The 144,179-nt window shown below is 40.4% G+C and overlaps 2 protein-coding genes across 3 annotated transcripts in view; both read right to left on the reverse strand.

The window, feature by feature from the left end:
- Positions 1-18,479: 18,479 nt before the first annotated feature.
- gnao1a (guanine nucleotide binding protein (G protein), alpha activating activity polypeptide O, a) lies at positions 18,480-108,302 on the reverse strand. Of its 2 annotated transcripts, none has more exons than XM_041039362.1 (8): positions 107,526-108,302; positions 106,639-106,681; positions 88,755-88,896; positions 46,110-46,270; positions 39,129-39,257; positions 37,064-37,193; positions 22,547-22,700; positions 18,480-20,162 (listed from the first exon to the last, which is right to left on the reverse strand). In XM_041039362.1, the coding sequence occupies exons 1-8, from the start codon at positions 107,641-107,643 to the stop codon at positions 19,975-19,977; spliced, it is 1,065 nt and encodes a 354-aa protein (XP_040895296.1). In that variant the 5' UTR covers positions 107,644-108,302; the 3' UTR covers positions 18,480-19,974. The 2 variants fall into 2 exon arrangements, with proteins under 2 accessions (XP_040895296.1, XP_040895295.1); XM_041039361.1 differs by lacking the exons at positions 18,480-20,162; positions 22,547-22,700 and adding exons at positions 28,555-31,050; positions 32,266-32,419.
- Positions 108,303-128,392: 20,090 nt separating this feature from the next.
- hsf4 (heat shock transcription factor 4) overlaps positions 128,393-144,179 on the reverse strand; it is a 16,733-nt gene continuing 946 nt past the window's right edge. The window contains exons 2-12 of the mRNA XM_041038846.1: positions 141,768-141,876; positions 141,542-141,669; positions 140,936-141,060; positions 137,521-137,596; positions 136,510-136,577; positions 135,330-135,429; positions 133,925-134,043; positions 133,411-133,641; positions 133,141-133,258; positions 132,907-132,972; positions 128,393-128,452 (exon numbers count right to left, since the gene is read on the reverse strand). Of these exons, the coding sequence (XP_040894780.1) occupies positions 128,393-128,452; positions 132,907-132,972; positions 133,141-133,258; positions 133,411-133,641; positions 133,925-134,043; positions 135,330-135,429; positions 136,510-136,577; positions 137,521-137,596; positions 140,936-141,060; positions 141,542-141,669; positions 141,768-141,876 (1,200 nt within the window). The remainder of the gene's footprint in view (positions 128,453-132,906; positions 132,973-133,140; positions 133,259-133,410; positions 133,642-133,924; positions 134,044-135,329; positions 135,430-136,509; positions 136,578-137,520; positions 137,597-140,935; positions 141,061-141,541; positions 141,670-141,767; positions 141,877-144,179) is intronic.

The raw sequence follows: 144,179 nt of genomic DNA on the forward strand, positions 1-144,179 counted from the left end.
CATATGGCAAAGAGTTTTATGTTTTATGCTTTTATTAAAACAGACAAGTAAAAAAAATACTCCCAGGCTAAAAATGCATTAAGCCATAGATATAAATAAATTACACATGCAAAAAAGTACAAACAATAACTAAAAACATGCATCAACATACAGGATAACAGAACAAATAGCTATTAGTCTATTACGTACAATCCTTCTCCATCAGTTGCTGATGAGCTGTAACTACAAAAGATCTTAAATCAGTTTTCTTGCTCTTTGTTAAATGAGAAGTCTGAATTACGGCCGTTTGGAAAGTACTTGAAGGCATCAACAGTCTACTTCCTGGCTCCGTCGAGTCGCTCTTGTGACTGTACACCCAAAATACCGCCTCCCCCACCCCACCCTCTCACCCCCCATTCACAATAATAATACTACTACACACGTTACTCGGGGCTGCCACTGCGCATGCGTCTGCTTTTGGCCCGCAAGAACTTTATAGGATCCTTATGTGAGCGGTGACAGAGAGAGGGAGGGAGGGGGAGCACGTAGATGGGGGCGGGCACACAGTGTTTGTGTTTGTCTGATAAAATAAAACCCGCAGTAAATCCTAAAATCCTCCAGAAACATCCCGGAATGATTGAGAGAGATGAGCTGCAGCACAGCTTTACTCTAGAAATGACAGAGGTGACTTCAAACTGATGGACAACTTTCTCCAGTCACACTTTTACACTATTTATAAAGTCAGATTATAAGAGGGACACACCGTTCTGACATGATCTGCCTGAGGACACTGAAGTCTGCATCTGTCAAAAACGCAGCAACGCTTCAGGATCTTCCTGTTTTATTGCTGAAATCTTTTTATAGGTCCACTGGCATTTTAAAGAATGTGCCAGGCTTCATAAATAAAGTTCGCTGCCTTTCACATTTCATTATTTTCCAGTGGTGAGGAAGTAAATTTACTCAAATACTGTCCTTAAGAACAATTTTAAGATATTTACTTGAGTATTTCCACAACAGTTGTGGAATTGGGATCAGTTTATAGGATATGATGCATTTTTTTTAGATTAAACAACCCAGAAATAGTCAAAATTACCCTGCTTATGTTAATGCGCCAATGATAATGTAGCCACAGGAATACTAAAACACTGACAGGGGCCTTTCTGCATAATGAGAGGGTACTTTAACTTTTTAACTTTTGATACTTTAAACCTGCATAATTTTTTTTTTTAATATCCTCACCTTTTAACCTGATATAGCTAACTTGTTAGCAAAAACTGGCATATTTCTATGCCCAGCTGTTGCAGAGCAACATTATCACTGATTTGGAGTTGTGTTTCTGACCACCAGGTGAATGTATTATGCTAAATGCTCCACAAGTTTCAGCAGCTCATCTCTAACTGTGTCTGTCTGCCGTTTGGGGCTGAGCAGGTAGTGTAGAGTGGCTTTTTACAGTGTTTTCACTGAAAGCGTCTGCCTGCTGCTGCTAAAAACGGCGTTAAGAGAGCGGAAAGAACAAACCAAAAACATTATAGATGCTGCCTGGACAACCCAGCAATGAGCAGAAGGGAGCTGCAGGTTCAGGTGAGATTTCTCTGTAGGTTCTTACAATCGATGCTTCTCACATCACACTCTGTCCTTTGACACTTTGGTCGTACACAAATATGGATTACAGCCACCTTGTGTACATTTAGCTGACAACACGACTGTACTTTAACTGTACTACATTACTTTCACTACGAACAGAGTATTCTTACAGTACCTCATTAGTGCTTTTACTGGCAGTAAAGAATCTGACACGCTGCAGCAGGAAAAGCACAGGTGCTGCTAATGACATTAACAACGGCTCTGCTCTATTCAAGTGTCCCAGTGACCCGTGACAGTTTGGCATTGAGCCATGATGCGCAATTGACCTTTTTCCACAGCATTTGGCATTTGGAAAAGCACAGGTGTAATTAATAAAGTTAATTACAACTGCATGCCATTTAGGTGAACTAGTTCCAGCATCCTGGAATTGTGCACGCTGACTCACTGCCATGGTTCACTGGGACACTTCCAGGGAACTGAACCATTGTTGATGAGGTGTTTAAGAGTAGCTACAAATACCTACAGTGTAGTACAGAGGTGTTGTTATATAAAATATATCTGAATGTTTCAGGGCAAATAAAGCAGAGAGTTGGATTTGATAGAGTGTTTTTTCCACACACACACAGACAGACAGTTTATATTTACAGCTCTACAGCTGAGACATATTGACACTTGCAACACTATAAGGAATGAATGTTTGATTATGCAATGAACAGGCGGATGAAAACACGCCCCTGAAATGTAGCACAGCTCCTTTTTTTTGTCATCACACCTACACACACACACACACACACACAGACCTATGCACACACAGAGTAAATATGACTATTAGACTCCCAGGGGAGTTTCATAATCACACACACAGATCTTAATTAAACTATGAACAAGAACCTGCAGGTTGAAAGTGTGTGTGTGTGTATGCGTGTGCTTGTGAGTGCACACGTTCGCTGTCATGACATGTTGTGTTGTTTGTTTTGCTGGTGTTTGTGTGTGTGGAGAGAAATGTACGTTTGGATCAAAAATCCCCTGAGACAGGGGGAGAGAAAATAAAATACATATAATTAATCTGTAAAAACACACAAAAACCAACAGAGGAGAACTGAGAAGAACTTTGATTACAGTGTTTCTAATATCTAGTATTTCTATGTAATATTGCAAATTATTATTTAAAGTGTTCAAAACTAAAAAAAAAAAAAAAGAAGTCTTTGGCCGACTTGTGGTGCATCTGTTCAGGATGACAGGGAAAATGTTTTAATCATTACTTTTCAACCTAACAAGGGTTCCAGGGTTGGAAACGAGGCCTCGGGCTACAGCATATGCTCTGAATCCTTTTGATGAAAAGAAACGCTCCTTTTATGACACACACGTCATTGATTTCCAACCGTCTCCCAGTCAGATGCTTTCCTGCCTGACACTGGTCATTTGTGTGTGTATGTGTGTGTGTTTGCTGCAGGCTAAACAGTGCGTGAGTGATTAACAACAGTAGCTGGTGACACAGTAAAAGGTTCATTAATTAATCAGATAATCTGTGGTTGCCACGGCGAACAGTTCTGACATGCAGTCTGGTCTCATCTTCGCACAGCACTCTGGACACGGCTCACTTTAGTTCAGGTTAAATTTGTTTTATGAGTTTTACTTCAGCTTATTTTAGTCATTTGGTTTAAATTTAGGTTAGTTTTATTTATAGTCTTATTTAAGTGATGTGTAGTTATTTCATTAAATTCATTTTAGATTCATTTGACATTTACTTTAGTTGGGTTTAATTTAGATTCAGAGTTATTTTAATTTAGAGGTGATTTTATTTAAATGAGCCCAGTCTGGTCTGCAGCAGTCTAATTTGGTCTTGTGAGAGAAAACTTACATTTTTGTACCATATTGTATCAATATGATAATGTACCTTTATTTGAGAGCTATTTAATTTGCTGGACTAACCCAAGAACTGATATTTATATTTCTGATATTTACTGTATATCTGTATATCAATATCACACCATAAAACTATATACCATGATAGAGGATTTTATCCATATGCTCACTGTCACTTAGTTAGTTATTGACTTTTTTCTGTGCAAAAGAAACAGGAAGGGGAGGAAAAAAGGAGCAGCAGCAGCAGCCTCCACAGTCATCTACATGATCTACATGTAGGCCGTTTTCAGTGTTTATTTGTTTAGAGTCAAGCTAGAGGTCTGCAACCTTTACCTGAAACACTGCTTTCTGATTCTGGCTCAGAGACTTTTAAAAGTTTAATAGCCTGCTGTGAAAGTATAATTTAATATGTATATTCTGTAAATGACTTATAAAAACGCAGAAGATGCAGCTGCTCTTCGCTCTGTGCAATACAGATGAGCTCTGTCTCTCTTTCTCTTCTAAACAGCTGATCTCATGTCTTAAAATAATTTGGCTGAAACGTTTTAGCTTTGCGTGCTCGGACTCATGTTCTCCTGACTTTCTGGGCCTGATAACTTTTCTATCTCTCTAAATTTACCATAAGTAAAGTGTAAAGAGAAAACGCCCTGCAGCGTCTTACAGGCTGTAAAGATGTGCAGCGTCCATGTCAGTGAGATGACATTAATGATGGATTACCTCGCAGGAAGCTTGTTCGATTTCTTTGCCGATGTTTTTCAGGCCGAGTGGCTTTGGACCAGATGGGAAGCTGAGTGTCCCCTTGTCTACAGTCCATTAGCTATAAAATCCACTTTATCAAAGAAACTCAAATGGCCTGTGACATTTTATGAAACTAGGAAAACTTGTGTTCTCAAGTTAACAGTCCCTGACATGTTGTTTTGGTTAATGACCAAATGTTTTTGTGTTTAGAGCTAATTAGCAAACATTAGAAAGCTAATATGCTAACCTTTCCTTTTTTATATAGTTAGAAATGAAAGTTAAAGACATTACTCTTAGAAATGTTCATGGGTGTTTTTTCACCGTGCCTATACACTAAATGATCAACTGATTAATCAGTGATGAAGATAATAGCACATAATTAATCCTGCAACTGAAGTTCAAATATTAAATCACCATATTTGCATCACAATGGCAGCTGATATCAACAGTGGTATTTAAGGCCACACCAAGGACTGAAGAGTAAGTGGCTGCCTGGTTTTGTTTAAAATTTCCAAAGCACACCTGAGACATGAAGTCAAACCTTTTTCAGACTAAGAAGAAAGACAAAATCTGTCCTATATCACACAGATTTGTCCCGGTTGTTCCTCCTTATTGTTATTCAAGGACACACGTACACAGAAATATCTTGGCTTTGTTTGCTGGCTGCTGTGGAAGTGGCCTAATAAATATTTAAAATGCATCAATAACACAGGAACACAGAAAAGCTAATGATGCTACACTGACACAGCTGACTCGAGACAATCTGTGTGTGCGTGCGTGTGTGTGTGTGTGTTTCTGTGTGTGTGTCTGTGTGTAGAGGAGGAGAGGCTCAAGATGTTGTTCTCAACTCATCTCCTTGATGTGTGTATGAAAAGGAGAGTGAGCAAGAATATGAACAAAGCGACTCCTCATCTGTCTTTCTTTCTGTGTTCAGCTACCTGAGTGTTATCTCCTCTTCAATAATGTTCAAACACGGCGTAGCACAGAAATGAGCTGTTTGCAAGTTTCTCAACTGTCTGTAACTCTGACTGAGAAACTAAGACTGGAAACCGCCGCCTGACTTTCTACACACAATGGTTTCTGCTCTCGCTGCAAAACTAAAACGCTAAAGGAGGAAATACATCATGCATGAGGGGAGGATATTTCAAAGACATTTTCAATACATCTTGACTATGTCTCATTCTCGCAGTCATACAATCTTTTTTTTTCTCAGCCCCTTTCTCTACACACAAATTATTTATTTTATTTATTAATTAATTTTTTGGGCAGCACTTGAGGATACATTTTCTGCCTGTCCATGCTGTGGATGAAGCAGCAAAGAGAATTAGTTGCACTGTCTGTGATGAAGGTCGCTGAGGGTCAGTCAAAGTTCAGCAGGGTCTGTGGCTTTCAGTGAACCCACAGGCAGCCGCCACAGTCAACAGCTCTCCTTTGAGTGAAATGACCATTAGCAACAGACAGGATCACCCTGCGGCTCCATAAAGCGAGCTGCACGTGTGCTCATTGTGACCCAGCTCTGCCCGTCCGGTTACATCAGCGACTGAGAATCGGCCTCCTTCCTCACCCAGACATCCCTGCATTTCTAACTGTGGTATCAACACACACACACACACACACACACACACAGGCGTACAGTATAGAGCAGGGGAGACGCCTGGATGTGTGTGTGTGTGTGTTTATTCCTGGTCAGACGGCGGGATCCCGTGGCTGAAAGACAAATTTGGAATGGCGCATGGTCCAGTATTTTAGTATATCACTTACAATGTTACGGTCAGCCAGTCTGTCTGTCTGCCTGTCTGTTTGTCTGTCTGCCTGCTGAAGTGCCCGGGGGGGTGGGTATGTGTGTGTGTGTGTGTGTATGTGTGTGGGGGTGGGGGGGGGGGGGGGGGGGTCTCCTACTCCTCATGACAGCAAAAAATAAGCACACACACATCACAAAAATAGTGCCAAAAGTAGCTATGATGGGAAAAGTGACGGCAGCTATGTAATATTTTCATGTTGGTTTTTTTTTTCAGGCACATTGTGTCATGTAGGACTAGTGTGATTGGACATTTGAAATTATTAACAAACTTACTTGAGTAGAAGAAAACTTTACAAATGCTCAGTGTTACATACACAGAACCTACAGGTGCAGAGTGTTATGGGTTACGATGGTATTTAGAAATGCTTGAAATGATTTTCAGTCATCAAAAACATAGACTTCTTTTCTTATAAACTGTCACAGAGATGCTCCAATAACAGGATGTATTGCAGTGCAGCACACACACCACCAGAGGTCAGTCGTGATATTGGCAACTGGTGGAAACGGCGGGGCTGCAGAACTGAGAAAGATGGCGAGCTTGGTTTAGGGGGTACAGGACTCCCTGTTGGGGAATATTTTGGGTTTAGATCAGATGAATTTGCCTGAAGAAAACTGTGGCAAAAGCGGGTAACAAATCAAACTGTTGTTGTCCAGGGTGGCAGCATCAGTACAAATATTCAGCATAGCGGGGGAACAGCCTGTAACGCTCCCATCTAAAGCTGGACAAAAGAAATATGCTTGTCGCCTTGGGAAAAAGCCTGGATGATGAGCTAAACCACATAATGACAATGATCCAGAGTGAATTCAGACACAGTTTATATTTTAGAAGCTTAAAAGCTTTTTATATGAAATTTGAAATGATCAAAATTTGTTATTTGGCCACGGTCTGTTTTACAGCAAGTTAAGTTTTCTGTGACTGAAACCTCCATTGTTTTCAATCGTGGCTTATAACAGCAGATGTGATAGCTCTGCCATCAACAAACATGAAGCAACATCCTCTCTAACATGACACAGCAGAACCTTAAAGTCTGACCTTAAGTTTAGTTTATGCTTCTTTACTGGCACTACTGTAGATGTGAAAACACACACAAAGTGCATCGAGTCCAGAAGCTGTGATCTTAAAGTGTGTTTGGCCATGACTGTGTCTTCACCAACCACACACACTGTGTTGTTCTCATAAATTTAGAGATGTAGTAGAGAAACAGGGGTTTGGCTCTGGGTTCAAGCAGCTGCCTGGTGGTCAGGAGTCAGGTTAGTGGCCGCTTCCGCTCACATCCACACAACAGGAACAAAGCAGCAAACAGTATTTAGCTCCTCAGTTGGGGAGTTTTCCACACTGCTGACATTTTTAATATGTAGTGTGAAGGGCCTCAAGGGCCCGTGTACACACACACACACACACACACACACACTTGTCTCAGCCCTAGATGGTCTGACAGATTTAGTATTTTTAGTATTTAGTATTTTTAGTAGGATCAATTCATTGGTCATGCAGTGGGATTTTCTGACACTGGACAGATCGCTCTTAGTGAAAATGCCTTAGAGGTAATTCTTTATTTTACATATTTTCCATTAACAGAAATAACATTGGTCATACAACCTGTTCCTGAAGGATGTTCCATCTGAATCAGCCTGTACTTTTACAGCATGTTACTTGTTGACATGTAATTGTGCTGTATTCACAACACAGGGACAGAATAACTCCTCCTGTCTGCAGGGGCAGACAGTCCAGCTGTTTTATAACAGATTAATGAGGATTTGGATTAAAGTAAATTGGATTAAATTAAGATTATTAAACACGGCTCTCCATAGGGATTTTGCAAAAGCAATGGTGTAAACACTACAAACTAAGAAGCACTTTCCATCAGTATTGATTCTTGAGGTAAAATGAGTCCTGAAGTCTAGTGCTTGTTATGATTTATACAAACACTGAAATGCTGGAATAGGTTTTCCTTGCTGAGCTCCCTCTGGACCAGTAGAGGGAGACATGGCAGCTTTGTTCCCCATGAGGAGCCTCTGGTTTACAAACTGCCACCCTTCCTCTGTTACCGAGGGGATGCTGCTGAGAAGCCAGGACAGTTGCCGTAGCAACCAGGGACTGTCAGACCGTGAAATAAATATCGTCAGCATTTTCTCTCCTGTTCCACAATTCTTTTAGACGCTCTTGCCATGGTTACTGTCAGCTCAAGGGACACTCAAGGGTGTGTGTATGTGTGTGTGTGTGTGTGTCTATACATATCTTTCTATGGTTATGTGGACAAATTTTGGTTCAAAATCATCATTGTGACGACATTTTGGGCGGTCCTCGTGTTCTGACACACCTTCAAAGGGCTGTTTGAGGGTTAAGACCTGGTTTTAGGGTTCAGGTTACAGGTAGGTTTAGGTTAGGGTAAGGGCTGGGGAATGCATTATGTCAGTGAGTGTTCTCACAATTATAGAAAGACCAACATGTGTGTGCTTGCGTGTGTGTGTGTGTGTCTGTGTCTGTGTGCACGTGTCAGACAAACCATACTGAACATGCTCATTTTTGTAAACAAAGCTAAACTGCAAGTCTGAGAATGGTGAGCTGGTTGGTATCCTAGCAACAGACAGGCTCGGGCTAGAGCGCTATAAATATCCTTTTTGGGTGTGTGTATGTGTGTGTGTGTGTGTGTGTGTGTGTGTGTGTGTGTGTGTGTGTGTGTGTGTGTGTGTGTGTGTAGCATTTAGTGGCATGGACACTATCTATCTGATTAAATACAAGGAACTGAGAAAATGAGAGACAGAAGAAGGGATGGATGGAGCAAGAGATGCACAGCAGCTCAGTATCAGGAGGCACTGAGCAGTAACAGTGAGTCGACCCTCTACGGTTTGTGTCACTGCATCATCATGACACATGTGGTCTGCTGTTTGGCTGCTTGTCCTGCATTCAGAGGCCTGATCACTGGGTGTGGTGGTGCAGTGCCCTCGTCCAAACACAAGGTGGATCACGTGTTCCACTTCAGAGAGCGAGAGCCGAGTCAAGTCAATTTTATTTCTATTGCGCCAAAATCAAAACAGGAGCACTTTTCTTATAGAGCAGCTCTAGACTGTACTCTTTACAATATTACCTACAGTTAGAAGTAGCTTTTATTCAGCCTGTTCAAAGTAGGACTGTTGCACCTTTATTCTGCCTCACTGTTCTATATAAAAGGTATAAACCAGCATTGTTGTTCTGGCAATGAGCCGGCAGCAGAGGCATTCACAGAGCCAGAACAACATCTATGTAAAAAGAAGAGTTGGTGTTGTGCCATAGAGTCATCATCTCCGAAAAATTATTGCCGTCCACGGGAAAGTGTACATCCTGTTCAAACTGCATTGCCCAGTTTATGTAGGGCCTACGTCTACAACTGCTTTAATCTGGATCAAACAATAACAATAACATGTAAACACACATAACTTGATGTCTGTGGTACTTTAACATATCTTTAATATTTCTTGTTACAGAATAACCATGATTGTGGACAACCCTGTGGTATTGTTTCTGATGTTTATATGTGTTTGGTAGTATGTTTACTATCTTTTATATTTGGAAACTAGACTCTGAAGAATATGATTTATTGATGGATATCTTTATTATAACCAATCCAGTCCTTCTGTTGCTAAGAAGTGATTGCGGTATCTGCCTGGTGACTTTCATTCATGAAGGTTATATCTGAAAGATTAAAGCTCGCCCAGTCCTTTGCACGAGTTGAGATATGATGCAGCTTTAAAGGGCTGCTCGCGCTCACATGGACGGCAATCAGTTTTTGGCAGATGATCCCTTTCTAGTTTGTCACCGGCATCACGGGACTGACACCGCTGTGTTACACGTCACGCCTCTGACTCACCGGCATGCTATTTAAAATCACACACCGGGGCAGCATTATGCCGGCTATGTTTGGTTACAAACAATCATAATTGCCGTAATGAGGGTTCTTCTTAACAGCATGGGATCTCTGTTTTAAAAGAGGCGACAGAGAGAGAAAGGGAGGAGGGGGGGAGAAAAGAAGGGCAAACAGCAGAGAGCAAAAAAGTTGGCTTGATTTAAAGCCAGGGGCAGTCCTTTTTATGTTCTACTGCTTGGGATGGGGACGTATAAATGAGAAAGGGAGACGAGAAAAGAGGAGGATCTTTTCTTCTCATCGCATCACAGCCTCACTGCACCTCCTTCATCTGCATGTATCTCTATAGACTTATGTCGTGGCTGGTTTTGCAGTTCAGTTTAGTATTTGGGAGAAAAAGGTTTACAAGAAAATAAACTGTCAGAGCTCAGTGATACACAGAATGTGTTTATGAGTATGAATTGAAGAAAAGGCAGGATACCTTTATATTTCACACTTAAACTCAGACACCAAACATCAGAGAAAAGGGAGCATGGATCATGGCCCGTCACACTACATATTAAAAATGCCAGCTGTGTGGAAAACTCCCCAGCTGAGGAGCTAAATACTGTTTTCTGCTTTGTTCCTGTTGTCTGGACATGAGCGGAAGCGGCCACTAACCTGACTCCTAACCACCAGGCAGCTGCTTGAACCCAGAGCCAAACCCCTGTTTCTCTACTACATCTCTAAATTTATGAGAACAACACAGTGTGTGTGGTTGGTGAAGACACACTCATGGCCAAACACACTTTCTGCACTTTGTGTGTGTTTTCACATCTACAGCATAAACTAAACTTGAGGTCAAACTTTCAGGTTCTGCTATGTCATGTTAGAGAGGATGTTGCTTCGTGTTTGTTGATGGCAGAGCTATCACATCTGCTGTTAGAACCCATGACAGAAAGAAAACTTAACTTGACAGTGGCCAAATAACTAATTTTAAAAGTCTGTTTAACGGATAAAACTTTTTCATTCCATGGGCCTTTTTCACAACTTGTCACCGTAGGAAGGACACAGGTGTTACTGATAACATTAAGGATCGCTCTGAAAGTTGCCAGAGACAAATTTGTAATATACTTTTACAGTACTGTTCCATATAAATATTGAAAAAAAAACTATTAGCTATCAGATATGTTTTAATGATGAAATGCAAAGACACTGTTGAAGGGATGTGTAGACAGTGGATCAGGTGACACAGGTAAATCAGGCAGGTGGTTAAGGTAAAGAATGGTTCAAATGCTAGACAAACTTCCAATCCACAAATGCTCCGGGGTAAAAAAAAAAAAAAACATCTCTAAATTAAATTGTTGGTGAGCTGATGGGGAACATATATGCAGACAGATAACAAATCATATAGGCACTCAGGTGATGTGCAGACGCTTGGAGCTTGCTCATCTAGGACATCTAGAGGACAGGTGTGGATTCAGTGGGATTGGGACACAAACAGAGCACCCACACAGAGAGACAGAGGCTAGAGAGGAGGGTGATGGATAGGGTGCAGGAGGACTTAATTTGTGCAACCTGAAGGCAGCCAGATGGTGGAGGATAGCTGATGACACCCACACAGATGTGCTGTGATAAATCCGTTTCACTCTCAGATTTGCATAGTATGGTGACAGGAGGAGGACACACACTTTTCAAACTTGTGTCATGAACATCATGGCACATGTGCTGACATTGTCGGACCTGCACAAAAAAAAAAATCACTTTGCACACTCAGTCAATACCAAGATAATGTACGTTCTGTTAGCAGCCTGATATCTTTCAGAGGAGCAATAGAGGGAGGTTCAGCACACAAACATGAAGAAAATGTGAACAGTGTAGCATCCACGTTAAAGAAGAAAAAACAAATTGCAAAGAAACTTTGTCATTATTTTATATATATATTGTTTTGCTTTATGACTAAATACAGTATCTTTGTTCTTAGTGCTAGTAAATGTTAGCATGCCATGCTAAACTAAGATGGTGAACATGGTAAACATTATACCTGCTGAACATTAGCATGTTCTGCTGTGCATAAGCAGCCTCACAGAGCAGATAGCTAATTGCAGGCTTTTTTCAAGCCTTGCTAAAACACCATCTTAAGATTGGATCACAAACAAAATTTCACCTCCAATTTACAGCTGTGGAGACAGAAATCTGCCATCTGACATATATCTGGAGAGATAAAACCAATAACATCTGCATGGTCAGCTATAGATGGAAGCATTAGAGGGAAACTGCTTTTGTAAACCAACACTTTAAATGGCCTGGTAACACTTTATGTCTCAGACATGAAACTCTCTAAGCATGTGAAAAGAAACATACTTTTGTAACAACAATTTAAAATTCTGTGTTTTTGCTGTGCGAGTTCACTCACTACTTTAATGATGAAGTGTAATACAGGTGCTTAGTGGCTTAGCATTGAAAGTGGGCCAGGTTCATTAAATTGGCAGGATCCTGGCTAAACATCTCAAGGTGAATGATGATTGCTAATTCTGCTTGATCTCACTGCAGGCCTCTTAAAAATTATAGCAGCGCTCTGACGAGGGCGATAAGCTTCACTCCCCCTTCTTTTCCTCATCTCCCTCCACCTCTCTCCTCACTCGCTTCAACTTCTCCTCTCTGCTTCTTCTCTCCCTCACAAATCTCTTTAAAATTTCAGTCTATCCTACGCAGCTTTTTTTTCTGTGCTAAAAAGCAATGCTAGCAAAAAAAAAAGTTTAAAACTATGAAGCAGCAAAGTGTCAGCTTCTGATGTAATTTACTGTGATGTATTGCTTATGCAGAATAACATTTTGCACAAAAACAAGACAATATGCAGGGCATGCTTTAAAGATGATTGCAATATATCTTGTCACTGATATTTGAGAAGCTAACCTGATGACAAGGGGCTAGCTACCAACAGCTTCCAACATGGCAGATAAATGATCCAGTACTAATCTCAACCTGATCTATCATGCTCTTTAATGAATCAGCTCCCATTAATCATGACCACAAACACCTGCTCTAGTGTATCTGATGCTGCTCTTTCCGTGATAGGGAACCAGCTTTGAAACACTGGACTGATAATAACTGACATATAAAAGTAGATAGGCTACAGAAACAGTGAAGTCATTGAAGTTTCTCTAATAAAAAGAAAAACAACTCATCTCAGTTGCTGAGATGAGATTTTTCTTCCAGCGCCATTAATACTTGATTGTTTCACCTGTCCTTTGCATTTAAGATCATTCATTACTTATACAAAGCTTACATTCAGTACAGTAACAGAGTAACAGGATAGAAACACGTTTTTATTGGGTTGTTTCTGCAGCGTACTGGATTTGAAATGAAGCCATGACTATAAGGTTAAAGTGCTGTCAATTTCACAAATGGTCACACGTATGAAATAGAAGAATGACACCTCTCACGTGTCTGTCCTTTAGCACTGCCTTCCTCAACATTAACTTGTCAAACTCATGGTGGGATATCAAATATCAAATTTGGTGTGGTCATCGTCTTTATTCCACTCATTTAAATTGTCAAACCCTGGCAGCTACATTACAAGCTTCCTTCTGCTCATCCAGTTATTGCCTGCAGTTTGTTCAGGGATTTGTGAATGTGTTTTGCTCATAGGAGTTAATGAAACCTTGAGCTGATAGTCTAAAGCAGAGGTGAGGAGCAAACTACAGAGGACTGGTAAGCTCAGGTCTTTCTAACTCCACACCCACAGATTTTTTTTTTTTTTTTGGTCATTTTCCAACGTGTCACCTTCAGATCCAGACTTCACACAGCTCCCTCTGGAGCCACAAAAGGCTTTATACAACTTTTGTTCACGTATGCAGTCATACTCAGTGCCTGGAGACTTTGATGTGTAACATCAATGGAATTAAAGTTCTAAAAACAAAGCTACCGCTAGCAGTGGGTTAGCTTAGCTTAGCACAAAGAATGGAAACGGGGGGAAACAGCTAACCTGGCTCTGTTCAGAAAATATGCCTACCAGCCCGACTAAAGCTCACTCATTTACACGAGCTATATCTCGTTTGTTTACAATTGTCTCGTTTGTGCTCTGGGTGTAGATCCATATTCAGCAAACAATCAAGTAAATGGTGTTAATCTTCTCATCATAACTTTCTATTGCCTATGTCCCAAAATATCAAACTACACTTTTAAACATTACATTATTTGCTGTTTGACAATATGAATATTAAACCATCACAAATTACACTGAATCAAATCAGACAGGGATTCCGTTTCCATATAAACCCATCTTCCTTTGTTGATTATAATGGCTTGCAGGGTGACAATAAGCATCATATTTCAGGTATTACTTCGTACTCTTGGCTATTAAAATGACTGCTCCAGTAAAGATCTTGCACTGAATCATATTATTGTACTTGCCAGTGGGGACTGTGTCATGAACACAATTATGGCGTAGAGCTGGATATTCATTTCCCTCCATCCAGAGAAAATTTGAAAAATATTTTGCATTGGAGCTCATCATTCTCAGTGTAGGCTGACTTTTCCCGTGTGCCTCCAGCAAAATTACTGTTTTTATAACTCTGAGTTGTGAAAAAGCACATGTGAGCCGGCATGACTCCAGATAATAAAATACAAAGTGCTGTGTGGTAGAATGTCATTTGCTTGTTATTTTCTAAAGCAGAAACACCTTTTGAGGAAGAGCCTGTTCAGTGAGCAATTTCCACTGAACACAAAGTCCCACACTGGCTTTTTACTGAGACAAAAAGCAAACAAATACACAAAAACAAACAAACCAAAAAAAAACATGATGAAAGTCTTTGCCACTCACAGTCCTCCTCAATATGACTTCCATGTGCGACTCAGGCGCCGTGTCTGTTTCAGTTCTGCAGAAAGCTGATGTGACTGCTGTTATCTTCTGTTTCACTTGATAATGATTCATCGATATTTTACCCAGGATTTAAAAATATCTCAGAGGCAGCGAGGAGGTGAGGTCACTCAGAGTAGGATGTGAGATTCTTGACTCTCGACAGTCTAATGCAGCTCTCAGTCACTCTACTAATCAGTCAATCTTTCCCTGTCAGTCTTCACCCTGCTAAATTAAAAATCAATCTCTGCTCTTCTCATCTGCTGTGGCCTCTATTCTGCTTTTTGACGATTTTTAGATTTTTATTTTTTGTCAAACATGGAACTAGAGCAAAGACTCCATTAACTCATCTTAGCAGAAAGACTGAACACAGCTCACTTATTCCTTAAAGGATTACAAATGATTATTAAAAGTTTGGCTCATTTCACATTCATTTGGTTCGAGTGGCTGAGTAGAGTGGACTAACAATGTCACAATGATGCTTTTCAGAATTTACAAATAAGGGGACGCTCATGAAGGCAACAGCCTGTGCATAAGAACAACTTAAGGGTAGCATTGGTGAGTGTGTGTTGTCTCAAGTGCCAGTGAGACAATGACACACAATTCAGAAAGGCCAGACTGAGTAACAGAGCCATAAATGTGAGAGCTTATCAGACACCAAAAACACTGCATATAATACAAGCTGTTTATAAAACTACTATTTGAGATGATTTTACATCTCTGGGAAAATATCACAGTGACAATCTATGTTTTGTTGCGACTATGATAAGGTAAGCAGGAGAAATATTGTCACTCGCCTTGCAAAGTAATCCACCAGGAACATGCACTGTATGTTACTGGTCAGTGCAGCACCTTGCTGGATGACGTTCCGTTTGCAATGTGGCTAAATCTGAACCAGGTTCAACTTTTGCTCCTGGTAATGGCGATTATAATAATACAATAACAGTGGAAACAATCATAATAATGTTAACTGTGATAATAACAATAAGTAGTTGTAATTTACTGATTAGGGCTCGTCTGTTTCATAAACTTTCTCTGAGCTTGTCTTTGCTGTGCGTGTCCTTTAGTGCTGTATCTAATCTAATTTGTGAAACTGATTTAATAGTTGTCGAGTGAATATCTTCATGCGTGGAGATGTTGTGTGCTGTGCTCTGGTTGTGTATGAAATTCAAATTCCGACCTATGAAAGAACAGCTAATTTAAAACAACAGCTGATGTGGATCTAAATGATCAAACAAACCAGATAAACATGAACTTTTTGGTCAGAGTGACCCTTACATGGAGAGGAAGATGGAAATAAGAGGTAAGAAGGGAGAGTGAATTGTTTTTTAAAGCAATCAGTGTGAGGGGAGTAGATAAGATTTCGGAGCTTTCCTTCGTTACACCCCCTCCATCCCTCCTCTCTGTGCTCAGCTTCCCTCCTTGTCTGTTGTGTGATGGCTCTCTCCATCTGCCTGGCCTCTCTTCTCCTCTCTCTGTATTATGGTTGAACCCAGTGAACCAGCCTTTTCCTTGCAGCTACTGCAACAGCAGCGAGGATGAAAGACTCTCCCTCTCCCTCTTCTCTCTCTCTCTCCTCATGTGTGAATGAATAATGTCTGACACAACCTCTCTCTGCCTCCTATCACTCCAGCTCACATTTGCTATTCTATCTGCCACGACAGGGGATCTTTCCGCTCTGTGTGTGTCTGCGTGTGTGATGTTTCACAGGAGCTGCAGTACAGTTGAAATTCACCTTTATAAGAGGCCACCAGTGACTGTTATACAGTGAAGTGTGAGTGTGTGTGCGTGTGTGTTTGCACCATAGACACAGATTCATGCATCATCAACAGATAAAATCAGGTTATCATGAAGATATGAGTAGAGAACTCATATCTCTTGTATTTCTATTGTGTTGTTTGGAGAACATTCTTGTAATAGCAAATAAGAACAGAAGCGAATCCCGTTTCCTGGTGACAGTATGTGTGTGAAGAAGAAGAAGCGGTTTGGGAATCTATACAGCATCAAACAAGCATACAGCAATCAAACCGGTGAGTAAAATGTTATGCAGTCACCAAGATTGTCAATTGGTTCAGTCAAACCTCCTGGTCTCATATGGCCTCTCTTTATTCCACATGGCATTAAAAACTAAGAGTAATCACTCTGGTCACTGCATTTGGGGTCAGCCTGGTACATTTTAAAAACTCAATTGAAAGTTTTCTGTCCTGAGATAATCAGCTCTCTCCCTCAGTGACTGCTGCAGAATCAGGCTGCCTGTTGCTGCCTATAGGACACCCCGCTGTAAACAGCGAGAGATTATTAAAATGCAATTACAAGAGATTCTCAGGCCCATTTTAATAAGGTGTCATGGTGTGCACCAACGATGATCGTGAGACCTGATTTGTTTCAGACATGTAGTCAATCTGACTGAATGTGTGTCGCTAGTTGGGAGCCGTTTCCTGCCGAAAGCTGAAAGGTGAAGACACAGACACAGTGACGGCGAAAGACTCGGAGACAAGAGAGGAGGTTGGCTTTTTTTTGTAGTCATGAAAACAGTGGCTTTTTAATGTAAACACTACATTCGATTGGTTTTTCCAGCACGGACATCCCACATGAAATAACAACCATTCACTAAAGAGGAGTAGAGGGAGAGAGAGAGAGAGAAAAAAAGCTGCACAGAAAAAAGCATTCACTGGGTAAAGAACAGAACATAGAGGAGGGAAAATAAAAAAAAAATGAAGGTAACAGGAACAGAATGCCAAAAAACAGGTATATCATGTCATTATACACAGTTGTTTTCTCTTTTAAAAACTAGAAATCAAGAAGGCAAGAAAGAGTGGTCTATATAGATAGATCGATAGATAGATTGATGAGGGGTAACATAGATTAGGTATGAATAGATAACAAATTTCCAAATCTACTTATTGTGTGTGTATGTGTGTGAGTGCCAGCAAGTGTGTGTGTGTGTGAGAGAGACGTGAGAACTGTGCTTTTCATTGTAGACCTGGAAGGTGTGTGTCGAACTGAAAAGAGACAGAGTAGAAGAAGTAGAAGAAGAAGAAAGGAGCATGACTTTATACAGCATTGATGTGTGAACATGCGGCGTCCCTAACTAGCGAACGCAGCGAGAAACGTGCTCTCCCCAAAAAAAGTGGTTTGTTTTTTTTTCTTCCTGAAATAATAAAAAATAGATATTGTTATAATATTATATTTAATCGTTCTGAGTCAGGCTAAAGTGAGGACACGGTTCTAATGCAAGGAAACAGGCAAAACGGTAAAAGGAGAGGGGGTTTGGGGCACAGTTCAGAGCATTGCAACAACACGGGGTCGGTCTGAGATCGCCGCAGTTCCAAATCAGCTCGCCGTCAAACTGGAACCTTTTGCAAAACATCTTTTTATTTAAAAAAAGGGAGAAATAGAGAAAAAAAAAGTTCTTTAGCTACAAAGCACGAGAAAGATTATCTTTTGAGAATATTACAGGATCATTGTGATCGTTGTTATTGTCGATATTGTGGTAATACCCATGTTCATTGGTTTTATTCGTTATTGTTGTAACAACTGTTGATTTTTTGACTGAATTCTATGTGTCGCTGCAAGAATCCCAAAATCTACACTTCTCCTTTCAAGCCCCCCACGTGACTTTTCCATCCCTCGAAACTATGACTCTCACTTCTTTTTTTGACCCCGCCCCATCCAATCCAGGAACCAATCACCTCTCTCCTTCAGTTGCTGTTATCCATATTCTTAGCTCTTTTTTTAAAATTTTTTCCCGTCTTTTTTATTCATCTTTTGCAATTTTTATTAAAAGGATTTTTTTATTATCTGAACAGTATCGATGAGAAGCTTTTTTTTTTTTTTTTTTTTTTTTTAACTGGATTCTTTATACAAAGGCTTGAGTATCTCATGCTATCTGTGTCAGGGCTTTAGGAGGAACAGGAGAAGAGGAGAGAGGGAGGGAAGGGTTGGCAAAAAAAACAGGGGGCCTCTGACCCCGAAATCATCTGGGCACCATGGCACCATGCGAAAAGAAGGCAAAATGAAAGAGAGATGGATTCATGTGAGAGAGGTATAGGCATGGTGGTGGTGTGTAGATGAAGAAAGAGAGAGAGAGAGACAGACAGAGAGGTGTGTGTAGAACAGGCAATCAATAAATAAATTAATAAATTAATCAACCAAATTAATCAAACCAAGAGTGAGTTTCCTTACATGGAGAATGTTAGTAGGTCTAGAGGTTATAACAGTGAGGAAGGTAGAGTTATAACGTTGTGTACTTGCTTCTAAAAGCGTAGCTATCTACAGTACAGTACCTCTGTTACATGGCACTGATAGGACATATAGCACATTTCCTATTGGCTCTCAGGCTCGGCCACGACCGACGGTTGGCTAATGGCTAAGGCCAGGTTTGGGAAACAGGAAGCCTCACTTCCTGTCGATGAAAACCGGGTCTCAAATGCAGGGAGTAAAATCACACGAGTTACTCAAAAAAGAAAAAAAGATAAGAAATTGACAACAAACATCTTAAAATATCTTGGCTAAATGTAAACAAAAGAGTAATGTTAAAATCAGTGTTGTCAGTTTCTGCAGGTCTCAGGAGTTGTTTCGAAGGTTTTGGCTGACCTGTCTGGTGTTTTTTAGTGCTATTTTCACAGATTGCCGCAATACTTGTTATTACATAATCACTACTCAAAAAACTACGCAAAAAAAAGAACAAAACAACACAAAAATAAAGGTGTCAGGTGAGGCAAAATGTGAATAAAAATCAGTGTACAGACTGATACTCATGTAATAAATATGCACACGATCAACAAAAATAAAACAGAAGTCATATTCATAGTAATAATAAAAAAAAAATCAGCAAAAAAAGTACAGGTTTTGTTTATGTTACCAACAAAAGACACGACTGCAAAAGAAAATGAGAGGAGAAGGGGAACGGAGGCTTTCATCGACTTTGTTCAAGAAGTTTTCAAGGCTGCAGGGTCTCATGTTTTCTACTAAAACAAATTTGTTTGCTTGGCAGCAGGCCAAAGAGCGTCAGGAGGAGAAGTCGGAGCAGGAAGAGAAGAGACAAGAACTAAAAACATTATATATATATATTTATATATACGTATGCCTATTTTTTTAAATTATCCTCATTATTAATATGTACCTAGTTGCATTTTTCTTTCTTTTTTCTTTAAATAATCAGCAGAATCATCATCGTCATCATCACCATCATCATTTCCACAGCAGTGTCAAAGGAACAGGGAGGAGGGAGGAGGAGGAGGAGGAGGAGTAGGAGGAGGGCAGGAAGGGCGGGAGAGAGGAGGGGACAAAGAGAGAGGATATTACGGGGTGTGCGAGCGTGCTCAGTACAAGCCACACCCTCGGAGGTTGTTGGCGATGATGATGTCGGTGACGGCGTCAAACACCACCTGGATGTTTCCTGTATCCGTGGCACAGGTCATGTGACAGTAGATTTCCTTATTTGGAGAGCGATTCTTGCTCTCAAACTGTGCTTGGATGTAAGCTGCTGCGTCTTCATAGGTGTTGGGTCCTGGAGAGAGAAAAGAGGGACGCAGAGACACAGAGGTGACACAGGTCTCATACAACAGAATTATTACAGATACACTCCTCTGATTTTACAGACTGCTGGGAATTAAGATGGTGTCGGTAAGGGCTGCACAAATTATATAAAACAAACGCACCTCCCTGCCATCCACGGAGGAAAAAGCCACAGTGTGTCCTCACTGTGGTGGCAGTGGTGCTGATGAACCCTGCAGCATCAAGTTGTAACAGTTTCACGAAGCTGGTGTTTTAGCTAGCTAGCGCGCTCTCATGCTAATGCCAAAAAAAATAAAATAAAGTTTGTCTTTACCTATGAAGTTCACGTGACAGTATTTTTTTTGTCCCATTATTGGGACATCTGTCCCAGCTAAGCAGATGTTTCCAGCAGCTGAACTAACGTTAGCTACAGTGTCTGTCAGCGGCACAGTTAAGTCAAGGTACTTTCTTGATAACTGTGTTTTTCACCCACATGATTCTTTCACTTCCCATAAATTCTCGTTTATTTAATGCAATCAAAAGCTAGTTTCAACCCCTCCCAGACAACTCTGACTTGAACCAAGGGGGTGGGGTGGTGGTGTCGGTGCTATCTGTATCTCACGATTCTCCTGACTTTATGGAAATTCAGTACCACTGTGAATTGCTGGATGTTGAGGATATTTCTCCATGATCTTCAGCTCTGACACTCCTTTGGTCTCATGATCCATGACACCTTTTTTCCCCTCTGGTTGGTTTGCTTCTGTTGCACAGATGTGACGGTTTAAAAAGAGACTTCTCAGGGGAAGGTAAAGGAGGGTGTGATGACGGAGGGAGATGGAGACAGAGTATGTCATAGACTAACTGTGATTATCTAGGCAGATACTGAAAACCATGTAAAGCGTGAGGCAGAAACGAACAGGACTGGCTCAGAGATCTGTGTGTGTGTTTGGAGACGACAGGAGACAGCTCTCACTTGCCATCTCCTTTCGTCTGTCCTCATGGCTGACCAAGTGTGACTGTCTCCTGCTCTTTCACTCCCAGTCTCTTCTTTTCTCTGCCACGGCTACATCTGCATCTCAGCTCCACATGAAATCCGCTTTTCTGTCTGCTACTTCCATCTCCTCCCTTTTCGTTCCTCCCTGTATTTATCAGTGTCTCCTGCTGTCCTTTTACACAGACAAGTAAATCTTCATGTGCTGTATATTGTTCTTTTGACTGAACTGTGGAACCTCAGTTGCACAGTTTTTCAAACGGGCGACATCAAACATTTGGTTATTTTGTTTCAGCTATCTCTCCTGATAATTCAAACTGACTCGAAGCTGTAAACAACTCTGATTTAATGCACCACATTTCTCAGAGCGGTTTATAACCCAGCGAGTGTAAATGTTGGGCTCGGTCAAACTAACTAATCTGCTTTATCAAGCAGAGGCTAAATCAGAGTCCACAAACATGGGATGGGTTATAGGAAGCTATTTCACTTCTGGGAATCACATTTATATAAGACAGATAGTGGTTTATTTTATTTAAACAAGCGTTCCTCTCTTTACCCCTGCCTAGCCTTAGCTCAGCATCTTTACTTTGGCTTTCAGGCAGTTTTAAAACTTATCTTTTCAAGTTATAGGTTGTTCGACAAAATGAAGGTCTTTTAAAGGAACAGAATTTTTGAACTAAAAAAATCTGCTTGCAAAAGTAAAATTTTTCTGTTTAACATGGGGTTATGTGCTGGACTATTTTTTTAAAAATGTTTTTTGTACGAATTATAGAAACAAGATATAACATTTTAATTAGTGAGCTTCAGATGTGCTGGTCGGCAGATTTTATCACCTTTGGGTACAATAAAGTTGTTTCACCTTCTTTCAAGTCTACTAAACAAAACGAATCAGCTCCTGGCTGTGGCTTGGCTTCATATTTACAGCACAGACATGATTGATACCCCTATCAATCTTCTCATCTAACACTTGGCAAGAAATGCAAATCTCGTAGAATATTTCTCAAAATGTCTAATTATTCCTTTAAAGCAGCATCAATGATGCATTTTTCATGTAAAGTCAATCCTGTTGTGTGGTCCTGTTGTGGTCGCTGGCCTTAAGATGAACACTCCTGTAAACCTGTTTCCACAGTAATGTTGACAAAGCGAAATAAAAGATATAGCTGGTTTTTTTTGCCATGTTTTTCCTCATTTCTGTACCCTAGCAAACGTCTGTCTGCTTGATCAGTCAGTTTACAGTCTATCGGGTGCTTTTTCTGTCCTGTGTAATTGGATTCAGTTTCACTGTTTCACAGCTTCCTGTGCTCTCTAAGAAATCAATTTTGTACACCTGTCAAGTTTTGTTGCTGCTTTTTTTTCCTACCACTGCACACACACAAAAAAATTAAGTTAAATTTTTTTTTTCTTACCTGTGTATTCGGGGAAGCAGATGCTGAGCGGAGACTTCTTGATCTTCTCTGCAAACAGATCCTTCTTGTTGAGGAAGAGGATGATGGAGGTGTCAATGAAGAACTTGTTGTTGCAGATGGAGTCGAACAGCATCAGAGACTCGTGCATGCGATTCTGTGGTGGGAGACGGAAGGAAAAAGAAAGGGATGGAAAAGACAGAGGAAGAATGAGACAAAAGAAAAAAAAAGGAAGGGATTAGGTGAGATTAAGGGAACAGGTTAAAGGAAGAGAGGAGGATTTAACAGAGAAGGAGAAGAGAAGAAGGGAAGAGATGATAGGGAGGGCACAAGGAGAAAAGAGCAAGAACAGACAGAAAGAAAAATGAATGGATGATGATAAAGAGAGAAGGGGAAAGAAACGAGAAGTTAAATTTACCACCAATCTTTAACCTTTACAGTGTGACACAGACGAGCAGGTAGAATGAGGAAAGAATATCAATGTTATAGCCTGTGTTGAGTTCAGACTACATCAATGAGCTGACTACTTTTACACAGAGACGGCAGAGAGAGAGAGAATAGCACACCTCTCTCTCTCTCTTTCCAATTTAAACTTTAATAAAACAGTGATAAGAGAAGAAAGGGGAGATAAAGACATTTGGGGGGGACACAAGTTTTTCTGCACATTTATTGCTTGTGCATCTTTAATTCTGCGAGCACATCGCGCAGTAACAAAGACGCTGACTGGGGAGCGATTTCTCTGTCTCCAACAAGAAACCGTGGCAGTGTTACAAAGTGGTTCTGTTCAGGAAATACTTTCCAGCATTTTCAATAAATAACTGTGGCTGAAGAAAACACTGAGAGGAAGCATGAGGGAAACAGAAGGGACGAGAAAGAAAAATATCAACAAACTTATTCTTCACAATTAAACATCGCAGTTTAAACATTTCCATTCAAATTCTCTGCAGATGCAAACACGCACGCACACACACACAGAAATACACAAATGAATTTGGTCACGGGAAAATAATCACACATATCGAGTTACTCATGTGGTGCTTTATTATCATTTCTCTTATGTATAAATACAACGTTCAATAAATTATCACAGCAGTGAGGGAGTTACAGCAGATACAATTTACTCACAGTGCTCAGTAAAATACAGCACTCGCACACACGCATACATACACACACATACACACAAATAACACACATTTGCTGTAGGTGATCTGTACAGTATAGACAGGTGTTGGTTGGTATTGACGCAGAGTGAACAGATGGGTTAAATGGACATTAAAAGCTAAAACAGCTGCAGCAGTGAGAGCACGAGTGTTAGGACGTTTACTAGTTTATACTCTGCCTCCTTAATTCTACCCAAGTTCATTACGGTGATGTGCCCCGCAGCTTTCTCACTTCTCTCCCAGTCCAGCAGCAGAGCAGGGATCTCTCTGACTCTGCAGAGTGCTCATTTCATCCGTTGGCAAAGTTGGTGGGAACTGAACATATTATAAGACGACCCAAAAGCATGTACATGCAAAACTCTATTTTCTAAATTTGAAGCATAAATAAGTCAGCGAAAAGACACCACACGAGCTCATTTAAAGCTAACACAGGAAACGTTTGGCACTAAAGTTTGGTACTGAAATTCAGTCTGAACAGTTCTCCATTTTGCTGCCACTATGACATTTCAGCAGCTTTTTTATGTTGCTAAGGTACTGACTTGGCACAAGGTGCTAACATTTCCTTTGTAACACCACCTGCTGCTCAGAAAAGCAGCAACACAGGACCTTTGTGACCTGAATGGACCACTGATTGTGTTATGCACAACAGAGCCAGCCACCTAAAAAAAAACCAGCGTCACCCATAAACCCTCTCTAGCATGACCTCAGACTACATTACCCACAAATCTCTCCTTCCCTGCAGCGTATGGGAATCCATTATTTATTGTAGGGACTGAAGCAGGACATAAACTACATTACCCACTATCCTCTTGGCCTCGCCTGTTGATGTGATTTCCCACCGGTTGTTTGAGGTTTATTGGTAATTCATCAGGAGCAGGGACAGGCTGTGAAACGCACAAACACACACACACATGCCCAAGCATACACACACAAAGCGATCTGCTCGTAGTTCTTCTCCATGGAAGCATCAATCCTGTCTTCACCTTATAAACCACTAATAGCTTTAGAGTTTCAGTGTTGCAGAGAGAGGAGGGCGGAGTGGATCAGAGAGAGGAAGTGAAGAGGTTTTTAAGTGTAAGAAACAAACACACAGAGGAAATCAAATGATCCAATGTGAGATGGGACACAATGTTCGCTTGTGGAGGACTACACCTTTCTCTTTTTACGTGCCTGAGTTCAGCACGATGAAGCACAAGTGGAGCGTTTAATCAAACTGCTCCCCTCTATCCTCCTCCAATAAAAAAGTTAGTTTTATTTAGTTTTTAAAAGTTACTTTCAAACACGAGGGGGATGTTTTGTGTCCATTTTCCACAACACTTTCAATTCCAGTTTCTATGATCATGCTGGTGTGTTGCAGGTTTGTAAAGGCCTTCTCACACTCGTCACACCAACATTTAAAATGCCAAAAGTTAGCAGAAAAATCAACCCATTCAAACCACGACTTACTCACATAACGTCAGATTTGCACGACTGACCAACAGCAAACTGTCCTGTCCTTTGAGGGGATGGAGAGCCAAAATGGAGGAAGCTAATGCAGCTTATTAATTCGAGTTTTATTTAACTTCCTCCGTTGGGGTATAAACTCCTTTACAAAGCTGACAAAAGACAAGAGCTGATGTTTCATATATGTCTCTTGAAAAATACTGTATTTTAGTAGACTATATAGGATTTGTAGCAGTTGGTTTAGATATGCAAAAACACAGCTACTGTCTTTTAAACCCAGTTGCTTGCTTTAGTAGTAAAATATTCAAATTGTTATATATTGTGCACAAAATGAGGACACGCAATGCATAAATTATATGCATCTGATATCACTCTGACTGATTCAGTGTGCCACAGAAGAAACAGTCCAGCAGATTCAAGGATACATCTCGCTCTGTTGACTGCCTGAGGTTAACACAGGCATGAAAGAAGTTGGAAGACAAGGCTCGAACAGCGCGCTGCCATTGCCACCCCGAGGGCAAATAAATCATCTGAATGTGAATTGGAGCTCGCTAACTTAGCGAGGATTGAAATTTTAGCCCGTTGTTCCATAGCTTGTGTCTTTTGCTTCTACTTCAGTTCTGTGTCTACTGCTGGCTGCTCTTCAGGCTTAAAGTCAAAGTCACATCAAAAAACTATTTAGCCCAGTGGCGTCGAAGTTTAATTATAACAGATGTGTCCATGAATGTCATGTCCTGCGTTACGTTAGGATGATGCTAAACGAAATTTACTTCATACAACATACGCTGAATCAGGAAAAGCCTATAATTTAATTGTGTAAAGGCCTGATTCAACTATAATACAACAGTTAAAATGATCAGAGAATAGTTTGATTTGTCTTTTCTGTGTTCTGCATTTAAAATAACCATTTAATTTAAACATTACTACATACTGTAGTCACTCATTATTTTCAGCCTGTCAGTGTGAAGTATTTGTTTAATGACAACAAAACTGGACACATGCACACTTATGCACGTCTATGTATTTAAAAATGGCCATGTAAAGCTTTTATGTACAATCCAATCACTGACAGGAGTGAGAAGAGATGTAAAAAGTGAATTAAAAGAAACTCAATAAAACTTTTCATTTTTTTGTTGCATTAATTTCAGACCAAACACTTTTGATGTTTTATCTATATCTAAAGTTGTATCTTCTTGAAACCAACAATCAAAGCATTAATGCAGGAAGATCAATTTACTTTCACATCAGGTAATAGATGTAGCAAGTCAGAGGAGACGATAATAAGCTAAAGGCCTTAACCACAAGTGGCAACAGGCTTCCTGTTTGGCAAAAGAACCAAAAAACATCTGAGGCTCTTTGGTTGGGTACAGTGGTATTATTTGGCACTGGCAAGTAAGGTGTTGTGACATTTCCAAGTCCCATGGGCATGTTTGTGTCTTCGGTGCGTGTGTGTGCAAGTGTGTGCGTGTGTCTAGGGCCTGTCTGTGTGGAAAGGGTAGACAGGTGCCTTCTGGGTAATTAATCCACAGATACTGACTCCACCACAACACCCATGGGCTGATGTTGTCTCTTACAACCTACACATACACACGTTCATAAGAACGAGCGCACACAAGCATGCACGCACGCACGCACATAAACACACACGTACGTTTCCTGTACTATCAACAGACACACGTTGGTTACTATATACAATTTGTAAACACGCACACAAGTGAATACACACAAAACAGACAGGAACACGCACGCACACACACAAAGCAGGCTGATCAACAGCCTTAGGCAGCTTTCTGTCTCTAATTAGGAAATGTTGGCACAGATGTGCTAGGAAGAGCTGATGACGTCATCTACCTGTCTAAAAAAAAAAAAAAAAAAAAAAAAAATTGCAGCTTTGAGCAGAAGGGGGAGACACGCCCTTGCTGTTTGAGTGTGGAGGGAAGAGTGGAATAAAGCAAATGCCTTGCTCATAAATAAATAAAGAAGCTCTCTACCTCTGTTTGCCAGGGAGCACTCACACCAGTGCAGATATAAACACACTCAGCTCGGTCAATTCGGCAAAGACCAACAGACAAACGCAGCTCAGTTTCTATATAACGCTGTAAGCTTTTGTTTATAAAGAGAGGAGGGAGGAGCTGATAATATTTTGCTGGTATTACATGCATCTCTCTGGCTTTAATATCAACGCTCCATGTCGAACTGTTCCTACAAATAGCACACACCAATTTTCATTTCAAGTAAGCCTGTGCACTGCATCAAGTCTCAATCCTACAGCAGCTCTGGGACGTTTACCCACCTCCAGAAATTGAACTCATTTAGCAAAAAGTGAAACATCAGGGCTAAAACAATAGTCACAAGCCTGACATTCTTGCCCCAGAGGACTGTATGTACTCACCAACCTCCTTTGAAAAGCACAATCTTTCAAAACTCACCTCTGACTTATTAAGGCGAAGTGGTGGACAATAGGGATATTCCACGGTGCAGTCCAACACAATGGATGCGGCCCTAGAGGCCTTATAAAATCAATGCTTCCATTGAAGTATTATCTGGGAATTGTCTGGTTGAGTCAGCATGCTAGCTCTTGTAGCTGTTCATTTAAAGTGATTTTATAGTGGACCAATGCATGCTACAACATGAAAGCTTGGAAAATCAATCCTGACCTGAGGTGATGAAGGATGACGGCAGCCTCATATAAATAGCAACTTTGCTAACTATAAATGTAAGTTAAAGGGGAAAAACAAGTAAATTCTACATTTTCTCTTCTAAATTGGAGCAAAAGCAGAATTTTAACTGAGGCTTTTATTCCCGGAGTCAGACGTCCAACACATCCAAGTAAAAACACATGGGCACTAAGACTCTGGAATAAAAGCACTGACTGAAAATATTAATTTCTGCTGTAAGAGCTCTTGCAGGGTAGTTTCAAGGGAAATGGTAAACAACCACTGCTATATAACTATAACTAACAATGCTTGGTTGTTGACAGCACTTGAGCAAATAAGCCCACCGATGCCAACAACAAAAAACACCACAGAATATTATTTTGTTTTCTCCTTAAAGCCCAAATGTTTGTGATTATAGCATATTTCAAATTATGATTCACTCATTCATTTTCTATACCGCTTGATCCGTCAGGGTTGCAGGGAGCTGGAGCCTATCCCAGCTGACTACGGCCGAGAGGCCGGGTACACCCTGGACTGGTCGCCAGTCAATCGCAGGGCCGACAAACAAGGACAGACAACCACACACACTCACACCTAGAATAGCCAATTAACCTAATGTGCATGTTTTTGGAATTGTGGGAGGAAACCGGAGTATCCGGAGAAAACCCACAGGGAGAACATGCAAACTCCACACAGAAGAGCCCAGACCAGGGTCCGTACCTGGAGCCCTCTTGCTGTGAGGTGACAGTGCTAACCACTGCACCACCATGCTGCCCCTTTTTTTTTTCATACTACAGGTGGTATACTACAGGTGAGGTGGTCTACCCAAGTGCCATCAATTCAAAATGCAAAAATGTGATTGCAGAAAAATTAAACATAACTGGGATTTTTTTGGTCTCGCTACATTCAATATTCTGGGCAGTTCACTCTGCCTGACTCTCCCTCTGCTCCCTCAGGTTTTCAGTGAGCCAAGCTTTGCTATATTGAAGCTGATGAGAGGCTGTTTTGATTCTCCATGTTTCTTTGAGGCCATGGACAGGGTGTTATTAATTAGTCCCATTTCCTGATTCCAGTGTTCACAAAGGCAGCACACCGTTTTACTATGGAACTCCACACAGACCAATATTAAATAAATAAATATAGCATATATGATACAAAGGTATTATGAACTTAATAATCATATTAACAAATTTTGACAAAAATAAAGTGTAAAAATACTTTGTTATGGTTCATTCTTATTTTACTATAGCAATTTCAAAATGTACTTTTCAAAAGTTTCTTTTTATTTCCGGGAAATATTAAGGGGATTTTATCTAAGTTAAACTTTATAATGTTACATATCATAATAGTGCTACACTTATTCTTCCCCCAACCTCACTCATCAGGTAATAATAATTTATTTAATAACTTCACAATGATTAGTTCATCAGTTTTTTTTTATGTATTTATCTATTATGATTCAGTTCATAATGTCTTTTTGTGTTAATGTATGCATTTACTTACAATACCAGTCAAAAGTTTTAAATCACCTCCATTTTTCCACCTCCAGTTATTGCTGAAAATTACACAGTGTGTAGTTTGATATTAAAGTACAAAACAAATAAATAATTAAGGTGTGTTCTTTTTTTGAAAAAGGGGAATCATGGAATCTTGAATTCTAAATTTCATCTCTTGACTTCCTTTCCTTTTCCTTCCTCTTACTTTCCTTTTTCTCACTGTTCTGATAGTAACAGACAGAACTACTTCCTACAGTACAGTATTGTCCTAATAAATTATCAGAGGGTGTAACACAGTTTGTTCCAACGTTGCCAAGTGTACTGCTGACCTTTGTATCCTTCAAGATTGTACACTGGACTTAAACTTCTGAAATTTCAATAAAAACTGGAGAAACTGAGCTCTTCTAAAACTTTTACCAGCAGTATATCTATTTAAGATCAGCCATTTGAAGCTCCATAGTTTAAAAAGCATGACTAAGTGCAACAGTCTGACACTATGGTGCCATACAGCGTACCACATACATCAGAGCAGGATCTTCATTAGTGAACAAAACAAATGCCCCAACATGGCGTGAGCAAAAACAGAGAGAGAGAGAGAGAGAGAGAGAGAGAGAGAGAGAGAGAGAGAGAGAGAGAGAGAGAGAGAGAGAGAGAGAGAGAGAGAGAGAGAGAGAGCTTGAATCAAAATGGGGACGTTGTGGTTCTATAGTATGCTCTTCACCCACTGGGGCGTCAGGGCTGACCAAGACATGCAGTTTTTGAATCTGTTCCTGGTAGGCTTGATGCGGACTTGTCACGGTTTAATGTCTCACACACATAATGAAGTGTGTAGAACATCTTTCTGAACTGAACTGAACAATGATTAGGACCGAATGTCATAATGTAAAGCTGTTTCACATCAGCCCTTAATGTGACTATGGCAAACATCTATGGCATTTAAGAGTGAGAGAACTCAAATTGAAATTCAAATAATTAGAAATATTTCTGTTAGAAGAGCGATTCCCACTATATCATATTTGAGGACTGCTCCTGGATCTCTAAGAGTGGTGCACTTGAACTGCATTCAGTCTAGTTCTATTAAGGCACTGCTATATGTTCAAATAAGTCTCAGGAACCTTGTGTCCCTGAGGAGTTAACTGCTGTTACTGTGCAAGATTTCTGAAGCACACAGATACAGATTTGGAATTTAGGTAAAATTAAACACATAAATTACAGTGTTACTGTAAAGTGCCGCTGCTTCTCCTTTAGGAACAGACAGAAGGAATTAAAAAAGACAAATAGATTAAAAGAAGTCTCAACCAACCATTCAATCCATTAATTAAGAGTCAAGTTGGACCAGTGGTCAGTGTTATGGTGCGTTATGGTAAGCGGTATGATGGCATCATGGACACAACCCATACCCCAAATTTGACTGGCTGTCACGTGATGACATCACTGTCATGGGCCACACAACCTCTGCGGTATAAACCACACATGTACCACATGTATTTACCCATGTGTTAGCTACATGGGTAAATACAAGTCAAACACCCCTCGTCCACTGGCTAACATTTAACGGCATCATCAGTAAAGGCCACAGCCTCGCAGGTTATTTGATATGATGACATCAGTGACGGCATCAAACACAAACTGAATGTTGTTGGTGTCTGTGGCGCAGGTCACGTGGGAGTAGACCTCTTTGTTGGACGACTTGTTCTTGCTCTCGTACTGAGACTTAATGTAGGCTATTCCCTCCAGGTAAGTGTCTGGACCTAAGGAGAGAGATGACATATAGTGGCAGTCAGGTGAAGGATTAAAAGCTGCTGTCATCTGAACCTTTGCAACAGCGGGCTGTACCTCATCTTCTGTCTCAGCAGTATTTCCTGATAATTTCTGAAAACATGACCTTTGACTTCCTAGCTCAGCAAACATTCTGCTGAGGTGTACTCTGTGGTGCGCGCAGGGCCGTGCTCACTGCTAGCCAAGCTTTAAAAAAAATATAATACATGGACAACTTTCTCAGACTAAATGGAAAAGGTGGTTTTGAGCAGACACAGGAAAAATGATTATGAAAATATTATGTCTTGTTATTGCTGGCAAAAGCTGCCACTTTCTGAACATTACCAATATATTTGAGTCTGTATAGAGCAACAGAACAATACTATGACAGATCTGAGGTCCTACAGCCATTATTCATTCTGTCTATTGATTAATTTTACAGCAGTGCCAAATCTACTTTGTGCCCTTTTAGTTCATGTCCATTATGAACTGTTAAGAGTTAGTTCTTCTTGTAATGCAAGCATTTGGCGTGCAGTGGTTTTAATCAAGAGCTTTAATTCGTTATAATGCTTTTGGAATGAGTAAGATCTCAGTGACTGGAGTAATTTGTGTTGGAAGTGTCACTAACATCTATCTGGCTCTCAGCTATTAGCAGCACTGTGGTTTGTCTGTCTGCTCCAGTGGCAGCTTCATCAGAATAGGCACGGGGTCTGGCTATGTAAAAGGATGAAGAGAGTAGAAGAAGAGGAGAGGAAACAGGTTCAGAATTCTAATTTTCTCTTTCTCACAGTCATGCTGTTTTGGTCTCTCTCCATCTTGCTTTCCCACAGTCTCGAGCTGTCTATTTTTTTTTTCTTTCCAATTTTCTCACACTCTTGCTTTCTCTGTCTCTCTGGTGTTCTCACGTTCTGTTGTTTCTCTCAGTTCTTCTTGTCTAACTCACACTTGAGCTCCTCTTGTTTGGCCTCCTGGTAACACTCCTGATTTCATTCACTGTTTCACTCTTTTTACTTGACTCTCACCTTCGTGTTGTTCCAAAGCCTGAGCCTATTTGCTCTGCCTTTTAATCTTTGAGTTCCTATTATGTCTACATGCACATGAAGGTTAGTTTTATTGAAAAAGCAACATGGATGAGAGCAGGCTACGCTAACTGTGTAAAGTCACCACAGTTATGTAAGCAGTGACTTGAGTAGTTATACAGTATATACCAGTGTATTCAGGGAAGCAGATGGACAGTGGTGACTTGATGATCTTGCTTTCAAAGAGGTCCTTCTTGTTCAGGAAGAGGATGATGGAGGTGTCCTTAAACCACTTGTTGTTACAGATGGAATCAAAGAGCTTCAGAGACTCATGCATGCGGTTCTGTAGGAGAAACATTAGCACAAGTTAAAATATACTCTCAGACACACACTGTAGATTATGGCACGTACATAACGTGTATTTAAATGAAACTGAAATGTGTTCAGAAACACGTACACAGTTGTACGCACGCACACAAGTTGTAAAGAACACACATTCCTCATACACACCATCAATACACGAAGAGGAACTGTGAAAATAACATCAAAAAAGCAGAACAGAGGAGTTCCTCTCGTCTATGGACACAGCACTTTGATGCTGCGTGATGAGTGTGTATTTGTGTGTTTGTGTGTGTCTCTCACCATAAAAGTAATGGGGATTATTAGAAAGCTGCTTGCTGCCAACAAGTTAAACAAAGCCATGCACTTTTAGCTTGTTAGCCCTGAGCTACTGTCTGGTTTAACTGCAGTGCACTCAATAAGTTAGCACACTTAAAGGTACCCTGTGGAGTTTTTGACCACTAGGGGCACTGCAGAGCACTGTTTTGAAGAGAAGGTCCCTGTATTCATGCATGAGGACAAATATATTTGTCATGAGCAGGACTTGATGTAATGTACATTCTTTGCCAACTGCAGAAGGCAGGAACTGTTTGTTGAAGCAATTAACTACAAAGACAGCAGTGTGCTAATAAAGGAGGAAAGGAAGCAGAAGGAGGCTGATGCCAACAATGCACTTTCAAATTAAAAGCTTTGCAAGAGTTTTCTGAGGTGGGAAATTTAACTAACTTGGATATTTTTAGTTGATTTTACACAATGAAACAGATAAAAAAAACACAGGGTTATTAAATGATAAATACTATAGTAAACACAAGATATAAGGCATAGATGTAAATACTCTTAAATTCTAAAATGTAGGTAAAAGGGTTACAAAGCATGAAAACATCAGTTCCCTGAAAACTATCCTTAATACAGTAAATAAATTAATTTTAGCATTTGATGCATTAGGCACTTTTCCACAAAAGATCATATTTTTCCCACTAAACCCCTGGTTCCCTAGATTCAGTTGTTAGCACTGCTAGGATGTTTTGTTAACAAAAGCGCTTTAAAAATCAGTTTACCTTGACTATTTCTCACCAGAATCCACTGTTGTGTTTGTTAATAAAATCTGTAGTAAGTGAAAAGCAAACGAGCTGTAGGCGTTACGTTTTAGTGCTCATGCAAAAAAAAAATCAAGAAACCTAGTCAAACTGGATGAAAGTGCCTAATGAAGAAAACAGATAAGACTCGGATTCATTTAAAGACGGAGCTGAAAGCAGTGTCTCTCTCAGTGTCACAACTGTTTACTGCCAGTTACAAACGGGTGACTGGCGGGCCCATCGGCCAATCGGATAAGTGGAAAAATAGAACTGTAGTAATTTACTGATGATTTAAGTAATGCAGTCTCAAATACAAAGGAATGAGATAAAACAGGAGGTTTTAATAGTTAACAGTAATTTAGAAGAATTATGTAGTGTTCAGACCGAAAGAACACACATGCCGACAGATAAGACTGACAAGGAAGCTCTTCAAGCACACGCACACATGCGTGCACACACAGTGATACAGTTCCTTGGTTCAAAAACACAAAGAGGCACTGCTTTCAGCTCTTGGTGAGTGTATCAACCTATCAGGGGGTTAGGAGGTTTCATACCTGTCTGTGCGTGGAGCATCTGTAGAGGATCTTACTGCTGATTGGTTAGAGAGGACAGTCGATGGCGAGAGTGACAGGAGGAGTGGAAGGAGCCAGAGATGCTGCAGGGCGGAGCTTAGAGCAGGAACAGAAAATGCAAGGGGCCCGGCCCACCCACCCTTATCCCACTTCCCTTATATGTGCCGCCCCCTCCCAACACACATACACACCTCTAGTGCTGAAAAGAAAGTGTTTAGAGGCAGGAAGACAGTGGTCACCCTGAGCAGTTATCATTTCAGAGAACAGTCTGTGTGTGTGTGTGTGTGTGTGGTTTGTCTGAATACGAGTGTATTTTCAGAGAAACAAGGACAGCCAGAGAAAAATACAATGCAAGCAGTTCTTGAATAGAAAGAAGAGCATTATAGGAGCAAGTATGTGTGGTACTGGATGTGTTCATACAACACACAGATGCTTATACAGATATACTGCATACAGTCAAAACCTTTAGCATGCGACCAGTGAAGTGGTCTTTTACTTCTTTACTGTCCCATCAAAATGAGGACAATGGAATCCCACAACCTTTAAAAGTCTTGGCAAATCCATCCATTTTATTTTGTTAATTTTATTGGTGAACTCTGCTGAAACCCCGAAATGAGTGAACAACAAAAGACAATGTTTTTCTTTACGTTTTCTTCTTTGTTTAACGTGATGCTAGTATATAAATGTAAATGTCATCATCTATAACCCTTATAGAATTAGGATCTAAAACACTGTTACATGTAAAAAGAGGCTCTGGCTTTATGCAGCATGAAAAAGCCTCAGACCTTATCCATTAACAATACAGTGTGAATTGTATATTCTTTATCTTGCTTTGGAAGTGAAGTTATAAAAGAAAAAAATCCACCTTTAGATTTCAGTAACTCCTGTCTAGACTGGATTAGTATTATGGGAAAATATTGTCATTCTAATTAAACCCGTGTCATATCAGTGACTTTAATGAACTGCCCAAAAGGGATATATGCATTACTTTATTACTCCCATGACTGAGGGAGTGTTATCTGTCCTATCTGACTGTGGAATATTTTTGCTGTGCAAAGTGCTTGTAATTTCTGAATCACATGCCGTGGATGTGACCGGTAGTAGAACTGACAGAGGACGTGGGAGCCCACTGAAAAACATTTGGTTATTTGCCTGGTAATTATTACTCCCACGCTGGTGTTTGGTTTTTAATAATAACAATAACACATAATGTTGATCAGAACACTGACTCTCAGATAAAAAAAAAAAACCAAAAAAAAAAAACCCAGACCTGCTACTAATGTCTGATCTAATCTGTGATGTTTACTGGAATTGTTTTATCTATTGTTTGTCATCGTGACTGGTAATTTTTGGTGCACAGATTTTGACACATCTTGCTTTATGTACTTGTACTTCAGTTTTTTAGCTGCGTTGCTGTAGAGGCAACAGAAATCACATTATCACAGTAAAGGCCCTTAATCATGACATGTTTTATCATGTTGCACTGCACGCTGATGTGTTGAGGTATCTGGACTCAAATATGCAACACACACATCCTAGAAGCTGTTTGTGAGCGTGTTTTATGATGGATATTTCCATTCCTAATCTGACGTTCTTCTGGTGCTCCCAGGTCAGAGGGAGGCTTGACAACATCTGCATAAATAGAGCAGCTACTGAACACGATTTCCCAGCCTGGAATTCTCCTAGGAGACACTTCAGGCTTATAAATAGCAGTGAGCACCATGCATTCAAATTAGCTTCTTTGTTTTATACTACATGGCATCATCTTTATAGCCACACGGCGGATTGTGGCCTTTTGTTGAGCTACTCTATTGTTTTATCATTCACAGACATTTATTTTAACCAAATATCAAATAGATCCACATTTTCAGTTTGACCCTTAAAATTTTCACACACTGTTTTTTAATGTGCAAAAATTATAGTCAACCAAAAATTAATGAATTGTTATTCAGTGATGATCATTTTTAATGGTATTTAACCCTTTTAACAGTTTTCCTGAAAGTTACATAAATAAGCTACTCAAATACTTCATGAATGACTTCACCTACTGTGTATCTCAGAATATACAGTCAGCATAATCTGCATTTAGCACAACCTAATATCCATAAGTTACTGTACCCGTCCTTCCCATTATTTAAAGCAGGTCATTTGCTTTGCCCAGAATGCAACTTATTGCGCAGGCTTTGCATAGAGGAAAATAAACCACAGATACAATGATCCATTGTGTTTTTGCAGTGAGGACTGTCTAACAAAGTGCTCTGTTGAACAAACAAGTCCAAAAAGTATTTCTGAATGGCACCTTTAGTGGAGTTCTGTTCATTTATTTGCATGTTTTGCTGTGTTGTGATTAATCTGTGTGTTAAGCAAGAGAAGGAGGACGACGAACCAAAAGGAGAACCAGAGGAAACACTGTTGAATTCCACAGAATTCATGTTATGTTATCATACCAGGAAAAATATGACGGTGGTAAACCACTGCTGATGAATGCTGATGATGAGACAGATGTACAGTAAAATGAGAGAAGCAGAAAGCAGATATGTCTGCTCTCAGGTGCCGTCATTCCTAAGCTTTTCTATAAATTGAATGCATAAAATGTAAATATTACACTTTTAGACTTTCATGCTTTAATTTATTTAGCAGCTCATCAAAGAACAGCAGAGACATTTATCCCTTCCTGTCTCAAGGTTTTACACAGACCATGTGTTTCATGTCAGCTTATATGTTCTTTCTACATATAGAACAAGCGCACCCTCTGTCTAGCTATTATACAGCTAGCTTGTGTCAAAATGTATTAAGGGACAAGTATGCCATGTTGTCCCACATCCTGGATGCAAAAAAGAGCCCTGGATACACTGCAACACAACTCTGATGCTTTTTAAAGTCGTATTCCAATATTTACAGTATAAATGGGTCATTAGGCCACACAGTGACAGAGAAGAAGCTTCAGTGAGAGGGACAGAGACAGAGTGAGAGAGAACATAAATGCAAACGTGTTCTTACCGTGGTCTCGTCCTCATGCAGCACCTGGTCGTATCCGCTGAGCGCCACGCAGAAAATGATGGCTGTGACATCCTCAAAACAGTGGATCCACTTCTTCCTCTCCGACCTCTGACCTCCCACATCAAACAGCCTGACGGCCACAGAGAGACCGGGTGTGAATAAATACGCATTTATACAGATATGTGCACATACACATAAAGATATTTTTATATACAGTATATACATCACTGAGCGATGTGGTCTCATAAATTCTGTCAGTTTTTGTCTCGTTGTAAATTTTATTCTTGAGATGCACAAGCAGCTGACTCATTTTGATGTGCAGTGTTTGTCACATTCCCTCTTCCCTGTATATGTGATCAGTCATGTACTGAACATGAGAGGACCATTACTATGTTCTGACTCTTTCCCCTCCCCCTGTTCTTTATTGATCTTATACCAAATTTCAGATATTGATGATGATGTATACATGATTTAGACTTCATGTTATCTTGGGCAGGCTGAACAGCGATCAAATACAAAAAAAGCGTCAAAGTAACAAAGAAGCATTCACGATTAACTGAAATTGCTCAAATGATTTTAACACAGAGTCAAACATAAGGTACACCGAGCCGCTGTAGCAGTCATCTGATCTCTGATCAGTTCAATCTCTCAGTGATTTGTGTGGGTGACAGAGAATTGATAGGTATCAATAAGGAGGGCGCTTAACGGAGAATTGTTAGCTACAGATAAGCTGTAATTATTGTAACCAAACTGTGTATAAGTCATTCTTCTGGCGCATCATGTGTTTTGGATGCACTGCCACCACCCACTGGGCTGGTGGAGGGCCAACCCTGATTTGCATGTAGCCCAGAAAAAACCAAGATGGACTGCTGTCAGATTTGTGATCCAGCCAACAGAGAGATGCAGATATGTGACTATAAATTATAAATGAGAGTCTTAATTCTCATTTGGATTTTATCTGGATAAGAGACACTTGAAAAGACAAGTGTAAATTAGGCCTTAGAACATTTCTGATGTGTTTCTGTCTGTCCTCTGCATCCATATTTGTGCTAGCTTAATCAAACAGTGTTCTGATGACCACAGGAGGAAGTAGTCTCTGAACACTGTCTTCCTGCATATCTTTAGCACAATGATCCACAGAGAGAGAGAAAACAGTGGAAACGCCTGGTAGTAAAAAGCACAACCTGTGACCTTCTGAGGAAAACAGTCAAGCTAACTCAACAAGGAAAAAAATAGTTCATAAACTGTTTTCTGAATCTGAGGCTAGATTAACCTTCTCCAGTAATTCACCTCATGTCTGCATAAGTTGGGAGTTACAGTTTTGTCATGTATAAGTTGTATTTCTGTGGTGGTTGGAACAGTCCTTGATGTGATGGGTATAATGCTAGGTAGGTTGATGGGTTGCACTCAGTAGAGGAATACTGGAGTCTCCCACACACTGCCCGACTGCCAGTAATAGCAACTGAGCAGAGAATATTTAGGCCTCTACACAAAACACACCCTGCACACTGCCTGCTCACCTGTAAGCGTAACAGTACAAAGCACCATTTAGCAGAACTAACATTTCTCTGCATGTAAAAGTAAAAGTGAAGCAAATGTCACTTGCCAAGTGTAATGTACACCTATCCAGAAAAATAGTTGGTGTCTACAGTTTATTAACCTCTGTGTGCGATATGTTAACATATGTGTATCTGTGCGCACACAGGAGGGGAAGATATACAGTAATTAATTTAGAGGTCAGAACATGACTCCTCCCTTCTCTTCTCTCTCTCTCTTTTCTCTTTCCTTTCCTCCTACCATCCTATAACGCCTCTCCTCCTCTCTGTCATCATTCCCATAGCTCCTTGCTCTAATTGAATCAGATCTCATTAAAAAGGCAGAGAATCATAAATACAGACACGTGGTTAAAGCATTAAATCTTATTAATTACAGACTGGAGTTCCTACTGTATGCTTGGATAGAGGAGCAGACAGATAGATGGGTAAGAGGCAGTACTCGTAACATTAACAGAAAAAGGGGAGAAACAGGAAGTTAGAAATGTCACTGTTGAGAGCTAATAACTGACCTGAAGTGAAGGTTTTTGAAGGTAAAGTGTGTCTCGACGATGCCTGTGGTCTTCACTCGGGTCCTCAGGATGTCCTGCTCTGTCGGCTGGTAGTCTGCTGCACCAATCCGATCTAGGCTGTCTAGGTAGCTGCACACAGACACACAGAGAAGATACAAACTGTAAATCAGCAGCAATCTACTTCTACGTTAACGAGGCATGGCAGGCCTGTCAAGCTTTGGATTTCCTCACACGCTGAAAGTGTGTGCAATGGGCTGTTGTAAGGGCGGTACTTGGTACAAAGAGAGTTTGGAGGTTTCCAAAACCAAAAACACATGATCAAAAACACAATGAATGGATTAAACTGTGTTTATCTGCTCTGACATCAGCTGCAATTGGCCACATGTCTGGCAAACTCGTTCGCTACCTACAGAAGAAACAAACCATCTTATGACTAGCACATTCACTGTTTTAATACTTCCTTGCTGTGGGAAAGCTGGATCTGAATGCTATTAGAGTGTGGTGTTAGCAGCTCTGTCTTGCTCTTTTTTGGATGTGTGGAAAGTTTAAACCTTACACAACTCCAGACAGTTTTACACAAGACACCCTTTCCACCCCTTCCTCATTCCATGGGGAGGATGCTGATTATTTTTTTTTTGCCTGGGACATTCACAATATCATGTGTGCAGCCATCAAAAGACTTTAAAATGAGTCAACATTAAAAATGCTGAAGTTGGCATTTATCATTGCAAACTGTACATTTGCCAGGTGAAACTGAAAAACTTGACAGGTGTAGCAGCAGTAACCGCTGGGGCGGGGCTCAGCTAATGGCCAGTTCTGATGCTGGTGCCATCCTGCCAAAATGATTGATGAGTGTGTTTTCATTGGCCCTCAGCCTCTCCTGAAGTCTGCCTCAGATTCACTCTTAATATATATATAGGCTGACAGTCCCAGCTGGCTGTGTAAAATACATAGAGACAGTTACCACACCGAGTAGCCACTTTGTAAGCAGGTAGGTGAGATGACTCTGTTCAGTTATGTAAGGGAATATCCCTGGAAGTGGAGCTTTATTTTTTAATGTAGAAGTATAAATCAAATGATCCTGAATAGTACAGTACAGAGATTCATTGTCTCAGCCCTCAGAGGGTGGCTCTCCTGGACACAACTGCATCGCCGGCAGAACGGAGCAGCATTTAAAATGACAACAGTGCAACTTCCAGTTTTAAAATGACACTTCAGCAGGGTGGATGGATGCATCCCTTGTGTACTTCTAACACTCCTTACTTTGTCTCTGCAGAGTTACAATGGTGTCATGCCCACTTTGGAAGGTATTAACCCTTGCGTATTTTTCGTTCTGACAGACAACTCCACTTCTAAAATGCCGAGTGAGGTCTCAGCAGCTGAATTATACAAACTATTTTTCCACACAATAATTTAGACATTGGTATTAAGAGATGGGCTGACAGTCAGGCAGTGAGCCAGAAGCGCAAGACAGATGAGCAGAAAATATACCCACATTATGCATCCGTCGGGTGTAATAGTGTGCTGTTTTCAGTGCTTTTAAATGGATTCAGAGTTACTTCCAAAAGCATGAGAGAAAAACGGTAAAGGTGATATTGGGGCTGATGGTATCAAGAAGTGGTTGGCACACACACACACCCAAGTGCAGACACACATTGCACACACCTTCAGTGATGGGAACTATTGATTAAACAGAAAGGCATCTGGGTTAGATTGGAGTTTGGAGAAGATGCAGACAGGAAGAGCTGAAAGGGAGCAGACAAAGAAAACCAATTTTTTCCTGGGCCACAAAGAGACAAAGTGATGTGCTCGGCCTTGATTTATTTTTAAATTGATAACAAATAAAAAACGTGGCAGGTCAATAAACAGATCTGTCTATTACACTCGTGGAAAGATCAGCTGACTGGACAAATGATAGTGGTTTGGAGTTAAAACCCATTTAGGTCCACAAAATGAAAGGGTGCTGATTAGATTAAAAGGCAGTCCAACAATACAGAACATCTCATCACAAACACAACCCAAAGCAGATCACTTTTACAGAGTAATGCTGAAGTATGAGGAAAAATACTGTAGGAACAGCTTCAACTAAAACTACTTAATACACTGCACAAGTAAAAACATAAACAAACTGAACACAAACAACAACAAATGACGCCTCTAATACACAGTTTTGTTGACTGACAACTAAAAGAATAGTGAGAAGTTTAGAGGAGTTTTAGCCGGTTTAAATTTGGGTTTCAGTGAGGAGAGAAAACTTTTCAGAAAATGCTACTGTCCAGTGATTCTGACATACACAGAATTTTTATTCGCTTCAGCGTGGTTCAAAGTTTAAAGATGATTCTGGTCTTGGTCAGAAACAAATACAGTGTGAAATAAAAAAGAGAGACACAGATAACCCCCGCTGGACCCAAATATAGCTGACTATGGGTAGCTGAGACAGAGACATTTTATAGATGAACTGATTTTTCAGGCTCACACAGCAGCAGTAACAACAAACGGTAAGGTATAAACAAAAGCAACAGTGCCACTAGATTTGAGAACCACTGGCTTGTTGGTGAATATTAGCTAAGCAAACCCTACCTACTGCGATATCTGCTGCTGACATTTTTCCCAGAGAATGTGGCTAAGCTAACGTTACTGGTACATGTCAACAAACAACTGTGATGATGGAGGAGTTGGTCACACAAATTTGGAGAAAAGCGAGATGGTCAAAACTGTAGGTTTGAGAATTCTCTGCACATGTCTACTTTGTCCAGAGCAGGTGTCTTCACATTACTATTAAAAATTTTAATTTCAAATGAAGACAGGAAGAACAGCAGGGACCACCCTGACCTCGGCCCAGGATGGCCTGGGCTTAGCCAGAGCAGACTTTGTCAACTCCTAATAACACCCCTGACTGACCCACTGACTGAGATTCTTGAAGACGTTTCACCCCTCATCCAAAAGGCTTCTTCAGTTATAACTGGTGGGGAATCCATGACCTGGATGTCTGATAATCTTCACAGACATACCCCTGCCTTTGCTCCCACAGGAGGTTGAACCCTCCTGAACAGAAGCTCTCTGCCCCTCCTGATCTCCGTTTTTACCCCCCAATAACTGTTCATAGAAATATTTTTGATGCAAACTACCAACTGCTAACACAAATGCTAACATTATTTCCTTTATAGAACTGCTGTCCCCTGAAGGTTTGTATCATTGTGTGTAGCCTGGTTTTTAGCAGGCACACAGTATGTGGACCACCAATGCATTAGTCTTTTTCCTCATCCTGACATTACTCTTCATGGAGCACTAAGTCGATTAACACCAGACCCCAGTGTATGCTTGTCTCATTTCCCTGGTGATGTGCAGTATTATAGATTATCACTAAAAGAGTGTTGGGCACAAAAGAGAGACAACTTGAGAGAATGTCATCTGTGAGGTGATAATGGCAAGGACAAGCGCATTTGTGTGTCTGTTTCCAGCATAGAAACCTACTGAGTTCTCCCAACAAGCTGCGATACCCGTCACCCCTTCATCGGTCTGTTAACACGCGCACGCACGCACACACACACACACACACACACACACACACACACACACACACACACACACAGGCTCTTCTGCGTTGTTCAGTGTTGTTAATGTGAATAAAAAGTCATCACACTGACCACGAACAATTAACATCAATGAAAACAGCGACTTGATGCTGAAGTGGACCGGTAGTCTTTAGTGCCAAGCCATATTGATCACTTGCTGTATTAGCTCTAGTGCAATGACCCCACATTAGCCATTTACATTGGCATGTGGTTCACTACAGAAATAACATCTATCAAGCAAAGGCCACAAATTACAATACAGGAGCTTGCCAAAAAACACATCGTGTTTACATCAAAACACCTATTGGTACATATAGGCAGCACTTCACGATATCCCAACATACTGTATCTGAAACTACATCAATAATATGATAATAATATATGTCACAGTAAATATATTTAAAATTATGCCAATAAATTGGCCTTGAAATGTGCCATAGTGAAACATCTTAAAACATGTCTATGTGGCATGTATGGTTTTTTTTTTTTTTAAGAGGATCAGTCCAAGGGGAGGTTGGCTCAACTGTCCTGCTTTATAGCTGTTGCTAAGTAACCAGCTTTTAGATGGTTCGACGTCTCCCCTACTGTGATGTTCTGACACATATTTACAACCAGCACTTGTCACGTCTGCAGAAGCTGCTGCAGCGACTTGATGCAACATGATACAACCTGGCCGTGACACAGAAGGGATCTGAATCGACAGAGGAAAAAACCCTGTCATTACTTTGCAGAAAGAAGAAGAAGAAGAAAAAAAAAAACAGGAACTGTTGTGCTAGAAATCAGATCATGACATCCGTTTTGTGTTTTGGAGTTGACTGAGGTAGTTTTGCATTATGACCTGGTAAGATGTTCAATGGAGTTAAGTAATCGAGTGCAAAGCGAGATGCAGAATCAATATCTGTAGTAAAGAATGGAGAGTTGTGCCATTTTGTTTGGCATTTAACTACAATCAGTTCTAAACAGATATACTCAGATTGCCTGCTATTACTGGGCACTGTGCACTTGATAAATTTAATACTGCAGTCTTGCAATGCACTGAAGCCATGCTCGTGTCCAGTGTCAATTTAACTACTTCATCTGGCATTGTTATGTCATTGCATATGTGTGTATGGGGGATATGACTTTATTAGTTTCTTCTTTTAGCGGAGGCCAAGTGGGTACATGAATACCACCGTGTCACAAAGGCAGTGGATGTAAATCATAGAGAGAGAGAGTGTGCATTATGGTAAATAGGTCAGTACATGCAGGGCATTTGCACATACACAGAGAGAGAGAGAGCAGTGGCTTCGGGGAGTACTTGCCTCTTTCTGAAAAGAGCTTTCTGCTTTCTATGTAATAAAAACACACATTACATGCATGCGTGATTACTAACACACACGCCCACACTAACACCCCACATCCTTCTTCACTAAATGCCTGTGAGTGTTGATTTAAGCCTAACACCTGACAGCCCTAACCAAAAACTTTCTTTTAGTGCTTCTTCTACAGCTAAGTGTCTTTCAAAAAAAAGGGACACATACACACCCACACACACACAGTCAAACTGAGTGTGGTCTGATCATGTGATATCTGTCCTATCTGTTCATTGGCTGGTTAGCCTGTTCTGCTCCACAGGCCACAACATAATAGGAAGTGTGCATCAATCTTTAATGTGACATTTAGCACAGACACACCAACGGACAAACGTGCGCACACACACATGCTTAAAACTCACACACAGAGCGGATGTTGTTTGAGTTAATTGACCACATGTAAATAGTGACACGACTACGTTTGCACTCCTTCCGAGATGTCTGCCACAATGAGAAATGAGTCTCTCGCTCTCTTTCTCTCTCACCATCTTTCTTGCTCTCTCATTATTTTTGGCTTACTGATTCACCCTTTTCCCTTCCTTTTTAGTCTCATTTGTCTTGCTCTCCGTATCATTCAATCATTTTGATATGTTTTCTTTTCCTACACGTCTGTTTTAATTTCTCTTTAACTTTCCCTTCCTTATCTCACTTTATCCTTTCACTATATTACTATATTCTGTCTGTTCTCCCTCAGTCTTTTCTCTCTGTTTTTTGCTCTCTTCATTCTTCTGCTGTCTATTCTCTTTTATGTTGCCTCTACATTTGCATTAGCCTTGTTTTCTGCACATGCATTCCCCATCCAAAAGGTGCACTTGCTGTGATCTCATCTATAGCTGTGGTTTGTCATCCGTTGAACTCTTAGACCATTGCTAAAAAAACAGGACTTTTGAAATTAGTATCTAACTTTAAATTTCTTTCCCAGCCAGTTTAAAGCTACGTATATATGATTTTACCAAATACCTGTCAGTCAGTCAGAAACAATTACCGTGGCATGAATAAAATACGTTGTATGGAGCTGGTGTGCAGTCTTTCATCTTGTCATACTGTATACTGAGGACACAGAACACAGAAACATAGATAAGTCACTCCCTCCATCATTCTACTGCAATTTTTCTTTATGTCACTCAGTGTAATTTCACTGGATGTATGGTGCACAATTAAGCCAGGGCTACACGCACAAACATGGCACTTGAGGGAAATAACTCTCCACCCCCACCCCTCCCTGCCTCCCTGTGTTTTTCCTTCAGTCTCTCTCTCTCCACCCACACGCAGGCACTCAGCATAAATCAGGCCCAGTAGCTGTAATGGTGATTGACTGTGTGTCTTAATAGTGTAGTGTATGATCGCATTTAGAAGATTATAAATAAATAGTGGCATGTATATGTGTGTGTTTGTATTTATGTTTTTATAGTGGATGGGGGGATTAGGGGCACTAATGAGTGATCTATTGATCTGGATTTAGAAAATTAGGAATCAGCTGGGAAGGTGGAATATGCACACACACACACACACACACACACACACACATACACACACACGCACGCACACACTCAAAACAGCCCTTTAAAGCTGTGAGGACCGGCCAAATTGTCCTCACAAAGACGATTTCAAACAAAAATGTGCCCACACACATACACACTTACTACTGTGCTGAGTCAGTGATATGGTACTTCTGTGGGTGCTGTACAAATGCCCCTGAATTCAGAACACACACCCTGTTTTGTTCAATTGTTGACTATAAACACAAACCTACACATGCTCACAACCAACAAAAAGATGGAAAATGTGCCCATTTTTTTAAGTTGCTAATTAGATGTAAATTATAAGATGATAATGTTTTCATTATTCATTTGACTCATCGATTTTACAGTTAACTGACACAATTACCACTGTTACAATTTAAAAAATTTTTTTATGAAACACACCTGTACCTGAGATTCTCCACTCTTGCAGGAATGGGGCTGCTTATTAATTCTGTATGATTAATATGTAACATATTCTGAGTTTTGAGGTGTGAGTCACACACACACACAAATATGACCACATGTACATACTACTGCGCTGAATCGTTGAGCTGGTACTCTCGGGCACGGCTGAAGCACTCCTGGATGCCAGAGTCGGACCACAGACGCATCATGGCGGAGAGCAGCTCGGCGGAGTAAGGCTCCGTGTCTTCCATGCGACTGACGACATCACACACCATCTTAGCATCCGCCTAAAGGTAACACAGAGGGAAAGAAGCAGAAGGTTAGTATTCTTAGTGGTCAGGAGCAGGATTTTCCCAATGACTCGAACGGTGCTGAAATGCTGTAACATTATTCAAACATCATCAAATTAATTGTAAGACATTAGTGTAATAATTGTAAACAAACACAACCATCACAGAGGGACTGTCAACCTGCACAATGCATTTTAAACAGTGTGCCACTGGGTAAACAAAGATTATTTGTTGAAATATGAGAAATGCTGCATGCAATTTGATATTGCACGTGCGATACATTTAAACGCAGGACTATCAGACAAGCAGGAAAGCCAGAGAATATGTATGGACCAGAGGGGGAGGGTTAACTTGAAGGATGAGGGGGAGAGAAGGGGAGGTTAGAGGTAACAACTACAGAGGGTGATTACTGCAGAGGAAGAAAAGAACAAGGTTAAGGGGGAGAGAGGAGAACGAAAGTGTTTTCAGCTTCCTTTGGTCCACTGTCTTGGTGAAAAGCCTTCACAAAAGTGTCATTTAAAATTCATGTGTCTTTGCTGACCCTGAGCCGGTACAGATACAGAAACACACCCCAAAGCCACTGCAGCTTACGGAGAGGCCTGAGTTCAAATTCTGTTTTAATGCCACCATACCGTAATGTGGGCACACCTTCAAGACAATGCTTAACTGTTCTTAAAATCATGCCAGCTGGGCTTATATAAAGATAAAGCTTCTTTTTATCTTTGTTTAGCTCCAGGAGGCCAAAGAGGAGGCTGTTGTCATGCAGAAGTGATCTGGATCTGGCTCCTTCAGGCGCAGAGACCAGTGGTCGGCACTGAGCTCCTTAAATTAGCTGCTCGTAACTGACATGACTGAAAAGGAGTCAGTGTCTTAAAACTCAAAGCTATTTAGGTCATCTGATTACAATAGTCCAGTCAGTCAAGATCCGAGCTGCCAGCTCTGGGTCACATCAGGCTATTTAACTGCATTTACTGCTTGATATAAGAAAAGTATTAATCATTTAGCTCAAACTGTAAAACTGAACGTCACAGTAAGGGAGCAAATTAATTCACTGAGATGATTTTAGTGGTTAATCAGTATAGTTTGGTATAATTCTATTTAATAAAATAACTTCCTTGTACTGAAACCTTTTCTTCAAAGGTTACAAAAGCTTGTCTTGTTTCTGAAAGCACGCGTGTAACAAGGCGATTATTATATCTCAATGTTCCAATTTATTTAAGACAAGTCATCCTGTGTTTATGGAAAATCTTTCTAGCCACTTAGCTATGAGTAAACCAGCTGCAGAGATATTACTTAGATGGCTCGGCCATTACCAGCATCTTGTCTGAATCCAGCAGTTGATCCCCACCCCCCCCTGCTCTCCTTTGCTCTTTGCTGTTATTGATTTCTGTTCCGGGCACTTATCTCCTCCTACATGATCATTCTTGCACACAGTAACATTTCTAGGGCACTAAGGCCCTGACCTTTGTCCTCCTAACGTTTGGTGGCTTCATGTTACAGTTACTTGTGGTTAGTTAGGAATCTACTGTATGTAGAAGTTCAATTCCATTAAAAAGACATCTATTATCGGGGAAGGCTTTTTCTCTCTGTACGTGGAATTGACCCTTTAAGAGTGTGAGAGTTACAAGAAAATACAAAACGGTTAATTCATCATTTATATTTAGTTATAATGTCTGTCCTCTTAATTGAGAGAGAGAATTTTATTGAAAATTGTTGTATATCTGTCCGAAACTTCCTTAATAATGGCCAATCACAACTGAATCAGTCTGTATAGAAAAATGTTAATCAACTGCTGACATCCAATTATCTTATCTTATTATAGAGGGAGATATTATGTAGAATCTTTACTTTAATTTCTCTTAAACGCTTGCTTGTGCATATGTTATCTGTTATTTCCTTTCCACAGACAGTTCCATTAGATTAACATTTAAATTACCCAAGCAGCACTTTAATTATAACTGCAGGAATGGCCTAGGTCACAGAAATAAATTCCTTGTCTGGTGTAGTGAAAAATTATGAACACAAGACAACTGCCAAAATACTGTAATCTGCTCATACAACTGTAATAGTTTTATTGTCATTTAAGACACAGTTTAATGGCAGCCACCTTAATATATTTTGCTGTATTAAATTCCATAATGGTTGTGGAGATGCCAAATATATTTAAAATATATTTCTTAAGATGGGGATGTCTGTTTTTTTTCCACAAACATTCAATAAATACAACATAGAAATCTACTTTGTATCAAACCCACAGGCTCAATATTATCTGAGTCAACAAGCTTGAAATATGACCCATGTTACAGTATATATCTGCTGTAGGTAACGCAAAGGAATCAGAGTGAAACACAGAACGACGGACTTAAATATCCTTCACTAGTGTATACAGTTTCAACCTATTTCTATAAATGTCATACATGCAGCACTGTGGCCCTAGAGATTGCTAAATCAGCAATATTAAATATATACCACTGTGAACACAGTTAAATAAGCAAGTGAGCAACACTGAAATCAATGCAACACTATACACAGCTAACTCCATCACTAGAACAATATAGCATCAGGTTTTATGTCATAAAGAATCAAACCTTTTTTTTTAAACCAATGAAAGTGTATAACATCAGGATGAGTGTTGTTATTCCCCCTTACTGTAATTTTAGCCATTAGACATTATAATTAGATTGTATAGCACTCAGGCCGAAATTACAATAACTGAAGGCTTGATATGTATGAGTTTCCATATTCCCCAGAAATTAACAGAGTGCAAAGCAATCAGGAAGAGATAATAACAGATTACACAAGTATGGAGATTTGACAGAGTATGCATATGTTCCTCCAGCATCAGCCTGATTAAAACTCTCCCAGTCTGACAAACTGACACCTGGGAGTTGCCCTGTGCAACCAGTGTATCCTCAATAAAGGCTAATTTCATTTTACTGGAAGAATTCACCCCGCCTCCAGCACCAGGCTAACCCCACGTCCTCTTACAAAGTTCAGAAAGTTAACGATGTCAAACATGCTGCTGCAGAAGGCAGGAAGTGATTTCATAACGATTCTCTTTTCCAAATTCAACACATACAGGCTTTGATACGATCATGAAACAATAGGCAGGACATCTCCTCCTCTTTCATGTCTTCTTTTATTACTTTCCTTATTTATCTATCTGTCTTTCTTTCATTTTCTTGTTCTCTTTCACTGCCTCATCATCATGGTCATTTACCCTCAAATCCCCTCAATGTTTCTGTCCACAGTAAAACACTTTAAATCTTTCCATCTCTAATACCATTAATGTACTTAGGTTGCTTTCACGCCTAAACTGGTGGTTTCATTTCAAATGAAGTTTGCCCCTTCACTGTGGTTGGTTTGGGCTGATCTGAAAGCTGTCAATCAAACTCTGGTGCAGATCGAACAAAAGGAGTGAGACCGCCTGAAAAGGAGGGTCTCCACTGGTGCGAGTGAGGTATAAATTCAAAGGCTAAGTGAGCATCTGGTGAGCATGAACGGTTACAAACGACGTATAGCCTAAATCACCTTGACATCACCATGCGAGTGTTTGGCTCTTCCCTGATCGATCAGAAAGTGAAAAGGAGTTAAACCAGAGGTGTGCTGAGCTGGTGTTCTACTCAATGTGTTTTAGCACTTGACCAATACAAAGCTAATGAAGCAAATGATATGTAGTGACCACACAGTTAGGGACGGGTTCTTTAGACCACTTCCAATTTGGGAAAAATATCCAGATTCGTTAAGCTCCACAACCAACAGCAAATCACTTATCAAACCTTTCCCTCAAAATCTCTCTTGGAAACTCTCTTTTACCTCTTTCTGACACTTATAGGTGTTAGCAAAGAAAAAACTGTCGACTGGCCTAATCTACCATCCATCATGTCCATCAAGTAAGAACCCGTGGCATTTTTGAGAACATGAAAAGGATGAGTGCACTGCTGCGACAAACCACCGGTGTTACACTGAGTTTTGTGACCTGTCAGATTCTGTGATCTGAAGCTGTGCAACAACTTTGCTGAGATTAAATGCATAGTACATGCAGAAAAATCATCCCTTTATTGAGCTAATATTTACTGAATGTTGCACTTAGTATCAGTTCCACAGTATTGTTTTTAATTAGCCCCCCAGTGAGAAGTCAACTCTGTTTCCCCTAGCAGTGAAAGGGAAAATGAGCCAGGACAGGGTTAACGAATGTCACAGAGCAGTGACAAAGTAGAGATCTCAATCAGACCTGTCATTTCTTTATTATTCATTTACTTCCTTATTGTGGGCAGTCTGCTCTGTCTATCACCGTCTGTATCTTAGCATACCAACTCTCAACCTGTTTGACCTCATCCAGTGTGTCTTTCAGCCATTAGAAATCATCATCTCACTGTTATAGTCTGAGCACTATCTGCACTCATCTCTCTGTGTCTCACAGTGTTTTTTTTTATCTGTCTGTCCTCCATATCTCCTTCTATTTGTGCTCATAACCAAGTTTGTCTCGCTGTTCTGCATTTGTCCTCTCCTGGCATCATGTTTCTCTTGTCCTCTGTCAGTCCCCCTTCTCTGTTATTCTTCACACCAGCCATCCCTCTTTCATTCTTACCTATCTTGCTGTCCTTTGGCGTCTCCAAGCTTTCTTCCCTCGCTCCATCTCTATTTTTTTGTTTTCCTCTCCCCCCAATCTCCTCCCCTAACGTTACTCTCCTCTTTTCAATCAGCAGTCTCCTCTTTCCTTTCAGAACTTCACACCCTCTCCTTCTGTCTTTCTCCACTCCTCCTTTTCCCCCCTCTACGATACTGACATGAAACCATTTTTAACTCCTATCGCCAAGGTGCGCATATGTGTGTAAGTGTAAGAACATGTGACAAGTGTGTATTTGCATTTCTCCCACAGATTTGCTTTTACTGATTTGTTCTTGTGTATACTGTACGTTTTCATATGTATCCTCTGTATATATAAATCATGTACCACATTTTTTTTCCAATCCACACGACGCCAGGCATTTCATGCACACAGGCACACACACATGCAGACAGATGCACACGTACTATTAATTTTTAACCTTTATTTACACGGAGAAGCTTTATGGAGCATGTACTGTCATTTGCAGCAGTACTTTGCTTCAGTTTAAGACTGTCCATTTAAATTCCTCACTGCCTTGCTGTTAACTGACAGTGTTACTTATTCACTTTACCAGCCTCTTACTGCTGCGAGACCATGTTCTGTTCCTACTGTATTTAGTCTTTCAAGAATCTTCTCTATCATCTTGTTGAACTCTAACAGGAAAAACTCAACAATAGTCATTGCTGAAAGCTGCAGAAAGCAAAAGCTAAATGTATGACCCAAGAATATCCTTACAAAGGCTTTAATCAATATTTCTATATTACAGTGGGATCTAATAACTACACATTCCGTTAAAGGTTTCCCTTACAATTCATGAAACATCAGATTTTCAGTCTCTTTCAGCTCATTGTTTTGGTTTTACTGCACATTTACTGTGAACTGTGACAAAAACTGTAAGTGTAGTATTGTCATGGTGAGCTGAGGCAAACTCAGAGAAAGAATTAGTTTAACATTTTCTCATTTTACCAAATGTGGAGCGTTTATTTTTGTTGAGTGTTGAGTGATGATGGATTTCTCTTTAGCTAACTGACACATGGAGGAGACCAGTGGCTACAGGGACAGTCTGAAGGTCACTGTGATGAGACAGGACCTTTAAATTCTCTGAACTCTGTGGACACACACACACACACACAGTGAGAGGGTGCTAACATGCAACAGTTCCCCTGTGAAGGAGTATTTATGAAACTGTATGTGAGTTCTGCTCTCTGTGTATTCAATTTTGAGAATCTAATGTTTTTATTTTTACATCAGTAGTTATATTTTTTTTTAACTTCCAGTTTAATAAATTTGTCAATTTAATTTTTCTCATGGTTTTTTTTTGTTTTTGTTTGTTTTTAGTATCATTAATTGGGGCGAGGTGGAAGGTTTAACAGGTACTGTTTGACAGTAATAACTTTGTAATGATATTTTTTTCAGAGTTTAGGAAATCCGATGCTTTGATTAAATACATTTTTCAGTTAACGTTCAGAAAAAAAAGTTTTCTCGTGTTTAAAGTTCCACAAATAGTATTTATGGTTTTGAACACCTCGTTTTTGTCTCAGTTTTACTCTGCGTTGATGGTGACCGCCTTGTACGTATGTGTGCTCCTGTCTCTCCAGTCTGATGAAAGACTTATCTATTTTCCTGCTCTACATCCCCACCTGGACACTGAATAGGCAATCATGTTTGCCATCATCATCATCATCCCACATCCCCTGCATCTGCTCCTTTCTTTCCTTCCTTACCTCTATCCCCGTATTCAACAGATAATCAGAGCACTTTGGCCCTTATGATAGGACCTTTCACTTCTCTCTTATTGTTCAAACCTATAGCAAATCATCCCCCGGCACATTACATCAGTACGTCCACCACCCATTCACCCGTATAAACTAAATTCTCTTTTTGTATTATATTTGAAAAAAATAAGATTTTAAATATCCCAGGGGTTTGTGTTAGAGCCCAGTAAATACAGAATTTATGAATTTATACAAACATTTCAGAGTCTAATCTAATGACAATAGAGTTTGCTGGCCGATATTTATTTTTTTTAACATAATCATGTAACTTTAACAAACATTGTTGATTAAGATCTCTTCAACGATACAATGAAGTGACAATGACACATACTGAGTAGCTGAGTAGGCAGGATTTTATATATATTCAGTTGTTGGGAAAGAGAAATGCCTGGGCTATAAAAATAAATCCACTCCAGTCCTGCTTGACAATGAACAAGGTGACTATTTTCCACAACAACTTTCTATCAGCCCCTCCATCTCCCCCTCTGTTCTAATCAGGGTGGTTGGAAAAAGACCATTCTGAAACAAAAGAGGGAAACGACATCTTATAAATGGGTTTAATAAGAGAAAAAGAGGAAAAGACAAATGTATTCCGACTGTCTCATTCACAGTCGCATAAGTTTTGGTCTTTTCTTGTAGAAAAACTGTGACAAAATCTGCCAAGAAAAATAAACATGAGAGCGCGTAGACCTGATTCATTTGTCCTGACAGTACTGTGGACTGTACTGTCTTTGAAAAAGGAGCTCTGGCAGTGACAGTGTCCATGAGCCACTTTTAAACCCCGAGTCCTTGGTCTGATCTTTGGCCTGCTGAGACACAATGAAACCGCAAACATGCTCTCTTTCAAACATTAAGCTGTAGCTGTCTCCATCTGTCGTCCTCTGCTAGGCGTCCATCCCACTTGAAGGGATTTGATTTGATGTAAATGTTTTTCAGAGAGGAGTGAAGCTCGGCTCCAGCTTCCTCTCTGCTACTGATGCTCTGTCCCCTCTGTCAGCAGCTACACAATGCCTGATAAGGAATGAGTGTGTGTGTGTGTCTACATCTGGGTGTGCGGATATGAATGAGGAGACAGTACTAGAAGAACTGAGACTATTTTCTGATTGTGTGTGTGTGTGTGTGTGTGTGTGTATGTCCAGACACAGTGTGTCACAGTTTAAGTACTGGGCAGTGGGCCACAGACACACTTTAAACACACAGCCAAAGCCAGTCTAAACAGACATATTGGAAGGCACAGGGTCAGGATGTGTGTGTGTGTTTGAGCATGTGCGATAGTAATGGACTGTTAAGCCAAGCACAGAGGAAATGCTCCTTATTTTCCTCTGCAGTCATCTTTGTTCTTGACTCAGACTTCAACACATTCACAGTCAACCTGAAAGTAATTATCTTTTAAACTTAACAGCCATTTAGTGTTAGATTTAAGATAATGACACATAATAGTAGTTTGAGGTACAGCTATGAGTAATTTCTTTCTTCCTGCAACGGTATTGTCTCAGCAAACACCCGTCCAGTGTGTAAGTGTTTTGTCTAACATTTATGTGAGCAAAGCAGCCGTAGGGTAGATGCATCTAATCTTTTGTATTTATCCTTCAGGGAGCTAACGTTGAAATCCTGCCCAGCTTGTTTATACATTAGCCCATTTGTTGTGCAGCCATTTAATATATGTTTATCAATCAGTATTAATCTGACGTTAAATACTGAATTTAAATGATTTTACTACAAGCCTCAGTAATCTAGGGCCTCTGAAGTAACAAATGTGCAATGTGTTGTGGCAAAACATATGGCAAGTTAATTTCATCCTAAATCAACAAAATGAATTTCTCGACTGCTGAGTGACGTAATTACACTGGAAACAGTTACATAAAGTGTTAAGACGCCTTTATGGTCCAACTACAACAATCATATAACGGATATTGAACAGAAAATAACTCTTTGCTCTCACATTCACATTTTGGTATACTCTCTTTTATTATTGTCAGTGTGTGCTGGTGCACATAAAAATCCTATTTGTTATGAAGCTGACCTGTACGAAGGAACACAGACAAAACAACATGTAGTACTATGTAGTAAGATAGTACTATGCATGAAAAACTTAAAAAAAAAAACAGACAATAACGAGAAAAAAAAAACTGGATAAGAGCAGTAAAACTGGCGTCACAGCGAGCCTGAGCAAATCAGATGTCGCAGAGAGAAAACATGACAACAATCTGTTCTCACTCCCCTTTTCTCTCGCTCTTTTTCTCTTCCACCCCCTCCTCTTTTCACTTCTATTTCGGGACTGGAGTTCACTCTTTAAATCATTTTCTTCACCCTTCATGTCAATCAGCCCCCCCTCCCCACCCACCACCCATAGTCTAACCTTTATCATTCCTCCTCTAAACAAGCCTCACATGACGTCACTGAAATCCAGTGGCCTACAAAAAATCCCAACGGTAAATAAATACACACTCAGACACACTTTACATACACTCCATCGTTTATCCCTCCTCCCTCCACACCTCGTGCAGTATTTCTATGTATCCCTCCATTTTATTACTTCACCTCATTACCATCTCTCTTCCCTTCTCTCCTCCTCTGTCGTCTGCTGGCACACCCCACCCTAACGCTCTGCCTCTCTTCTTCTGCTTTCTCTCTCTCTCTCTCTCTCTCTCTCTCTCTCTCTCACTCCTCCGCATCATGTGACTCTCAGCTGCAGTTGCCATGGTGACCATCCTCATTTCCCAGGAATGCAATCGTGTCTCTGAATCTCTCTCTCCCTTTCTCTCTCTGTACCCTTCCCATCCATTCTGCCGCGCCCTCCCTCTCCTCCTCCTCCTCCATCACCATCATCTTTCCCTTCCCTTCATCTGCTCCTTCCTCCTCCTTCCTTCCCTCCTCCTCCTCTATTTTCCTCTTCACATATAGTTTTGAATATCAACCTATTAAAAAGGATTTTCTGCATCATCTCTTCTCTTTCAATTCATCTCATGTTATTACAAATATACAAATGTCAGATGTACCAAAGCAGCTTGAGGTACACGCACCGCCTCCATCACCCTCTCTCCCTGTCTCTGCCACTCCCTCCCTCTCTGTTGCAGTTGCTGAATAAAGGAAGTGATGAAATATTTAACTGTTGTTCAGACCTCCTGCAGACTTCCCCAATGGAGCCCCAACACACACATAAACAGACACACGCATATGTATATATTTGTGTGTGTGTGGTTTAAGTCTTGTTCCAGTGGAGCTTCCGTTGCCACCCTCACAGGGCATCCTGCAACCACACCCAGTACACCACACACACAAACACACACACACACACACACACAGAGGAAGGAGGCAGAGGATATGGAGCTTGTACAGTAAGCGCTGTTGTAAGAGTCGATCGTTAAAATATACTTAGTCAACGGCAGCATGAGAGCACAGAAAAAAAAATTAAAAAATCAATTCTACTGGCCCCCACCTCAACCAGGGAGACACAGAAATAAAGATGGAGTGAAAAGCAAGCATGCCTTCTGCATTTAATCATAAGCATGTTTGTGAGTGTGTTAACAAACATTATCTATGCAAAGATGATGCAGGACAGTATATTCATGAGGCTATTGTCTCCACAGGAACCTCTCACAGCAGCAAACGGTGGACGTGCAGTGAGCTTTATGAGCATGTGCTCACGACATTTGGTCTCCGATCTCTGCTGTGAGATCTCAGATTTTAATTTAAGAGGGATCATCTTTGCTGGAGGTGCTTTTACACTGTACATTTCATTGTAGAGACTGAGCTACCAGTTTACTGGTTATTTGTTTCATCATCCACTATCTAGCTAGCTAAGCAGCTGCTATACCAAATTGCTAAGATGATTATCAAACTGTTGGAACTACAGTTTTGGTCACTTCACATGAAAGATTTCTACATTTTAGCTTTTGAGCACCGTGGGTGATGTGAATGAAAGGTGATGCGCACCGATCAGGATTCAGAAACATTTGAATCAAATCCCGTTGTGGGATTGTAATCAAACCAAACCTTTCTAAGTTTTGGGGTGTCAAACTCTCACTGTATTAAATAACCACTACTGTTTTTATTTTTTTATTTTTTTCAAATTTTCAGCTTTAACTGTTATTGAGTCATGATTATCTAATGTTATCGACACAAACTTCACAAACCTCAAACAAATCTTCTAATAGGTATGGTATCACTTTCCGCAAGACTCAAAGAAAAATCTGGGCATGAATTCAGTTTAAATTGTGGCATTAGACCCTGAGCTTGACTGCATTTCTGACAAGTATAACAAAGGATTCCTAAGTCAGTAGCTTCACAGAGTTATGTTGCTATGGAGATGATGTTCTGCTCTGTTTTCACACCAGCACATATGCACTAACACTCTCACACACACACACAAACACACACACCCTCGCACACACCATATTCCTAATTTAAAAGGTGTGTGTTTCTTTGCAGCTGTTCAGTAGTTTAAACGAAGGTGTGCAATGCTTCATTGAATTCCAGCTTTAATGTGTGTGTGTGTGCGTGTGCCCATGTACACAACAGCACGCTCACCATGTTACAACCTACATTCCAGACATCAGCCAAACACACTGTCAGCTGTGTGTACACACACACACACACACACACACACACACACACAATCAAACATTAACTGAGAATATTATATGAACCATTTACCTGCAATCCTCATGACACAAACAGTCCTGCCACACCCAGTGTAATTACTGAATGACAGTGAAAAATGGGTCACAAATATGTTAGTCCAAGAACCCTGGATGGTATAAATTCACCTACACACACACACACACACACACACACACACACACACACACCAGGATCTCCATCTGTCTTTGTCAAAAGCCATTCTTTAAAAAGGCCTCCCCCTCTCTGTCTCTCTCTCTGTCATCTGTTCCCACCTGTGCTGGACTGGTACATTTCATTAAAGATCTGTCTGCTGGACCCAGAAGACTGAACCTGACTATTTACTGGTTAGCTGGCAGTCTCTGTCTTGAGTTGTAGTTTCCCATTTGTGCTCTGTACTCTGCAGCCCATCACTCCGCACTTTGTGTGAGACTGTGGTTAGCTGTTTTACTGTGTTTAGAAAAAACGAGGCAGCATCACACACACACACGCACGCGCGCACACACACACACACACACACACACACACACACACACTTATGTTTATACTTGAATGCGTTCTTCTACTGGAAGGATGTTTAGTGGTTTGTTCTTTATTGCTCATGCTTTTCATAATAGTTTAAAAACACATGTATGTTACACATCATATTTAAAATTACAGTGAACAATAAAAAGAGTCATTTCTAAGCCAACCTATTCACGTACAGTAGGCGATCCAACATGCATTGCTTATTTATTCATTCTACTCATTCTACTTTGCAAAACAAACTGATTTCTCCACAGAGATCAATAATTCTTGAGATTCTCTCCATATCTTTCTTTATTTTTCAAATTTTCTGTGTTTTTCAAGCAAACTGCCCTCCCTCTGTCGCTCCCTTTAGCTGCCACCCTTTGTGCTCTGAGCTCTCTCTCTCTCCCAGTTTCTTTCTTGTTGTGTCTTTGGAGTATCAGTCTCTCGTCCAATCTACATCGCTGTCACTCACTGTCTCTTTCTTCTCACACTTCATCTATACTTAGATCAAGCCATGAGCTGTCACCCCTCCTCCTTCCAAACATACCTTGTCCTCAGACTCCACTGGTGAACCGCACGCACACACGCATACACCATACTGACACTCATCAAAACACAGTGAATATTAAACAAACCCAGAGGAAACATTAAAAGAATGTTGTTGGATCAAACAATGGAAAACCAAGAGGTAATGGAGCTCATGTCAGTCCCAGCTCACCTCTGCTCTTGGGCACAGGGGTGATCGTGGGAGCTGCTAAAGCAAAGATAACCAAGTGAAGAAGAGCTGCAATATTTAGGATAACAAGCAGTTCCTATGTTTGGGTGTTGGCTGGCACTGGCAGTTTAGCAGGCTAATTATACACATTATAGATGTGTGTATTGCTGCCTGTGTGTGTATCTGTGCCCCACTGACATTGATGCCAACCATCAGTGGCGTGGGTTTTTAAATTATAATCTTTGTTCATCACCTGTGTTGTTCCAAAGTTCAGGAGTGCTGTGAGCCAAATGGTTCCTATGCACTTCCTGTGGCTCATGAGAAACTACAGTTTCTTGTCAGTAAAGTAGGCAGAACTGGGATGTAACCCTGTTTTTGATGTTTATGGACAAACCTGCTGAGCTAAGGCCTGTCTGGAGTGTGTTATTTGGAGACATTAACCAGGAATCTCTGCTGGCTGAGGATGATGTCATTCTGGCTTCATCAGACAGTGATCTCTAATGTCGTTCTCTACTGTTACAATGAGGGTAATGAAGATGGAATGAGGATTAGAAACTGAGTTCTCAGGCAATGACTGTCTCTGTGGAAAGGATGACCTACCGCCGAGACAGGGAGACGGCAACATAAAGTTTCATTCCTGAATGAGGAGTTTAGTAATTATGAGTTAATCAAATTAAAGATTAAAATCATAACAGTTCAGATTTCTGACTTGTTCCCCAGCTATCCTGTATGACTCAATTTTCAGTCAGACATTCAAAATGAACACAGACAAAAACAGACCTGAAACCATTAGTCAACTCATTGATTAGTCGATCAATAGAAGATCAAACATTCTCTGATTTCATTTTCAAATGTGAGAACTTTTTGCTTTTCTGTGTCATATTTGAATAATCTGAATATCTTATTAGATATCTTCAGATATCTATCTGTTGGTTGTTACAAATGATTACTTGTTAGCTGCAGTCTAAAATGGAAAAAAAAAAACACTTTTGGACAATTCAGAGCTGAGGACTGTGGCAGCATACCACAGACCTCAGTTCATAACTTAGCTTTTCTCAACCTTCAGGTCATGAACATCAGGGAGTCACAAGATAATTTGTGATTGGGGGTTAGACAAAGCAGCTTACTTTGTCTGCAATTGTGTTCAAACAAATGTACCAAAAGAGACGGCAAATTCAGGCCAATAACAGCTCTGGAAAAGCAGAGAAATAGTAATGAAAATGGAAAAGAAACAAACAATAATTAAGAATTTATTTTAAATGGTCTTAGTCTGCTAAGGCTGAAACTGCACTTCTTTTCTAGTCTTCTCAGTTAATGCTCCTTAGCTCAATCCCAGTGCAATAACACATCTGTTTTCCTTACATACAGCCCATCAAAGCAGAAGTATCAAATGTGAATCCATGCAGCGACTGTAGCATTAAGCTGATGTAACACAATCTCTGTGTTTGCTGAGCCAGAGAGTGAGACAGAAAGAGAGGGGGAAGGGATGGAGAGACAGAAACAAGGAGAAGAGAGAAAATAGTGTCAGGGTATAAAAATGAGAGGGGAGAGAATCTGTTGGGGCCCTCATTCCAAGCACTAGGATGTGAATAGACGTGGCCAAAACACAGCGTCCAATCAAGTGAAAGATGGGCGGTCAGGTGACTGCATGGCTGCGTGCTCCATGGAGGTGGCCGGCTAGACTGGTTGCTACGGTAACTGGTTGGTATCCTAGAGACTGTCAAAGGGGCTTATAGAAAACTGAATGGTAAGACACCCAGAGAAAAGAGAGAGATTGAAAAGAAGAAGAAACCTCATCCCATATCACATACTGGATTATTTAGAGCAGCGCTCACACATTTAAAAACATGTAATGGTGTGTGTGTGTGTGTGTATGTGTGTGTGTGTGTGTGTAAGTGAGCATGTATGCATTTGGAGTTATCTGGCCTTTAGAGATAAGAGCTGTTGAATCAGATTATCTTATTTTCACAGCTACACATGTACACACAGTAGAGAAAGCACAGACAGTAATACCACAGTCAGGTCCAATACTTCATTGAACTATAAATAATGACAGTTCACACACACACACACACACACACACACACACACACACACACACACACACACAAACACTCAAACACAAGAATGCTTGATGAGCCCAGCCTGGACATGCCTGTGTATGTCTGTGAATCATCTGTCAGTGAACAGAGGTGTGTTAGTGTGTGTCATCTCATCCCGAGAACACACCGTAGTACATTTCTAATGTGCTGATTCTTCCTTGGAAAACTTTTAATAGCAGCTATTTTGTGTGTGTGTGTGTGTGTGTGTGTGTGTGTGTCTTCTTAAGAGTGGAGCTTCAACATTAGTCCCAAACCCCTAAGCTTGTCGTCTGGAGAGAAGGTTTTCGGTGAATTTCTCTTGCCATGGTTCATTTGTACGCTGAGAAGCACATCTATAGCCATTGTTTGGTTGCGACAGTTACACAAGTTTGACGTTAGTGTGATTCTTAAAAAGTGAATGCATGGGAAGTAATGATGACTCTAGAAAGCTCCTCTCTGTGGCTTAATTCTCTGGTGCTACTTTAAATTTATATCATGGACACTCAAAGACTGTTTTGCAAAAATCCTGCAAAGTCAGTCCTGACCCGACTGAATGTGAGCTTTGAACTTTAGAACCCTTTAAAAGTGAAATGTTATCTGTTTAATGTTCTACTTTAAATGGCACAGTGAAGTTCATCCATACCTCTTTGGGAAACAGGCAGTGCTAGAGGCTTGGTGACGTGGGGACTGTTCACAGAGACAAGTTAATGGCTAACACGCTAGCAATCCAGGAACATACTAGCCCACTGTACTCATTTTATTCACAGGGTTGCACATCATTTTATTACATAAGGACTTCATGAAGGGGGAGAAAAGGCTCTCTGAACTAGCTCGTTTGCTAACTGTTAGTTAGCAAACTGATTAGCTCACTAATAAGTTGCTAACAATAACCATAGGATCACCTAGTTTATTCACGAGATATATTTCTACCACTCACTCTTCGCATTCCTCTTCCGAGGAGCAGTTTATACTTAAATAAAAGTGGATGGCGTAACACAGATAATAAACTGCAGTAGCTTTCTCCATTTTGGACTCTTCGGCACTGTGTTTCCTCAAAGGTCAGCAGTTTTTCAGTAACAGCCTGTATAACACATGAACATCATTCATACTTTCTTTCAACAGGTCTAAGACAAAACTAAAACCACACAGTTCAGGATTAGGAAAATGCATTTTCATGTGATGAAGAGCTCTCCACTGTGTGTGTGTGTGTGTGTGTGTGTACGTGGTCGGGGGCTGTGCATCCCAGTGAGTGTGTGACAGCCTACAGTATGTGGGTGCAAAGTCATAAAAATGCTGGCACTCGTCTGGCTCTAACACTCATCCTAGTGTGATAAAACTGTGCAGTCTTACCGTGTGTGTGCGCATGTGTGTGCGTGCATGCATTTGTGTGAGTGTGTGAGTATGTGTGTGTGTGTGTGTGTGTGTATGTGTGTGTGTGTGTGTCAGCACCCTGTGGGCAGAACTTTCTGCAGTACAAGACTAGAAAGCAGCAGTGATGCACTAGCTGCTTGGCTGACTGGACGCTTTAACAGCACACACACACACACACACACATACACACATCGTCCATCCTTTTTTTCACCATTTCTCTCTCTCTCTCCCTCTCTCACCACTCAGCCCTTTACTCTGGTCTATTCAACTGCCTCCCTCCCCCCTCTCTCTTTTTCTGTAGGAAGGCAGAAGAATAATGAAGACAAGCAGCTATGGATAGAGAGCCGCTCCACACACACAACCTCACAGTGGGGGTGGGGGTGGGGGGGGGGTGGTGGGGGGGGGGGGGGGGGGGGGGGGGGGTCTGAGGCGTATTACTGTGTGCATGACAGAACTCATACAGGACTCACTACAGCAGTGATCTAACAAAGAACACATCAGACCATACAGACATAAAGTCTTCCTTTCTCTGTCCTGCAGCACTTCCTCTGTGTGTCACCTTTTTCTCATCACAACAGCCTCCAGTTCAGTCTTTATCTCCCATATCAGCTGCACACTGACTGTCACAAGCCCTGTGAGTGTGCGTTAATACACATGTGCTGATAGAAAACAACGCATGCATAAAACTGAAATGGCAACACTCAAAAATATATAAATTATTTATCCAAGCTGATACAATAGAAAAGGTCAAAAGTCGCTAGCGCATACGTATTGATGAACACGGTTAGCAAAACCAAGAAGAGAGTTAATATGAGGCAGCATAAGGGCCTGGTCACACCAGAACATGGCAGACTGAAATTCATCTGTATGTCTGTGAAAAGTTTGGTTGTAGAAGCTTGACGACAAAGTGACAGCTTGCAGGGCTAGTGGGTAAACTACTAACTGCCCACATGCTAGCCAGCTGGGAACATGCACTAGACAGTCACAATAGCTCTTGTGTCTATTTTCTCTGTATCCTGTACCATTTACTCCTTCCTGGAATTTTGCTTTTAGGATTGTTAGAACAAGCTACAACACTACGCCACTTTAAATGCGCTAAATGTGAACAGGCCTTTAGAAAGATAGCAAGCACTGCCAATGTCTGTTCTGTCTTTCTACTGAGATGACAAAAGTTTCCCCATCACTCCATCATTAATATACTTAATCTAATGCCTCTTTCCTTATTTCCTTCACATTTCTTTGTCTTCAGACAATCATCATGTATTGCTGACATTTTTTTTTTTTTCAAGAAATACTGGGACATCTGACAAAGAAAACTTCAGTTTACAAGCTGAGAAATAAGAAAGATGAGACAATACAGGACAAGACTGGATTTTACTCTGGATATGAGACACTGAAGAGAACTCAACTGCTTGGATCTTGGACAACTAAAGAGAACACTGGCCAATAGTGACAAACAGGACAAGGACGAAATCAATACAACCGTTATATTAATAAGCAGAAAGAATGTGGAAACACATCCTGTAAATCTCTCGTTGGTTACAGGATATGTCCCACAGGCTTTTAAGGTTGCAGTTATCAAACCTTTACTTAAAAAGCCTTCTCTGGACTCTGACATTTTGGCAAACTATAGACCTATATCCAATCTCCCCTTTAATTCTAAAATTCTTGAAAAGGCTGTTGCAACTCAGTTGTGCGACCATCTACATAGGAACGGTTTGTTTGAAGTTTTTCAGTCAGGATTTAGAGTTCATCATAGCACAGAGACAGCACTGGTGAAAGTTACCAACGACCTTCTTATAGCATCAGATAATGGACTCGTCTCTATACTTGTCCTGCTGGATCTTAGTGCTGCATTTGACACCATTGATCATAATATCCTATTGGATAGATTGGAACATGTTATTGGGATTAAAGGAACAGCACTAGGCTGGTTTAAATCATATCTATCAGATAGATACCAGTTTGTCCATGTTAATGATGATCCCTCCATATATACCAGAGTAAGTCATGGAGTTCCACAGGGTTCTGTGCTTGGACCGATACTGTTCACCTTATACATGCTTCCCCTAGGCAATATTATCAGGAAGCATGGAATAAATTTCCATTGCTATGCGGATGATACCCAGCTATATTTATCTATGAAACCAGACGAAACAGATCAGTTAACCATACTTCAGGCATGTCTTAAAGACATAAAGGCCTGGATGACCTGTAACTTTCTTCTTCTGAATTCAGACAAAACTGAGGTTATTTTGTTTGGTCCCAAACACCTCAGAAACAGTTTATCTAATCATATAGTTACTCTGGATGGCATTAATTTAGCCTCCAGTACGACTGTGAGGAACCTTGGAGTTATTTTTGATCAGGATCTGTCCTTTAACTCACATATAAAACAAGTCTCTAGGACCGCCTTCTTTCACCTGCGCAATATCAGTAAGATTAGGAACATTCTGTCGCAGAGTGATGCTGAAAAATTAGTCCATGCTTTTGTTACTTCTAGGCTGGACTACTGTAATTCCCTATTATCAGGATGTCCAGTTAACTATCTAAAAAGCATCCAGCTGATCCAAAATGCTGCAGCGAGAGTACTGACTGGAATTAGCAAGAGAGATCACATTACTCCTGTACTAACTTCTCTTCATTGGCTTCCTGTAAAATCCAGAATTGATTTTAAAATCCTTCTCCTTACATATAAGGCCCTCAATGTCCAGGCTCCTTCATATCTCAAAGAGCTGATAGTACCATATCATCCTAACAGATTGCTTCGTTCCCAGAATGCAGGTTTGCTTATGGTTCCCAAAATCTCTAAAAGTAGAATGGGAGGCCGAGCCTTTAGCTATCAGGCCCCTCTCCTATGGAACCAACTGCCAGTTTGGGTTCGGGAAGCAGACACCCTCTCTAATTTTAAAACGAAGCTTAAAACCTTCTTGTTTGATAAAGCTTATAATTAGTTGTAGTTACAGTCCTAGTTATTTATTAAACTTATAGTTAGTCACAATTATCTCTATAGACACTGTTACAGTTAAGGATATAGCCCTTAGTAGGGCTGGCTCAGGCAACTGAATCATCCCCTAGTTATGCTGCTATAGGCCTAGGCTGCTGGGGGACATCCCATGATTTACTGCGCACTTCTTCTTCTTTCTCTTTCTCTCCTCAGACCCACTCTCAAATTTATTAGCCTTTATTACATGTCATTAACTCTGTGTCCTCTCTGTCCCGTTGTCCTGTGTTTGTTTCTCTCTGGTCTCTCTTTCTCTGTACCTTACTGCAGGTACCTCTGGCTCCGGAGCTGCATGTCCTATGGTCCTGGCTCCACCCACCTGCTGCTGTTTATTGTTTACAATGATCTATTTCTAACATGTTTAATGTTCCGTTCTGCTACAGATAAATATTTGATTAATATTCTTTGCAAACTGTAATGTAAATAATTACCAGTCATGACAGCTTTTTGCCTCTGTGCTCTGTTTCATAATTCTAATCTGCTGAGCACACATTATCCAATAACTGTTCACTAACTGTAATGTAAATACTGACCCACATTGTCTGTATTATGCTGCATGTCTTTCTCCCCCTCTCCTCCATTCCTAGCTGTCCTATCTTCCTCCTTTTCCTCCTTTCACCCAGCCCGGCCATTGGCAGGAGGGTCCCCCATCTGAGCCAGGTTCTGCTCAAGGTTTCTTCCTGTTAAAAGGGAGTTTTCCTTGCCACTGTCGCCTTAAGTGCTTGCTCTGGGGTCAGGCTCTGGGTCTCTGTAAAGCTCTTTGAGACAATTTTGATTGTGGAAGGCGCTATATAAATAAAATTGAATTGAATTGAATTGAAAATTGAATTTATAAAAAAGTTTATTAAAAAAGTGAATGCAGTTAATGAAGGTCCTCACAATTAAAGCATATGTGTGTGTAGAATGAGGTGGACAGGGGAAGGTCAGTGAGCTGGTAGTGCACAAGAAGGTAAAACAGTCCTGGTTTAGACTGAGTGAAGAGGGAAGATTGAAGGAGGAAGGAAAGGACAATGAGAGAAGATGAAGATGAAAGAGAGGCAAAAAGAAGGGAAAGAGGGAGGCAACCAGGAATGGCTTGAGAGGTTTCCATTAAAAGTCCAGACACGTTGGGGCCCTTGTTATGTCATTGCCCAACACACATACAGACACACACACACATACTCAAATACACAGGCACACAAACCCTTGAGATTTTACTCCCCAAGCCGATCAATAGAGGCAGTACTTAAGACACAAAAAGAGCTAGAGAGAGAGAGAGAGCATGGAAAGCTTTTGAGGAAGAATTAGGACTGATCCAACAATGAGTGCTGTTTAAATCCTCAATTACAGCCTATGGTGTATGTACACATACAAGTTTACTAAATATAACCAATGATATGCTAAGCCCAGTGTCCATTTAGGCACAATACAGAACAGATGTCTGTATAGGCAGAGCTAAACGACTTGAGGACAACACTGAATTGTATTTTTTCTGACCAATACTGACATTTAAATTGAAACTACTTTCTGTAAATTGCAGGTGTGTGGTCTATACTGCAAAGATAAGCTTGCATAGTCCCAGTCACAATCACAAAGATCCTGTCAGGGGTTTTGCTTCCTAAACCAGTCGGTTGGAGCATAAACCGTAAACCGTGCGGTTAAAGTGCCATCACATATATTGAACATAGCTGCATTGGCAAGTTAATTTACAGTGACAATGACAAACATGGTAACATCTGACAACGTTTTAATATCTGACTGACAACTCCTGACGATAAAGGTGACAGGTCTGTGTTGCAGCTTCATGAACTAACAGGACACAGTGCTTCAGAGCCCTGAACCCTTAAAATGATGATATGATGTGTATCAAAGTATAACTGAAACTGACAACCTGTCTTTTACACTTGAACAAATGCCGAGCTACCCATCTGAAACAGTTGGTTATTCAAAATAAGATTTCCCATTTTGTTGGTGCGTTATGAATAGCAAGAAAACACCAAGCAAATATGATTCTATTTTCCTAACATCGCAAATGATAGAGTGGTGTTTATTATTCCACAAAACCATCTTTGGCTAGCTTAAATGAGCAGGCCCTGGCATACAGAGAGCTTATTAACAAAACAGGGAAAAATCTTCTTTTTCTGTTGCTTGTCCAACTCACAGAATTAACGTTACTTTGCTACAGCTGAGCAAACTGTGAGCTGCAACAGCTTAAGACGCAATCAATTATGCAAATTAAATCGTAGCTCTTGTGATTTTAAATTTCGCTCTTTCAAATTCCAGTTATGATATATTAAGGATTAATCATCCGGTCCAAATTTGAAAAGAAATGAAATATAAACAAGAAAATTTTTTAATCCGGCCAGACGTGATCAGGTACGATGCAATTTTCAGTTTTTTGCCTTTTCATAGCAAAGGTATTAAGTATTTATTCCATATTACATTTTCTTTATAAACAAATGCAAGTTTTAGATAGACAGATAGATACAGGGATGAAACAAAGATGGTAGGACAACTGGACAGGGCAGAGAGATAGATGGATATTTTCTTTTCCATCTCACATGTGCACATGGGAATGGGTCTTGTGCCTCCACCCTCCAACACACACAAGGGACACCCCATTTAAGGATAAATTATTTATGAACAGACAGATGCAGCTTTTTATGAAGTTAATAATTGAAGAAAGATGAATTAGAGGGTTAGGGGAGGAAGAGTGAGGAGAAGGACTGGCAAGAAGAAGGAGGGAAGAGGGGAGAGACAAAGAGGGGGAGGAAGTAGAGATTATTTTTTTCCCAGAAAGATTTACATTAAAGCAACTGGAAATGGAGGGTTGGCTCCTCGCCCGTCTATATTTCTGTACTCGTCTATCTCTCCGTCCCTTGACCTCCCTTCTCCTTTTCTTCATTTTTTTCCACATCAACATTGGTCTTCTCAATTTCCATTTCCCTCTCACTGTCTCTTTCTCTCTCAGGTGTCCTTGTTACCATGGCAACAGCAGACATCAGAATTAATCACCTATCATCTGTAGTCCTCCATTCTCTTCCAGCCACACTGAGAACACACAAACACACACACACACAGATGTAAACCCACATCTACACATACACTGTTTCTTCTGCATTGTTACTAACTGATGATAGTGTGTGAGTGTAAAGGTACGGCACATTCAAGGTGCAAAAAAAAACTAGGGAGACATCTCGCTGACATGACGTGTGTCAGTATGTGAGTGTTTGTGAGCATGGTAGGAGTTGGGTAACGCAGCTCTTGAGATGGACAAAAATACAGCTCTATCGACCAAGCACAGGAAGAGAGAAGGGCAGAGAGGGAGAGAGGAGGACAGAGAGAGAGAGGGGGAGAGAGAGAGAGAGAGAGAGAGGAGGACAGAGAGAGAGAGAGAGAGAGAGAGAGAGAGACTCATGCTGATGGTATCTGCTAACCTTCAATTAGCAGCGGTAGTCAGCAGGGCATTGATTAGCCTCTAAATGCCAGAGCAGTGTGCAAACACCCACATTCAAAGACACACACACACACACACACACACACACACACACTCTCTCTCATGTGCAGGTACAAATTAAAGCCACACGTTCTTTCATGGGGATTGGATGGTCACAGACACAATCGGTGAAATGATCAAAAATAATTGAGGAATTCTGTTGCAGCTTCAGCCACAATACAGGTCCCCACATCTGCATTAATCATTCATGACGACCACAGTGACAGCGGCTTTGTCCACTAAAGCAGCAAAATATTTCCTTTCAACTTTGCATTGGTTTGTATCAGACTGTACAGGTGTTGATGTGATTGTCTCTACCATGTCGTGCGTACTGTTAATGGCAGATTCTTCCACCTGTTACGAACCCACTCTGCTCTGAATTCTGAATCTGTTCATGATTTCCTTGCTTCCTTGCTGACCTCCCTGAGTTAATTCCACCACTAAACTGCCTTCTAGTTACAAGGACCAGGAAAATAAATGTTTCCGAACAACTGACTTCTTTTTGAGAAATTTCAAGGACTCAGAAATAATCAAGTTCTTTTTACCTTTGCACTGCTTTGGAAGCCTCTGACCACTGGATCTTATTGGAATATCTTAATCAGTGTTTGAGCAGCTTTAGTTTAACTTTTAAATTCAGAGTTCAGATTATCATGTATATAGATGACCTATGTGAAACCCAAACACAGGAAATGTTGGCTTAGAAGGCAGGAACTTGTCCATAAAACTAAATGTGCTCATGAGACAGACTCCTAAGAGAGGAAAATATCTTAGCTTAGCTGTCTTCCCATTAATTCTATTGATTTTGCGGGTATAAGACATACTACATATGTCTGGTATTTATTGTTCTGTTTGCCTCCAGTCTTCTCTTGTCTCAGCTTTTTTGTTGTTGTTATATCTCAGCCTTCCTTTATCTTTTGTTCTCTTTCTCTAACTGCTATTCTCTTCAGCTCTCCATCTGTCTAGCTTTCACTGTGTAAGGGCAAAACTGTGTCCTTCGACAAACAGAATTAACAGCATGCTGACTGTGTTGTTGTGTGTGCATGTCTGTGTGTGTGCGTGCATGAGTGAGAGGTAAACTGTGTGTAAGTGTGGCTAGCAAGACGTGTAAGCCTGTAGCAATACATCAACATTGCATGTCATATATGGATATGTGCCTGTCCTTGTACATGTGGCTTGTGTCATCTCTGACAGTGTGTGCGTGCAAATGCATGTCTGTGTGTCAGTGTGTGGTTGGTTGTGTGTTTGAGTGCAGCCATAGATCAGGGTAGACAGTGCCTCGCCGGAAAACAACTGAGTCAGAGTTTCATTACCTGGTGAGAGAGACAGCACCAAGACCAAGCACTCATACGTTATTCTGCCTGGCATACACCCGCCCACACACACAGACACACAGACACACACACACACTGTTCACAGGTCACAGGCATGGAACACTCTCATGGATGCATAATCATCATGACAATCATCACTTTTATCTGACGACCCAAGAACACTGATCACAGAAACACCCATCAGATTTGGAATAACCCACTCAGCTTCAGCAGAGCGCTGACAGCACGGCCTACACAATCTACCCCCTAGAAATGAGGAAAAATACAACAACAAAGTAAACTCATAACTTAACTAATGTGATGAAGACATGAGAGAGGATTTCATCCACAGTTGATGATGTTTTTGTTCAGTTAAAGCACTTTCATTCATGTCGAGAAGAGTGGCTCTGATGATTGGAGGTTCCTTCCTGATATAACCAATTTAAATCATGTGAGTTACACAAGAGACTGGCATTTCAGGGAGTGTTTGTGTGTGTGTGCTTTTTCATTTTATTCATCAAGAATAAGCTTTGAAATGAAAGTGTGAATGCTGCATTTAAGTAATTTGATATGAGGTTTGAATGATAAGCTTCTCCTCTTGCTTTTGCTCTGCTTTACTTTCATTTTTAACTTTTTGCCTGCACTCTCTCACCACTGTCCACAGACTGGCAGTAGTTCTCCTTAACAACTAGATCTTTGGGAATATAATTTTTGTCGGCCTTCATATGAAACTGTTTTTAGTCACTCACTACAGTACTGTGATACGAGCCAGTTGCACCAGCTGTTTGAAAGTTGAAATTTTGCCTAGTTATCATGTTTACTTCAGAGATTTAGGCATTACTCAATTAAAACTCAAACTATTTTCTATGTAGAGATAAGCTGTTACTGATAATAACACTAATAATAACTGTACAGTAACAGCACAGCAAAAGAGATGTCAGGTATTCCACACATTTTTCCCCAACGTGACCATTACCTCAATGTTTTTTTTTTTGGTTTTTTTTTTACCCAGTGTTTTATTAGCGACCAACCTTTGTTTGTCAGTCTCTTTAGGGCACGTTGTCATCAATATCTTGGGCAGACAGCCTACACATCACCCAGAATCAAACGACTAATAGAAAATTTTCAATAGAGCCTCAAACGCCGATCTGCAGCCAGGCCACAAAATCCATACTACAATCACCAAGAAGACAAGTCACCACACACTCAGTGTTGGCTTGTTGACAATCAGCTTGTGGATCAATCTCCTTACACACCGCCTGTCCTCCTGCTCACGCCTGGCCCCCCGCCACGCTGTCCACCTCTGCTCCTATTTTACTGGCCATGTCAATCAAAAACCAGCACTCTTGCTGATAATGAAGATGACAGAAACAGAGAACAGCTCCGTCCTTCCTGGGCTGGCAAGCGTGATAAGGTCAGCAAGGTCAACAAAAGTTCAGCTCAGTTCTGACTTGCAATAACTCAGCCAGTGGAAAGCAGATGCCTGGGATTTACAGGGCCCCTGCCTCACCCCTCTGTCTCCTAAAGTTCACACAGAAACAGGTCCTGCACTTCCTTTCCAAATCCTTTTTTTGATTAGTGGTTGAGCAAAAAAAAAAAAAAAAAAGTTATGTTCAACCTGCTGCAAATGTTTAATTTTTAATTAACAGTTGAACAACAATTTACAAACATTATTTCTGTAACTAAAACTTGGATGCCCCAATTCTTATTGAAGAAGTCGACTGCCAAGTTCTTGAATATTGAAAAGAGCTTAATTTGAGAACCGTATTAATAGGCAAGTCTCTGCGCTGACCTCACAACAAATAAAAATACACAACAACAATAGGTGTGAAATTCAATAGCTGCAACCTTAAACCTCTTCGATGCATATAAACAGACACATACATACACTCACATACTCATAAAATGGCACACATGAACACGTACTTGTAAACACACACACACACACACCCAGGCACTGCAGCCACCGCACTCTGCCAAATGCCTGGTTTCTAAATAAGAGGCAGTCATCAAATATAGATTCAAATGTCCTTCATAATTTACATCTACAAGGCACAGCAGCACACACACACACACACACACACGCACAAACACATTCACACAAACACTGCCCTCTCTCTGTGTATGCAATGTACGAGAGTATGTGTGCACTGGGAAATATGTACGTCACCAAGCAGGAAAACTAGGACACAACAGATTATAAAGGAAAGGGAGGAAGAAAAAGAGAGATGCAAACAATGAGAATTACTGCCGAATTATTGCCGAGCGGTTGTGTGCCTCTGCCAACCAGTCAAGTTCCAGTTTACATCCATATCTGTCCAGACTTGTGTAATGTATGTAGTCAAGACCCTGAAGGGCTTTAATAAAAAGTGTTAAGTGCATTTCACTCAGCGTATGAATTCTTGAGTTATGGCCAAAAATGTGACTGTTCCATGTCTTCTTCCCTAGTTAAAATCTTCTATGATTTATATGAAAGTATGTAGCTTCCCTCTTTATCTCCCTATTTCTCTCTCTCTCACACACACACACACACACACACACGTAAATAATGTCCAATCATTGCCTTCATCCTTCTAACATCAAGAAGTGAGTCACATTTGATTTGATGCTGTAGGTCAGCTGCTTGTTGGTTGGTTCGTAATTACAGCTGTGCTTTGTCAGTGAGGTCGAGGTTTAAAGAGGCTAACTGGGCTAATGCTTAGTGAGAGCGACAACATAACCACCGTCTGCAGTTAACTCACTAGTGCTAAGCTACAGAAGCAATAAATTAAAGAATGAGAGGGAAAGAAGATGCAAAGAAAAAAAATGTTTTAATTTACTTTAAACATTCTGCTTGACTTTTAGGACAAACACAAAAAGTTTCTTATTTTTATGAAAAATGGGAAAGAAAGAGGAATGGCACGCAGCAGAGGTCCAAAGTCAGATTTTAAGGACATACATTCTTAATGCCCTGAAATATTTGGCTTTCAGCAAAATATTTTTGTATACACAGATGGATTAGTGTGAAATATGTATGTCGCCCTCAGGATGAATTGTAATTGTGTTTTTCCAGTACTTTGGTTTATGACCAAATACCTGCAAAACTAACATCCCCATCGGGCTCAGCTTTACTTTACATTTAGCATCAATTAGCAAATATTAGTATTCTACTTAATATCAATACGTTGGCATTGTCATTGTGAGAATGTTAGCATTTAGGTACAGCCTCACAGAGCTGTTAATCTTGTTCAGTATTTCTTTGTATGGTGTTTCTGTAACTGCTTAGTACAGTTGATGCTGTTTAAGTTTATGGCTCTGGCAGTTCTCAGTCTGCTGGTTCATAGTACCCTTGTCTATCAGAGCACAAAGAACTGCATTGACACAGGGCCACGTTTTAATCACACCAGTGTCTATTTTGAGACAGGTATAATTAACAGGCTAACTACGTTCTCAACAGTACAGTGCTATTTACAGGGTACTAGAGGAGCACACTCAAGTATATGTTGAAGTTGCAATGAATGCATTTCTTATATATCTGCTAATTCACCACATCAAAACTTAAATCCATGTGACAATAAATATAGAAAACTGGTGTATTTTGTTATTTAATTCATGACTTATCAGTAGGAATAGTATGGATTTCAACCAACAATACCCTCACATGTTTTTGAACAACTCCCTCTTTTGATTTGATTTGATAACAACTTAACTTGACACACATTTAAATGAACCGAAACCTGGTCTTCTGGTCCACTAAAACACTGACCAGCCAGGAGCAAGGAGATTTACACATCTGAGGTTTTGTATGACAGAGATGATACATTAATCTTATAGTTAGGTGTCTATTTTTAGCCTGGCCTAATTAGCTGCACCAGCAGTTGGCTGACAGATTGAACACAGAACAGAGAAGAATTCAGGCACAACAACATGTCAGTACAGAAAAGTCTAAACCGTGTGACGTACAAGCACTATAACCATATAATCTACTCATCTGCTGTCTTCCAAGACAAACTGTCTATGTCAGGAATTTTTCAGACTTATATTAAACAAAAACTTTGGGTGTCACTGACTTAAATCACTGTTGTTTATCACTATGTCAGTATATGTCATTTTATATTATGGTAGCAGTGTTTTTTTTACAGCAGATGAAATAACCAAACGAGGTTGTCTGTTTCCATTTAATCCAGTGAATTAAATATCTGACAAATCCAGGTAATTCATCACATGGATAAAAAAAATAATCTTATACAGTAAATCCAATATTGCAGCACTGCTCACAATGGCCTCATACAACCGGTGCTATTAAATGGATAGCTGGCTTGGCATTAACAGTGAGGCAAAAACCTCTACCAGCTGACAAATTTATTTCACCTCATGACATACATCACCCCATCACTCTATCCTAGTGTGTGTCTGTTTGTGTTTGCAAACAGCAACTACTGTATACAGAACACTACACTGTATCTGTGGTCTGAGGTGATGCAGCAAAGGATGACATTCGGCTGTTTTGCAGAGGAATGGAAATGTGATGACATTAAGGCAGGGTGCTATTTAAACCTGATCCAGTTTATACACACACACACACACACACACACAGAGTCACGTAGTAGCACAGTGGTGTGCCAGTGTGCTAACCCCTAAGGACCATCTCCCATACGCTCTCCCTCCCTCCCTGTGCTCTTTTTCTCTCCTCCATCACTCTATTCATCACGCTTTACACCTGAGGGAGAATATTTCATCTTCTTCTTTCTCTCTCTCTCCCCCATCTCCCCCACCTTCTCTCCCTCTCAGGAGAATATGGTCCAATAGGGTCCTTGTGTCTCTCCGCACCTGAGATCCCAATCCCTGAGGTCACTTATACATCCCCCGAGAAAACTCTACTACTGGACACACACACACACAGACATATGTAAATGCCAGTTGCCTTGATGACTGACTGATCTAACTCACTGACATAAAACAATTTATTTTAGACAAAATGACCCTTCCTAACAGTTCTGCTGTGTTCTCTTTTTAGGAAGGTTCACAGAGAAAGAGCACACACTAACAGATTTATACACTCACTGATCTAACATTCATTTCATCTCTCTTTTTCTCTCCACACCATTATTTACAGAAATACACTGTAGGAATGGTTATTATTCTTCCAAAGTATGGCTTTAAAAGATAAAGATCACACTTTTTTCTTTGCCCTTACCCGCTCTATGGAAACGAGTTAGGCTCTCGATCTCAGCTGGCCTAAAACTCCAAATCCCCCTGTGATCACTTAGAAGTCAGCTCACACACATACCGTGTTTTCAGTCATTCTACAAAGTCTCTGAATCTGTCTATGTGTGCGTATGTTACTGTGTGTGTGTTCGTTTTCTAGGAGTGTGAGGTTTTTCTCTGCTTAGCAAACCAATGCTAATGATTGACGGCCCTGGTAACTGGGGGCGACAGGAGCAAGGCATCATGGTCCTGTTCTTAGCAGCGCAGTGTTGTGGCTTGGCGTGGTGAGACAGGTCCATGTGCCTGTCATATGATGCTGGCAGCACCAGTCTGGCTAACACAGTGAGGAGGTTAGCGAGAGAGAGGCTGTGTATAAAGTGTGTGTGCGTGTGTGCCCGTGTATCTGCGGTTTTAGAGAGCTACAGGGCAGTTTATGGAGCTCTGGTAGAGAACCAGTTGTGTGTGGGTGCGAGTGTGTATATGCTGCCACCCCTAAAGGGCCTACACTGAGCCTTTCTGATGTTATGCACTCTGACGTGTTTTGCAGACTGTACTCTATCTAAAAGGCACTGTTGGTTCACTGACACACACACACACACACAGGGAAGACACGAGGGCAATGCAATGAGAGGCTGTAGCTAAGTGGAGTCAAAAAAAAACACCAAGTGGGTCGCAAACACATGTACATGCAGACACACACAAGCACACACACACACACACACCCCTTGTGTTTCTTCTCAGATCTGATCTTGTCCTCAATGGCCCACAATAGCAGAAATAACAAGCATCATTCTGTCTTTAACATTTTTCATCACTCTATGTGACAGTCTCACCTGAAACCTGATTTTAATGAGACTGTCTCCTATATGCAAAAAGGGTTAAATGAAACTGATTAGTTGATAATTCAAATAGTAAACTGACAAAATGTTTTTTCAGTCATTTCTTTGAAACAAAATTCACTTGTTCCAGCCTCTCAAACAGGCATATTTGATGCTTTTCATTGTTATACATGATATAAAACTTAATATGTTGGGGATTTAGCCTGCTGGTCAAATAACAACACTAAAATACTAACAGAAGCATTATGCAAAAAAAAATACTGAACACGACTAAGACTTCACAGCCACACAAATGAGTCAGTTGGACTATCTCAGTCTGGACCCATGTCGCTAGCAAAAACCAATAATTGCATCGTAAACAGTGTGTCCAAAATGAAGTGACATCAATGAAAACGAGTCACAGGTCACCTCATTTACCATTTTAATGACGCACATACACACACACACACTTGGGGAAATGCATGGTGCTTGTTTCCTCCTCAGTAAGTATCACTGAGATGTTGCTGAGTCAGACATCCATCCATTTTCTAAACCGCTTAGCCTGTTCAAGGTCACAGGACGCTGGAGCATATCCCAGTATGCAACTGTTGCCAGTCTTTCACAGGGCCTGGCACACACACACAGACAGACACAATTATACTCACATTCACACCTACAGGCAATTTAGAGTGGCCAGTTCACCAAACCTGCATGTCTTTGGACAGTGGGACAGTGAGGAAAACATGCCAACTGTACACAGGAACATCCCCGCCAGACACTGATAGATGCCACTGAACCAAGCCATGAAGCTTCAGGACAGCCAACTGTAACTGTGCTAGGCAGCTTCCAGCATCCAAGAGAATTTGAGCACATGCAGATACAGTAAGAGCTGAGCTGACTTGGAATGGGAGAGGGCTGCTTCTCATAGAGCCACAATAAAACAACCATCTCTTTTTTTTTTTTTAATGGATAATGAAATGGCGTGTGAAAATATACACTCTATAGCTACATGTATAAATCTGTCACTGTGATCATTAAAGATGCAAATGGAAACAAAGGCACTCAAAAAAAAAAAAACACACTCCCAAAATCTCAGGTATGGAATCATGGTCCTTTCTGTTGCTAGGATACAGTTCACTTCTCTGCTGTGACAATCTCACTTTCATGATGCAGAATCTTTCTCTCGGTTCTCCCTGTTTCTGGTCACATCCACACAAACAGCTGGTCCAGAACCCACAAATGACGGGTGCTTCTGTGTGTGTGTGTGTGTGTGTGTGTTTTAATTAGCCAGCTGCAGTGTCCCAGAGACTGATGACCTCTCATCACTCAGGAGTGGGATTAAAGATCGAATGTCTTGATGAATTGCTTGAACTAGCTGATGGTGCCTTGTGAAGAGATTATAAATTGATCTATTGGGTTTGACTGGATGCAGAGAATGGATCAATGAGAATAGGAAAATAAATAGAGAGAGAAGTCCTGAGGCAGGGTCAAAGAAGAGAAGGTGAGGAGAGGTAAGAAGAAAAATTGTATGAGAGATCAAAGTAATCGGAAAGAGGAGAGTGGAGGGTGATTGAGAAGAAGAGGAATGACAAGAGAGGAAAAGGGTGAAATGATGATATGAGCAATGAAGTGAGGAAGAGAGACGGGCAGAGAAGAGAGAAAATGAGGAAAGAAGAAGAGAGGAATAACAGAGAGAGGATGTGAGGAGGGGAGAGACAAAGGGAGGATGCTGAAAATAACAAAAGAGGAGGAGGGGAGGGAGGAGAGAGGGGTGCAGGAAAAATCAAAGGGAGCTCAGCACTGCAGGAAGGTGGCAGACTGACGCACACTTCAAACACACACTCTCTCTCAACAACACACACAGAAACACACAAGAACTTCAAACGTCTGAAAGTGAGCGTGTGTGTGTGTGTGTAGTGGAGGCTCTGTCCATACAATGACCTTCTTAACCTGGCTGGAAGGAATCTATAATGACACACACGCATAAGCCGATTCAAACCTTCACACACATCAATAACCACATAAGTGTGTGTCACAGGTTTGGACACACACACAAGCATTCTTGTTTTACTAAATCTGTGGGGACCCGTCACTGACATAATGCACTGCCCAGCCATCTCAACTTAATACCTCAGCTCAACCATGACAACTCTCACCCTAACCCTACTCTACCTTACCTAAAACTAACCCTAATCTGAACTCTAAAACCAGGTCTTAACCCTCTGACAGCCCTTTGAAAGCCAAAATGTCCTCACTCTAAGTCAAACTTGTCCTCACAAAGATAGAAGTGTGCGTACACACATATTAAGGCCTGGGTGCAGTGTAGCACAGTCATGCTCTGTTATGATGTCAAAGCTGTGCTAAGACCAGAAGTCACATTAAGCATTATCAATGTGCTCTAACCTTTTTGTTTAGCTGATCCATGCACAGCTGGGGATGATCCCTGTCCCGTTTGGTCCTCACAGTTATGAAGTTTGTTAATATCAGCTTTTACAAGTTCAATTCGGTATAATAATATAGTCGGTATAAAATTCTTCTCAATAATAAGCAATTTTCAAACTGTTAGTGTACAAAAAAAATGGGGTTAAACACATTTTTTAGGTCAGTCTGCAAGAGAGCAGCAGATTAGGAGGAGCAGCTGGTTCTAGATTTATGTTACTTTCTTATTATTTTTAGCACTGTGAAATTTCATTTTATTTTACTTCCGCAGTAAACAACAACCTCACTACCCACTAGCCTCCTGGGTAATTTACCAGTTTCACAAAACTATATTCAGTTTGTTGCTGAGAGGTAAGCTATTTCCATCACTTTTGGATGCTAAATGGCATGAAAAATATCAGCCGTATCAGCAGACACAAGTCAGATCTGTGAAATCAGCGTTGTACAAGCACGACGCCGTACGGTAGTTACCAAATTGATCCAAAATTGTTTCAAATCCAATGAATGTATTCCATCTGCTGAGCCCATAGATACCCAAAGATAATGAAGCGCTACATTCAATTTTACGCCTTTTAAAGGATAAGGCTGGAGACATACTGTATTTTTGATATGGTCAACAAACCCAATGAAAAGGCCAAAAGCCATAATCTCCATGGGTAACCCATAGTTATATTATTTTAAAAAAAAGGGCTAAGTCATTTCCTAAAACAGTTGGGAACTGTAGTTTTCAGCAAACAGCTCTCAAACATGAGCACATGGTGCATTTGCTGCAGACTAGTTTCAGCTGTGGAATAACACAGATCTGATGCTCCCGTGAGCATTTTTCCAGCAGAAAGGTGAATGTGGGAGTGAGTCAAAATAGCTGAAGTAATGAAGGAACATGTCACATAGTGCAACAGTTCGGCTCAATGATATGTTTTTAATAATATTTGGACAACAGTGAAGATCTACGACACAGAGGAAAAGGATACATCAAGCTTGGGACACACAGACAAAACTTGTAAGTAAGATCTATTTACTGTTGGCTTCTTTTCATGGGATCTGTTGACATTAAGAAAAATATAGAGCATCACCAGGCTTAACCTTTAAAGAACCAGTGCATGGGCTTTAGGGGGGTCTATTGGCAGATAACAATATTCATAATTATGTTCATTAGTGTAAAATCACATAAACTAAGAATCGCTGTGTTTCTGTTAGCTTAAAATGAGCCCTTCATATCTACGTAGACAGTTGGCCATCGTCCATGAAGCCTGTCATGTTTCTACAGTAGCCCAGAATGGACAAACCAAACACTGGCTCTAGAGAGGGCCTTTTGTGTTACCTGGAGGCTACCACAGGTTCTGGGGGGGTTCAATCTGCAATTTCACCCCTCTAAAAGCTGTTAAATCCTACAGACTAGTCTGTTCAAACTCTATGAATGAATGCTTCTTACAGCAATGTTCTCTGGCTCTTGCAGTTTAAAATAAGTTGCTGCAATCTGCACAGATTAAAAAAAAAAAAAAAACAGCTTTATTACAGCTTTATTGCTCTATAGTGTCCAATGCATTTCATTAGACTGCAATATTTGGCTAAGAGTATTTCTTTGAAACATTTTACACAAAAGATAATCGTTATTCAACGTTTGTATGAAAGGCAAAACTTGGGAAGCACACTACAGCTGACCTGTCATACTTACCTCTACTTTAAATGGCATTTAAGCGTGCCCATGTGGAGGCTGTTGTATTCCTTAACGAGCAGAGGGAACATTATCATCAGAGGGGCGTTGTTCACATACCCCCACCTCAGGACTCTCACACACAGACACCCACACACACACTGACTACCCCATGAGGATAACAAGCTGGTTTCCACAACAACAGGCAGCAACCTGTCTGCCATTTCTCTCTCTCTCTCCCGTTTTCTATAACTCTCTCTCGTCTGCTCCGTCTATCCCTTCAGCTCATCCCTCTGTTCCATCTCCCTCTTGTCTGCTTCCCGTCTCTCCCTTCAAAAGTCCATCGAGACACAAAGTGTTTTTCTCTTATCACTTGTTGTGTACGTACGCGCGTGTGCACGCTGCAGATGAACAGCAGCTGCGTCCTTAATTTTGTTCTCTCCCTCAGTCCTTCTATCTTACAGTCGAGTATTAGATGCCACAATAACAACTGTAATGATGAGAGGAGAGAGATGAGAGGTGCGGACTCGAATACTGTTGGCAGTTGTACTAAATTATTTGCCCCCATCTCTTCTTCTGTTGTATAGAAAGATAGTGAAAAAGCTGATATGACGAAATGACAGGAATTCCTTTGTGTAGAAAATTTGTTTTTTTCTTGAAGCTGCAACAAAATGTAAATACACATCTTGAACTGGGTTGATCTCCATCTCCGGCTTGTGCTGTATGTTCAGTATGCGTGTGCGCTTGTCTACCACTGACTTCATTTATTTTCACAAGCATGTCTACCGACCTTGAACAAATAGGGTTGAGCATACATGCGCACACATAATGTAAGGCTGGTGAATTGTGAGGATGCATCAAAGTAATTATTGTATAGGGGATGAAGCCTAAGGCCAATGCATCAGCAATGCACAAGCTGGCACACATGCTAGCTAAATAAATAAACAAATAAAAAGCAGCTAGATACGGCTCTAGGCTCATTTTTACGATCCACTGATGCTATTCAGAGAATCCAGAATACAAAAGATTCAACTGCACTTCTGTACAACTAGCACAGTAGAAGAAGAGAAAGAAAGCTCAGCTGTGCCTCAACAATTTACTCAAATTAATAAAGGTCCAATGATATACAGGCAGGCCCATATCACCAATATACAGTACTGGTTTTAGTACAGTACTGACAGATATGAAAAAATGTTTAAAATGTATACTGCATATACAATTTACTTTGATAACCGGGCCAAAACTACCATCAAAATTCTCAGAACTTTTCAAAATAATGGGTCTCTGATTTCAGGCAGTGGCAAACAAAAAGCATCTGCTCATTTCTAGTTTTCTTTCTCACCTTCAAGCATTTTATCATCCATCAGCTGTTAATGGATGATGCCATCGTCCATCGACCTGAGGCTGACAGTCATCTTGAAGTTGAGCCCAGCATCATGATGTGGTGGCCCACCACAGTCTAGTTTGTCCTGCCTACAGTTTCATAATGAACCAAAAATACTTTTTACTCTCCTCAACGTTTCCCATTCATTGATTTATTTGTGGCAACCCACCACAATATCAACACTGCCACATATTGATTTTCAACTTCTTCTTTTTTTTTTTTTACTATTTCAAATGAATAAAATCTTGACTGCATCATCGCACAGCTCTACAATTTCATTGTTCACTCAGCCCCTCCTTGCCTTTCTCTTTCTCTCTTTAATATTATCATAATATTATTTAATATCATTTCATTTCATTTAACTTAAGAACTAAAGAATTAATTTAAATAAATGTATATCATGAAAGTTAAACAGTGAGGACCAGAAGTGGATCCAGCAAAATGCAAAACACAAAACAAGGGTGATTCTTTTTTTAAATATCATTTCTGATTATTTGCTTTTATTTCTCTACAATGTTTTGGGCTTTGAGTATGTTAAGAACACACCACCTTGATTATAATCATTTATGCTCTATTGTTGATATTTTCTGTTAGTGTGTCGCACTTTTAATGTTACAGGAATCCACTTGAGCTGAATGGAGCACCAAAGACCAGCTCCCACACAGTAGAGACATACTTAACAGCGGCTGTGATTGTTGTGAATGTGGCATTTTTCCTTTTTAACATAACCTGTAACCCCACAAGATCATTAAAAACCTGTAGAGATATTAAAAATTATTCAAAATCTCTGTGGTAGGAGCTTGTTCTTCTTTGAAACCTGAGTGAAAGCTGCTTGAAGATTCATACAGCAGTGACAACATGCAGTCTATTTCAAGACCGCTATCATTGTGTGAGTGTGTATGTGTGTGTGTTACGTGTGTGTATGTGTGCGTATGTGTGTATAAGTGTATGTGTCACACCGCCCTTGGACATGGGCTTGCGGAATGTGTTGAGAGGAAGGCAAAACACTGGGTTGCCACAGCAACTAGCCAAGGCCGGGTGAAACAGATGGGGGGGGTGTTATCAAGAGACGAGGTGAAAGCAAGCAAAGGAAGAAAAAAAAAAAAGGTAGGACAGAAGGAGTTGACTATATTGTAAGAGAGAAAGAAAGGGTGAGGGAGAGAGCTAAAGAGAGAAGGCAAGCCAAACTAGGAGGAAGGAGAGTGAAAAAAAGAGTTAAGGATATATAACACACATTTTAACACTCATTTTACATTTAACATCCACATAATCCACAGTTGCAAAAGGTCTGTAATTTATTAAAATGTAAATGTATGAAAAGGTGTCCCATTTTGGAGCTATACTCCTCATCTTTTATCGGTGTGAGTAGGATGTCTCGAAGTCCTCTGGTTACTTAGAGAGGAAGTCAAACGTGGAGTGTAGTTTAAACACAGCTCAGGCTGGTCTCTGGTTCTGTTTCTTGTCCACTGTCACATTCTCTCCATTCTCTCTTAAATAATCTGCTTTCTTCCTCTTTCCCTCTTATTCTTCTTGGCTTTCATATCAACTACAATATGTCTCTCTTCTTTAGCATTTCATCTTGCATTTTATTTAGCATTTATTTTTCCCTGACAACTTTCTGTCATCACCTTCATGCTTGGTCTTGAAGCACATTTTTCCAACAGTGACTAGTTATTACACTAAACGATTCCTTTATATATATTGGGCTAACAGTGATTTATGTGAATACTATTAACTAGGGGTGCCCAAAAATGCATTTTCACGGCCAGTACGAGCTTGTCTGGAAGGGCCAACATGTCTACGAATAATTGGCACAATAATTTCTTTCGGTGTTTCGGTTTTCGGCCTGGGTTTCCTCATTTTCTGTTTTCGGTTTCGGCCAAGAATTTTCCTTTCGGTGCATCCCTACTATTAACTGTACCCGCCAACCAAACTGTTGGCCAAACAAATATTATTAAGAATCAGGATATGGAAGTATTGTCAAATATGTGAAATAAAAAATGAAAAAAATGGTTTCTCCTCCTTAATTTCAGTCGAGGTGCCAGGAGTGCAATTTTCTGAAACAACCCTGTGACAATTACAATATCACACAGTTGTATTCTGGTCACTACTTAAAAGAAAATAGAAGCAATTTGTATTAGGAATGTTTGTTTTCTTTATTTGCTTATCAGGCTATATATGATTATCATTTTTTTCAGTTTACCATACTAAAATAGTTGACAAAATATCTGGTTCTTTGATAAAAAGTTGATGGTACAAGCTTAGCCTCCCAAGATGCATTTCAGCAAGGAAAAAAACAATCACAGAGCATTTTGTCATGTAAGAAGCTCATGGTGGACGAGAGCGAAAGATTGTAATGTGAAGAAAACTGAAAACATAATCTACAGATTAAATCAATTTACTTTGAAACTCTGAGTCAGTTTTGACAGAATTCAGCAGCTATGGTGTCTGCAACAGTCAAGCATTCTGAATTCCCTGCAGTCGCCTCTGACTGGCTTCTTCTCCATAGCAACAACGCCCGAGGCTCATGGTAGTATTTAGACCCATCCGTCTTGCCAAAATGTCAGACAAAACATGATTTCCCAGACACAAAGCAGAAATAATTAAAACTGATGGCCATAACATAAACCTATAGGGTCGTCACATTGACTGGGAGAGTCCTGTTCTTCTGTGTTGTGTAACATTAGAGATATCACTTAAATAAAAACTGAAATGGAATACAGGATGGGGGAAAAACTCTTCTGGCAACCAGTGGCCCCTCCCGCTCCCTGTTCCTAGCTTACTAATGTCAGGGCTAAGGAAAAATGCTCATGAGAGGAACAAACAAGTTGTTTATTTGCAACTGCTGCGCAACTCAACACCTCTGATTAATGTGGCAGTGCACTCTGGAGTGGGAACAGGTCTGCTTATGATTGTGCTCAAATTGACAGTACCTTTATATATTTTCCTCCAGCCACCCATCCATGTTCTGGTGTAGTAATAAAAAAGCCAACAAAATAACCTTGCGTAGCCCAAATGTGTGAAACAGGCACATTCCTGTTTATTTTTTTTTTCTCACTTTACTTCCATCCCTTTCGCACCATGACCATCCTCAGTAATTGAATCCTCTGTCCTTTATACGGTTAGATCCACTGCTGCTCCCATTCCCTCAGAGGGATGCATGCATGGAGGAGGAAGGGGGAGGAGATGAGGAGGAAGTTTTCTCAAGGCACATAACCTCTGACACACCACTGATGGCCAACACACACACACACACTGAATTTTCTCCTAAATGATTCTATAGCAACAATAATCTATCATGCCTCGGGCCCTTCCCTTCACCTCTGACTAGAAATGCAATACCAAGATATATTAAACACACAAACACACACACACACGACAAGCACACGCATATCATATCCTAATCAATAAGTGTGCTGTTATTTCAGCCCTCCGAGTATCAACAGCTTCGTTGTGATTAAAAATATACTGTGCCTTTGGATAAGGTTAAAGCCAATGACACGTGCCTGTTAGTGAGGGTGTTTGTTTGTGTGTGTGTGTGTGTGCGTGAGACACAGAGACAGAGAGTGAGACAGACAGAAAGGGAGAATTTTGGAGCCTCTTTTTCTTTAGTATTCAAGAAAACTGGATACCTAAGACAAACCTGAGACTGCCGGCAGGGTGAATTTGGACCAAACACAGTCATCTATAAGTGACTGAGTCAACACTGCATTCAACTTCACCTGACTGTCATCATCATCATCACATCATCACATCACTATCATCACATTACCGTCATCCTTATTGAGCCAATGTAATCTTCACCATCAACAACCATCGCCAAATCACTGTCAACTGCTCGCTGTTTGAATCATGTGACCCACGTGAGGCTATTTGATATGCAGACTGGGTTGCAAAAGATTTCTGAGACATACAGTAGGCTGCTAAATATAAAGTAACTGGATGTTATATACATCATCTGTTGTGTATAATTGAGTATTTCCCACAGGGAGGGGGTTGTCAACACTCGTAAGCAGCAGCGCTGCATTTACATTAGTGCTGCACGATTTGAGGAAAATGTGCGATTGCGATTATTGTGGACAATATTGCGATTTGCGATTGCGATTACGATATTATAAATGAATGGTGTCATGAGTCCACTTGCTTGAATATCAAGGACAACACATACAATAATGAGACACAAAAAAATACAAAACCTGAAGATTATAGACTGTTCCAAATAACTTAATATCAAAAGTTAAAATATTAAAAAATAAATAAATATTTTCAAAATGTATCCGTGATTGTACGTTGTGGTTCTTTCAGGCGGTTTTCAGTTTTATCTTTCACGTTACTTGGTTGGGCTTTTATTTGCATGCGCTCGTCGAATTTTTCTCTGTGTTGTCTCAAATGTTGATAGAGATTGGTCGTATTACCTCGGGACGTAGCGACTTTAGCTTTGCAGGTTTTACACTGCACGTCTTGCTGTTCAGGGTCGCCTAATACTATTAATATCATTCCTGGACAACTGGGTAAACAAATCGAGCGCACCGTCACTACGACCTGCCCCGTGCGCAGATTATTGCAGGTTGCAGAAACGGTGCGCTCGATTTGTTTACCCAGTTGTCCAGGAATGATACTAATAGTATTACTTGCGCGCATATTATACCTATTTCGTGGCCACAAATTAGTATTTCGTGCGCACGTTATACCTAATACGTGGCCTCGAATTAGTATTTCGTGCGCACGTAATAGCTACTTTGTGGCCATAATTTAATATTTTTTTTGACCATGTCACAAGAGGGGCTCCGTAGCTCGTCCATCGTGTTCCTCCTCAGCTTCCATGTCAGTCACTACTGTTTGCTGAAAGCCGGGTAGTCACGTGACCACACCTGCGGCTGCCCACAGCGTGTGGATGTGGCGTCAATTAATCCACATTGGTTTACATTTAATCGCAAATCGCAGTCTTTTATGCGGTTACGTAATCGCACAGCGTGATATCGCGATTGCGATTGCAATTAGATTAATCGTGCAGCACTAATTTACATGCTAATATATGAGCGTGCATCTGAATTGCAGCATTCATTTGAAAAGAGAAGTCATTTTACTGTACATGATTGTATGTGAATGTACCTCTCCAGATTTCTACGTCAATCTGCGGTTTTCAGGCAAGTCTAAAAATACATTACATGTATATCACTCTTCATACTGAAAACTGGGTACAAATGCGTAACCTATTCATGTCTTAACAACTCTCGTGGCCTGAATTACGGGAACTTTGGGACCTAAAACTGATGCACAGGTCAGGAGAGATTGGTATAATGCAACACTGTGTCTTCATGACCCTTACATATCTAATTAACCTCTTTCCATCGCTCTGTATTGAGACAGATCTGATGTTCTTCCATGGATTAGACTCATAATCCTCAATTAGCGTATCATATATTGAACTTGTGTGCTTTAGGATTTCGAGGACTTAGAAGCATAACTAACTTAGATTGGCACGAAGGAATTTTGGCACAAGCATGACAGGGTTAGCTGGCAGCCATTCCCATTAGCCCCCGAAATCAGTGCTGGTGGAGGCTTGGTTTATTAAATAAAAAGACCCCGGGTGATGAAGGGCTGACACTCAATAAAAAAGTCAAAGTAGCTGTTCACATTAAAGGGAGCAAAAGGGAAAAGACTGTATAAATCATAAAGACTTTTAAAATGTGACATAAAAGCATTTGATGAAGTAAGATTTTCAGGATAACACTGATGTCTTCCATAGCTGCTATCAACAGTAAAAAGTATTACTTGACATTATATTGACAGTGACAGAGGTGATCTGTTTTCTCATTCTGTTTCACGTCTTCCAAAAAATAAGAAAAATAAACTGTCGCCATCGCCTCATTTCTTCTTTTATCCAAACCTATTTTCAAACAAAATGCTTGATAAAGCACCTGAAAACAATCAATACGTTGCTGTTACTGCTGTGGATAGTAGTTTCTGCCTGAAAAAATACGGTAAGCACCAGTTAGGGATGACAACCAAACATAGAAACACAGATGAGCTGAGATTTCACCTCTGCTCATCTCTCCCCAGCTGAGAGCACAATAAACACTATGCTGCTGAGACAGGCACAGCTGCACACTGCTCAATATACAAGTTTAACCAGTCAAAACTACTGGGGTGGGGATCCATCAACACAAATAAGTCATGGACTTTGAATCATGTGTTGCCTGTGAACCAAAGCCCTGGCAACTGTACCATGTCCGTCCCCCACAATGCTACACTGATGCACCTGAAGGTCTTTAGGTAAATAAATTAATTCAAATCTAACATACCAAGTTACTCGATTGCTTTTATAGAAAATGACAACAACTTATATTTCACTGTGCAACTTCTGATGGATTAAAATAAAAAAAAAAACAGTCTGTACATTTATTTATCAGTGTGGGTGGAAAATGCTAATGCTGTGAGGATCTTGCACCATCCCTCAGCTCTCCACAACAAAATACTGTGACATCTGTGACACAGAGTACTGTAGCATTAACAACACCTTCCACCTACAGTACACTGCATGGCTACTGTACCCATGCACCATGCACGCAGCCACAGCACACAGGGACAAGCTAATGTGCGATATCCTGTCGATCTCCATAAAAAAAGACTTTTTGTTTTGTTTTGTTTTTTTTTTTCAAAACGAGGTCAGAGCAAGGACCTGAAGCCGGAAGAAATCCGTGTGTCGTGTTCAGAGATACTTTATCAGGGCCAGTACAAGAGCTGGACTCCCGGTGCTTTGGTTGAAAGACAGTAACTCTGTGTAAAGCACACAGTGCCCTCTCCGTGAACTCCATCAGTTCTTATGGCATCCATCCAGCGGCTACTTGCTTCACTCAGGACTGGAAGCTGAGCATTTGGAGCATTAGCTCAGTTGGTTCATGTTGACTGACATCTTCAATCAGCCTTATTCAGTTCACAGTTTTGGACTTGAGAATATAAACAATCTTGAGACATTTCCATCTGTGACGGCCTTGTTTCTCAGCCACATTTAAGTGTGACTGTATGTCATTATACACAATAAATTTGGTGATAGTATTTGGAAAACTAAGTGTACTGTACTATATATGTTGTTTTTGTGTGTATTTTGTGTATGTGATTCCACCATATGGCAACACCCCAGTCTACCTCAAAGAACTCCTCACTCAATAAACTGTCATCCCGAAATCTCCGTTCCACTAACAGCAACATCCTCCATACCCCCAGAACTGAACTCCGGACAATGGGAGATGGAACTCCCTTCCAGACCATCTGAGGGCCCCACAGACTGTGGCTTCTTTTAAAAAGGCCTTGAGGACCTTTCTCTTCAAGAAAGCATTTTAAATTTGTTTATGTTTTTGTTTTATTATGCTGTTGTTTGTGATATTATGCTCTTTTAACCTTGTAGCACTTTGAGATTTGCTTTTAAATGAAAACTGCACTATAAATAAAATTGTATTATCATTATTATTATTATGTGTGTGTGGCGCATGTGTTTAGAAAGTGTGTGGTCAACGAGTGCTGACCTTGCGTTCTTTGTCTCCATACTCCAGGCCCAGTGTATCCATGGCACGGACGATGGCAGCCAGAGATTGGATGGTGTTGCTGTAAACGACAGGCTTGTACTGCTTTACGTCATCGCCAGAGAAGCCGTCCTCGTGGATGATCCTAAACACACACAAATGCACACACATCACTCAAACTGCAATAACCTTTAACAAACTACTTAAAGACTTACAAATTTCAGTAAACAGAGAAATGTACATAGGCAAGTGTGCTAGCCTGGAAATAAGTTAGAGAGAGGTCTGTGAGAGAAATGTGCTGACGTGTTCCTGGGATATTTTAGAAGGATCAGATAAATAAAGAACATTTCGGGAGAATGGAGGTCAGAGGTTAGTGAAAAACACAGGTGGCTGAAGACGGGTTACAACAAAAACACAAAAGAAAGAGAGCATGACGGGGGGGAGGGTGGGGGCTCCGTAACCAGTAGGCTAAGCTGACATTTAGGCACACAGTGCTAGCAGCAGCCTATCCTGCTGTTTTAAATGTCATGCTATCTTTCACTGCAGCTAATGCAAGGACACACCGACTTACAGAGACTCAAAGACAGTTAGCTAGGCAGACAGACCGTACAGATGGACAAATCAGACAAAGTCAAACAGAGAGAAATGACAGAGAGAAATGACAGAGAGATGGACAGCCAAGAACAATAGACAGGACACCAGAAAACAAATGCCTTATACAGACAGACAGATACAGGTTGAGGCAACACTGTGAAGCAATTCAGAGAGACAACAACCCCACACATAAACTAATCAGGGTGAACAAGCCCTCTGTACAGAAAGGACTGCGGATCAAAACCAGCTCTCTCTTGAAACACAACTTCAAACAGCTGTGCCCACCTCTATCACACTCACAGTACATTCGTCTAGCTCTGTATCCATCACTATCCAACGATATAAATGACCATTACTGTGGCTCTGCCCTCCCGAAACCTCCTGACACACCACAGAGAACAGCCGATGGGCACACCACCCACTAATCTCTATAGTGAGGGAAATGATGTTTTACCTGCCTGACTTTTACATGTAGGCTAGACAGCCAGTCACCCATCAAGGCCTTAACATAAGCAAGCTTTCTGACTTGATGCTAATGAGCTAGTGTCAATGAGCTACTCAGTCAGTACCATATTTTGACACCCAGCCTCACTTTCAAAAAAGATTAATCCAAAAAGCCCAAGTGTCACAAATTCAAGGTCTTTCAAAAAAATGAAATTTAAAGAGAAATTTGGGATGCGAGTGGAACTCAGTCCAAGACCACAGAAAGCATATCCAGAGGCTGCCCCTGAAACCTGACCAAAAATAAACTAATACAACCGAAAGGACTGAGGAACAAATGTACCCATTGTAGCAGGCCCACATGTGCAGAACTGCTGAGCCCAAGGGAAACTGTTAGCCGTCCTTTGATAACTTACAAAGAACAATTTTTAACAACAGAGATCAGAAGCATTGGGAGTTAATTGGTTCTGCTCAGTGACGTTCATGAAGCACTTGACAAATGCTGCTGTAGTGAGAGCGCAGCGTGATGCAGGACAGCTGAATTAAAGGAGCACTTGGACACTGTGGGAAATACTGTCATCTGCTTTCTTGCCAAGGAGATGAGAATATCAATTCCACTATGACATCTACAGAGCAATGTAAGCATATGTAGCTTGAGCCACCATGCAGTTAGTTAGCTTAGCACAAAGACTAGAAACATTTATTATCTTACTTAGATTATTGTTGAAATTGCAAAGCAACAACATGACATTCTCAAATAGTTCAGTGGGATTTCATCCCAGACATTTTAATTGCCGTCTCTTCCTCTCACACATGCACAAGCAAACACATTCGCAAGCGCGCACACACACACACACATACACACACACACAAGGGGATAAAACACATAAACATACACACACACACACTGTTCTCTGTCTCCAAAACACCTCAGCAGCTGCAGGCAGTGTAGTTAGTATGCATCTGAGCTCGGTCTCTCTCTGAGCGTGTCTTGACATCTGACAAACACGTGCCATTATACATCTGTATGCAAGTTTGTGTGTGTGTGAATGAGCATGTTTATGTTGTGTAAGGGTGTGTGTGTGTGTGTGTGTGTGTGTGGTCTCGAGGACAGCACGGTCCTGGGCAGTGTAATGTTTCAGATCAATCAGGCAGCCTGCCAGTCCTATATAAATACACCAGGCTTCTATTTACATCTGTGACTTTCACACAAAGGGCCACAGCACAGATCTATAGACTGGAACAAGGACAGATAAATGGTTTATTCCTATGTGTATGATGTGCACATCAGCTAACATGTCCAATAAAATATCCATACTGAGCCGAAGTGTGAGCATGAATGGATGTACACTGCATCACAGCAGAAAACAGTTATCTACATCTTTTTTTGTAGCTCTATATGTGCTACCTGGACTTTCACTCTCTTCTCTCACTCAGTCTTAATGACTTGCCAACTAGACCCTTATTCTGAAAGTGTTCCTTCCATCTTTCCTTGCACCATAGCAGTGAAACGAGGACAAGCACCCAATTACGAGAACTGGATGCTTCAGTCTCTGTGCAAACACTGTGTTGAGCTGAAGATGCCAAGAAAGGGTGATGCGCGTTTCACAGGAACATGAAACACTAAGCTGAAAAATAGAACCAGGCAACCCTGAAATGTGGGATCCTAGAACATTAGCAGTCTATCTCTCTAACATGTGATATACATCAACCTGCTGTGTAGTGTAATGACAATAATAATATCTGGGTGCAGTTTTAAAATAAGGTTATACTACAGAGAGAAACAATACGCACTGAAAAATATGTCCTAAATGTGTGCTCACCAGAAATCAGTGTGGGAGGGTTGATGGACAAACACAGCAGAGTCATTACTGTTTCCTAGAAAGTTAATACTATTACCCTTATTAACATGGGGAGAGACGGGAAGATAGAGTGGCAGGGCAAGAAAGAAATAACAGTCACATAAGAGAGAATACAGTGGAAAAAGAAGAGAAATTCAATCGAGCAAAGATTTCTGATTACTGCTGCAGCAAGTGTTATCAGAGGTATATTGCAGACTTGTTCTACGTGTGTGTGTGTGTGTGTGTGTGTGTGTTGGGCTGGCTAGTCTGCTGACATGGGCTTTCATGCATGAGGACCTTTTCTCATTACCCACTCTCCAAGCCCTTCTGTCAGCAAAGAGAGAGCGCTGTGTGTATGTGTGTCGGTGTGAATGTGTGCAATTTCCCGTAGCTTTGGCACAATCTGCACGGTGATCTGAAACATAGTTTAGTTTCACACTGAGCCAGACAGATGGACAGAGAGACAGACATATGGGCAATTTAACCACGATATTATTCCATGATATCATTGTATGGCTGCTATTTTGGAGGCCAAGTAGCAGGTGTTGAGTGTAAGCAAGCAACAATCACACTGAACGATCAGTATTTGTTTTGCTCCACTGTGACTGATAAAAATGATGATGACAACCACTACCATTTTAAATAACATACACTTTTAATTAAGCTAGTAGAATTGAGAATAAAGGGAAGTACTTTTAGATCCAATTACACAATTCGCAATGTAACACTGGAAGTTCATTGTTTTCAGAAGTCTCAGTTGCTCATGCCACTGCCCATGTGTGCTGAACATTGCTCAACATTCAATAGCGATGCAACAAGTGTGTTGGGGTTTTTTTTTGGTGGCTTGACTGACAGTTATCACAACCTCACTTAGTTGGCTGGCACATGCTCAACCGACCTCAACTCCAGAACTCTGTTATACAAACTAAGTCACTGTATATTGTTTTATCAATCAGTGTACTAAAAAAAAAATCTATTGACTTAATCCTTCTGTACAAACAGGAAATGATACAGCAAACTTCTGAAGAAGAAGACTAAAGCACAGTGATTTTATTAGCAGCCTTTAACAGTGAAAACAGAGTCAAAGAGGACATAAGGCAAACATATGAATTCAGCCTGGGACAGATGTACATTTGTTACTGAGTAGAAGGTTCAACAGGAATTTAAACCTACTGGATAAAAGATGCAGGAACAGGAGTGACCAGAGCCAATGTCCAGGTACCACACCCATAAATTAATGGGTGTGCTCCAGATTCAGGTATATATTGCTGGAAAATGTATGGAGAACACCCTTTTTACAAAGAAATGATGCAGTACATTATGACACAGGACACCAAATCTCCCCAGATGTAAAGCAAAAGTATTTGTCTTAAAATGTAAAGGACTGGTTCACAAGTTCTCAAGAGATTTCAAGAGTAAGAGATGGGGGACAAAATCCACAGTCCTCAAAAACACATTCCAAAGTTTAAATCTGAAGCTAATTCAAGGTTTCGGCAGTCTGAATTAGACAAATGAAATGGGTATCTTGAAAAGTTAAAGTCTGTCCAGTGCAAACTTCCCTCTCTGTGTTACTGTCCCTCCACCACAGCTCAATAAAGAAACACCGAAATACCCAAATTCTTTAGAAGACGCCTATTTAATTTGTCTATCTTAGATTTTGTACTCCATCACAAAGCTCTTTAGAAGTGGATCTCTTCACGGCCAACATAGATGAGAGGAATGATTATAACAACAATAACCTGTCTCAAAGCCAATGTAGGCACCTGACTGTTGTTTCAGGGCAGACTTTAAAAACTGCGATCTATCCTTTAATATAATGGTCATTTTTTTCCCAAGATCTTTCTCAAGGTGTCTCACCATCAAATGCGATTTATATTGATTTTTCCCTTCTGTGGGCAGCTCATCCATTTCCTTTCTGCACTGCATTGTGGGAGAACAGAGTCCGTTAACAGCACATTTTAAAAATTGGCTGTATTGAGCAATCATTCTGTCTGGGATTGGTAAACTTAATTTGATCACTTTTCCTGTGTGAACACACTGCACTGTCAAAACCTGCTCATAATTAGCATGTAAGATGAATTTGTGGCACACATGTGCTTTGGATTTTCTGGTTCCAGGAACTAACAAGGACGGCGAAGCTCTTATCACACACAGAGGAGCAGTATTCATGACTTTATTGGGCAAGGATATTGTTTTATCCCTAGGGTGGCCAGTAAGGTGGACAAGCCTTATTCTTCAAAGTATCAGGCTAAATCTCGTGGGCTTGTTTGTTCAGCAATGCAGGCGCCTTAAAGGGGGTGTACTGTGGAAGAAAATTATGTCCCTCTCAGCAGATATTAGTCTCAGCCCGCGAGCTAAACCAGTCATGCCAACTGGCCAGCTTATAGGCAATTAAAGTCAAAGTAATGACAACCACTCTTCAATACCAGTTCCTGTGGGACCTTCACAACCTCCCCTCAGGAACATACGTGTGATGTCACAGAGTCTGAGTTCATGTTTTTCCTACACTGTGTGACAAAGGCATGTCAACAAAGAAGATTTATCTACCAAAAAAAAAATGAAAACAAGTGTCATCAGTTCATCTAAAAAGTGGAACTATCACCTTTGTGTGAAGGTGACTTTGTGGCTCCTGTCAACAGACTGACAGATAATTGATTGGTTGTTGTTAAAGTTGAGGCTTTTACATTTTATCTAATTTAAAGCTAAGTGAATTACAATACACACCAGTACAGAGGGTCACCATCTCTGACCACCACACACACACACAGACAGCAAATAAGAGACAACCATATGGTAAGAGAGAACCTTGTGGTCCATGTATGACACACACACACACACTTGTACTTATATCTTTGTGAGGACACTCATTTACACAATGCATTCCCTAGCCCCTTACCCTAACCATCTGAACTGAATGCCTAAGCCTAGCCCTAAAACCAAGTCTTAACCCTCAAACAGCCCTTCAAATTGTGAGGACCGACCAAAATGTCCTCACTCTGTAAGGTCTATGCTGATTTTGGTTCTCACAAAGACATATGTACAAGTGTGCACATATGCGCACGCACACGCACACGCACACACACACACACACACACACACACACACACACACACATATACACACACACTCTGTATCAAACACAACATGCTGGCCTCTCTCCTTTCTGTCTCCCATTATCCCACACACTCATATTTTTATCCTCACACCTACTCATGTGAACACACACAAACACAAAGCCTACACTCTGCTCTGTACAATTAGGTCTTTATCTCTGTTGTGCATTGTTGCTACCTACCACTGTTTGTTCTGACACGCACACACACACACGCGCGCACTCACACACACACACGCACACACACACAAGACCCTCGGATGAGTTCTTTATCACTATGCTGCGCATCCACTTACTTCATGGTCCTTGTCGACAGAGCTCTTAGTTGTGATAAAGTGCACACTGACCAACTCCTGTCAGCAGTGTCGGACAGTTAGTAACACGACGTGTGTGTGTGCGTGTGCGTGTTTGTGAGTGTTTAGGAGAGTGTTAGAGCAAGTGCAAAGAGTGAAGGAGAAAGAGGGGATAACAATGTGATGGGTGATAATGGGCATGAAAGAGAGCATGAAACAGAAAAAAAAGCAACTATAAATAACTGAAGGTGTCAGTAATATAGCTCCCATCCTGACGCGCACACACACACACACACACTTACAGTGAAATGGAGGCATCAGCTGCTCTCTCATCTGGTTACACTCACTTGCCATCACACCTTGAGGTCAAGCAGCAGCATCCTGAGCACACACACACACTCGCACACACACCTCCATGCCCTCAGCCCTGTATCTATATTTTTCTTCAAAACACGGTCAGAGCCCGAGTTTGGTCAAAACGGAAAATATCTCAATATTTCAGTGGATTAGCATGAAATATACTATGGATACTGATGGTGTCCAAAGGATGAATCCTATTGCTTTTGATGATCCCCTGACTATTCCTCCAGTACCACCATAGGGTTGACTTGTACACATATTCATATTCAATTTGAACATTAAAAAGTAGCATGGAAATGATGCAAATTCAAAAACAATATCTGAGTTGGAGAAATTCAATTAAAGGTCAGTCAGGAAAAGCTAAATGTGCCAAAACCCCATGAAAACAAAATCTGGAAAACAAATAACGACACACAATAAGCATGTGACTTAAATGTAATGCCCCTTCAACTAAAAACTATGTTTACACTGTGCCAGGTAGATTAGGAGTTTCCTCCCATATTCAGGTTCTCATGCTAATAATGTATCCCCCACCGGAGAGGAGTCATCCTGGCTCCGGGTTTGGTCATGTGCTGATGGAGAGTTCTCGTGCCAAGGGACACAGTCTGCTTCACTCTAGTTCAGCAGGGATGTTAGGAGCTGCACACACATGCGTATAAACCCCAGCAGACAGGAGAGCAGAATAATTACAGCTCAGTATTACATCTAGGAAGACCTCATTAAATCTGTCTTGCCATTATCTCTCTGTTTCACTGTCACATGTTATCTCTATCTGCCTCTCTCCCCTGCCAGGTCCTCTTTCATCCCTTATTATTCCTGTGTTCTCTCTCTCCCTCTGTAAATTTTTTTTTTTTTTTACCTAACTTCACGCTTGTTCTCTGTCAGTCTGTCCCATTCAGTTTGGCATTCTATTTCACCCCTTTTCACTTCTTCCTAATTAGTTCTTCTTCTTTTTCACTCCTTTCCTCCCGCTGCCGTTCCTTTTCCATTTGCAATTAACTATTAATTAAAAAACACAGCATTGATGCACAACACACCCTTCTTCCCTCCCCACTGACTGATTTCTACGGGGAACACAAATGCACGAGCACACACACACACACACACACACACACACACACACACACACACACACACACACACACACACACACACACACACACACACACACACACAAGAACACAGGTGCTCATCTGGCAAAGCCTAGTGTGACAGTTGCAGAGAGCGCAGTGTCATAACCGTTGCCTAATTAACAGTTAGGTAACAACAGCTGCACAAAGAGTCACACCCAAAACTTTGCATTGAAGCCTTGTAATTCAGTTTCAATTTGTGGGCTATTTCTGATGAATATTTTGACGCCCAGTGCAGTCTAAATCTTTCATCTTGGTTGGGAAAACCCGACAGTTGCATGAGTCTCCACACTGTGCTTCTGAATACGCAGGACTAAGCTTGTGAAACGTTCAGCCCCTTTACTTTCCCTGTACATTTCAGGTTGAATCTTGGCACCTTAAACTGCTTATCTGTAAAAGATCCCAGTTAAATATGGACATAAGGGTTCAGGATAAACCACTCAGCATTCAGTGTTGTCAAAATTATTAATGAAAGATAAAGAAAAGCTAACTACCGTTAAACACAGTGGTTTCCTGAGTCAGTTTTCTGAGTATTTGGTCAAATTCTCTGCCTCTACAGACTCTACAGACCTTGTAATTTCTAAAATCTTGGCCACAGTCATATTATGCAGCCTTTGTTGGCAGACTTCAAGGAGAATATGTAAATATGTCGTCTGTGAAATTCAGAAAACCCAACAGCCATGAAAAACTGTTAGTAAAAAAAAACAAGTAACAGAGATATTTAGAAAAGATGTCATTTTAACATTACATGCATTAAGCGATGGAAAAGAAACAGTTACTCTTGTTCTACATTTCCAGTTGTCAGTATAATTATGGGAAGTGGCTGTTTCCAGGAGCAGCTGATAACATCAATATTATAGCCTGTATAAGGCAACGTGTGCTCTGTTGCAGGCAATTTAAGTCACTAGCAGATTGATGGACGCAGCTTGTTGGAAGGAATAATACAGAGAGAGAGAGAGAGAGAGAGAGAGAGAGAGAGAGAGAGAGAGAGAGAGAGAGAGAGAGAGAGAGAGAGAGAGAGAGAGAGAGTGAGAGAAGTAAGGCCAGAGGTTTAATCAGGACATCCAAGACACAAGGTCAAAATGTAATTATTCAGATTTCCTGTCTTCCCCTCTCTCAATAATAATTAATTACTTTGAGGGATTGAACTGGCAACTAAGGAAAGCAGAAACAAAGGGGAATGGGGCCTTCCTAAAGTTCAGCAGCCACATAGATGGCTCTGGCCTGGCTGAAGTCCAGCACAACACTCCTACGTGTCTTATTAATGGAGATTTTGATTCGGAATTTGAACAACCATTTGAATGTGGAAAAAAAAATCTAATACTCAATTTGTAATGATCTGTTCAAATTCAATAAACCTGAATGAAGTACATGTTTGTTCTAATTTGTTTAAACTTTTTTTTTTTAATAGACCAACACTGCCTCCAGAGATGAGCCGACCAGCTGAACTGTGCTGCATGCTAACAGCACATTTCAGTCGGTCCATCCCTTTTGGTTCAACATTTATTGCAAAAATTGCCATGACATGTGGTACAGATGTCTGTGGTGCATAGAGGATGAATCCAAATGGCTTTCCCTCTGAACATCACCCGAAGGACAAATTTTTCTGCACAAACAGTTCTAATGACTTCGGCGATCCCCTGACTCCCTTTAGAGACCAAAAAATAAAAACATCTGTGTGATGTAAGGTGAAGCACACTATTAACATAATGTATGGAAAGGAAAAAACACAGAAAGATCTTCCAAGATCATGCACTATAAGACTCCATCACACACGCAGCTGCAAAAAGTTTAAAAAAAAAGTGTCACAAAAAAAATATTAAGCATTTATTATAGTATAACTGCTGTATAGATTGTGTAACAGTTGTGTCCACACTTTGGTGTGATTCAAAAACAGAAGTACAAACATGCATTCAAACATACACACTTGCAGCTACAAACCCTGCCACAGTCCCCATCAGCTGACTTTATATCAGCTGAGTGCGGTCACTGTAACAAGACTCCATTGTCTTGCAGTGTGCTGAACTGACATGAAATCTGCCAAATAGGTCTAGCACAAAAAAACACTCACTAACACAACCACATCAATATTATGCACACAGACAAAAGCACAGAGAGAAAAACACACTTTCTGTTCTGCATAAGTGTGCACACACATACACACACACAATTTCCTCCCACAAAAGACCTTTGTTTTTAATAAGAAGACCCGATTAGCGCGTGGACCACACACACACACAGTCATACTGACCTGGTCTCATACAAGTGTGCAGACCAAGAGAGAGAGAAATAGTAAGCAGAGATGGCTTAGAGCAAAAACAGTCCCTTACCAGAATAAAAAAAATGTAACTGAGGTAGAGGGAGACGGAAAGATTTGCATTATGTCAAAGCAACAGTTATCATCAGTGACTAAACTGCTAATCTGTCCTGACAGGACACATACTGCATGGTTATTCACATGCTCAGAGCTGTGACTGCATGAGGGTTTCTGTCTCCAGAGCCTTGATTATTTTCAAAGAGGGGAGAGGAGTTTAAGAACCAATACAGATCATCAATTTAAATGTCATGAGTGTCAGCTGATCTGATACTAGTCTCTCAGCGGGCCCTGCACTGAAACTATTTTGCAGAAAGCTCCTGCACAAGACACCCGGTACAAGCAACAACTTTTGACTCCTGTCTAAGTCTTATCCATTTTATTTTGGACAGACTCTGTGGCTGACAGATTAATCAAATTTACTGCCTTTGTTCAAATATTCATACCATGTCATTTAAAATATATAAAATGTAAAATTCAAGTTGGTTTGGTAGCTAGTAGCAATCACATGTTCAACAAGGAGAGAGTGTAAAAGGAGTCTCTGCTCTGATTTGTGTTCTCAGTTGTTTGTTTGACAAGATATAATCTAACCATGGGACTAAACAGTGCGCTGATTCGTCTGTGTTTAGTCTGTCCCTAGCAGACAGACCTAGCATGCTAGTTAGCTGTCCAGAGAGGTGCGGCTCATATCTTGTCAATAAACACAAACACAGGGACTAGATGTGGACGGACTTTCAGTTTCTTTCCAAACTGTGGTAAAACTGATGTGGGTGCTCGCCTTAGTTGCAGTATCTGGTAAAAACAGCCCTCAGGTAACAACATGTCTATGAAGATTGTTTGTGTTAGTCATCCAGATGACAGGATATCTAGATGTACAAGACGCCAAAGGCAAGTTTGGTGTTTTAGTATTAAAATTCATCCAACAGTCTCCATCATTTTTCCAGAGAGAAATGTAGAAAAGCTAAAGCCTTTTCCGTGGGGTTAGGTCAGTAGAGCCTTTCTGTCCAAAGCATCCAGTGAAGATGGATTTCAAGGTGATGCCTGTATGACTGATGGTTGGAAGCACCTCAACAAAAACAGGTGCTGTAAACTTAAGCCCAGAATGTTTTATTAAAACGACCTCTGTGATTAAAATCTGTCACAACAAACCTATTTTTTTTTCCACAAATTTTAGGCAAACTTTTAAAATGTTCTTGGTGGTATATTTTAGAGGAAATTTCTAGAAGCTAAGCAAAGCTGTGTCGAAGTACACAGAGACATTCAAAGAGAGAAAAACAGTGTGGAAATGTTTATCAGGTGGAAAGATGCCCTGAGGAAAACCCGAAGAACGGGGAAAATGAGGTGAGTTTAACAGAGCTGACACAATGAGATGAAACATTGGAAGTTTCTTCATTTGAGACAATGGGTGTGTTATCTAACTGTGTATGCTTCGATAAAGTTTTGTTACTTAACATTAAATTTAACGTCATCCAGATTCCTGTTTACGAATGGGATTCAAACGCTACATACGACACACACGCTGCCGCTGAAGACGGCTTGGACGTGCTAGCGGGCACATGCACACATGCAAACACAGCTATCACGATGCCTTTCTGTTATTTCACAGCTCACTGAGGCAGCCAATCAAATCATTCCAGTGATGAGCACGCCCAGGGCTATATTTAACCAATGAAGGGTGACTATCTGGCTGACGGACTGTTTCAGATGACCAGTTACAGACCGTCTCTTCATGCTAGACTTGAGTTGGTGCCAACATGAGCCTTCCCTCCCTCACCCCCTCCTTCTCTCTCTCTCTTTTTTTTTTGCTCTGTTTTCTCTCCTTGTGTCTAACCATCTCAGGAAAAAGGAGGCTAATAATTATCAAACAGAACAGAGTCCAGGAGAGGAGCGCCCTTTGCACTCTGTCCCTGACAACCCTGTCCTCATCTCTCTCTCTGCCACTTCCTCTAACTTGCTTAATAAGTGCGAATATGTTCTTTCACTTGCCAGTCTCTCTCCTCCTGCTCAAAATGGCTTCGCTTCCCCTCCTCTTACCTCCCCAACCTCATTCACACTCATCCTCCCTCCTCATGTCGTACTTCAACCTCTTCTCTCCTCTCCTGTTTCTTTCCACACTCCCACATCACTTTACCCTCCTTTGAAAAAAAAATTGAATTTTTCTCCCTGGTTGCTTCCGCTGGGTGTCCCAGTCACTCCCCTCCCCCTTTTTTTCCTCTGTTCTCACTGAGTATTCTCCCTCTCTCCCTATCTTCTTCATTACTCCTTTCTTTTCATCCTTACTTCCACTGCGTTCTTAAACTTGCTATTTTCTCCACTAAGTTCAGTCCTTTCTATCCCCACATGCCGACTGCCCCCCTTTATTTCATTCTCTCTATGCACTGGGCATTTATTTTCCTTCATTAAAACTCCCTCTCTGTCTCACTCCATCTATGACACCCCTCTCCCCCTCTCCCTCAGCCTTTCTGCACAAAACACCACCACCTTTTTTTCCTCCATCTTCCTCCCCTTCCCCCTTTTATTCTCCTCTTCTGAGGCTTAAACCTAATTATCTCCTGTTCTAGAGAAACCACACACACACACACACTCTCAACACGGTGGGAACAGCCTGTGGGAAGCAGTGCAGCCGTGAGGGACGGGCGGGCAGCGTTTGTTCTCCCTTCGGCCAGTCGCCTCTGATCATGTCAACAAGGCACCAACACACACATACATTGTAAGAGAAAGCCTGAGATGAAGAAAGAAAATGAGAAGTATTACATAGTACACACATAAGTAGCGACTGACTGACCGAATGGGTTTGATATTTCTTTGTTCCACCCATCCATCCATTAGCTACAGACAAAACTGACATATAGTTTTGAGTAAATAATACCTTTAAGTAACCAAGAAACAAAACAAAATGCAAACTGGAGCAGATTGGATGTGGACAAAATATTAGAAACACCTCTGAGAACACAACACCATTCACGAGCACCAGAAGCTAATGTAAAAGCTTCCAAAATAAAAAAATAAATAAATAAAAACACACAAAAACAACAAAAAAACCGCTGCTGGGTATAAATGACTAAGTCTGTTACAATTATCCTATCATGTTCTATGGTCACTGTTGTACTTGTATATGGGTTGTATAGTGTTAATGATTGAAAGAGAAATGACCTGGAGATTTTATCAGGTATAAAAAGAAAATATGTTATGAGTCCTCTGGCTAACACATGGCTTAGAGAAGCCAGGGAGACTCAGTGGGCCCACTTTATCAAGGCACCTCTCTGCAGCCTCTCTGGTTCAACTAAACAACTAAACTAATATCAACACAAAGGGGGGAAAGTAAAGTAAATGAATGTCTGAATACAAGTTTTTAGATTGAGGGGTCTAACTCACTTGGTCTCCTTCTCAAAGCTGTCGAGCTGTTACCACAATTTTTTGTCATTTTCAGTGTTTCAGTGTTGTTGGTCACTTACAAAAACACTCTCTTGCTCCCTTGGAAAAATAACTACATGAAAGAAAAAATCACTAGCTTACTAAATAACAATTTATCTAGCAAACAAAAAAAAAGAGTTACGCCCTGCATTTTATTTATTTATTTATACGAACAAGACATGGCAACTCTAAAAAAACAAAACTTTTTAATCTTTAAGACTATGACTGGACATTGTTTGAAACACCACTTTCTGTAATCTTGCTAAGTTAGTAATACATTATGCAAGGCACTGCTTGCTAATGAGGTAAACCTCTGAAAAAAAGTCTTACATCCCCTGGACATGTTAACCAGGAATTACTCACGTCTTTCCTGGTACAATCACACCCATCTGTGGAGTTTGGCCTTACAGAAACAACTCTGAAAGTGGAAGGAGGCTGCAAACCCACCACTGGGTAGAGCCTCTTGTATTTTCCCCACTTTCTAGTGGCTGTGCCTGACACCGGCTTTACTCCATCCTGCTCAGTTCTATGAAAATATTGCTTCATTAAGTTATTTTTCTCAAACGCACACACTCAGTGAGCACTGCTGGAGAGGTCAGTTTGCCAGCTGGGCAGCGAGAGAAACCTTTGCACACGTCTAAACACACACAGGCTCCATAAACAGATGGTGTCTCCTGCACACACACACACACACACACACACAAATGCACAGCCAGCTCTATGTACAAGATAGAGATATGTCGTTCACACATGACCAAGTCCCTTGGGCTGCTGGCCCAAATATTGCACTCACTGATAGAAAGATCGTGTATATATGTGTACACAAACACACAGGATCCAGTCACGCACGTGTTTGCCCAACAAATCCCCTTTTTCCTTTAGATTCCCTTTTTCTGCACAGACACATATTTCCCTCTTCGATTCGCCGCTCCTTCCTCTTCCTTGCCTTACAAATGCAGTCCTGCGTTAGACCGTGCTGTGCCTTCACACCTTGATGATTCACTCATCCATACACAACTGTAAACCTCTCTCTCTCTCACACACACACACACACAACGAAGTGCACTTGTGCTCCCCACAGAGGTGTTATCAGTGCTCTGTCATGAGTTACTAACTCTGTGATTGCATCATCTTAGAAACCAATAATCTGTGTTTCAAAAAAGAATGGGGAGAGTTTTCTCAGACAGGTGTACTGTCTGCTAAATGGTTTTTATTTTAAAAGAAATCTCCATGAGGAACCTATGAAATAGACTCCAATCTAGCAGTCTTTATGGTGAGAGCAGTTGCACTATTTTTCCACTGTACTGTACGCGGTGGTAACAGACTCTTTACTTCCAGTCACTGGGATCACATGCACAGCTGTGACACACACTGCTGCTCGATATACACACCATAAAATCTAAATCTAATCCACTCATCTCTGTCTCTCTCTGTCTCCCTCTGAAGACAGCACGCACACGCCCACACACAATTGGTCACTTGAGCACGCCCCAGATGTTCAGAGCACTGTGAAAGAAAACGCAGTAAGGGCTTTCCAGTCCTCTGATGCGGTTCCGGAAATAGCCGAGCTTCTCTGAACAGGAACGTAAAGGCTTCCCTAGCAGGGCGCTGTCCACCACTTGAAAAGCTGCTTCCCTCTCTATAATATCAGATGCAGACATATCATGGAAAAAAAAGTTCATCTGGGCTTCAAATAACACTGTTCAAGAACTTATTCCAGTTTGGAAGAGTCCTTTTTGTACAGTTTTTGCAAAGAGAAAGGTGGCTCTCTGTTCTATTTACAGTATCTGGCACTTAGAAAGACTGACTGGTATTGGGCTTCTGACGTGAGCCTAAAGACTCATTCACGGTCAACACACTTTATTACGTTGTTCTCAATCCACAAATAAGGTGGCCACTGAGAAGCATGCGGATAAAACCTTAGCCTTAGATTAACCATAAATAAAACCTAGAATTTCTTAAAAAAAAAAAAAAAAAAAAAGACAATGTTGTCTGCCAGATCCAGTTTCATCATCTCATCCCTAAGAATGAGCAAGAATAGCCAGCAGACTGCAACTACACAGCAGACACGTGGAGGTGGCATGGCTGAAATGACTGAAAGAAGTGAGCGTGGTGTAAAGCAGATGAAAGAGAACTGGCTCCATTTCAAATTCATCTAATAGTAGTACTCTTACACAGCCATAATGTGTGTCTATGTAATGCAACAATGAGTATAAGGGAACAACTGCGGTTCACTTCCTACAACATCTGTGCTAACACCACAAGAGGCTCATCTCTGTGTGGTTTAAAACAGCCACCTAATAACAAGCATTTGCATCAGTCCAAGTCACATAAATGTGTGATTTACAACAGTCCAGTGCAATCAATGCGTTCAGTTGCTCCAAAGGTTATGGTCTACTAAAATGTATATATTCAGTGACCCTCCCTGGGGAGCGTTGGTCAGTCAGTCTGCAGAACATGCTGTGCTGCTGGAATGACCATTAACAACTGAGAAACTGGCTCACCTTGGATCCACTGAATCAAGACCTTGTGATGTGTCACCATATGACCACAACTAAAGCCTATTATCGGCTAAAACGCACACGGCTGTCTGTGAAAAGACGCAGCAGAGGAGATTGAAGAAAAACCATATGTCATGACTGGATTACAGATAAAATGACACCGTGGGGGAGGGGGCTCTGTTGATGTACGCTGCCAACCCTTAGCAAGAACTATAGTAAATCCTCTAGGTATATTATAAGATTATAGCAGTGATACAGTAAATACTATTTATTATATCATGAAATACTATTAAACTATGAAAATGTGTGACGCTCTCCACTAAGTACCACAGATAAGTCCCTATAGGAGTACTCTAAGGACGTCATAATGATACCATGGGAGAAAAAAAAAAAAATCAGGCGGCTTTAATTAAGTCACTAAATTCACTGGTAAGTACCATGGGTAGATGTTAAATCCCTACAGGTGTAAAACAGGAGTACTGTGGTGGTATTTTATCGGAGCTATACTGGACAGACCCCTGGTTAATAAGCAGGCCTTCACAGACACTGACACAGCCAACAGGCTACATGGTATTTACATCAACTGATGTTGCCATAACAGAAAGTAGCACTTTCATATTTTGGGTCACAACATACTGGGAGGCTGCAACAAATGCTTAAATGTCTTGTTTTGTGTGACCAACAAATTAATCTGTTTCAAGTGATACAAAAGAGAGAAAAGCAGAAAATCCTCACATTTAAGAAGCTGGAACCAATTAATTTTTGGCACTCTTGTTAGAAAAAGAACAACTTAAGCAATAATTTGATTATTAGAATAGTTTCTGATTATTTTTCTGCCAGGTTTGGTCATTAGGAGCAGTCACTCGTGAGGGAATATTACCAGTTCTTGTTAAGGCAGCTAGAAAATACTGAATTCCCTGTCCTCCACACTGCATCTTTATAGATTCTGATAATAAAAACGACAGTATTTACCACAGCAGCAGCATTAAAGTGGACAGCAAATGCACAAGTGTGTGACACGATGTTAACTCTGCACCGGAGAACACAAAATCATTGACGTGGATGAGGAAATGAAAATAGATCTCAGGCTGTCTTGTCCCACCTTTAGGCATCCCTAACTTACAATTACCTCTTATCAGTTACAAATATACAAGCTCAAATACTATGACTAACATGAATAGTGTGTGAGCATGACTTAAATGTAAAATTGATATTAACATGCTTATTCAAATTTGCTTCAGGGTTACTATTTTTGTTTCAGTGAAGTCTGGTGACATGACCACACCTCAAATCTTTTAACTAATGCAAGCTCATGCAGCAAAACTAACAATTTCAATCCAGTTCCATTCACATTGCTTAGAGGAAATATTTGACTTAAGTGTACAGACAGCAACAGAACAAAATTTGTGTGTGTATAACATATTATATGACAACCCATTTGGTATAATTCAGCAACATGTTCAAACAATTTCCATGCAAACAGAAGCACAGCAAATCACTGCACCTGCATTATGTTTTTTTTTTTTCCACACCCAATGTGGTACATCTTCCCACCCACATACAGCAGCATCAGTTATTAAACAAGGGTTGAAACAGTGATGCTTGGTCAGATGTCTGAAAAGACCCTGTGACTGGTCTTTTCAAACATCTGACCAAGCATCAAGCATTTGGGCTGAGGTCACGGGTGTCACAGGGTCAACAGCAATGGTTTCTTTTTTCTTGGGGGAAAAAAAAATCTAAAATTCAGGTGCTACAGAACAATAAACCTCGATTACAAGTCTCTGTGTGTGTGTGTGATGTGTGTGTGAAAGAAACAGAAAGAAAAAGTGAGAGAGGGACACAAATTCACACACTGGGGTTATTAGACCGTGCTTATTAAAGACTTACTTCATCTGTTTGACGATGGTGCTTTTCCCTGACTCTCCAGCCCCTGAGGGATAAGAGACAAGAAGACAATGTAAACAGGGTGTGTGTGTGTGTTTGTGTGTAAGACAGCAAGATGGAGACAGAGTGAGAGAGAGGAGAGGAGGGGGTGGGAGAAAGAGAGAGTGAGAAAGAAAGAAAGGGAGAATCGTATACCTAAGCGAATAAGGACAGTAGCAGCGGGGTGGAGATATAAAAGATGGAGAAAGTAGCTGCACCCTTTCTTCCTAAACATCCCTTTTTTGTTAATCTCCACCTCCCATCCACCATCTTAGCAATTCAAATACATTTAACAGGCTACTTACAAAATAATTTCCCACCAAGGATCAATGAATCAATCTCCCACCCCACCCCCCAAACCCCCAAAACCAATGAACTAACACTGCCCGTGCCTGGCCCTCCGTTGCTGCATACTGCCATTTTTTTTTTTTTTTTCTGGCATCCATCTGCAGTTATCATCTCTGATGTAGTTCCCACTTTTTACCGACATACTGATTCTGATTCTGCAGAATAACAATTCACCCACCTGGCATTTCTTAAATGGATAACACCCTATTATAGCATCTGGAAAGTGATTTAATAAGAAGGCAGGGTGTGTTTAGCAGGAACAATAAAGCAAATCAGTTTTCCTTACACCTGTATATACTGGATTTTTGTTCATGTCGTTTTCTAGCCTATGATATGTTTTTTTTCTTTTTTTTTACCCTCTGATAATCATCTCTCACCAAACGCCCACTCCCCCACACCACACCTTTCAAACACCCTCCCCACCCCCCCCCACCCAAAGCGTTTCATTTCTCTGCCGTGGCTCTACAGGCCCTACGGTAGGCAATTCAACCGGCGTCTCTTACCGAGCAGCAGCAGTTTAACATCTTTGGCCGCGGTGAGACCGTCCTCCTTGAGGTTTTTCTCGATGGCTTTGCTCCGGTCCAGAGCCGCCCTCTCCTCTGCGCTCAGAGTACATCCCATGGTTAGAGAACACAGCTTGATAGTGTTACCGGTACCGGGGTCCACGGAAGAAAAAAAAAAATAACAGCAATAAAAAGATGGATTCAATGAAACTTGTGCGTGAAAACAGAGCTTGCTGCAAATCCTTTGCCCCCCCTGACTATCTGGGTTTATTTCCTCCTTTTCTGGGATATGCCTTCGATCCCTCTGTGATCCCTCAGTCTCTTTCTTTCGCCGTCTGGGCAGCTCCCTCTGTCTCGCTCTCAAGCCGGGGACACGGCACCGTTAAAGCATTTAAATCAAGGATCCGCTCGGTCTGATCCACGGCGCAAGAAAAACAAAAAGGCAAAACAACAGGATGTAGCCTCCGCAGCCTGTAGCAGTTTGTTTCTCAAGCGTGGTCTCGGTGCTGGTCCGTCCTCCGCGTCTACTCTTGTTTTTCTGTCGGTAAATCACGGTAACGGTTCTCTTCTTCTCCGCTCGTCGGTAGTTTGTGTTACTGGCTGGCGGTGAGCAGCGCTGGCATCGTTCGGTTCTCGCGGCGGCTCACGCTGGACCTTCTTCTTCTTCTTCTTCTTCTTCCGTTTGGCTCCTCCGGGGCGGGCGGCGGGGACTCGCTGTGTAACGCTACTGCCTCCCGGTAGCTCCGGTAGTGGCTCGGTCCTTCGTTAGTTCATTCGTTCAATTGCAGGTTGCTGACGTCAAAACAGTGAAAAAAAAAAGGGGGGGGGGGGGGGGGGGGATGAGAGAGGGAAAGAGCATCCATACTCCCAGTGGCGCGGCCTGGTGGTGCACCTGGTGGTTTTTCTCCAATTTTGGGATTTATATTAAACAATTACAGAACGTCAAAACTTAAGAGTGTTCAAAAAAATGTGTATGTAATTGATAACACAAGTACACACTGACGCCAAGATCTAAAACAAAAAAAAAAAAAAAAAAAGTGAAGCACTATTTTTCTGTCAGCGCATGAACACTTTGTCCCAAATTAAATGTTATGCGGTCACTTAGAGCCAATTACAGCGGAAGTAGACGTGTTAATTTTCTCATTTCCACATCCATAATTAGCAATATTTTATCCTTCATAAAAAAATGTTTAGAGCTTGAATTCAGGAGCAGTAGTAGTGGTAGCGTTGGTGTAGTAGTTTTACAAGAAACGTCCACTTACTGGAAGTTTTTCAGCCACTTCACTGGCCTTAATTGGCAGATGTAGTTTGTTTAATTGTCATATGGGTACAAGATGGGTCAGTTGCTCAGTTGAGAAATGGTTGGTTCAACAATATTTGGGTTCCATTTTTTGGGGGGGTATTTCAGTCTGGACCACATTGGTACAGACTGAAATTTCTCAACAACTATGAGGATTTTTGGTGCAAATATTCCTCCCATAGAAATTTATTGCAATAACTTTTGTCACATCTTAGTTTCCATAACAGTTATCATTAGATCTAAATTCTTTATCCAGTACTTTGGATATCTTGTTTATATTGTATTATTATATTTATACCACCCATGAAGATTCTGTCTTTATTCTTATTTGGCATAAATTTTGGTATGTCTCAATGTTCTTATTATTCCAAGGCTAGATTTCTCTTTTATGTAACTTACATTGAGCTCAGCTGTCCTGGTTTTCAATGTTCATTATAGACCTCCGTTACAATATATTTATATAATATTCATCGTCTTCTTCTTCAAAAGGTCCTGAATTGGCCTGTATTCAGAGCAATAATATGTTATTATAAGATTCGTTTAAGGCAGTGGTTTCTGTAAATTAAGGACAATTGCAGTTATACAGTGTCACAAATGTATGTATGAACATAATCTCATTCAATTAGATGTGGTGGGGGAGGCAGCTGTTCCATAATATCCTTTGACTGAGTTGGTGTCTCCGTATAATCAGCCTATTCATTTGACTCATCAAATGTACAAAGGGAGCCAATATCTCCATGACAGTGTGGATGGCTTCATACTAAGGTGTCTGTCATCATCACCATCATCATCATTGCTGTTGTCGACGGCTACAACATCAACAAACTATCATGAAAAATAATATTCATTAGACACACACCACAGCAGGTTTTTTGAATTGGTCTCAGCTGTGGTGGAAAGTTGTAAAATATGGCTAATATAATGGTAATAAAAAAAGAATTAAAACCAATGCAATCAGGTCTGGGGATGCAAATTTCATGGGATGATTTTGTAATTGAGTCCAAGTGACAGGGTGCACATTACGCACCCATGATACACTGATAATGTCAATATTTGTGAATATTCCACTGATACCATGAACCACAAGACCCCTCTGTCTCCACAGTAACATCTTTCAATAAAGTTTATTGTTAATTATGCTGTTTCCTCAGTTGGATATAAAATGTCAAGGACTGGAGTGCATTAGAACTTTCCTTTGGATAGTTGTTTGGTTACTGTAAATCATACAGTATGTCACATGCAAGATTCAGTGCTACGCCAGAAGCTCTAAGAACGGCATTTGAATCTAAATCAAATCCACAAACGTACATCATCTTAAAGTATGTATATAATTCACTCATTGAGTCTCCCTCTACCAAGCACCATGACCATGACACCTTGACTGAGTGAACTGGTCATCAGAGCCAATGTTAACATGCAATGCCTCAGAGAGTAACAGTTAAATCTCAGCACTCTTTTGGCAAAAATAATATGACAAATGTACTGGATTTCATGGATTTAAGGGAACCATTCTCCCATTGGTTACAATAATGGCTAATGGTTTTTGGCAATATCTGGCGCCTGAGACAGTGAAACTCGAACTATTACCAGTCCATCATCACTGTCTCAGTTTTTTTCATCTGTGGCATCACCACAGAAGAAAAGGTCAAATCTGCTGACACAAATGCTTATTTCCCACAGTAAAGTGTTTTGGTGCCTCTCTTACTGCCTGGCCTGGTTTAAATCCATTTAGATCAATTGTGAACTTCAGAAAACAATCTTAAAGCTAAGACTAATCTGTGTGGTTAGCTCATCCTTTGTAATAATTTAAAACCTTAAAGAAGAGGAATTGATTCACTAGCTCTGTGTACATTCAGTTAATAAGGTGGTATCATTTTTGTCCCAAAAAATTATTTAAATGTACAGATGTCTCTAAATTTTATTTGACTTTTTCAAAGACAATTTGTTGATTTGAATCAAATTCTCCTATCACTCAAAACTGCATTGCATTATCTTTTATACTAATGTACAGTTTCTTATATGAAAAGACAATGCTATGTTTTTACTATAAACAATATTAGAAATATCTATTTTCATCAAATAACAAAAATTGCAGCCACACCAACTTTGGCTCATTTTATATTGCTTGAGATTATGTTAAAACGTTTTGGTTCAGGCTGTAGTTTTGACAAAGGTTATATTTAATTTAATCTTTCATACAAATTGTTCAAAATAGGGCGTTTATTGAAGTTGAGCACCTACCTCTGTAGGTTTGTGCAGTGTTTTGCTCATTACTTTGGTTTTCTAGATTGCACATAGATTGCAGAGTTCAGTGTCAGGATTCTCATCTTTACCCACACATGAAACCCTCAGCAGCTGCTTCCTGCACACACATATTCAAACAAGCTGAGTGGACGCTGCCCTGCCCAGCATAAACTGGCACTCAGCCAAAGAGAACAAGTGACTGGTGCAGGAAGTCAAGCATCAAGCATTTGCTAACTGTTACAGATGATCATGTCTCAACAAAGGCAGAACTTAAAGGTGGAGAAAGTGATTCCGGAGAAAGCCTGTTGACATTTGAACTCAAAAGCCAAACAAGTAAATCCCTCCCTTCCAGATTAATTTCCTGCCAAGGTAACAACACAATGGTGGAATCTACAGCATCTTGTACCCTTTCTCATAGCTGAAGGAAAACAAATCTTATAATAAAACACAACATCAAAAAAAATGACTTGACAGACAAATACAGTAAAACTATTGAGAGTTAGATTGTTTTTACAAACCCACAATAACAGAAGGACTGTCTAGTTTGCAGCTAACAATGAAGGTAATGTTACCTGATATAGCATTTGAAATTATGCATCAATCAAGCAAATCCATCATGCTTGCAAACACAAAATAATATTGGACAAATATCATAATATAGAGCAAACAACGAGACAGCAAATTGTCCAAATTCCAAAAGAGTCATCTTACAAGTATGTTGAATAATGATGGTAGGTTTCTTCAGTATACAGAATCATATACTACAATAGTAGTGTTTTTGTTGTCTGTTGGAGATGCTGAAACACTTTCAGTTCCCAGTTCCCTATTTTCAGCCCTAACCCTTTTATGCTAAGGACAGATTTGGGGTAGGATGTCGTATTACAAACCTCACGGAAACAGAAGCAGTGACAGCGGTGCCAAACGTGTGTCTCAGCTGCCTATTCAGAGTGAGCAGTCTAAACATAACCTTAGTGGAATCTGTATCAGCTGATTGGACCCATTTTGGCCACAAGTTGTTTGTCTTAAGGAACATATCCACGGTCAGGAAAAGGAACATTTTAGTTATTGGTCTTGTCAGACAAGGACTTTAAGATATTGTCAACATTAAGCATTCTTATATGGATAGTTTTTAGGAAATACATTTATTTATTTCCTTGCTGAGAGTTACGTGAAAAGCTTAACATTCTCATAATTGTTTGTGAAAAATGAAGCTGGAGCCAGGCCATGGTTAGCTTATTTTAGCATAGACTGAAGACAGGAAAAAACACCTAAAAAGCACCTTTCAGCAACTTTAAAGCTCACTGATAACATGATGTATCTCACTTCTTAATCTGAGTGGGATTAGTGGGAGCAATGACTTGGATCTTGTTGTCAGCATGAGATTGACATAGTGTCATTTTCCTTAATTTGTATGGATTAAACCAAAACAAGCTAAAAATTGTTAATTAGCTAGCTTTAGAGGTGATGGTAAGTGGACTTTTTACCTTTGGAGCAAACCAGGCTAACTGTTTTCAGTCTTTATGCTAAAATAATCTGTCCTGGCTGTAGCTTCGTATAAAGCATACAGTTAAATGTTACATTATCCCTTTATTTTTGCAGTTAAACAGATTGTTAAACTGCTCATTCTGCATCAGTACCATTCATGTGCCTGAGCATGAGCTACTGAGAAAGAAACTCATATCTGCACTATATTCACAAAAATCTGCAAGTGGCTTTTATCTACAGATCTCAGATATTAGAGCGGCGTCGTTGCAGCTTCCTTCTCTCTTTGCTTCCTTTATCACATCTGCTCAGTCCGTTAGCAAACACAGGCTGTGGTTACTGTTACACAAGCAGCACGCTCACACACATTCAACAGTGATATGATGCAAGTCTTCCGAGCAGAATGTAAGAACTGCGCTGTTGCCTCAAACTCAGGGTGGGATCCACTGAGTTAGAACAGAAAAACATAAGACACTATACAAAGGATTTTGCAACACATTCAATGGGAAATCTGTGCTGGCAACAGTTTTAGATGACATTTTACCATGTTTAACCACAGTGAGAGAATTACAAGATACATCACTGATGATTATATGAGCATGGGCAAAAGTGCAACCAAAAGCACACGAGCAAAAGAGAAGCGTTGGGAGTGGATGTAACAGTGTCTTTATCTGCTCCAAATTAAGCTGCAATTGAATCACATCAGTTACTAAATACAGTGGTTTGTCTGGTTACAGATTAAAGCCCAGTTCCACTGGGTGGAAGATGGTCCTAACTCTGCAAGTAGAGTTTAGACCAATGTTACAGGCTGTGATTTGGGACAGTACACTTCAGTAACATTAGCCAAAGCTACCCAAGATACCCTTACTTTTGCAAAACTCATTAGTTAATGTGAGAATTGAATACTGTTTGAAAATGTAAACAAATAACTAAGAAGCCAAACAGAGATCAAATTAGACCAAAATAATTACATCTATAAATACATTTTTTTTTATAGATTTGACTAACTAGGATGTATTTCAGGCAGCGATGAGAGTGAGTACAGGACTGTGGTGGACAACTTTGTCACATGGAGCAGGAGAAACCACATTCAGTATGCTGTATGCTGTTGTCTGCTGGGGCAGAAGTCTGAAGGTGAAGGACACTAACAGACTAACAGACAATAAGATCATCAGGAAGGCCAGCCATGTTGTTGTTTTTCAAGTTAAATTTTATTATTTTAGATACATCTTTTCTCTGTGTGCACACTTTCTCTGTGCAATTCTCGAATTTTTTTCTTCATTTTCAATTGGGAACTGCTCTGTAATCAAAGCATTTTAATAAAGGATTAATAAAGTTTTTCTGATTCTGATTCTGATACAGTAACGAAGGGCAGCAGGGCTTAGTGAATGGTCAGTTGTAGGTAGTTTTTTTGGATCAACTTGCAATATTTCATAAGAACCACGAACCACAGGTAATTTTCTGATAAGAAGTGTGCAGATGTTTAAAGAACACCTACATCTTCTTTTCAAAGAGGAGGCTGGGGACTGATGTAGCCAGTGAAAAGCAGAGTGTGGGAAGAGAGCTCACTTGAGGTGTCAGGATGTAATTTGTACTCCTCAGTCTGTGGCTTTCAAAGAAACACAGTTAAAGATGGAAAGAGCTGGATTAAAAAAAGAAGGAGTGATGTGAGGGCAAAAAGAGACAAGTCTAAAGAAGAAGTGATGAGTGGAGAAAGGGGGAATAAATATGAGAGGAGGAAAATTAATTAATAATCCACTGACCTTTTACTCCAGGTCTGTGTGTGTGTGTGTGTGCCTCTGCACAAGGCCACGAAAATGACCCTGCATCTATGTTTTAACTCAAGCACGATTTTGTGCCAAAATGAGCACCAAAATTGCACTGCAATAAAAACTGTGTTTGCCCTAGGACTGGCATTTCACCAGCAGGAAAACAGAGCCTTTAGTCTTGTTTCCAGACTAAAGTGTCAGCTAAGGTGATCCACAATTCAAAAAGACATTTTTCAGTAAGTGTTTTTTCTCTTTAATTATATCTACCAAGGGTGAAATCTTCAGGCAGACATTGGGAGGAACCAGCTAGGTTTGGAGGTGGATGTGATGATTAGAGTTCAGTCACTTTTAAAAGACGTCACAGTAAAATGCCGCTGGCTGTGTTTTCGTGTTAAGGAACTGTAAATGTTCAGCACTAAGGTTTAGTTCCTGTTTACTTAAAACCATCATCTATAATTTAGGTAGCTGTATGGCTCTGAACAGCAACACCCTTGAAAAAAGTTTTTGTTTTGTTTTTTTCCCAAGGAAAACAGATTCTGTTTCCCTTGGAAATGGGTGTTTCTGTTTTAGAGTAGCAGTTATTACACTGGTAAACAGTCAAACAAAGCACCAAAACCCTGACAGATCTGGGGGCACTGCACTGTGTGGGCCTTCAAAAACAACACACCTACTCCTGTTTCCTGAGTGAAGCCTGGACAGTTTGGAAAGTTGTGGGGCTATTACAAACATTTCTTTAAATAACACCAAATCTATCAGACATGGAGTTGTGATGTACTTGTGTTTGCCTACCACACATCCACCAGAGCTATACCCTGATTTTGTACATGGTTACATAAGAAATACAATAATGTTGATTATGCAATGTTTAATTCTTCTGCAGCTGTTAATGATGTGTGTTATATCCTGTTATTGTTAATTTTATGTGCTTAATACTTTTGTGTGGGGGGAATTTAGTGAGTGGGTTTGGAAATTATTGTTTGCTTCATGTCAGGCGCGACTTGTCAAAATGAACACCCCTGTGTCATAAAAAAAAAAAAAACCAGTGCTAAATGTTTCTGTTAATAGCAAAGGAGCCACAGAAACAATGGCGAAGCTGTTTCATCTTGAACAGTGTATAGATTCTACTTCAGTTACAACATCCTAAGCTCACTTTACTGCAATTTATTGACAAACATTCTGCTGTGAAGTAATATTCCATGGTTTCAAAAGTTTTCTGATATGACCATGGCCAAAATCCTACGCTCAACCTTATTCTTACCCTGAGACGGTTTATGTAAAATGTCTAATTTTAACTGTAGCAGCTGCAATAAAGTGCCATCTTTGATGTACTATTCTTTAATAGGCACAGGATAAAACTGTGGCCAGTTAATTAGAAAAACTGCATAAGCTTACAGTAATGCAATTAAGTGTTCATCCTCACTGTATGCTGAACTGCTGCAGAGTGTTCATACTGAAAACTTAATGTGCACAGGCTGTAACCTGGCAGCCAGAGAGCAACTTAATCTGTGTGTGTAGTCTGGGCTGCTGCCCACAAAGAATGAATTATCAATTTAAAAAGACATTGGAAGAATTGTTTGTATTTGGAACATAATAATGGCAAGAGGAAAAAAATATACACAAAAATGCATGTTTCAGTGTTGCTTGTGGTCTTCAGATCAATTAACATCTGAATTTTTACTTCAAAAGAGAAGACCCTTATAAACTGCATGCATGCATCTGCATTACTTAAAGCATGTGGATAAAGTGTCACACCCTGACTTACCTCCTGTGTGACATTCACAAAATAGCTTTTTGCCCTAAACCAAGATGCAGCAGAAGATTACTAGGAAGTGCAGCTTGACTCTGTAGCTATCAGATCCAGCTTAGAGAGAGATGATGAACCCTGACCAGCGAAGCACAGCACTTTGCCCTCCAGGGAATAGCTAACGGAGTCAAACACAGAGCAGTGGCAAGGTAAGTGATGATGGAAAAGCTCCACTCCTCTTTAGAACAGGACTGATCTTAAGAAAATGAGACAGAATCTGTACTAACATGTATAGCGTAGTGTATGACCAAGCAGTCAACCACAACCAAACCACACTTCCATAATAATCGATGAAGCTGTATCAGACAGCTGTGTGCCACAGAATGACACAACATGCTTTCTTTCTCATGCTGCTGTATATATTATCTTAAATCCGCTATCCTTCATTCTGTCATTAGCAAGATAGTCAATGAGACACTTATTCAAGAGGTTTGGGGTTTGTTTACATTTAGACTTAAAACGTGGACTTGATTGTTCCAGTAATGCACCTGTAGAGCCTCGAGTCATCGCAACATCGTGCAACACCACAGTACATTTGGATGCATAGATGCTGCTAGGCTGTGTGTTTATAAGGCCCCTGTGTGACACTGTTATTCAGTTATCTGACTGTGGGTTGTAATGATTTGCACTCACTAGCTCCAGTTGACCTCGACATATGCTGTCGTGTGGTGAATAGAAAGTTAACATGATCCATAATCAGAACAGACACAGTAATGACCAGAACTTCCTTTCATTTTCAAGACCTAAAAGAACAAACAGGGACTGGAAACCGAACAGGCAACTTTTTACAAGAGCCACAATTGTTTAAGGAGGAGAGACATAACATCAAGTGAGATAAACAGAAAGAGATGTAGGAATGAAATGTAGTCTACTCTACAGCCATGACCAAGTTCATGAGAGGGAGTCTGAGGGCACTGACCAGAATAAAAGTTAATGTGCAGTGGTAACAAAATCTGTGTGAGTGGATAATCAGACCAGGGGAGGTGGTGTATATACAGAAGAGGGGGCCAAGCACAGATCCTTGTGGTACCTGAAAAACACATGAAAGACACTTCCACAGTTAGTGACCAAATTAAACTGACCTGTTGTTACAGTTTGACAGTGACTGTGTGGCTGTTAGTGATTCATACTGCAATCTCTTTTTGAAGGCATTCAGTGACTGTTTGCATCTTCTCCAGTTTATCATCCAAAATAGTGTTGAATGCTGCTAAAACATAGTGACATTTACTACTGAAATTACATGTACACAGGAATAATACATCTTTAATTTTGAGCATTGTGCCCTTTAAGATCTTTTGTAAGCAAATATATATATAACATCGCCAATTCTGTCTCCCAGTCTTGTTTGACGTCAATAACTCTATTTCACTGGCAACCAGCTTGTATCCACACAACACAAGCGCAACTATAAAAAGACGTTTTGCATGAAAAATGCAATAGAGCTTCAACCTCGATGCCCCAGTCACATCATCAGTGCCACCACTAACACTAAGCCCGACTTTTTTCCAAGAACATTCATAGCTCGTATCTTTCATTTGTGTTCCCAGTAGTTCATCTGCACAGCTGTTGGGCAAAAATGAAAAAGAAAATAAAGAAAGAAATAAAGAACTTTGCTGTCAGAACAGAAAGATTGTGGAGGTGACACTGAGGCCACTCTGTCTGAAAAAAAAACTGAATAAAGGAGACAACTGCCAAACACTTCAAACTGAAAATGTTTTAGGAAAAGCAGCACAAAGGGTTTTCTGTCTCTCCCAGATCGGCTGGGATTTCATACTTAATATCTTCATATACACCTGCCCACCATCTATTTTTCAGTTGAACCATGTTACTTTTACACACCAGTGAAGTGACTCTTCCGTGACTCTTTCTATCTCTGTATTTCTACTCAAGCCTGTCCTCCCCTAAAAAACAAGACCCTGTAGGTCATTTGTGCAGCAGCTTATTATGACACATAGTTACATTATATTTTTAGGCAACTTCCTGCAGTGATAGTAATTATTACGGGAGCAAAGGAGGAAGTCAGGTAAAATCCACTTAGGGAAGAGGTCCGAGTGGGTGGATGGGATGAACAAAACACAAGACTTTGGCATTTAGTCATCATTGTTTCTCTTGGTCATGACCGTTCCACAGCCTGCGTGTTTATTATTGTAACCATGACAATGCAGGTCCTCCAACCTTAATGAAGTACTTACATTATTTTAACCCAAACCCACAATCTTTCCCTAAACCTAACCAAGCAGTTTTTGTGCCTAAACCTCACCAAACAAAGACCATTCAATTAGCTTAACCACATATACTGATTATTATACGTATTATTATTATTATTGCTACCATAACTATGAAGGTCCGGTATGCCTGCTGCCGTAGGGGAACTATTTCATAAAATGCTTGTGTGGATTGTCTGAGAGGGTAGGGACAAACAGCCTATATGGTCATTCTGGTTGGAGGACTTGTTGTTCCATTCAGTCCTCCCTGCTTTTTTTAAGAGATTAAATATGCAGAGATGTTTCTTCTTTTTCCTTTTTATTTTCACCAGCGCAGAACCTCGTCTGCTCAGCGTTGTGAGGCTGTGGCGCCTGCAGCTGAAGTGCTTCAGCTTCGTGCTGCTGGTAGTTATAAATAAAAGACGTCTTGTTCTGTTGTAGTCTGGTCCTGCATCTGCCTGCAGCTGCTGCTTAAGTGATCTCTGAGGACCCCTGACTGGTATTTGGGGAAGAAAGAGAAAAAAAAGAGAAAGAAGGAGCATGTGTGAGAAGGCAACTGCAAGTACTTCTTTACATTCACCTCAGTGTCCAGGAAACTGCCTGAATATGAAGATTCTGAATGTACGTGTGTGAAGTCATGAGTTTGACAGAGTGTGTGTTCGTACAATGGTCTGACCTGATGCATGTTTGTGTGTGTGTGTGTGTGTGTGTGTGTGTGTGTTATTGTGTATGTGTATCTGGTGCAGTCGGGGGTTTTGCAGGGAGGGGTTAAACTCCAGAGCGATGCTCCATGGAGCGCGATGAGAGGAGAGGTACTCAGGGACAACACAAGCCATTCCAAATAGCACTCAGCCTGAATAATGCAGCAGTATGGAGAAGGGAGGGAGGTGGGGTGGTGGGGGAGAGGAAGAGGAAGAGGAGGAGGTGGTGAAGGGATGAAGAAGAGGAAGAATTACAGGGGAGGGTGTAAGGGAGATTGTGTAGTGAGTGGGGAGAAAAAGAGTTGCAGAATGAAGTGAGCACAGTGAAAGGTGGAGGAGATAAGAGAGGAAATAAGGTGCTGGATGAAAGAAGAAGAAAAAATGGAGGAGAAGTGTTCAAATGGGGAGGACGGCTGTTTCACAGTGATACAGAGGAAGAGGCGGAGAATAAGAGAGAAGTGGAGGAAGAGGATGGTAGATTGGACAGGAGAAGAAAAAGGGCAGTTATGTTACAGTTATCAGTCTGTATGTAACCCAGCAATCTTACAAAGGCCCATTCACCTTACAGTTTCTCCCAGTCGCTTTGGTACATTTCTCAGACCAGAATTTAAATTCTCAAAGCCTCCACATCATCCTGTCTCTCGTGCATATCATAAAAGCACATTCTTTTGAACGAAGTGCAAATACGTTGGCAGAGTACAACTGTCTGATGTTTCCTACGTTATCAATTGTTCATGTCAGGCTCTCAGGTAAATCTTGACTTTCACTAATAAAGGGTGCTGACAAAAACAAACAGAGGAGCATGTGACAGATGTACCATGCACCATTTGAAAGGAATGGTGGAAGAGTGAAGGAACTACAGTACTAGTATGTACAGGTAAGGTATCTATGTGCATACAGAATAGTGCATGCAATCTGTGTACATTTGATGTAACTGTAGCTTGTTTGTATCTTCCATCCAGAGGATGAATTAATTAGATGGTAAATTGGTGGTAATTTGGTGTAATGTGAGTTTCCATCACTCAAACACCATCAGGCAGTGGTTTGCAACCCAGTACAGGATGCTGTTGGAAATCCTCCCACCCTATTCCCTATTCCTTGACCCAAATGAGGAGTCTACTCAGCATGGAGGTGGAACGTTTACAATCACCAGCCACATACTAAGATGAGCCTGCTGGCTGACGTGGATGCAGCATGCGAGGACATTAGCACCTGCAGAGGCTGGATAAGAGATTCTCTTCTCTTGCGCTGCATCGCAAGAGAAGATCCTGTTAGTGATGTAGATGAGAATCAGACAGGAATGTCAGGAGGAGTAGAGCGACTGCACTTAATTCCCCATACAGCGTTGTATGCACAGTTCTGCCTGAGGGGTGGTTCCTATGTTTACATTTCTAATTTTGTAGTTTTTCCCTTTGTGTCAAACTTGTTTTTTTCTTTTCTGTTATTCAGTGACATGGTCTGTAAACAAATTTCAGTACAAACAGTAAAAGCATAAATGTGAATCTTGTGCATTCTCTTGCTCATGCTTTGCGCTGTTGAAAGTGCAGCCTTGTGCATTTTCAATCATTGTCATCAAAACCTTGGCCACAGTTTTCATCAGAAAATACTTACAGAGTACACTGTTACATTGACAACATGGCTGAGAATTTCAACTACCTTGCTTGTAAACAATGACTCAAGGACTTGTCTGATGGCACTGACATGTTCATTGACAAACATGTTTAATTTTGGGAGATAAACTAAGGATTTTGAGCAGGTTACAGGCTTTTGCAGCATCTTTAAATCACTGTGCTGGCCTCTTGTGTGTCATAGAACAGGTTTTAAAATTCTATTAATTGTCTACAAAGCACTTAATGGTCTCAGGCCTAAATACATCTCTCATTTATTTGTATGTTGCAAAGCATCCAGGCCCCTCAGATCATATGGGACAGGTTTACTGAGTGTTCAAAGAGTCAAAACCAAGCAAGGTGAAGCAGCTTTTAGTTTCTCTGCTCCCACATGTGGAACAAGCTTCCTGAAAGCCTGAGGTCTGCTTAAACTGTCAGTTCATTTAAACCAGGGGTTAAAATATTGTTGTCATTTATATGCAGTTTTAATGTTTTCTTTATTTCTTAGTTTTAGTGTTTTCGTTAATCTATGCACCTTGAATTGCCGTGTCTGAATGTTGCTATATAAACAAACTTGAATTACCTTGCCTTTTGGAGGTAATCCATTGAGGTATTCTGCACAACAGTACGTGTATTTCTCAAAACAAATTGTACAAACAGCACAATTTGTACAATTTGCACAATTTGTTTCAAGAAATACACATATTGTTGTGCAGATGATAATTGTTGATTTAAGAAATGTACCAAAACCACTGAGAAAAAACTGTAACGTGGTATAATGAAACTTATCAAAGCTCTCACATGACTGCATATCACTGATCACTCACCTCTGTTTTCAATGTTTCGAACAGAAGTCTGTGTTGAACACCACGGCCATTCTGCTGTGTTTTCACCAGCTGTGATAAAACTTCAATCAGCAATTTTCAAAATAGGATCACAGCTTTTGAGCAACGGACTATTTATAAGCTAAATTATAAGCTACATGGAGTGTGAACCCCCTGTGTTAACCTTTGAAGACAGAGACGTAGAGGAAAAAGAAGCCTAATAAATGCAATAGATTTCCACAATGAGAAACACGATAATCAGAATAGAAAATGTAATAAAGAAGAGAAGAAAGAAAGACAGAGTCTTAAAGGCCAGCATACTTCAGACGAATGCTTATCAGATGATTGAGCAGCATCTGAAACCTGCACCCCCACACAAAACAAAGGTATTGTTACATGAATCATCCAGTGAGGGGGACATGAATAGCATAGTTTTAGGATGACTAATAGTAATATAAACATAAACAGCAAGCAATAATGAAACCTAATGGGGCCAACCCCATGAAAGGTTAATTTCACAGAAACATTAACACCAGCAAGAACTTCAACTAAGGGATGAGGAACATTAAAAACTAGACTGATGACAACCTGAAGTTTAAATTTAGAAAATGCACATTCATTCGTGCATTTAAAAAGAGCATTATAAGAAGGACAAATAGAAATGTTCACAGTGCTATTCAGTATAAATTACCTTGCAGTGGGAAACAGGGCTTGTCTTGCTTCATACCTGACTGCAGCTCTGATGTGCCAGTAATCAGAGAAAGCAATATTTGCAACACCCTGACATCATTGTCATAAGAATATATTAGACAGTAATTCTACCACTAACACTCAGGTTGATGGCTGGTTAAAAGGGAGGAAATCTAATTTGGAGGATTCACAAATGGAATATCTGCTACATCAGAGGCGTAACTGGAGAGGAGAGCAGCTCAACCACCACGAAACAAGGAGAAGACAAGTCGAAGAGACACAAAAGTTGAGAGGAGAGATAATGATATTTATAGCAGCTGTATTTCCTGTCTGTGTGTGTGTTAGATCACATAGTATTACATTAAAACCATATGACCACTTTCATTGAATATTATGTGTAAAGGAATGTTTTTCAAAAACACACCAGCAGACATCTGTACATGTCTGTACACTTATGAACTGCATGGTTACAGAATTAGCAGCAAAAAGATTTCAAGTAAGGATTCAAAGTGGAAACACCAGCAGATGGTACTGAGGCACAACAAAGATTTGTAAGCGATTGTTAATAACAGCCATGCTGTCAACATGTTGATATTGCAGTCAAATATTGCAGAGAGGAGCCAAAGTCACTGTCAACTGTAAAAGGTTTAATTTAAACTTTTTTAAGAGAACGATGACAGTGGATTTTGTCCTCCATCATACACACTGAAAGAAGGATCCATTTCAACAACCTGTAATGCTTTTAGAGTGCACACGTGTGTATTGCTTTCAGACAGACGTGAAAAAATGTAAACCCTTCCTGTAAAAACAAAACAGTTAGGTGTGCCTTGTTATTGCTGTGACACAACTACGGTTTGCTATTTCTGAGCTGAATGTTTTCAGTGTTGCCACGTGTTTTTTTCCAGCTTCCCAAATATGGTTGACAGATGTTGACAGATGTATCCTGATGTTGACAGATGTATCCTGATAAAGGATATCACCTTTATCAGGAAAATGAGGACTTCATTTGCTGCATGCTTTTCTTAGATAATAAATTTTACTGTAATCTTGGTTTAATCTGGGCTTCATTCCAGGTCAAAAGGCTAAAGTCCAAGTAAAGCCATGAGTCATTGCTGTTAAGTCTAAGTCATGTTACTGGAGGTCAGACGTCTTCTGTCAATGTTATGGCCACTGCAGATGATCAACGAGGACACATCAACACACATTTATAGATTTTGGAACACAACACCTCCTTCTGTTTCTCTCTCTCGTTCTTCCTCATACAAACACATTTGATGATGATACTTTTATTTACATTCAAACACAGAAACACACATAGTTGCTGCTGTGTTTCTTTTGGAAATCCAGAAAGAATAGCTTGCATTGCCTTACACACACACACACACACACACACACACACACACACACAGTCTGTATCTTGTTATAAACAAAATATTTGGAACAAATGCAATTGTTGTATTGTCATCACTGACAAACAATCAGCACTTAATTTATAGATAAAGAAATCAGGGGTTTCACAGGGGATGATACTTGGACCATATATATATATTTTTTTACCTACACATGCCCCCACTTGGCATTATTTAATTAAACATAACTATATATAATAAATCTGTTATATATTCATTCATCAAGGTAATCCGTGGAAGACCAGAAGCAAGAACAAATCAGTCTCACAGTAAAACTGTTCTTAATAAAACAAGTTGTGCTGGAGACATGATCATTTACAACTTGTTCTTGCTCTTGTTCCTCAAGAAGTTACCATAACATGGTAATTTACTCTTTGCTAAGCCGTGTCCACTCAGTTAATGTTGCTACACCTGCCAAGTTTTCTAATTTAGCAATGGATGATTTTCCATTGGAAATTCATGCTAATTTTTAGTGCAATAGATCCTTGACATTAGATTGAAATAGACCGCTTCTAATCTTTAGTTGGCAACTGTTAAAATAAAATAAAATGACAATTATTTCCGGTCAGATTTTATTTGCTAACAAGCTCCATCGGTTGGAAATTCCAAAAAGCAAGACTGAAACAGTGTTATCCTAAAATCTTATATAATGGTTGGTAGCATCTTGCTATTACACTGCATAACCTGTCACCCCACATACTAATGCAGTTAGCTAATGATATGGTAGCACATGGCTGCTATAAGTTATCTGAGCGTGCTAATGTTTGCAGCTTACATTTGACCAAGCAAACACATTATTTCATCCATTTCTTACATTTCTATTCTTGTATTTTTGATTTTGCAAAGGTGATTGGGAAAAAAAACACTCTCTAAACTCTTGATATATTGCTCTTAGAGAAATCCAGTGTGCAGTTTTCCGGAGGAGGTTTACGGTCAATTACATGCACAAGAATATGCTTTCACACATGCACAGAAATTCAAGCACCAATTCAAAGAGAGTTATCAAAAGCCTCTGAGTTTGCCTTCTTTCACTTTTATTTGTTTTAATAACTTAAATATTTCATACATAGGTGGAGTACATGTTCAGTTTCTTTGACTCTGTGTAACAATACACTTTAGTCTTTGCAAAAAAAAAAAAAAAAAAAAAAAACCCCATTTAAAACAATTCACATTTTCAGCAGGTTGTGGCCCACTTTCAAAAGCATCTAAGCACTAAGATTATCACTGTGTCTTCACTGACAGCAGGTGTACTTTGTTGTAGCAGGAAAGGGTTTCACTGTCTATTTTTGTTGATATATATTCTATACTGATGTAGGCTGGTGTTGTCCTTTCATAGTGCAGAGGTGTTTTTGGGATGCCAGGCTTTGTTACAGCAGAGATTGTTTCACTCAGTGAACAAAAATACTTCCTTATCTATTTGCAATCCTGACAAGCATAAATGTCATCTGAACACACATCCGTTTATTTCCAGTGCAAATGATTAAAATGGAAAAAAGAATAAATTAAGAACACAACAGCAACTGAATGTGTGTTTATCACTCCTTGAAAAAAAAAATCATTAACACTCATATCATCGTGAGAAACAAGAATAAATGCTATATCTAAGATGTACTGTATACTCTCATATATTATACAACTGTGATTTTTAGTGCAATTTCACTTGTTATACACCACAGCTTGCTTTTTCTCCCATCTCCCCAAAGCATACACACAGAAGGAGGTTCTGCCATGAAAATGTTAATCTGCAGGGGGCAGTTTGCATTAGCTTTTACTCTTGAAGATTTAATGTGATGTTTAGGTAAAGCTACACAATATGAACACTTTTTTTCTCCCTTATTGCAGACATAAAAACTCAATTGTAATCATATTAATAATAATAATGAGAGAACTGATAATATTAATAATGAGAGCACAGATTCAAAAGTACATCATTGAGAAAATGCAATGCATTGCCATTTTCCAAAAGCTAATGCAAGTCGCTACCTGATTGTTAGCCCTGCTAGCAGCAGCATGCAGCCCTGATGATGGAGCTGCTTATCAGCTGGTCAGTCAGTCATTTAAAATCTTTTTGGTCTAACTGCACAGAAGGAGCTAGCCAAGCCTTTGGATTCACATTAGGGACAAAAAGCGCAGCTATTCCGTGCAAATATGCCTTTCTATAGCTGGATTTAAATAGCTCTGCGTTAAGGGGCGATTGCATAGCTATGAAGCTAAGCACATAGCCACAGTAGCCTGGTCAAAGGGCTCACCCTGAGCTTTTGCAGCTCACATGTACCTCCCCAGAAATTAAACCACAATTTGAGGCTTTTGTGCGACTCAGCGTGAAGAGCTAGCAGGGCTTTCAGATTCACAGGCTAACATTTTCCTTCTGCTGTGCATGTTACTATACTGTGTTCCAGTCCACCACTCACAGTTGTTGTTTCCTACATTCCTATGGTCATCCATGTATTGCAATTTTGTGAGTTCTCACAGTTCTGTACAGTATTGCACAATTCAACTCATCTCCAGGAAGTTTCCCACAAGTATATTTAGCACTAAGTTAATCTTTAAACTGTTGCCTGCAACCAGTGACTGTTATTTAACATTGAAGGTCATAATCAGGTAGAATTATTAAGGATTTTTAGTAATAAATATGCATTTCTTCAACCAGGTATTCATGGTTTTAGAACAGAATAAATTCTCAGGTAACCACCCCACCATACATTTAATGAAAAACAGTCAACCAAAATGAAATGTTTAAAGACTGGCTCCTGGACAGTTGAGTTTTTTTTTTTTTTTTCTTTTCCATTTTTTCTACAAAGTATGAAAACCAGCATCCCATTGTCTTGACTATGAGTTTCTATGTATGCACACTGATGGAAGTTCCTAGGTCTTGACTCAACATGTGGTCTGTTTCAGGATGACAACAGTATTAACATTCAGAGACCTCATGATGAAAGACTAAATTTTGCTTTCGAGTTTCGGAAAACTCTGCCACTGAGGCCGATATATTTTTTAGACACGCATGTGTAGAGCAACAGAGTGTTGGTCATCTAAAAACAGAAAATCATTGACCTGTTGTCATATCTATATATAACTAGTGATAAGGATTGTGCAAAAATGCAGTGGTGTTCATGCTTTTGTCAAATGAGAAGTCTTTTTAATATTGACTTGAAACTTCACATTTAAATGGACAGAAGAGAAGTAACTAAGTCTCTGGCTACATGTCAGGCCTGTGCAAAGATACATTAGAGGATTCTTTAAATGTGTGAAACCTCCTGTCATGATATGCTTTGAAAAATCAAAGGTTTCTTACTGGATTTTAGAGCAGCTTGACTCCTTGTTTTTGCCAGAAGAACCTCTCATATCATGAAGGGTAATTCACCTCTCATCTGTCTCGACACCTATCATTATTTGAAACGCATTAATTATATGAGGAGCCCTTAATTTCCCCACACCCTTACACAGACTGAAAAAAATCACATTACTTGTAATATATTCTACATTGTCCCCTCCCCCTGTGACTATTTTGCCAAAGTTTGCCCCTGAATACAAATACAGTATATCTGTAATAAGCATAAAATAATTTACATTTTCATTTGTATACATCCTTAATAGATTCTTTATAGGAAGAAAAAAATCACTTCCACAAGCAGGAACTCCCTCTCACACAAAGACTAAAGTGCTGGAGCCAAGAATGCACTGTCTGCATCCAGCTGGCTTAATATTGGTGTCTAGATATAATCATGTCATAACACACTTGTTTTTTTGTTTTTTTGTTTGGTTTCTTTTGGGGGGGGGGGGGGGGGGGGCACCAGTGTTATTTCCAATGCAGGCAGTCTCACGCCCACAGAGCCAACAGCTGATACAGCCAATGGCAATCAGCTAACCAGGAAACATAAGCTTTGATCAGATTATTTAAAAAAAAAAAATCACTTTATCTACATAGGCCTTTTCATTTTGAAGGTATGGGGATGTGTAAAGAATGAAAATAAAGCCACATGTAGGAAAGAGCCTGGCAGGGCCGTGGGATCAAACTCATGCAGAGTGGAATAATGAGGGTAACAGTAACAGCTTCTGTGGCCTGAGGAGAGGAACAAGGGGACAGGGTCAGGAAACAACAGTTAACTGAATAATATGTAACACCAGGTAGGCTGTATTTTCATCAGTGAGGATACAGTGTTCATCCCTCCCTGAGCAGACATAGTAATACACTAAAGACTATACAGGTTCAGATGAAATTAAGTAGCTTTTAATCTTAAGGACAGTTCCTGTCTGTTGATACCTATATGCATTGTTCCTGATGTGAAAATAAATTAGAAAATAGATTGTAGAAAATAAATTCTTGAGTCATTTCTTCAGTCAGGGGGTAAACCTCTGCCACAGCTCAACAAGGAAACACTACCCAGGGAAACACAGAGAGTGGATTTGTCTCTGACTGATTTGTCACTGTTGACGAATGTTTGTTTTTTAACAGTGTAGTCATGCTGGAAAATGATTACTTAATGGCCAGTAAGGATAGAAGGAATAATTACATATTAGTATAGTATTAAGACAGACTTGAAAACAATAACATGCCCTGCTCTGAATGCTCTATTACAACATTTAAATGGTTGACCTGCCACATGTCTAAAATACAACTGTTTGACTGCTGTTTTCAGTAGGATACGATGGTCTTGTGTTGCAGACAGGACAGGCAAAGCTTTTAAGGACAGAATAAGCCTGATCTTTTGATTTTTCTTTCGACCTTGACATTAGTACGTCCTCAAGCTGTTGAAATACTGACCACTAACAGATGAAGACACACAATTGTTACCTTCCACTTCAGAAAAGACAGTCCACAGCACAGATCAATCACTGTTCCTCACAGCTAGCAGCTGGAAAAGCCTCTGTTTCCTGATTCTGGAACATGTACTATGAAGGAGAACATACACACACATTAGTACCTTAACCCCTAACTCCAAATTTTATAACAAGTAATAGAACATTATTGCCTATTGTATGTGTTCACAGCAAATGCGTGAGGGAAAAGTATTATACAACACTGTGAAAATGCACATCACTCATTTATTGCTTGATGTTATCCTGTGAGCAATGATTTGAAAGGTTCCTTTGCGATTCTTCCTTTGTTTTGTTTTCTGGCCTGCCATGTACTAGTACTAACTCTGTGAATGGGTCAGAAAGATGCAGCAAAAAATCCAGAACATTTGATCACTTTACACCAGTTTTATCTTCCCTTCACTGGCTGCCTATCCATGTCAGATCAGACTTTAAGGCCCTTTAAAGGACATACAAAATCCTAAATAGGCTTGTCCATTCATACCTATCTGATCTGAATCTTATATTCTATGCTGTGCTCTGAGTTCTCAGAAAACAGGGCTCTTGTCTGTCCCCAGAGTCAAATAGAAATCAGCAAGCTGCAGGGCCTTTTCCTGTCAGTGCCCCTTCCTCTGGAACAACCTCTCTGCTCTCATCTTTATGCCTTAACTTCCCATTAGCACCTTGTTCTTTTATATCTTTCAAGCCTTGTTCCTGTTGCCATTCTACCACTGGCAAGTCAGTCTTAGTCTCAACTGAATCCTTTGAAACCAGTTTATGTAGTATAGTCCACATTGTCCTGCTTACTGCTGAGATTATTGTAAACTTTCTGAAAAACACTGCATCACACTGTGTTTGTTTGCTCCTCAAGCACATGAACATCTAGGCTGTGTACCTCTGTCTCTTCTCTCTTTTCATCTCTCTCTCTCCTCCTGTTGCTCAACTCCCATCATTATTAATATTATTGTTACTTTACATCTCTATGTGAAACTAGTCAGGCAACAGAAAGGAAGGGAAAGCAGAAGAGCAACAGCAGCAGTAATGAAGAAGCGGAGGATGGAGAGAGGGCAGGAGGACAGGGAACGCAAAGCAAAAGTGGATGAAAGAGAGATTAATGTAAAAGAAGAATATCATAATTTGTCTGCTGGCCCAGGACTGTGGCCAGAGAGAACAGAAGATAGTGATAGATATAACTGGCTGTGAACACACTGTGAATGAACCACCAGAGACAGAGCAAACACAGAAAAGCCTGAGCACTGTGAAGGCAAGTCATTTCTTGAGTGATATTCAGTGAATGAAGTCAGCGAAGAAAAGAGATTTTCCCTCATGTACAAAAAGAGATCTTCAAGCACTGCAGAGGGTCCTAGAGATGGTTACACAATGTCTTTGGGTAAATGGCATAAAGCATAAGAGAAATTACGGGAACACGAGGCAAACAAGGCATACAGACTGTGACTGGAAGTGGAAAAACCTGCAGCACTCTCTAATTAGTGGGAGTAGTGCTGACTGTCAGCTGCACAAACAAAATCAAATGGGGATGGAGGAGAAATGAGTGCTCTCTTACACTGAGCTTCAAGAAATCTGCCTTTTAGAAGGAGGACTACAACTCTGGATGATGGGTAATAATGACTTTTTCTAGGTAAACAAGAGCTGTTGACATGTTATAATCCACTTCACAGAAACACTACAGAAAAATGAGGGATAAAAATGACTTCATTATCTCTGCCCAGTTGTAAAGATCAAGATTGGTACATTACATGAACAGGATGGTTCTGCAGAGGACAAGGTTATGATAGTCTACAGATAATTCTGTTCCACTATCTGATAAATTATCAGGATTTATAAGTTGCAACCAACAGATTTAGTAATGATCACGGATAACATTTACTAATACTGTATTAAGAAGTTACAAACCATTGATTTACAAAACTTGATTCAATCAGGTAGTCCCCTACGTTTGATCTCTGACTTTCTGTGAAAGCACTCCCTTTATTAACTATTCAATTTTTAAAAAATAGTTAATAAATTAACATGTACAACTGCAGAATTGATAAATTATGATAAAAATCATTTATCAGTGACTTCAGTAACCAATAATTGCAGATGCAGGTTATCACAAACTAAAAAAAAAGCCCTTGTAATCCTTAATTAATGGATGTATAAATATGCAAAATGTATTTATTTACCCTTTATTAATTACTTATTGACATTTATAACTGCAAACTTGATGACTAATTAGAAAGTGAGAAACTCACAAGCTTTCATTAAAGGCTTGACTGGTAATGATTCATCAGCAAAAGAAATTTTTCACAACCCAGCAAAAAGTTCTTATTAATGGTGTATAAGTAATCGATAAATGACTGATAAGTAATTCCTTACAATCAACTCATAAACCTTTTACAAAAGACTCAGTATGAAAAAATCTGAGAGTCTTTTGGGCACTTTCTTAACTCACAGAGCTCATATCCTTAAAGGAATAGTTTCACATTTTGGGGAAAACACTTATTTACTTTCAAGCTAAAAGTTAGATGAGAAGATCGATACCACTCTCGTATCTATCTGTGAACCATGCGGCTAGAGCCAGGAGGGGATTAGTGTAGCTTAACATTAATAGTGGTGTGTGTCTGTCTGTACCGTGTGTTTCAGTGGACTTGTGAAGCGTCATCAGTCACGGCCCGTGCTGTTCCACTTTAAAGTCTACATCCAGCAAATGACCGGCTGAACTGAACGAGGGATTTTATGGAGTATACTTTACAAAATGACTTGTGGTAGCCAAGAAACCGCATCTTTCCTTAAGATAAGACATTCTGGTCTTAGAAACTACTTTATGTCTTTCAATACAATCGTCCTCCTCACAGTTTGGCTCAAAGCATTACAGTGCACCGATGACAGGAATATTTTTCAAGCAGCCAACACTGAGGCATTGAAACGTGGGATTCTCTGTGAAACCACTCATGTGACAATTGTAACAGGTGTTGCACCCCATTGCCACGTCTCACGTGTCTGTAGTGGAAGAGGAAACACTTTCATGATGAGACGGCCATAGATGAGACAGTTCAAGAGCCAGCTAACAGATAGCTGCAGTTTGACATTCAGGGTCAACAATGAGGACAGTCATTTCATGAAACCAATTCCCCTGTCTAACTTCTCTCCACTTCAGCTGTTAAATGCAATCTAGCAGATGGCGCAGCATTTTGGAGAGGTGCTGTATACTATCAGGCTGGTTTGTACACTTCCTGCGACAGTTGATGCTGGTGAGAGAGCTTTGCATGAGGTGAAGCGCATGAAAAACTATTTAAGCTCAACAATATGTCACGACAGATTGAGCAGCCTCACCATCCTGTCTATTCAGTGCAAGGTGGCCAGAAAATTGGACTTCAATGACATTATTGTTTACTTTGCCAGCACGGAGTTTTAGCAGTGGGCTCTCTGACACTGGAGGCACAGACTGTGAGGAAGGGGTGGGAGGGGGCCAGAATTTCTTTAGCAGCGCCCCACTTTGTTTTGTACCAGATCCCAAATCTACGAGCGACACTGTTTCATCTTCATCCTCAGCAGCACAACTGACTCTTTTGTAAGCTGTGTCTTAAATCACTTTTCTGGTTTGGCAGAAAACCTCCACCTGGTGGACCTTTTCCACACTGCACTGATGTGACTGTCGGTGGCCCACACCGTGTCAAAAAACACACAGATGTGTGATGTAACTGAATTCAGTAAGACCAGCAGGTTTCGTGATGCAGAGCTGTGGCTAAAAACTGCAAAACAGTTACATCAAGTTCAACTTTAGCCGCAACAAATTGCAGCAGCATCTGAGACAATCAAATATGTGTAAACACACATTTGCACAGCCCCGTGCACTTTTTAAAGCACATTGCTGTTCAGTCTAACGACCCCTAAGGTTAAAGATCTACCAGCCATGTTGCAGTGCAGGGAGATGTCCACCCTTATTCGTTTGATACGGCACATTGTTTTGTTCGTGTGCCCCACAACTTTACTGTTTTGGCTCAGTCTCACTGCTCTAATCAGGTGATCAGGTACATCCAGTGTACATCACCTGCCCAGCACTAAACAACAAACAGACAAAGATAGCACCTAGATGGTTTAGCATCTAAAAAAACAGATATTTCCTTCAGGAGTTGGTGATGCCCAAAAACAAAGCCAGTGAATACTGGATTTAAATTCAATATGTGGCCAGAACTACAACCACATATGAGTGCTGGTGTTGTTGGGCAACAACAATTGCTTCATGTGTAAATAGGCAACTGTTTGCAGTACGTTCACTTTATCAACCTTATAACTTGATAATGTGTTGTGGTGCCCCCAGGTGGCCAAAAAAAAAAAATCAGCTAATGCAGGTTTAAACATAGCAGATTTAACATTTAAAAACTCTTTCCTGTATATCTTGTTTTACTTCTTACAAAGGATTTATGTTTTCTTTTTCTATATAAAACTTCTATTTAAGTGCAGTTGGGTACTCTTAAGCAGGGAATCATCTTCCTTTATGCTCACTTGTTATCTACGGTACACAGTAGTCACTCTGTATGACTTACTGATTTGAGGTTGGACTCCATCTCTGTGAAGTTCCACTCAGTCAGAGGTAGGCTTAAACTGAAGGGCTACAGAGAAACACAAGACAGAGCAAATCTATTCATTCAGGCCAGTATTAAACAATAGATCAGATAAATGGTTGCTGTGCATATAAAACTATAAATTTGAAAATTTCAGTATCATATATTGTCAGCGTGTTTCTATTTTTTGTGTTTGTACAGTGCAGATCTACTGACATCCATAACAGCGCTGGTCCCAGCTTCCACGGCACTCTGCTGATGGCTCCTGAGCAGCAGCTGCTGCAGCTCCTCCAGGCTCATATCCACATTCTCCACTGTATCTGAAACCTCCGCTCTGCACACACACAGAGTAATATGTAATATATAAACACAGACACACAGGGTCACTACTTACTTCACTCTGCAGTTTTGTGTGTCTTCAAATATCTGAATGTACATTGCATTGTCCTTGCGTGTGTTCACCTGTGATCTCAACTGAGCACCTACCTGTCCAGGGCAGGTCTCTTACTCCTCCTCTCCACCATAGAGGCCGCAGAGCCCCTCCCCTCCAGAACAGACTGGACCATTGCGACAGGGAGGACAGGAGGTTCAGAGGAGCACACCTCACAGGAGGAGCTCAACGCCACGGCCTCTCCTCCCCCTACACTGCCTCCTTTGCCTCCTCCTCGCACTCCTGGGCTCACAGGCTCTTCCTTTATCAGCATCATGCACTTCTCCCTGTCAGTAGATAAATACTGTGAGTGAAAAGTAGTAACGGCAGGCCAGAAAAAAAATTAAAATAGGATCTGTTTTTGCCACAGTGCCACTTTAAATTTAAATGTTTTGTCCAGATCGGTTTTATGCATCAGTGCAAACTACCTCATCACACTTACACGACTCCATACAAATAGCCAAATAGCCTTTAATAGCCTTTGATACTTTTTATGATCCAACATCTATTATCTCTTTCACCATATTGTGTAAAAGCAGTAACATAGTGACGTTGTATGGCATCACTCACCTGGTCTCATCAGGCTGCATCTGGAGGGCCATGCTGGCCTGAGACATGTCAGTAACGTCTGATATGATTGGTCCTCCTGTCAGCCCACTGGTAGAGCAAGAAGCAGTGTCACTGGATGGCTGGGGATGAAGAGGAGAGGACTGTGCTCATGTTTCTTGTTTTGGTTCTACTGTGTTGCTCATTTAAAATAAATGAAGCTGTTGGTGATGTAGCATCAGAGATTTACACAAGCTCTATACTGTACGCAGTGTGTATATACTGTATGTGATAAAAACTGAATCACTGTACAACCAGAGTTTTATCATATAAACATTTTATGCCATAGAAATGTGCAATTTTCCTGAAAACAACATTTGCAGCAATTTGTGTTAACAAAGCTTAAATCTAAGCCAAAGCAAAACTACAGTCTGGCTGTTATTGTACTGTGGTTGTAGTAACTGTGGTTTGATACTGTCTGGGCTATAAAACCTGCTGCTGCACTTAGTGCACTCTCACAGAGAAAGAAAGAGTCAGCTACCCAGCTAAAGTGAGAAAACCAAGTTAAAGCAGGTTGGGGAAATAGCCATGGGATATCCCTTCACTAAAGTTACAGCAAATGTACTTTTCCCCCCCTCCCTAGCTTTCTCAGTAATAGAAAAATCAATTTTTATGAAGCAACATTTAGTAATTTAGGCTGATATCCAACATAACAATAAGCACTAAAAAGGAGGAATTAGAACCTTTCTATCTGTTCGGCAGTATGAGGTTGTCAAACCTCTACTCACTGTTGTTCGTAGGAGAACCTTTGTCAGAATATACTGTATATGTATATTGTGGTGATTTCACTTCAGTCCAGGTCTTTGGTTTGTATCGTCTGTGTACAATCAGACACAGTACATCTGCAGCCCTAAATCTGTCACTGTGCACTGCTTCCATCTAGTGTTGATATAGCATAACAGCTATAGAGACTAAAGGCAGCAGGGCCTTCAAGGGGATTTATGTCCAGATAATATATTCACTATAATGTAGTGGACCTCATGTTAAAAGTACACTTTTCTTGAGCTACTGAAAAATGTGACTTCTTCTGTATTAGTGGTGGGTAATAATTCTTCAGAGATGAATTTAAAATGCCAACACGCCAGCCAGTGACTACAAAGTTGATGTTTACTTCACGTGGCTGCGAGCAGCACTCGTGCTCGGTGAGGAAGGTCAGCAGCACAGTAGCTTACTAATTATAGTCCCCAGTTAAATGTGCCATTGAGAAAGGCAGATCATTAATAACCACACAGGAATTTAATCTTTGGATATTAGTGTTTACTACTCGAAGAAATGATCAAATTTAAGATATTCTTACTAATTTAATACATGCTCACTTCAGGTGTTATGAGGCAGATATTTTAGGTGTATAATTTACATATTTTCTCACCGACTGAATGTAGAAAGGCTCATGCATGGGCTCCATCGGGTGACTATGGCTGAACTTGGAGGCAGGAGGGCTGGGAGAGCCGTCATCCAACATCAGGGGCCTGGAGAGAACATTAGCTTTCAATCAGTCACACATCTGGAGTCATAATAGTTACACAGAGTCCGTGACACAGCGGGACATCATCACCGGACTACTGACTAATTAATAAATAAAAACAGTTGCAGATGGAGGCTTTAATGGGCAGACATCTGTTCAGTTTGTTTTTGGCGTTCTTCCTGTTTTTGAAGGTGCTGAACGGTACAACTGTTGGATTTTTATGTTTACCCTATAATGAAGTCACTGCTTCACTGCTCTGCTGTATAACACTGCTTATGCTGAACGCCACTGCCTCTGATCCCCTAATTTTTCAGCTAGATGACATTCTCATCAGGTATTTACTGCTAATTAGCAAATGTGAGCATGCTAACCCTCTAAACTAAGATGAAGCTGCTAGATCTGCTGAACGTCAACATGGTCACATTGACACTGTGGACAGGAAGCTCACACAGCTGCTGGCGTGGTGGTAGACTTGTCTACTCATAGTCTAATTTTTTGAGAACTTTTCCCCTTTTCAGATAGCTGTTAGTGGAGATATGACAGAATATGTAGGTGGAGAGTGAGGGGATCTAGAGGGTGGGTTGAGATCATAGAAATGCTAAACATAGATTGTAGAGAGAGAATATGAAAGCAAGAAGATAAATATTAGTAAAACACGGGACATAATGACTCCTTTCCCAGGTAGCACACTGACCCTGATTTCTTTGGCACTTTTGTGTTCCAGCGTGCCTTTCCTTTCTCATGTCGGCCTTGTTCACACTCAGCAACAAAGCTGAACCAGCATTTTACACACACACAGGCTGCAGCAGGGTCACGTACTCTGCTCTGCCTTCACTGTGTGTGAATGTGTGTGTGTGTCTGACTGACTGATTCAGCACTTGTCTCCATTCACAGCGCTTGTTGAGTTAGATTGTTCAGTTTGTCAGCTGAGCCAGCCCTTCCCTCTGCCCCTCTGTGGCTCTGTTTGTCTCACTTTTGTTGATTGCCCCACTGTGTGTGTGCGTGTGTGTGTGCGTGTGTGTGTGTGTGGGTATGTGCGCATGCGTGTGCGTGTGCACACACGTGGGTACGTGCATGTACTCACAGCTTTCTCTTTAGGCCCACAGTGCTGGGTGTGTTGGACTGCATCTGGCTGAACAGAAACTGAATCAGCTGGCAGAGAGAGAAAAAGCACAGCATGAATCAGCATCTTCACTTGGTCTCATGCACACACACAGAAAAACACATATACACACACACACACACACACACACACACACATACACATACACACACAATGCCCCATTATTTTCTGCTTGAAACATAAAAGCAGGAAAAGGAAAATAAGTTGCATAGCTCACCCTCTATCATCTCAACAAAAACAGACACTAAACATTTTTGGACACCATATACAACAGTTGTAATTTAAAAAAAAAAAGCCAATTACACAATTGGCTTACACAACAATTACATTTTGGAAATTACTGGAAAGATTTTGAACATTTCACATATGACATTTGAGCAATATGAAGAATTGTAGCAGAATTTTATTTGGGTGAAGGGTTGCAATTATTTGTGGGTTAAAGGGTTAAAGGTTTGAGCCAAGTAGGATACTTGATTAAATATACTTGTTGTAATTGTTTGAACCAATCACAACATTGGCTCATATTATATAACACACCATTACACAAAGTTTAATAGCTCAGCACATCATAACAATACTGATCTTTGGTGTGATGCAGTCTCACAGTGAACCTCATTAGCAACCAAGATCCCAGGATGCAAAAAAACAAAAAACAAAACAAAACACAACTCCTGAGAGAGAAATGATTTTCTGTTACACACAACTGCAGGAGTCTGGTTGGTTGCATGTGTTGTAACTGCCGCTGTAAATACTGTAATAGTAGGTCAGAGATAAAAGAATAAGAGGTAACACACTTGACTGTAAGAGCTCCTCCAGGGTCTCTCACTTGTGTGGGTTTGCATAAGATGGAAAAGGCCTTAGAACAGAACGATCAGATCAGGATGTAGCTCACTTCAAATTGCAGCATTTTAGCTCAGATGTGACTTATTATTCATTCCACACAAACACACACATGCACTCGCATAGACTGACCTTGTTCATGACTTTCTGTTGCTGCGTGTGGTTCTGTCTCAGTGAGACCACCTCTCTCCACAGTACTTCGTTCTGCCTGCAAACAGGAAGAGAGAGGTGATGGAGAGCACAAGGACAAACAGTGAAAAAAGAAACACGTTTGATGGGAAATTTGATTTGGTGTAAAAGCTGTTTTCATTTTCACCAGGTTAAAAACCTGGGTGGTTAATTTAGGTTAGGAGGTTAATTTACATATTCACCCCTCCACCTATTTATTTATTTATTTATGGTAAAGTTAGCACAAAATGACTGAAACTGTGCATTTACGCGTGGTGTAGGGAGTTAGATGATTCTTCCATGCTTAGTGTGGACTATCTATGAATGAAGTCAGTCAGTTGATCAGCACTAAAACAAGAGCCTGGGTAGGTACACGTTGTTTTTGTTTTTGTTTCCTAGAGACAAAGCCTATTGCACACAAACACTCTAACGTCTGAAAGTCTAGTTTCTGGGACATTTTTAGCACAGTGTCACCCACTAACCTGACACAGAAAAGTGTGCCACTGCTCGGATATATAAACCTTGTTTACTTGTCCTGTGTAACAGAAGATGACAGTATATCTGTCACACCAAAAGAGTGTCCAGAGCTGTTTGTTACGGTCAGTCTGAACCAGCTGTGCTTTATTGTGTCTGTCAGACACCAGTAGAGATCACTATAGAGGGATCTACTGTTTGAAGAAAAGACAGTATGTTTATAGACAGTCCCTATTGTGTTCAGAGCACCCACCCTCAGCTGAAGGTCTGTTGCTACCTCAAGACAGTCCACCCCAAGGTGGTGCTCATGTTGTCTCTCTGATTTCCTCTTGATGGATACAGAATAGCTTAATATGTTATTTTGGCTGTCCCACTGTGTGATGGTGCCATGAGCTGCTAATTACAGCACCTGGCTAATTTCCCAGCAGGCTATTTCAGAGTATTGTCAGAGGAGTATGGTGCCTGGAGAGCTGTCCCAGGGTGGGATCTTGAAAGAGACAGGTTAGTGTTTTCAGGATCATCTGACAATCTGGCTGTCTGTCTCAGTCCTTACCATCTTTTGGCTGTGATGCAGTTTTTTTTTTGTTTGCCAACTTAATAGAAGTTGAAGAAGACGAGATTGAAACGTTTTCATGTTCTTCATACTGTGGATAGAACTTTCTACAAAAACACACTGGAAATGCTCATGTTGACGCAAATTTTCAAATTAACTTTAAAACACTTTCATTTGGATAAACTGTGATTCGTCACTGAGTTAAATATTACATTATAGAATCACGACAAGAGCCATAATGATAAAATACAAAAAGACAGCATCTGTGGTGGAATATTTTCTAAGAGCATTGTCCACGCCTACATGCATGGCATGGCACATGTGCACACATCTGTTCATCCTTTCTAAGAATGTCGCTTGTCATTACTGGTGTGTGTGTGTGTGTGTGTGTTAGTCAGGTGAGCAGGTGAACATTCTCTCCTCTCATTAGCAAACAATACTGAGCACAAAGCAGCTCCATCACACAATGAATGCACAGCAGCTATTTTCAGCAACAATAGCCTCTAGAGAAAAAGTCAGTTCATCCACTGGATGATTTGTTCCAACTTAGCAAGAGGAATAACGGGCAGGTCATTTGCTCTTCTCAAATTTTCTCCCTAAAATATGGCTAAAAAAGAGGTGCGTTGGTGGGTGCATTTAAACCATAAAGCATCCTAACTGCATTTTTCTTTACAAAAGCTAGAACTAAATTTTTGTTTTAGAGTTTTAAGGCCATGCAAGTTTCTTTAGTCTCAATTTTGTTTTAATGTGTCTGATTGTGTTTCTACCGAAATCATACTGAAACAAAGGGAAAGTGTTGTTAATGTAAGACTGAGAGGATGTTCTGGTTAATTAGCCAGAGAATTTTCACACACACAGCAGCCCATACACTGCAGTTGCAATAAATTACTGGGACACCCAAGAGACCAAATTCCAGGTTTGTGGGGGTCAGTAATCCAGTCTTGTTTAAGACCTGGGAACCAGCATTAACTTTTGTAGTTCTGTTCAGATGGTTGTGGGGACATTTGACTAGAACAGCTGTGGGCTGAGTACTTTGCCCGTGCTAACTGTTTTCCCAGCTAAGCAAAAACTTGAACTTGAACCAGCTAAAATTTCACCTCACCATCAAAGCAGCACGTTACTAATGTTGAAGCTTGCTGTACATGAAACCATTACTGTGCTAATATCATTAAAACACTTGCTGGAGTGCTAAGTGCTTGAGGCACACTTTCATGGCCCCAGTGCAAGCAGAGCTCTGACTGTTTGGTATTTTCCTGACCTTAAAATCTTCTTCGCCCATCTGTGTGATATTTTGGTTCCCACTGCAGAGTACACGGTGCACAGATGGGAAGAAAGATGCAAACAGGTGGAAGGGTCATTCAAATGAGGCAGAGCAAAGCAAGCTGGTGGTATTTTTGGCTTGTGCTGGGATGTTTGAGTGTTTCTTCCCTCAGTATATACTGGGTGTGTTCTTCTAAATGTATTGAGTATTTTGAATTTTCCTGTATTGATCACTGCACACCTTTCACACTAACATGATATCTTGGTATCAAGTGGAAACCATTATCCCTGCAGGCTACATGAATCTGATAAAGTATGAAATCATTATGTTTTTACTGTGATAATTGTGTTGATGCGACGTGTATTTTAAAAGTAGAATACACAGTAAAAGTCTACCAACTTATATGCATGTTGTAGCAAATAAAAAATAACCTGGATACGATCTACTGTAAGCATTTAAATCAAAATGAAAAAGTTATTAACCCTAACAGGCACTGAAAGTTGTTTAAATTTACCAAACTGCAGCATCGAGTCTGAAATGAGGAATAATAGCCCCAGGCTAACAGGTGAACAAGCTCTGAATGAATCCTACAAACCCTGAAACCCTCAAGCTGTCTCTTCTGCATTCTTTGGCGTATGGGCTGCAGTTCATGTGCAGGAAGTGTTGAGAGCAGCGAGTATGTACGAGAGCCGGTATCAGCATCAGCCAGGTCCAGTCGAGTTTGTACTCGACCTGGCTGTAGCTCTGAAAGTTCTCAGGAGGAAGAGCACACAGATACAGTAAACCCTGAGAGGGAAACATGTATCATTGGGTCACTACTAGCACAGCTTAAAGTTAAACTTTGTCAAGTTAGTTCACAGCTGTATGAGATCAGTGCAACCAGTAAATTTAGTAATCCCCACACCCTCACATTTGTATTACACCTCAGTCAGTGCTCTTGCACTTTGTGCCACTACGCCTACACAAACCAAAATAACAGGTGTGCTTGGAGACATCCACACAGTCTGTGTCCCCAAGACCTACAGCTTTTCACTTCACACTCTACCTTAGCATTGCATGATTAAAACAGGGCGCTCAGTCTCTCTACTCACTGTTTCATGTCCTGCATCTGACACTCCATGTTGTCCTGTTGTGTTCTGAGAAGCTGAACTTCATACAGCAGTTTACTGAGGTCCTCCTGGCGAACTTTGGTCTCCTCACTCTTTACTATGGATACCTGCAGACACAAAGTACAGCCTAATTTGATCATTTATTCCAATACAGCACATACAACCACACACTGACCATTCTGTGTTTGTGAACAGAGACACTTCAGTGCTCTAAGTACAACCTCACCAAGCCACTAGCATCATTGTACCCTCTTAGTCTTGCGAACCGAAGGGTCCAAGGTTTGAAAATGCATCATTGTACCCTCTTAGTCTTGCGAAACGAAGGGTCCAAGGTTTGAAAATGTTATGTGCAGTACATATTATAAAAAAACATGTTGTTTACAAACCTCCCATTTGTGATTGCGTACTCTATAAATAGAATCCTTGCTTGTGTATAGAACAACTATGCAATCTATCCTAGGAAAGTAGGCTGCTTTCTTGTGTAAAAACATGTTAAAAATAAATCGAGTTTTGTGTAGATGTGGTGAAGGAATGCTTTACATGCTTCCATGACATGTGAACTATCTCCAGTTAACACTGTCTCCATACCTTCCTCTTGATGTGTTCCAGCATGTGTTCATGCCCCTGGAGGAAGTACAGATGTTGGAACTCTGTGTCGTCTCTCTCAGGCTTCACCAGACCACTCTGCTCAATGTTTACCACCTTGCGGAAACCATCTAGACACACACATTCACAAAATAGAAATAAATACTGTAACTGAGAGAAGAGGAGAGAAGAGAAGAGGAGAGAAGAGAAGAGAAGAGGGTATACTCACACATGTTGAGTTGTCGAACAAAGCTTGCCATATTATTGTGTTTAAAGTACTTTGGGAGAACTTCCTTGGCAAAGCGTCCCTGGTCAAACACATGAAAACTGGTTCCAGTCTGAAACAGAAAACAGTGAGGAGAGTTATTCAAAAACATCTCTGAGATTCTGATTTGACATTTATAGTCAAATGCAGTCTGTAAATACTGGATGCAAATAAATGATCTTTCTTAGATTCTAATGATAGATTTTACATTTACATTCAACGTAACTTCACCGGTCTGCTCTTGCTTACTTCTTTTTTTAGAGGCTTAATAAATTTCAGTCCTGGTCTGAAACACAGGCAAACTATTGCTCAGTGTGAATGAAAACACAAACTTTTTATGATTGATGGTCAGTCATAACCACACACCAAAGGAACCAGCATTCTTTACCTATTTAATTACAGCACAGGAAAATGAAAAAGACCAAAGTTTTGTGTAGGTTCAAAGTTGAGACGTAACTTATATAATGGAGTTGCTGCAGAAAACTGTGTTGAAACCTGTTGTGTAAAACTTGCCTTAAAAAGACACTGAAGAAGTGCAGGCTAGCAAAATGTGGCAGCACTGGATTCATGCTTTTTATATTTAAAAACATTATGTAACATACAATAATTTAAGTCCAGTGAGAACCTTTGCAGTGATAAGAATTCAAAACGAAAATCAACTTCCAACTTCTCAGAAGAAAGGAAGTAGCTGAGAGCGTAACGCAACAAGGACAGAAAAGACTAAAAAATAAATCCAAATGAAGAAACCCTTGAGTTTGAGTTCAGATGCCGTATGAACAACTTAATTGCATTATTCGAGCGTGCTCAACCGTTAATTTGAAAATTTCTGAGAGCCTTTGGAGGCTGCTGGTTGGCCCAGTCTGGAAGAACAGAAGGGAGGAAAGAGAGAATATTTTTGACCTACACACTAAATCAGCTTGTCTCAGTACTGAGTGTGATTCCGTTTGTACGTTTACATATGGTTTCACTAGCACAAAGGCAGGTGAGGAAAATATATTTGTTAGGTGTCTTTAAAACTGCAGTACAGAAGCTGTATGTGAATTAATGAAGCATGAATGATGAAAGGAGTTTTGTAAGGAGGTAATTTATTTCATCAGCAGCCAAATTCAACTCAGTCAGCCAATCAGACTCTCTCCCTCTCTCCCTCACTGTGAGTGATGAGTCATGCTCTCTCTCCCAGTCTGTCACTCTGTTTTGCTCTGAAAAACCAGTGTTGTGTTGTAATTACTTTTCACATTAATTATACCTGAAATTACTTAGCGAGTGCTAGTTGCACGACTAGTGTGAAATGTATGAAGTTTAGACAGTTTGTTTTTACCTTGTATGTAGTGATGCCCACTTGTCTACCAATAGTCTGACAATGCAACAGCTGATGCTGCACACTCTAGGTGTCATGGGATTGGACAGCATCTGTTTTGCGTGTTTGTCTTCTTTGAGAGAAGAACAGAGAGGCTGTCCTCTTACAGTTTATTACTGATGCCTCATCTTTGTGTCACACATCAACGTTCATATCTAAGGGCAAACAGAGTAACCAAACACTGGACAGTATGAGTTCTGTTTTCTGTTATCTCATCAGTGCTGTCAAAATTCAAGAAAATAATATAATCTTTCAATTTCTTCATGTAAAGTGATAAAATCTTCATTCTGCAGTATCATATATTACTGGGGGCACTGAATTTACCTTTAAGTTGTGTCACAGTGAAACTCCTATTCGCTCACAAATTTTTTTAATTAAGTCCCTTGCCCTTATATGGGTCAAACGTCAAAAGCAGAATGTGCGTGTGTGAAAGAAAGCATGCTATGTTAGCAGAGGACACGTGCCAAAATCAAAAATTTTGGTTTCTGTATGTATTCTGATGGCTTGCCTCGGATTTGTAAAATTCCACTAAGGAATTATTAATAAACAGATAATGAAACAATAATATAAATATTTATACAATCTATGAACCCTTCACAAGTGTACTTAGCTGTAAAGGGGTGTTGTCAGTCAGTGTTACAGCTTTACAGAAGGAATCAGATTAGATTAAAACGTGTTTAGAGAAACCATTTCAAAGGACCAGTCTAAAGAATGGTTTACAAAAAAACAAACTGTGTAATCGTAAGCATTTTTTTGATGCCTTACAAAAATATCAGTCTAGTTGGAGTTTTCATTCATGTTTCAGGTGTCTTGAGTTTACTTTAAGTACGTTTATGTTTGCTTTCAAAGGAGTATTTTTACATTATTGTATTGGACTTTTTTCCTTGAGCAAAGTATCCAGGTACTTCTTCCACCACTGTCCTGGACGTCCTTCATCTACACGAAAGACCTAAACATACCAAGAGTTTCCCATAAGAGCAACAAAACTGTCAAACAACCAACCCTACAAACACAGCACC

This window comes from Toxotes jaculatrix, chromosome 5, assembly GCF_017976425.1.
Source record: "Toxotes jaculatrix isolate fToxJac2 chromosome 5, fToxJac2.pri, whole genome shotgun sequence".
NCBI classification, from domain to species: Eukaryota; Metazoa; Chordata; class Actinopteri; family Toxotidae; genus Toxotes; species Toxotes jaculatrix.

What these genes read in the sequence shown, in the direction of transcription:
- gnao1a (XM_041039362.1), bottom strand. Translation starts at nt 107,643, where the DNA reads ATGGGATGTACTCTGAGCGCAGAGGAGAGGGCGGCTCTGGACCGGAGC. An exon ending in ATGGAGACAAAGAACGCAAG is followed by an intron (nt 46,271 to 88,754) that starts GTCAGCACTCGT and finishes TGTTACCTTTAG; the next exon opens with GCGGATGCTAAGATGGTGTG. An exon ending in CTGCTTCCCCGAATACACAG is followed by an intron (nt 20,163 to 22,546) that starts GTAAGAAAAAAA and finishes TTCTCTCTCCAG; the next exon opens with GACCCAACACCTATGAAGAC.